We start from the raw sequence: 144,179 nt of genomic DNA, 5'->3' as shown, positions 1-144,179 counted from the left end.
ACTTCATTCCATGACTCGAACTCGTGACATACCTTATTTTGGTAGAATTTTTTAATCAAGATTTTTTATCCTCAAGGATAAAGAATATCATGATTTTAACATTTGCTGATTCGCTCTATACATTCACGAAGGTTCTACTTTTGAATATTGATATATGGTAACAAGGGGTCATGCATGCTACTTTCTGTTATTCACAGCTTTAAATGATTAGCAAGATTCTCTAACATTCATTCCTTAAAATCGCTTCAAAGCATGTTGCTCCAATCTTCTCGCTACACACTTTTAAAGATAGGGTCAATGCGTTTTCAAAAAAAGACAGTGATGTTCCTTGTCTAAAGAGATTAGATTTTTATCCGCTCATGTACTGATACGTTCTCCTTTGTTCAATTTACCATTATATTTTCGACACCTGACTCATTCCAATCCAACAATCAACATTCTTTCAACCCTTAACCATGGTTGATCCCTTTAACATATTCTCTCTCCTCACTCAATTGTTCTCTCGTTTGTTTAATCATCTCCATCTTTGGCTTCAATAGAGGTGGCTTCATTACCCTTCTTAGAAGATCCTATCTCTAATAAGAATTTTTGTAATCTTATTTTATTTCTGAAAATTTCTTCTTCCATAGCTATCAGAACTTACGAGAACTAGGGTTTGAGAGTTCAATGGTGTAATAGAACTGTAAACCCAAATTGATTGAAAGTAAGCAGGGTGGAAAAATAAAGGAAACCAAATGAGATAGAAGAAATTCTGATCTTTTGTATTATTTTCATTTGTCTGAATAACTTAATTGAGGTTAGAAGATGGGTTCACCGAGAATTTTGCCATTTCATGTTTCAATGGTATAGTGATCCAAGGATTACATACTTCTAACCTCCCAGAAAAACAAAGAGATTAGGGGAACAAGGGAAAAATTGCAAAGACCGTGCTTTATCAATGGGGTAATTTTCCGTCAAAAAATTGCGGTAACTCCAAATTTAGATTTATCCCCTTTGCTTTTCACTTTTTTCTTACGTGATTTTCTAAAGCAAATACTCTCCTTTGTCGAGTCGTCGTTTGATGAGACCCCAAAGTTGAAGACAAAAAAAAAAGTGGAAAAGACAATCATAAAAGGAGATAGGAAAGGTTAGAGGGAAGATTAAAGGTAGATTATAGTTAAGGTAGGAATAATGCTGAGCTTAAGATTAGAATAAGACACATGTCAAGTATCCAATGGTGCACCGGACCAAACAGGGGCAAATAAAAATCCAGAGAGAGTAAACCAGAATTGGAAAATCATGAAATTGAATATAAACGGTGACCAACAATTCCCATAAACAACGCTTAAATAACTAAGAAAAGAAATAATAACAAGAATCGCTGTCCCTACTAAATGGAGTCAACTACATATGGATTCTAGCCTTTTTAAGTAGTTCTGTTTGAGGTCATACTAAATATAAGGCCTAATATTTGATATTTTGAGGAGATAAAACAATCATTGTATCAACATAATCTTTCACTAAGTCTTCTCTTTTCTCTTCTTGGCTAACAAAAATAGCCTAGGAATCCTGCAAACTCAAAAAGGACCTGCCTCTGTAGCACCATGCATAACTGAAAAGAAGGATCAGAGGTTTTCAGTAAAAACAAGGCGAGAAAATATATATATATAAAAGAAGAGAAGATGAAGGATGCGTTGGTCTACCTCAAACTAGGAGAGTGCCTCTCACCAAGGTTTGCTGTCTCACACAGCCACACAAACCACATGAAATTCAAGGGGTTGATTTCCAAATCGTGGGAGGCTAGGGCCCTCCTTTTCTATGAACTGCTTTACCACAAAATAGAAAACCTCCCCTTGGCTAATGAAGATAATGGAACAAATAGCAACAAATAAAACTAGGAGAAAAGAATGCAGCTACCTGTAAGCATGGCCTGCATGGTTCCTGGCTTCTTCTGCATGTAGGCACAATGAAAAATGGAAGTATGAAGCTGCCTCCATGGTAATGCAGAAATCCCAGATTGGGTGATGCTTGCACAAGTGCTCCCATTGGCGAATGTGCATGTGAAGACTCCAGATACCCATGCAAATCTCCCATAAAATTAACTTACAAAGGAATAGAAACTCAAATTATAGGAACCTAACGATTTTACTGACAAAGACAAATGACTATCTAATCCCATGTAGGAGTAGGACCTAAATTCCAATGTTGGGCTTGTGGCATTGGCTAACTGACTAAGCAAACCCAAAGGTATAAAGCACAGCACACACAACGTGTTGGACACTCAAAATTCCATATCTAAGCCCACGCTTGGTCCAGTTCTATGGTTCAGTTCATTCTCGCCCTTGTTGTATTTACAAACTGCATCAACTCTCCCCATCCCGGAAAAATAATCTTGAGAAAGAGAAGTTGAACCAGACTTACTTACACAAGCAACCTTCAGAGGAAAGTAGAACAATCATCAACTATCTGCCATTCCCTCGAATTTGACACCAAACTAATTATTCCTAATCACTGAAACATAAGTTTCAAAGAAAACCAAAATAGCTAGGATGGTAGGGTAGGATATCAAAGCAGAAATATTAGAATGCAGTGTAAACAATTCCAAGATCTATAACCAGTACTAGCTACAGAGAAGAAGAAAGAGAAATTGAGGGAAAAGAAGAGAGAATAATTAGAGAACAGGGCTGTGCGATGGAATCTGTGTGTTCTACAGTACTAGCAAAGAATATATTTATAAAAAATTGTAATAGAATTACAAAAGGAAACATAACTCTTTAACTCTTACCAAATTAAGCCTAAAGTTTAGTAGAAAACTCAATTAGATAAGGACACTAATAACCAAAACCTCAACAAATAAGGAAACCAAGAGAGGGGACTCTCCTATCATGTTACATCATATTCTTTCTCATTATCTCTAACATGTACTAACTCACATAGGTCAGTAAGATTAAAGTACAACTGTGGTCAAGTGACTGGAGAACACCTTAAAAGTTATTCACAATCCAATCAATAGATGTTTACTACTGTTACAGAAAAGCAAGTCACTAAACCAGAACTAGGAAGTCATGCAACAGATCATAAACTGTGAGTAATAACTCAAGACATTAACACCAGCTAGAAAACTAACAAGTTCCAGCAAACCAGAATAGGAAGTGTTAAAAAAAAAAGGCTTCCAGATTGGGAACAACGGCAGCAATAACGTTAACCAGACATCCACTAGACCTGTAGCACCATAAACAGATCAATGATATGTAAGTATGTGATTCAAATAACAAAACACAAGGTCAGATGCTTTTCAGGTAGGAACAAGGTGAGAAGTAAGTAATGACAGAAAAAGAAAAGAAAAATTAGAACAGAAAGATTTGGTATCCCACGAACTAGGAGATTACCAGGATATAGACACTCAAATTTTACAAACCCAGTATTCTTAAAGACCAAGAAACCAAAAAAGAGAGTAGAATCAAATGACTTAATTCCTTATAGGACCAAAGTACACAATATTTGGCCTTATAGAGTTTGACCCATAAACCAAAAATATAGCATTTGGCCCTATACAATTTATTGGACACCCAAAATTAAACATATTAGCCCATTCTTCTCCAGTTTGATGGTCTGGTGTCTCATGCACTTGTGCATGAGGATCCTGCTTCTGCAGGGTCCAGTGGGCACATGTATGCAGCGTCACCCCCTGCTTCATGGTGAGGCTGTTTCCTCACAGGCTCGCTAGTACAAAGGAAAAATATTTGGTAATAGATTCTAAAATCCCTTTCTGAAGAACATTTCACATAAACAAGGTATCTGTAGCAAGTATTTCCATCCAGATATATTGCTTAAAGAACAGATTTCAAAAAATGAGTAAATTTGAATGAAAAATTACCACATCACTTGCAAGGCTATACTAAAATAGAAAGAAGAACCAACTCGCAAGGATAATACGACCACAAATGTCCAATTTACTTCAACAACAAAATTTTTAGGCACCCTACTACTAATATAACTACATGTCTTGACTTCCACAGGGACTCCGAAGTTTGTTCGATGTAAAGGAAGGAATTGTACCAAGAGTAGCAGGATCAACTCAAAGCCCAGCTAGCAGTACAAGAAGATTATATTTGAAAGAATAAGATAACTTATCAATTTAGACCCACTTACCCTGAAAGCTCAAACTGTTTAGAAGGCAAAGAACCATACAGATCAACAACTCCCCGCATATGCAGGCCTAAACGCACAACTCTGCCCATTACACAAACACCTCGTCATCATCATGTGGCACCAAGGGAAAAAGGTGCAGGGGCACAACAGCACCCAAAGCAAACCCCTGCCACAAACCAGGAATTGCAGCCAAACTGGCTCTGAACCATCTTGCTGTCCAATCCAAAAACTCAAGCTTTTAAGAAAGGGCATCACTAATGTGTATCAACATCCACAACAATGTATAGATGGAAAAAGAATGTTTGGGAGGAATACTGAAGATCAAAGCACTATAAGATCCCTGGACGCACTAGAAACACCAGTAGACCAAAATCTCCCAGTGGACATAAGTATAGGTTGCATTTATCACTCTTTCCAAATACAAGATCTGGGAAATTGGTAAGGGTTGTCTGGAAATACATGGTAATAATAATCCAGTCTTGTGAAACAGAATCCATAAAGACGCCTCAAAGTGTAACTGTCATCTGCTCTAGTCAAATAGTGATCAAATTAATAATGCCTATATCTCTTGAAAAGTTCCTGTTATTTGTTTGTTTCTAGATACTCATACTCCATGAAAGTTAGTTCACCCTCTTTCCAAGTGACATGAAATTATGACACTGTTTCCATTAATGCCATCCAAATAGATTCAGCTGATTCCACAAGGATGGAGAAAGTGGCACATGAACATAATTTTAAACAGCTCAAACTTAGCTTGGCCAGGTTTCTTCAACGCCTTCAGCTAGTTTACATACTATACATACATGAACAAAAGACAAATTACACTGTTTCAAGTAACTGAATCACATCAGGCACTCTGAAGTCTTGAGCCAAACAGAGCATGTTTTCAAAACAGCTTACTCTCCATGCGATACAATTAAGGTTCTGGAACAGATCCACTGCCAAATTGGACTACTTTCCCCTTGGAATCAACTTACAATTGATTGATGCAAGTATTTGGCCTTTATTCCATAGGTTTATTTGGTAATAGGCCGCCTAGAAACTGAGTAACAAGCCCATGTATAAAATAGGTTACTTAATTAGTTTCATTTCTACTTTAAATATTAAATCAATTCAGCTATCGATCACTGAAAAGTCACATGACTTAAATTAGAACAAACATACGTAGGCTATTCTCACCTTCCAACTCAAGGTAGTGTTTTCTTTTGGTTGGAGTTTGATAGAACCCTGTTTCTTCACTCAGCTGAATCATTCATGCACCACACATAAACACAAACATCCACACAGAGAATGTAGCAGAATTGATTCATTCATAACTATAAATAAGATTACCTCATATTTAACCCATGTAAACCACGATCTAGGGTTAGGGTTTAGGATGTACTCCCTAGATTAGGTGGTAGCCCAGGAGTTTCCAACAAAGTAATGGATGAGTTTTAGGGGTTTTCTCGCTGTCCAAGCCTTTTGGAAGTATAGTTTCAGATCTGAATTCTATAGGAGTTGAAATTAAGATTTGAATATCAAGTCCTACATCAACTAGGATTGGGACTAGGGTTTGGGGAAGGCTAGGATTGGCTGCAAGGTTAGGGCAGAATTTTAGAAAACTTCTAGTTTGAGCTTCAGAAGCTATCTAAAGTGGGTAGGGCCTGAACTTGAGTTTTAGGTACTCTGGAACTCTCTCTGAAGACGATGAAGTGCAGGGATTTTTTCAAACTCCATAAATATGGCTGATTTGGGGAAATTAGATTAGGACTGAGTTCTAGTCTTAAGGGCAACCAAAAGGGAAGGGAAAAGGGTTCAAATGGGGCTGGGAATATGGCCTTCCTATTAGGGTTAGGACTTGAAGCCGTGGGGAAGAAGAAGGGAGAGGGAAAGGTATCCTAGGGCCTAGGGGAGGACAGGGTTAGCAGGGAATTGAAGGGGAAGGGGAAGGGCGCAGGGGCAAGATGTGATGGGGTTAGGGGCAGATTCAAGGCCAAACAAAAAGGAGAAGGGGCTGTGAAGGTTGCAGCAGCAAAGGTAGGGGCCAGGAAGGCCTGTGGACAAAATAGGGTGGCTGGAATGGGGTGGGGGAGGGAATGTGACTTACTTGATGGCTTGGATGATGTCTGAACTTTGCTGGAATTGAATGCTTGAGTGCTTCGAAGAATGCAGAACATCAGAACAATTGAAAACCTTGGCACCTGCCAAGGTCCACTCACACAGGAAACCCTGACTCAAACACTCAATAATTTTTATCCATCCCAAAACTGAGAAATAACTTACAATGAAAGCCTATTTATAGCCTAAAAGAACAGACTTTGACTCCAAGAAATCCTTAATAGATGAGGATTCCTAATAAGACCCTACTAATATCTTAGGAAATCAATACGAAAATACAAGATTAACAAGATATAACAGGTTTTAATGGTGCCAGTCACCCCCACACCCAAAGGTGTCCCTCAGCCTATGGCTGCCCAAGAATACTCTCAAAACATTTCCTCCCCCTCCACTAGATTGTCCCTCTATTTATTACCCTTCAACTAACCCTAGTTCTGTCTCTCTCCTCCACATGGCCTCATCCTAGGGTCCTAACAACTAACGGCCCCTCGAAAATCACCTTGTCCTCAAGGTGATCGAAAATTTGAGGTTTGGTCTTCACGCTTCACATGCTTGCCACATAAACACGCTAGGTCAGCTTCTTCAATGATAGCCGTCTTTGGCATCCCATACTCTGGGTACCCCCACAACTTTAAGCAGCCCATATGAAGGAAAAACCTTGAAATTTTTTGAGCTGATGGAAAGAACACACGAGGAGTAGCCATCCGACTTGTAAAATCGCCGAAACAGAGGTCTTCCAATCGACCATCAGACTCAAGGGAAATGGACCCAATTTGTTCGTAAGCCTCTAGCAAACCCATGTGAACTGGTTCTGCTACGTTACCTTCGAGATGATCCATCACATATTGAAGCAGTTTTGGTAATCCGAAGAGCAAGCCCCTTATACTCGTGGCCATCATCACAATAACCCTCGTCTCTGGTGATGGCACTCTCACGATCGGCGTCATTGTTGACTCTGAGGCACAAGGCCAGCGTCGTTGGGCTAAGAAAGGGCTTCTCCGCCCCTGCCATCGGTCTCTAGTGTTGCTGTTGCCCAAACCTGAAAAGCCCCTCTGCCGTGCTTAAGTGTCCTAGAGAGAGACTTAGAGGTAGGGGACGACGGTCCGGTCAGTTTGGGGTTTATATGGACCATGTACTGGGTGGATACCCGATTTGAATTGCTCCCTAGGTTGGGCCTTCCATGTTTACCTGTTGGGTCGTGGTTAATGAAATGCTAGGTTGGGCCCATAGTGTTGCTTTTGAGTCGGTTAAGCATGCCCTCTTAAACCTATGGGCTAAGGAAAATGGATCGGAGATTGGGCTAATGAGGTAGACTTGGCTTGGGGTTAATGAAATGGGTTTGACCCAAGGGGGTTTCTTTGGGGGTCTAGTGGCCCAATTTTTGTATTGGGTTTGTTTAGGGAATCTGGATCCTCACCCCGTCGGGGCCGGCCCCCGCGGGTCGCCCCGGGGCCCCGGGTTTGTGTGTTTTCCGTGTTTTTCCCGTGGGCCCCCCGCTTGGTGGTCGCCGCGGGGGCTTGGCTTCCGTCGGGGGAGCTGATCCGGACTCTTGTTTAGGCCCTATGTTTGAGTCAAAGCACAACTGAATGTGGCCCAAATAATACAATCTTTGACTCCTTTGGTTTGGACAAAACCCATAAACCGTTTTGAGGTGAACCAGTCCAACCCCATAAACCCTCAAACACCATCGTCTTCTTCCCAATTTTATGCAAACAAAATTCTTCGCCGCCGCCTGCAACTTTCCATTCGATGCCTCTGCCACTAGCCTCCTTCGACTCTCCTTCTTGCAGACTGTTGATCTAGCAACGTGATTTCTCACTGCTGAAACCTCGATCCGGTAGGTTTCAACATCTAGAACTCTCCTTCTCTTCTTCTCTCTTCTCCCAGCATGGCATGGAACCACCGTAGTAATCAACCGATCTTTGCCGGCGATTTCACTTGGCATTCTTTCCATCGGTTTTGCTTGGTCATCCCTCAGTTCTTCCTGGTTGCCATCCCAAATCATGCTTATCTCCATCACGTGGCCATCACCGAACTCAATCTGCAGGGCTTCTCTGAAACTTACCCAATCCCACTTCGGCCAAGACCTTGCGTAAACCCAATCCAACGTGTTTCCTTCCAAATGTTGAAGAGCTATTCCAAGCCAATACTCCTACGCCATTAGATGTTGCTTGTAGAAAAATTCGACTTCATTCAACCATTCTTGCGCCTTTCCATCACCAGAAAACAGTGACAAAGCCATTTCACCTACTTGAATCGACACAGCTCTGATACCAGTTGATAAGACCCTACTAATATCTTAGAAAATCAATAAGACAATACAAGATTAACAAGATAGAACTGGTTTTAATGGTCCTAGTCATCCCCACACCCAAAGGTGTCCCTCAGCCTATGGCTGCCCAAGAATACTCTAAAAACATTTCCTCCCTCTCCACTCGATTGTCCCTCTATTTATTACCCTTCAACTAACCCTAATTCTCTCTCGCTCCTCCACATGGCTTCATCCTAGGGTCCTAACACTTCACAACTCCAATTGGACTCTTAACACTTATCTAATTGAATCAAATTACTATGAGATCTCAGCCTTTGGATCTGAGAACTCACTTACACAATTCAAGTCATCTAATTTAGCACATGCTAATTAAACAACTTAAGACTAAACAACCAACTTAAACTCAAATGAGACTCTTCCAAAACATAACTTCACTCATAAGAAAAATTACTCAAATCAAAAGCCAAACCTAACTCAAACTGACAAACTGGATTCAACTAAAATTCTGGAATATTCTAATAATAAATCCAGAAAAAATTTTAAAAAAAAAATACGGCCAAAAATGGGCCAAAATACCCTCCAAAGGGTTCAGCCAGCAAATGGGGCCTTCTTGGATCCACCCTGGGGGCCCCACCTGGGGTTTCGGACTGGAGGGGTCCCTGTGTTCACATCAGGATTAGGGGTAATTTGGTAAATTTCCTAGATTCCTAAGGCTGCCCAGGACTTCCAGAGAAAGTGGAAGGATGTTTAGGGTTATAGGGGACACTTGAGGATCTAAAACTCTGTTGTAGGAGGAAGTTCAGATCTGAGTTTCAGAACTTAGCATTTATGAAAGTTAAAATTCTGCAGAATTTCTTAAAGAAGAAGACAAAGTGCAGAATTTAGAAACTTAGAAAACAAGGCCTAACTCCAACATTGATTTGCTGGGTTAAGTTCCAAAGGGTGGGGCAACCTAATTGGAGTGAAAAGGGAGGCTTAAGGGGCTGGGAAAAGGAAGCTGCAGGGGGTGGGTCTATAGGGAAGCCGTGGTGAAGAAGGAGAGGAAGGGAGAAGGAGAAGGCTACGGTTGCAAAGGGGAAGGGGTGTGGGCTGTACTTACTTGGATGGAAACTGTTGCAAGCTGCAGTTGAAACTTGAAGAAGCAAAAGAGCTTTCAAACTTGCAGAAAAACTAGAAAATACCCAGCCACAGGTCACCCCTAGCGGATCCCACGACTTTTCTCAAGTCTATTCTCAAATCAAAATTTTATTCATCAATCAGAACTTTACACTGCAAGAATAGGCTATTTATAGCCTTTAAAAAAAAAGAAAGAAAGAAAAGAAAAGAAAAAAAAAAGACACTATCTTGGGTTGGGAGTCCCTAATGGATAAGGATTGCACCCCTTGACCAAGACACTTTAAAAGGGAATCTAATTACTACTATAACTCAACCCTTACATGGGAATCACACTTTAAGTTAAGTTAATAGCACATGCTAATTAAGACAACTTAGGACTCAAGGAACAACTTTAAAATAGAACTCTCTAAACAAACAAATTCCTAAAAGATAAGAACCCTTTTTTGGATAAGGAATCTTATCTTATCCACACTAACTTCTACTCAAACTAAAACACTCTGAAACTGGGACTCTAAATAACAAAAGAAAAACAGAAAAGGATTCTAAAAAAATAACTGGATTTATCCCAGCTAATTAGGACTCGATCCAAGGGTGAAAAATGACAAGATTGCCCTTATGTTGGTTAGGTTTCCCCGGGCTTGCTTCAGAATTCAGGTGGGACTGGGCCTCCTTCAGCCCTTCTTGGGCTGTCCTTGGCTGGTTACATCAATACCTTAACTAGCAAGTTCTCCAACAGTTAGCTTACTCAGATTTCACCCAAAATCCAGCATTCTTTCTTGATATGGACTTTTCAAGAATCTCTACACCTGTCTAACAATTCAATTGCCCATCGGACTTTAGGCAACATCACCATATATGCTAGTTGTGATTCAAGTTTCAAGTCTCCATCCATTGGATCCTTGGAAGTAGATGGCAAAACACTTACCCCCATCATTTTTTTGCTCAGAATTCATCCACAGGTCCACCTCACCAACTCCCCCCCCCCCAACCCAAAAAAAAAAAAAAAGAAGAAAAGAAAAGAACAGAGAAACCCGCAGTAGTTGAAACCTTCAACCAAAGTCTCACAATCAAAAACCCCAAAATCCAGCATTACTTCGATTTGGTTTGATTTTTTTTAACAATTTTGATTTTTCTAATTTACTTTTGTGGAAAAGAAAATAAAAAAAAAAAAAGAAAGAAAGAAAAACCCAACAATCATAATAGGCGAAGAATCTATTATGAATTCTAGGAAAAGACATTTTGTTGGTGTTTGCACTGGAGTTCAACAAGCGTGTGAATCAATGGTTCTATTTTGAGGCTAAGACAGAAAAAGCACTTTTTTACAAATCACACTGGTTTTTTCTGATTCTGTATTTGTTTCCTTTGGACAATAACCATGACAATTCCAAACTAAACCTAGAAATTACTCCCTGAGAGATCCACTGAGAAAAGAGATTTCAATCAACATTTGAAATCAAGATTAGTTTCCCATCATGTTGCAGCTAAACCAGGAACTCATTTTCAAGGTCTAATTCTCCAACATGATTGATTCCCATGGTTTAAGCCACAATATTAAGAGACTAATGATTTTCAAAACACAGGGCATATTATACTGAGTGTGTTTATTGTAAAGTTAGGACCAGACACTAGGATTTCTCATTTGTCAAGATGATGATGATCTTGGTGTCCACTTACAACATCTTGTACGATTACTCTTAAAGAGGCAGACCTCAAAACCAATGTTGCTGCAAGAACTGAAGCTAGGTGTGCATAGTCTCTTAAGAATTGTATGCAGAAAATTTTGGGTATCATGGTAACCATTGCTTGGGCACAACTCGCTTAGGAGAAAGTTAAGGAGAGAAGGATGAGGAGGTAGAGGATAGAGAGAGGAATAGAGGGAAGACATAATAATCAATCTAAATTTAGTAAGAGGCAGAGAATTGGGGCTTAAAGTTAAAAAAATAAAAAACTGAAAGAGGGCAAAGATCATAAAAACTGTCAGGCCCCTGGGAGTAGGACACTTGGAGGGAAGTGAGGGTGGGGGTTACTGATAAGCATGCATTTATCATTATTTATTTGATTTAATTCCCCATACTTATTTAATTAAAAGAGAGCTAATTGATTATTTTTGTATATTTTTCAGGAAAAATGTGATTTTGGTTATTAGAGATAATATGGAGTAAAGTTGGCAAATATATTAGATATTGGTGGATTTTAAATCATGGCATTCAATCTTGCTGCCCAAGAAATCATGAAAAGTGAGATCTTAGCCAAATTGGAAACAGGTGGGGGTTTAAGGAACAAAATTGGTAATAAATCTGAAAGTTGGGTAAACAAACATACCTTCAGTATTTTGGTCATATTTCTCTCGTATGAGCTCAGATTGCGGTGATTCAAGATGCTATAGAACGATATCGAAAATATCTACAACTTTCTAGTTTTGAGTTTTTCCAAAATTCGAACGAATAAAGGTCCAATTGACAAGTAAAGAGAGGGAATTCTTTGTGAGCGAGAGACATAAAAGAGAAGCTAGCCACAGAGAAGAGAAGACGGCGAACGCGGATCTTGGCTCTCATCTCTCTCTCTCTCTCTCTCTATGTTTCATCTTTATTTGTCTTATGAACTTTGTGATAATGAGTAGCTAGTTTCTTTTCTTTGGGATGTAGATGAACCATGCTTATTTCATTAATTTGATTGTTCTATATCTTCTAGTTGATTGTGTTTGAGTTTGGCCAAAGATGTCCTATAGCTCAGCAAACTAAGTGTGCCAAGCTTCGGCGAAGGACGATAGTCTTGCGAAGATAGGGCATATCTAGAAAGACCATCCTTAATTTGCTTTGAAATGTAGAGTTATATCGGTTAGGGAAAAGCATTGGGGATTTGAAATCCCAAAGATCTTCACGTATTCATAGTTAAAGTTTTTGCATTAATTAATACACTTAGTTTAAATTTAGTTTTGTTGAATTCAATCTTAGTAACTTAGCCTTCTAGTTCCCCATAGTTCGACCCCGTACTTTCCACTAGCTAGATTAGTATAGGATTTTATTTTTGATTGGTTAGCGACACGATCAGTTACCATCACACTCCTAGTGGAGGATAAAAGGGGGTAAAACATGAGGAGAGGCATTGGTTATCTTGTGTCAAGTTTAGCGCAGTCATGGGCTAAGGGCAGCTTCTGTTGTAGGTTGTGCTGTAGGGGGTCACTACCACCATTATAACCAGGATTTCTTTCATATTTTGCGTGTTATGTAATTGGTATTGTTTGTGTTCATCCTTGATTATTCCAGGCTTTCCAGCAATATAAGCTGAGTCTAGCTAGGAGGTTCCTAACAAAATCCTACCTGTTGAAGTGCCAAAAAGGATATTTACTCTAAGATAAGGAAATGGATTTGATGATAACGAGGGCCAAAGGGCTTGCCAATGTCCTAGGGACCTATCAGCAATCCAAAGAATTTTGGCCAAAACCAAGGGTATTTTCATCAATTTGCATAATTTTGTTGAGTCCAACCTAGGATTCCATTAGGTCCAGTATTTGTGTGGGACCCTAGGTCTAATTTTGTTTTTGAGTTTGAGTTATTGAAGAGTCCTTATCTAGGTATGATTCCTAAGTTGGGAAAAAAATCCCTAGTTTCAGTTTGTTTCTTGTTAGGACTCTATATCTGGTCTTAGAATCCAAACTGGATCTTTCTAGAGTGAGATGTGATAGAATTTTTGTTTGAGTTGGAGTTTGCATCAAGTAGAAATTTAAATTACAAGGTAGAGTCCTAGTATGCTTTCTTTTAGGAAGTTGAGTACTTTTATATTTTCCTTCATGTCGGCTATAAATAAGCAAGGATAAAATATAACAGGCAGACTTGATTAATAGAATGAAGAATGGATTTGAAGGAAGAGTTGGAGTTATGGGTTCCTAGGAGGAACCCCAAGGCTGTGTGTTCATAAACACTGAATTGGTAGAATGGCTTATCGATCAATGATCTCAAGCCCTCTATTTATAATTAAGAGTACAAGTACACTATTACCTAAATACCCTTACTTGGGTAACAAGAAATATAAATTTACATGAATACAAACTCTAATTGTATTCCTAGTAGAATTCAACACTCCCCCACAAGTTGAGGCATAGATATTAGTCATGCCCAACTTGCTTACAATAGGAACGAAATCTCTTTCTTTCAAACCCTTAGTGAAAACATCTTCTACTTGGTCTCCAGACCTCACAAAAGGCATGCAAATAAGCCCTTGTTCCAGCTTTCTTTTGACAAAAAACTTGTCAATTTCAATGTGCTTAGTTCGATCATGTTGCACCGGATTATTAGCAATACTAATAATAGCCTTGTTGTCACAATATAACATCATAGGGTTTGGAACTTGGACTCCAATATCTTTCAGCAAGCCTTTCAACTATAGTAGCTCACAAACTCCACGAACCATATCTCTATATTCAACTTTGGTATTGGATAAAGCTATCACATTATGTTTCTTATTTCTCCAAGTAACTAGATTACCTCCAACAAAGGTACAGTAACCTGAAATTGACTTCCTGTCTAGAAATCCAGTCTGCATCAGTGTATGCTTCTACTTTTAAATTATCAGTGGGAGACAAAAGTATTCCTTTTCTAGGAGTTCCCTTCAATTATTGTAGTATTCTGGTAACAGCCTTCATATGAGCTAAATATGGATCATGCATGAATTGGCTCACTATCCCCACGGCATAAGCGATGTCTGGCCTGGTGTGGGACAAGTAAATAAGCTTCCCTACCAGCCTTTTGTATCTTCCTTTGTCCACTAGTTCTCCCTCTTTTTCTTTAAGTTTAGCTCCAGCTTCAATAGGGATATCAACTGCTTTTACACAATTACACCCCAACATTTCCACTTCTGATAATAAATCTAGGACATACTTTCTTTGGGATAGGAATATACCCTTCTTTGATTGAGCCACCTCAATCCCTAAGAAATACTGTAACTTCCCTAGATCTTTAATCTCAAACTCTCTGCCAAGAAAATCCTTCAACCTTTGAATTTCTTCACCATCATTCCCTATGATGACAATATCATCTACATAAACAATAAGAAGTGTGATGTTAGTACCTGACTTCTTAACAAATAGTGTATGATCAGCATTGCATTGTTTGTACCCAATAAAAGTCATTGCCTTCAGGAGGCGTCCAAACTAGCATCTAAGAGACTATTTTAACCCATAAATTGACCTCTTCAATCGACAAACTTTCCTTGCAGTATTGTCATCAGAGAAACCATGTGGGATTTCCATATAGACTTCTTTCGCTAACTCCCATGTAAGAAGGCATTCTTTACGTCTAGTCGGTGCAAGTTCTAATCTTTGTTCACAGTTACAAACAACAAAACTCTAACGGTGTTCAGTTTAGCAACTGGGGCAAAAATCTCCTAATAATCAATCCCATAGGTTTGGGTAAACCCCTTTGCAACTAGTCTATCTTTTCACTTGTTGACTGATCATCCATATTTTGTTTAACCACAAACACCCATTGGCAGCCCATTGGTTTTTTTTTTGGAGGAAGTGTAACCATCTCCCAAGTGTCATTTTTCTTCATTGCCTGCATTTCCTCTACCATAGTTGTCTTCCATCTCTTATTAGCATAGGCTTCTTGCCAACTTTTAGGAACAGATATAGATGATAGAGAGGATATAAAAGCACGGTAAAAGTCAGACATAGAGCCATAAGAGACATATTTAGCTATGGGATGTTGAGTGCAAGATTTGACTCATTTTCTCATAGCAATAGGAAGATCAAAAGAAGATACCTCAAGGGGAACAGTAGAATCTGATTATGGAGCAAGAGACTGAAGTGGTAACGTGTCACCTTTCTCCACCTGCTTTAGCTGGTTGTAATTCTTCCTCTAATAAGTCTGCACCTCCTTATTCTGGTCAATCTGGTTTTGAAAGACCTCAACAATGTGTCTCACAAGAGTGGTCTCCCCCTGGCTAGGTTCTTCACATGGTTCAGAAAATGAAGGGGGAGGATTAGAGTCCTCAGGTATACTGACCAAAGTCTCCCTCTGGATCGGAAACTCCTGAACTCTTAAGTTGTGTTGGTTGTGTGATAGGAATAGGAAGATCTAAAGTTGGAAAGAACACCTCTCTTCTAGGACTCTCCCCTAGAAAGGTGTATAGTAAAGGCAAGACTCATTAAAAATTACATCCATGGATACAATGGTTTTCCTAGAAGGAAGATGATAACATTTGTACCCTTTCTGAGTAGCAGAATACCCCAAAAATATGCAGCATAAGCCGCAAGGAGCCAGCTTACTCTGGTGGACTGTGATTCTGGCATAACACACACATCCAAAAATCTTTGGGGGAATAATAAAAGAAGAGGCTCCCTGGAGAATCTCATTAGGACATTTAAAACCAATATCCTACTGGGCATCCTATTAATAAGGTAAGAAGCAGTGAGTATAGCATCACTCCAGTATTGATCAGGTACATTCATAGCAATCATAATTGAACGGGCTATCTCTAAAAGATGTCGATTCTTCCTTTCAGCAACCCCATTTTGGGTGGCCGGTATCAACACAATTGGTCTAGTGTATTATGCCAAAGTCAAAGAGATATCTCTGAAATTCACCATCAATATACTTTGTGCCATTGTCACTACGAATGATATTCACAGTGGCATTGAACTGAATTTTAATCATATTATGAAAATCACAAAAACATCGGAAAACCTCATTTTTTGTTTTAAAAGATAAATCCATGTAGAACGAGAGTGACAATCAATAAAAGTAACAAACCTATGGCCAGTAATAGACATGTCGATAGGGACTCCACACATCAGTATAAATGAGCATAAACGGAATAGATTTTCTATTATGAAGAGAAGGTAAATAAGTAGAACAATCTGCTTCGCAAAAATGCAGGCTTCACAAAAAAAATTATCCTCATTACAAGAAGAAACCAAATCAAGAAATATTTTCTTAAGAGTTCCTAAGGGGTGATCTAGCCTACGGTGCCACTGATGAAGGTCTGATATTACCGAATGGACCGGATTAGAAGATGTAGTCGAGTAGAAGCCAGATCCTCCAATTAGCTCGAACAAATAAAGTTTGTTGTCTAGTTTACCATGTCCAATCTCCTTCCCCGTGACCAGATCCTGGAAGACACAATAAGATGGGAAAAATGTCACTTTACAATTCAAGTCATGTGTAAGACTACTGATAGCGAGCAAGTTGGTAGAGAAAAAGGGAACATGTAAAACTTTAAACAAAAAAAGTGATGGCAAATGCTGAATGGTCCCTTTTCCAACAATGGAAGAATAGGAGCCATCAGCAATGCGAACTTTATCCTTTCCATAAGTTGGAGAATATTGTAAGAAAAAAGAGGATAAACCTGTCATATGATCTGTGGCTCCTATATCAATGATCCAATGAGTAGAAACTAAAGAAACTTGGAAGCCTATAAAAATTTTACCTGAAGTAGCAAGGTAGGAGTTGGTAGAGGAAGCAGGGGTAAAGGCTGTACCGGCAGTAGAAGACTACAAAATACGTCGCAGAGTAGCTAACTCCTCCTGTGAAAAACCAACGCCTGCAAAGAGTGTGGTGGAAACTGTCCCAGAAAGATTAGCCTTTGGTTTTCCCTTTCTTTGAGCTTTTTTTTGCTCTAAATCAGCAGGCTTCCCATGTAATTTCCAACAATTGGCCTAGGTAAGATATAGTGTGTGACAATGCTCACACTTGACAATCTCCTTAGCCCCGATCAAATTTAATGCGAACAGACTGTAAGGCTGATTTCTCCATAATAGGAGTATGAAATATGGCTAATCGATGACTTTCCTCACACTGAACAAGAGCATAAGATTGTTTTAGTGTAGAAAAGGGAGAACGACTTAATACTTGCACTTTGATCTGATCGTACTCCACATTCAAACCTGCTAAGAAGTCATATACCCAAATCTTATCAATGTGTTTCCTATAAGTAGTCACATCATCTAGGTTAGTGGGATGATAATCCCCATAGTGATCCAACTCCTGCCAAAGAGATCGCAACGCGGCATAATATTAGGTCATAGTCAGTTCCTTTTGGATAGTCTCATGAAGCTTCTTTCGTAGCTCATAAACCTATGCATCATTCCCCAACTGTCCATATGTTTCAGTAGTAGCCTTCCAGATTTTGGCTGCAGTATCAAGTAATAGATATCCACGGGCAATGTTTGGAATCATGGAATTCAAAAGAAATGACATAATAAGATAATCATTCGAGATCCATTTATCCTGTGAAACGCCTATGTTAATAGGTTTGATAGTGGTGCCCGTAATGTGTCAAACAAGTCCTCTTCCGGCAGTAGTCAGATAAGCAGATCGGGACCAAATCAAATAATTTGTTCCATCAATTCTTACCGAAAGAGGATGAAGAGAGGGATAATGTTCTGAGCCAGTGGGAGCAGGAGTACCATCAATAGTTGTCATGTTGACAAAATTATCTGCAGTTCTTCAGCCTTCACCCTTTCGAAGTAACAAAAAAGTCGCAGAATGCAATAGCCAAACAATTCTCTCTTCTTCTTTTTTTTGGCTAAAACAAATAAACTCTGAAAAATATGAACCCCTGAAACATCAATAATATATATATATATATATATATATATATATATATATATAATATATATATATATATATATATATATATATATATATATATATATATATATATACAAAATAGGATGTCGAATCGGAAGGACAAAATATGGTTCGGAAATAAGGTCTGGTTTGGTCCAGGTGATGAGCTTAATAGGATTTCAGAAGGGCTGGCTTAAATCGATGGAATTTCAGAAGGGTTTACCTGGCTTTAGGACGATGATGGCGGAGGTGATGGCAAAGGCGATGGTGAAGGACGATGTCGATGTCAATGGTGATGGTGGAGGCGATGGCGATGGCGATGGTTCGATGGTGCTGGAAGCAGAGTCGATGGTCAATGGTGGAAGACTGAGATTCACAAGAATCAGCGGGAATGGACGCAATTCTGTTCATCTTACTCTTCTAAGCACAAGAAGCAGCAGGAAGCACTCTTCTAATTACAAGAACAGGAAGCAGCGGAGCAGCGACAAGCATGCATTTCTATTTGACTTCTCTTGAAGTAGCAGAAAACAGCGGAGCAGCGACAAACAGCGACAAGCAGTGGCAAGTGGTTCTCTTCCTCTCTCTCCTCTTGTTCTTTCCGTCTGTTTTTTTTTTTTTTTTTTTTTTTTCCTTTGCAACGGCAGATTTCTGTCCAAAACTGAAGAACAATAGGTGCAGAAAATTTCAGAGAACTGAGATTTCTGCGCAGAAAATTCCTGCGATGATTGCAGTAAATTCTGCAACGGTTGTAGAAGAACGAGAAGATCTACGATGGGTTTTACGGTTGCAGAAGAAAGAGAAAATCTGGGTTGGAAAAAAAAATTAGAAGAATATCCTAATCGAACTTAGGCTCTGATGCCATGTTGATAAACATTGATTTGGTAGAATGGCTTATCGATCAATGATCCCAAGCCCTCTATTTATAATTAAGAGGAAAGTACACTATTACATAAATACCCTTACTTTGGTAACAAGAAATAGAAATTTACATGAATACAAACTCTAATTGAACTCCTAGTAGAATCCAACACTATGTCAATTAAAATTCTGCAATTCCAGCATCCCCTCTCGTCTTCAAGCCTGTGGCAGCATTAATTGTTCAAGTATTATGCAGTTCAAGTCTCCTACAGCAAGTGCACCCAGCCCCAAACCCTAGCCTTTCCTCTGCTTCCTCCATCCATGGCACCCTTTTTTTTTATTTGCATGAATTTTTGGACCTTTTTAAAGACCCAAGTTTCAAGGACAGAACTACACCAATCTAACCATTAGATCTTCTCCAAGCTTTAGGAACCTCATCCCCCAACCCTAGTGAAATTAAATCCCAATTTGACCCCATTTTGACAGTCCAATTTCAAGATATAATTATTTTCTTGAATATTAGTACTTCCTAAGACCTTAAAAACAAGAACCGTAATAGTTTTTAATTTATCCATCCAAACCACACCAAACTTGGGGGATCATATCCCTACACTATTACCTAAATTCCCACCAAGTTTCAGCCCATTCTGACACCTATAGACCCAAGCTTCCATCTCAAGGACTTTATTCCATACCCCCATGGGGAGGGTTATGTATCCGTAGGATACTAATTATCATCTTAGAACATATTTGACCACAAACATTAACCTAACTCTTCCCCTAGGAAATTATATCTTCACAACCCAGAATCACAAAGGAACCCCATATCCCCCAAAATTCCTAAAACCCTAGAAACCCTAATTCCTCTCAAACACTAAAATTTTGAAACCAAAAGTGATAAAATTTGACTGAAATTACAATTACAGCAAGGTTTCATACCCTTAAACATAAAACCCTTGGCCCCTAAGCCTGGCAGAATCTACCCTAACCCTAGCCTATCCCCTACAAACCCTAAATCCATCCAAAGACCATCAACCCAAAAGGTATTTTCAACCCTATAAGACTGCTGATTCTACGAAAGAGGATCCTGGAGTGAGCTTGATTCTAGGGCAATATTTCAACAACTAAAGTCTGGAATCTGGTTCACATCAAGATCATCTCGAGGAATCCGATGTGGAAAGCCCTTTGGTCACAAACATTCAAAATTACCAGACCATGAAAATGATTGGGACAGTTAAAGGTCTATAAGTCTTCATAAGATTTTATGCAGATAACTTATTTAAGGGTGAAGTTTATCTTATCTTGTAGGCTAAAGATCCACCACATGGAGTCTCAAATGGGACTTAAATTTTGAGGAGAGGTAGACTACAAGTTGCTTTACTTACCTGTCAACTTTTAACCTAAAGGAGTTCAATTGGCAAATAAAGCTTTTGGACTCCAGAGTTAAATGGGGTTACTGAAAGACATGGGTGCATGGAGATAAATTGTCTGAAATCTGACACATGGCAAACTGAGGCATTTCCCCTTCTATCCAACAGTTGGAATTGCTACAGCATATAATGGGCCCATGATAGCTCATGGAGATTGAATTAAAGACCATTCCTTGGGGACTTTTGCACAAGGGATATATGAGCTGTCATATCTCTTATCCACTTTTGACTTTGTTAGTTTCTATTTTCTTATCGAAAAGAGTTTCTATTTTCTTAAGGTACTCTTTTTTATAACCATGGCTGAGTTGGAAGTTTCTATTTAGTAGCTAAGATTTAGAATTTTTTTTTCTTTCCCTAGTCTCTATTTTTTAAGATATAAGCTAGTTATGAAGTTTTTGGCTCCTTGTTTTGTAGTTCCCAATTTCCCATGCAATAAAAATGAGTGAAATTATAAATAATGGCTAATGGCTGTATTCAGCAGTCGATGCATTGACAAAACAAACCTTGTTCCATTAATCATGAGAGCTGTGGGAACAGTGGGATACGGAGAGGTGAGAGGCACAACCCATTCTAACCCCTTCTTCCTTCTTTTCCTCTTCCAATCAATTCTTCTTTCTCCCCATATTCTGATCTATTTTCCGGAGCATATTTCAAGCTATATGAATCCATCAAAACTACTGGTCCTATCCATTGGAACACCTACTGAAGATTCAAATTGCTGCTGTTTCTGGTTCAACATTTTAAGATCCTGGCTGCTCCAACATTGTTTTCTGGATTTTCAAGTTTAACCTTGACAACTTCTGGCCTCCCAAGTTGCTGCCCATCCATTGGGAATCAATCCATCATCCAAGGATCCCCAATAGACCTTTTCTTGAGATTATTTGGCAAATTGCTGTGGCAGCTACCAGAGTTCTCCTTTGTGCAATAAATTAGTAAAGCTAAAAGATTAAGCCATCAACTTCGGCTGATTCTTGGATGTCTAACTCATACCAATATCCCTTCTATTCAATGGCAAAATCCTTCCAATCCTTGGCTGCTGCTTTGTTACTCAGTAATAAGTTTGTTTTTGAAAATTATGCCCTTTTATCTGTGGTCTGCGGTAAGGTGATAGGCTGCTGGCCAATGTTCCCTTGGGTTGGATTAACTATTATGTATTATGAGGTGCTGTTGGGTGTTGAAGGACGATACAACCTACTGATCTTTCTTAGGTTACACTCCTGTTACTGATAAAAGTCCAAAACCAGTAGCTCTATTTGGTTGTAAATGCAATCCTACTTACAGTTAGGATGGTCCATGGTTACATTAATAAGCTTATCAGGTTGGGCTGAGAAGTGGCATTTTTATATCTTACCTCACCCTGTTCCATGGAGATGTCAACTTGAGTTTGGTCAAATCCAAACCAAATCCAATCTGGCAACATTTCCTCCTGATATCGAGAAAATAAAGTAGATTTGTAGAGGGGAAATGCTATCGCAGCCTGGTCCAGATGAATGTCGCCACAACGATAAACCTTCAATCTGTCTGCCTCATAACCTCAGCTAGCCTTGTTTACATTTTCTACCCCCCCCCCCCCAAAAAAAAAAAAAAAATAGATGCATGTCCCTAGTAGTTTATGAAGCATGAATTCATTTTATACTCCCTAAAAGGTTAATTCGAAACTATTACACTTTTCTGCAATAGCTCCTCATTTGACACAGCTTTCCATTAACAGATGAAAATCTTAGCAGTTCACAGAGACATTTGTAACCCCCCGCCTGTAAGTTGTAAGTTGTAACACATCAAAATTTCTAAGCAGATTACTACTCATACCGAAACATATTGCAAAAGATCTCAACATGATAAACAAGCACTATAACTAACATGTGTTGCACACTTCATATAGACTTAGTTAGGAAAAGCTTCATTAAGATTGAGATGATAAGATAAAGTTCATCAAAATCAAAATTTAGTTCTAAAATCAATCCACTACAATCCCAAGCATCCAACATCATAAACTTACCAAAAAATCATCACAATAGTTCTTCTCTCCTAAGGATAAAAAGTAAGTTTTAAAATCAATCCATTGCAATGTCTCCAAAATCATCACAAATAGTTCTTTACTTCTAAGTAGATGATCATGGAACATAAGACCCTATCGGAAAGTCAAATTTGATTCTGAAAGTTGGGATCATACATAAGAGTTACAGCTCAGCTAGCAGCAGAAGGGATCGTGCATGAATTGACTCCATTCAGTTTATAAAATCTCAGTATCATTAGAAACAATGGTATCTATAGTATGGATATCTCATAAAAAAGAAACCTTCAAAACATCATCAAATTAGTGGACAACCCAACAATAAAGGGTTCCATTAATAACCGAGTCAAGAAGTAGAACGTGACACCCAACATGATAGATATCGGGAGAGCAGGCAGAGCCTTTTGGCACACAGACAACAAAATCAATGTGCATCCAAGTCCGGATATAATCGCAAGGTAACAAGCATAGACGGTCATCAGATCATACATTGCAGCTCTACCCACGAGAACACTGTAGAAAACGAAGTCCCCAAGACCCAGTTTGATACCTCGGGTTTCTACCGCAGGTATCTCAGTTCCGCTGCTTCTACGACTCCGATTTTCCATTTGTCCAGTCTCACTTCCCAGACGCATATTAACAAGGGGTGACATTTCCTCATCAACAACAATCTCAGCATGTTGATTGTCATAGAGTTGAGCTTGTAGTGACCTAACATTCTCTGTGGAGTGGTCAGACTCAAAACCTGCACTGATCGTAGGCATTCTCTCAGCGGAGGTAACCAAAAGGGATGATTCTTCATCTACAATCCCGTCATCTGTCTGTCGAGGCCGAAGATTTGCAGCATCGACCACTCCAAGACGATTCTCGTTATTCCGTGGCGGCGGTTGAAGCTCAACAGAGCCTGACTCCGACGATCCAGTGACTATAAGTCCCAAGACACCAGCCGTCGACGATCGACCCCCATGGTTCGAAGATACGGTAGGGCGAGCTTCGTACACCAGAGCCGGAAGTTCTTCCTCCCTGCTCGAAGCAAGCTCAACCAAGAGCTTCAATGGCCCGCCAGGGGCCAAGACGGCAACCAAATCGTACACAGCCAGGGCCACAAGCAGAACCCAGGTCGTCCATTCAGGTAATTTGGAAAACCAAGCGGCAACAATTATCCCAAGAAGAACCATATAGCCTTGCCGTAAGAAAATCGGAATTCCACCAGAGAAAACCGATAGAACACCGACCACAGTAAAGTTGAAAAGCAGAATGGAGCACGTAATAGCATCAATAGGTATCGAGAAATGCTGGATTATAGACAGAAATATCGATCCACCCATAGAACCCAACACGAAGAAAGCAGAGAAGCGCATGTAATTCTTCAAGAAGTTGTTGAAATTGTAGTAGTAGAGAACGACAAGGAGGAAAGTAACAGCAGCTATGAGGACGACGAACACTGCAGCGTTAAGCAATGCGCCTTCCAATTTCTGGGCGGCCGAGTCGGAGGGGTTCTCCAGATATACTAAGGTTGCTGCAGAGCGAATTGGGACAGGATCGGAAGAATCTGAGGTCAAGGTGTACACCAAGAAGACGACTAAGAGCATGCAGATCGATACGGGAGACATTACGCCGATGATTTCGACACCAATCGATTCCAGAATGCTAGTTTCCATGGTTGAGGAATTTCGCCGAACAGGTAGCGGGTTGGATTTAGGGCGACGACCTATCGCCACGGAAGAGACAAGATGAAGACGTGGGATGATGAGATCATCGTCGTCTCTTCTCTCTTCCTCTCAGAAGCACTGAACGTTTCCGATAAGAAATTTTGAGAGGAAAGTGAACTTTTTCAAGAAAAAATAAAGTGCAGCGCTGCGGCAGGACTGAAGTAGGGAAAATCCCAAATGTCACTCCTTTTTTTCCCTGAACGGAAGAGGGATCGGTAGACACAAGAGTGTAGTTTCACACCAATGAGGGATGATCGATTCGTCGACATGCGAACGAGACATGACAGAGAGAAAATGCGGGATTCATAAGACTCAGGAACTAGACGTAATCATTTCTCATTTTGTTACCCAGAAAAGAAAAAAATATCATTTTAATTAGGTTTTTTACATGTCACCGGATGCAACTTGGGTACCTCACCTAACTTAAATGGCACACGAGTTTATGCCGTTTAGGCTTCAACCTAGATTCCATTGGCTGCGTTTGTTTGCAAATGTTGGTTGAGAAAAAAAGGGTGAGAAAAACAAACATGTATGGCTCATGTGTGTGAGGTGAGGGAGAAAAAAAAAATTGTTTTTATAGAAAAGTAATAGTGTGGGTCTCATTTTTTACTTTTCTAAATTTTTTCACAAAATCCCACCAAATTTGTAGGGTTTTAAAATGGCTTGGGGTGGGAAAGTTGGGTTGCTACATCACCGACAAGTTTCCTTGATTCAATGAAACTTATTTCTTATTTTCCCACCCCAAGCAAACAATTTACAATTTTGGGATTTGAAGGAAAATTAAGAAATCTACACTTTTTTCAATAATTTTTTCGCCCCACTTTTATTCCGGCAAACAAACGCAACATTATGTTGTGATTGTTTGCAAAAATGTAAACAAGTGGGAAAAATAAATATGTCAGCTCATATGTAATAAGGTGGGAGAAAAGAAAAGGATTTTCTTAAGTATTAAATGCGGGTTTCATTTTGTTATTTTTTACATTTTTTTACAAAATTTCACTTTTTTTGTGAGGTTTTAGAAAAATATAGGGTAAAATAGTTTAGTATGCTAACTCATCAAACAAACTTTGTCTCTCAACTTTTCCACCTTATTCTCACCTCATTTTATTCTAGCAAACAAAGGGTGTTCAAATAACTTGGCAAATTATAGTATTCTCATTAAAGTAAAATGACTTAACTACTCCCATTTAATGTCTTCACATACTCAATTCTTAGGTTGCGTTTGGTTGCAAACGTTAAGTGGGAAGAAAAAAACAATATGGGCTCCAAGTGTATTACGGTGAGAGAGAAGGAAAGAAAATAAAAGAATTTTATGAAAAAAATATTAAATGTAAATTTTTTTTTTCACACTTTTTCACAAAATTTCACATATTAAAAAAATACCCAGTGAAAAAGTTAGCATGCCACCCCCACCAAATAAGCTTTCTTAATTTAAAAAAGCTTGTCTCCGATATTTTCACCCCAATCAACTACACAAACTACATTTTTGGGATTTAATGAAAAAATTTACTACACTTTTGGGATTTAATGAAAAATTTTACTTTTTCAAAATTTTCTTATCCCACAATTATATAAAAATTTTATTTTATTTGAAAATAAAAAACGGGTATTTTTTTCTTTCTCTTTTACCTTTTTCTCTTTAAATATAATGAAATTATTTTCAGCCTAGGACAAAACTTCTACTAAAAGAAATGGAGAAATTCATCCACCTCTTTTTCCTACTCTGGAATGTGTTTGCAGTACTCTACAAACTTTTCAACAGAGTAATGAGGTCATATTAATGGGTGCAAGAACCGGTTCAGCCAAGGAAACACTGAACCGGATGCACTTGGGGACTACTTTTGGAGGACACTTGTCGAATCATTACATGGAACTTTGATGGCAGTGAAACAATCAAAAATGTGTTACGAGGCATGACTAATGACCTCTAGTAGTCTAAGGAGAATGACATCAATATAACTTAGACTTGGTACAATCAGGAACAACACGGCGTTCTGCATAGCCAAAAGACTTAGTTCCAACACTTATCAACTTTGTAGGTTAAATTAGAACGGTGATGAACACCATGAGACATGGAAGGAGGGGTCATTGCCCTCTCAACGTAATTGTTTTTAAACTTTTTTTTATCAACTAAAAAAAATAGAGATAATTTTATCAAAAAAAAATGGAAAAGAAAATTGAGAAATCCTCCTTAGGGTTGGATACAAAGCAAACACTATTAGGGGTATACGTTTTTTCATGACATAGAAAACCAATTCATATGATGATTTTATATTATTTAAATAAATTTAGTGATTTGATTTTGGAACTTTTTGTTACTTTGCGAGAATACTTTTTTAGCTTTTGGAAGATCATATTTAAATCCATTAGAATTCAATGGATAAAGTTGTCCAAGAATATCTTTTATGATAACAAACAAAGATTTACTTGACTTTATCAAATCTAGTTGCAATAAGTCATTTTTGTCATGTGTTTAATTCTTCTTTTATAATTTAGTAAAAGTTTAGAAAATATGGGAAAATTAAGAATGGGGTGGAAGAAATAAGATGAATCACGACCTAGAAAAGAGAATAAAGGAATTAATTTTATAAAAAACAAAAGGAATTAAAGGTAGATCTGTTATTTGTTTAATTTGAAAGAAAATAGAAGGTTCATAGCATTAGAATTATTCCTTTCAGGAAACCTAAGCTCTGCAATGACGAAAAATAATATATTGTCAGGTTTAAGAAATCGTTCTAGAAGGGGTATTTCTTTGTCTGTGAATAAATCGAACATGTGGACATAGAAAACATTTTGCCAAATAAAAGCCAAAATTTACAATTCAGCAAAGGGCCAAACTTTTTTTTAACCAAAATACGATATATTCAAACATAGCCAGAAAAACCCAAAAGTGACAATTTTTCGGTGAATTGGCAAAATACAACTAAAATCTACCTTGGCCTCATGCAATCTGAGATCCGTCGCCGATATCTTCATCGAAATCACCGAATCCACTACTGCCTGATCCTCTTCCTCTCCTTCTCTATCTTCTATCTGTTAGGCGGTGGTGGAAACATCTTCTCCTCCTCCCTCTTCTATCTCTTCGACGGTGAATCTGTTGCTACTTAATTCTCTTCTTTGGCCATGAGGGTTACAGCGGTAAAGACTCAACTCCCGGGAGGTGGGTCCCCGCGCGTAATATATATATACTCCGGGGCGTGCGTGGCCTGGACCTCTCCAAAAAAAAAAATTCTCTTCTTTGTCCTCTATATGTCTGGTGGAAATTAACATCTTCTCTTCCTCCTCCTTCTTCTATCTGTTCGGCGGCGGTCGTGGGTTATCAAAAAGCCGATCCCAATTCCAGCAAAACCCAGTTACCCAATGGAAGCCCAAAATCAGCGAAAAATCACTTGAAAAGTCGGTAAAAAATCAGCAAATTTTGCCGTTTCGCCGGGGATTGGGGGGGGAGGAACCAGCGAAATCTTTTGAAATGTCACATCCTACATGTGGATATGCTTCCATTGCAATGGTGACAATCTCATGTAGAGGTATAAGTTCAACATGTCTTGTATTCAATGTCATCTCCACGGCGGGGGAACCAGCGAAATCTTTTGAAATGTCACACCTTACATGTGGACATGCTTCCATTGCAATGGTGACAATCTCATAAATGGAGGTAATAAGTTCAACATGTCTTGTATTCTAATGTCATCTCCACGGGACCACGACTCCACCCCCCACCCCTTCTTCCTCTGTGCCCGTGGCCCCATCCTTGTGACTAGTTTGAAATGACCAATAAATAAATAAATATGACATGTGGGATAAGAGAACCGTAATGAGAGAGAATTTCCTCTACGCAATGGAGACCGAATAAAGTGGAAAGGAAAATGGCTGGCTAGCTAGCCAATTGAGGTAAGTAAGAATAAAGGATTTCAACTCTCAACAGGAAGAGATGGAAGCTTATGGTCTATTAAAGGCAGCAGTTTATTTTCATCATTTCTCATCGAGGGATAGATTCAATTCATTAGTAGCTAATTGCTTCTCTCTCTGCTGTGAATTTTCCCTCTCTAGCTAGCTAGCTAACATGGTTACTGCTCCTGTAGTAGTTGTTCGGAAGAAGGAAATCAAACCATCTGTTGAGGAGCTTAAGAAGCAGTTAAGAGAGAAGATTGATGCAGATCATGATGGATCTATAAGCAAGGAAGAGGTCAAGAACTATTTGCTTCACAAGGGCATCCATGGTGTAAGCCTTAGAACTTGGTATGCTTTCTGGCGTTATGACAGCAACCACAATGGTAAACTCGATGATCCCAAAGAGTTGGATTCTTTCATAGATTATGCGATGAAGCATTGTGGAGGTAACTTGATCACCAAATAGTTTAAATTTGTCTGCCGAAGATGGTGTGGAAGTAGAGGTTGATTTCCCTTTTGTGCTTCGTATCTGTAACTTCTATCTTTTTTCTAGGGCATATGTGCTTAATTTGTTGCCTGTTTCCAGCCGGATTCGATCCGTTTGTTTATTTTCAGGTGAAAACAAATGGAGCCCTGAGATTTATGAATGTAATAATCATGTTTAATTCTTGTGATAGCTATATTACTTCGATTTTTCTTGTTTATTGTGTGGAAAACTTTGGATTAATGTGATAAAATTCTCCAGCTTCATCGATCTGAGGAGATAAATATATAGTTGCACTCATAGCATCCTTTGTAATATATAAAATCATGAAAACGCCTTCACTACTAGATGCGAGAGGGTTTTAGCGAAGCATCTTCCTCCTTTCCATGAGATTAGTTTAATCCGTCCACGCGAAGCATCTTCAAAGATATGAGTAATCACTGCAGGATGCAAGAGGCTTTCTAAGATTCATGCTACGTTATCAATTGAACAATACACTATCTCGCACATACCATTAGATCGTGGACACGTGTTTTATTCTATCAAATCTAATTTTGTCCGAAAACCACTATTTTGTCCGAAAGGATAAAGTCATTATTTTTTTATACCCCTTGGACATTTTCACCCCGTATTGCCGATGAGTCCAGATCAGCGACCCCGACAGGGAGCGATGCTTCCTGACCACAAACATCAGTGGGGCCCACGGTGAAAAACACTTTTTGGAAAAAATTAAAAAAAAAAAAAAAAATTTACCAGTGGGACCCACTGGTTTTTGTGGTCAGTAAGACGGGGAGAAGATCCAGATTCATTGCCGATATGGTCAATTTTATGAGTAAAAATGTTCAAATAGGTGAAAAAACACTATTTTGGCTAGTTTTATAATTGCAAACTCAGTTTTAGTTAGTTTTGTAAGGTAAAACATTGAGTGGCTATTTTTGTAAAGGAAAACCTAAAAAATTTATTTTTGAGTGGTAAATCATGTAATTTTCCTTTTGTTCTTTTAGCTGAAACCTAGAGGTCTATCTCTCCCCTTAGCTCTCTACGGCTTTCTCCCCAGCCCACCTCGAAGAAAAATAATGGAGTTTTTAGTGCAAAGAGGGAGGGATGAAGCTCCGAAGAGCCACAGAGAGAGAGAAAGACGAGAATCGAGAGTGGAGAGAGATGCATGCCGATGAATGCACGTTTATAGCGGCATGACGGAGGTGGAAATCGGCCGTTCACCATTGTTCTCTATCTGTCTTCCATGTTGCTAAACGTGAAGAGGGAGACCGCAGACACCCGAAACAGGACAAAAAAAAAGTAAGGGATGAAGTGGTTAGGAGTTGGAATAATCGTAACCATAAAATTAGAATAAAACACTTGTCCACGATCTAACGGCCAATAGGAAGAAACAGGACTGTGTCAGTACAAGAACGGATAAAAATCCGTGTCCATCCTACACCTTAAAATCAAGAGATTTTTACATGTGGGTCTTTTTAGTGGATCATGCATAAACTATTGTTGGGTTTTTTTAGTACAATATATTATGTGTGGGTCCCAACCAGACTAACACCGTTAGCCGCTATTAAGTGTATTCAAAATTCAAACCTGGAGATATCAAAATACCTCAAGTTATATAATATAATGTATTATGACTAAAATGCCCATTAATTACTCACAATATATATTTTTTAAATTATATATTAATTAACATTTAGTGACAAAAAAAAATGTTAATTACCAAGGAAACACCAAATTGGATGCACTTGGGGTTTAAAATCCTCAGCACCGCACACTCTGGAGCAGCCATCAAGCGGCCACCCGGATGTGTGCCACCAGTCACCTGCATAATCGTGGCTGTTAATTAATTACAAATTATTTATCTATAAACTGGTTCCAATGAATTCGATTCTAAAACCAAACCAGCAGTTTTTCAAATCTCACTATTATACCGTGTAGACAAATACTCACTTTGGTGGTAAAAAGAAAAAACTTCAGCTTCCACCCGCTAGAGTCGACTCTGGCAGATGAACGTGATGACGACAACAACCATGACTGATTAAACCATGCAGGAAACAAATGCTGATCAAAGTCCTTAACACTGCTGCCTGACATTTTCTCCCTGGATTATAAAGCGAAAATAGGAACAGTATCTAATGTAGAAAATCACAGATTCACTCCATTACAAGTTTCCATTACAAGTTTGTAGCTAAAGATACTGAACAAACCATGAGAGAAGGAAAGAAACCCCAGTAGAACAGTCAAAATACCACGAAAACAAGAAAACAACTATCAAGTATCTAATATCAAATCCCAAAACATTCCACCATAATAACGCAAAACTAAATAGTTGCAGAGGACAGGCAACACTAAATCTCTAATAATATTGCCTTATCACATAAAGGTACCAACCGACCTCTCAATAGTGGGAACCAGAAGAAACCCGTTCTTCCATTCTTGATGAACCCTACAGGACCATAAAATGGGTAAGGCTACGTTTGTTTGTTGGAATAAAGGTCGGGAGAGAAGAAATTCTTAAAAAAAAACAAAATTTTCTTACTTTTCCTTTAAATCTTAAAAGTATAGTTTGTTTGGTTGCTTGAGGTGGAAAACTTGTCTGGTGAGGTGGCAAACCCACTTTCCCATCCTAAGTCTTTTCAAAATCCCACAAAATGTGTAGGACTTTGTTAAAAAGTATGAAAAAATAAAAAAATGGGACCCACAATTAACATGTTTCTACAAAATCCCTTCATTTCCTTTCCTTCTCCTTCACCCCATTACACATGGGGCCCACATGTTTTTTCCCCCACCCCACCGTTGCAAACAAACGCAGCCTAAGTGATCTTCTCACAAGAATGAGAGAAATAAGTCGAGTACTTGTAGTCTTGTACAGAGATCGATAACTCTTCCAACCCACCATCCTTCATTGTCATAGGCATCAACTTCATCAAAGACACCGAAAACAAAGGCTCGAATTTCAAGTGGGCAAGGCCTCACTTCGCTGTAATGGATGATTTCTCTCAACAACTCCGACTCACCAGGGTTAATAGTGTTTCATAATCTACTAGAACTTTTATGTATCATATTCAGATTTGGGGAAGCTCGGTTTTTCCCGTTGTATCGTCCTAATCAGTCGTTGTCGTATTCATTCGTTGGAGTCTTCATCAACTCTGGTGGACAGAGACGAGATAAGTTCTATCAAAATTGCATTTTTTTTACTTTCTCCGAAGTGAGTCGAGGGTGTGTCTACACAATATAGTGATTTGGTTTGATAACACACCGGTTTGGTTTTAAAATTGGGTTCATTGGAACCGGTTTATAGATCAATAATTTGTAATTAATCAACGGGCATGGTTATGTAGATGATAGGTGGCGCACATCCGCCGCAACCGTTGGATGTCGGCTCCAAAGTCCGCAGCCAAGGATTTTAACCCCACTTGGGAACTACTTTCGAAGGACACTTTTCGAATCATCATGTGGAAACTCTGATGGCTGTGAAACAATCAACGTTGTTTTACAAGGCATGACTGATGGCCTCTAGTAGGCTAAGGAGAATGACATCAATGTTACTCAGATTTGGTGCAATCAGGAACAGCTGATTAATTTTGTCTCTATACCCAAGCGTTCTACATGGCAAATAGACTTAGTTCCAAAGCTTATCAACTTTTTAGGTTGTACCAAGGAGTTGAGATTAGAACTATTTAAGCAAAATTTACTAGTAGAATGGTTTAAAAACCTAGCGGCTGCCCTCTCTTTGTACTTGTTTTTAAACTTTTTTCTTTTTAGCAACCTTAAGAAAAAAGGAAACAGAGAATTTTTACCAAAAAAAAGAAAAGAAAATTTTGGGGTACAAAGCAAACACTAGGGGTATACTTTTGCTTCTTTTTTTTTGGTAAGAAATTTCCATTAACAGAAAGAAAGAAAAAAAAACAACCTGCAAAATAGGCCAAACCGTCGTACACGGGATTGACAGGGCCCCATTGCAAGAGCATCCGCAACTGCGTTTGTCGCTCTTGGAATAAAACAAAAGGAACATTAGAAGAAAGATAAACTTAACTCCCTAATATCCTCCACGAGAGGAGCTAAGCATAGGGGAGGGGAGCTAGAAGCACTGTTTATTTTTTGGACCAGTATCTTACAATCAGACTCTACCAGAAGATGATTACAGTCTTCTAAAAATACAAACATCAATCCAGCTCTCATAGTTAGAGCTATGGATATACTTTTGCCATGGCTTAGAAAACCTGTTCATATTATGATTTTATATTATTTAAAAAAAAATTAATGACATTGATTTGAAACCTTTATTACTTTGCGAGAATACTTGTGTAGCATTTAGAAGACAATATTTATATCCATTAGAATTCAACGATTAAAGTTGTGCAAGAATTTCTTCTGTGACAACAAATAAAGATTTACTTTGACTTTATCAAATCTAGTTGCAACAGGTCATTTTTGTCATGTGTTTAATTCTTCTTTCATAATTTTGTAAAGGTTTAGAAAATATGGGAAAATTAAGAATGTAGTGGAAGAAATAAAATGAATCACATATCAAAACATTTTGAATTTATACGATTGAGCAAGAGAAGATAATTCAAGGAATTAATTATAAAAGAAGAAAAATCAAGGAATTAAAGGTTGACCTATTATCTTGTTTAATTTGAAAGGAAATAGGAGATTCACACCATTAGAAATATTCCTTTAAGAAACCCTAAGCTTGTGACGATGAAAAATAATATCTTATTAGGTTCCAAAATCGTTCAAAACGGGAATTTCTTTGTCTATGAATAAATTAAACATATAGATACGCTTTTAGTACAATGGTGATACCCTCATAATTAAGTAGAGGTAATAAGTCCAACATGTTTTGGATTCAAACGTCATCCCTCCACACGTTCTCCCCCACCACCCCTACCTCCTTTCTTCTTCTTTTATGCATGTAGCCGGAATTTTATTAGGTCCATTTCTGACTATCTATTTTCCTTTGGATGGAGGACACATGTCCATCAGTCACATCCATTTTAAGATTAAATTAAAATTAAACTTTGTATTTTGGGCTACTAGATTTATGTTCTTAATATCTTGGTGTAGACATTGGCAGGAATTGATTGAAACTTTAGCATGGGAGCCTCATCTTCGTGACTGGTTTGAAATGACCAAAAAATAAATAAATAAACATGACAAGTGGTATAAGAGAATCATAATGGGTGAGAAATGAGAATATCTTCTCCAATGCAATGGATAAAGAATAAAGTGAAACCAAAAATGGCAAGCTAGCCAATGGAAGTAAGTGAGAATAAAGGGTTTCAACTCTCAACAGGAAGAGATCAAAGCTTGCATGAGGTCTATTAAAAGGCAGTTTATTTTCATGATTTCTCGTCAACACAGGGATTCAATTCACTACTAGCTAGCTAGTTGCTTCTCTCTCTGCTGTGAGCCCTGTGAGTTTTCCTTCTATAGCAGCTAACATGGTGGTCGGTTTTCCTGCAGTTGGTGGCGTTACTTGCAACAACAAGGATATCAAACCTTCTGTTGAGGAGCTCAGGAAGCAGTTTTTTGAGAAGATTGATGCAGATCATGATGGATCTATAAGCAGGGAAGAGATCAAGAAATATTTGCTTCACAAGGGCATCCATGGTGTAAACCTTAAAACTAGGTATGCTTTCTGGCGTTACGACAGCAATCAAAATGGTAAAATCGATGATCCCAAAGAGTTGGATTCTTTCATAGATCATGTGATGAAGCATTATGAAGGTAACTAGATCACCAAATGGTGCAGAAGATGGTGTGGAAGCAGACATTGATTTCCCTTTTGTGCTTCGTATCTGTAACTTTTATCTTTTTCTAGAGCATATGTGTGCTTCATTTTCAGGTGAAAACAAATGGAGCCCTGAGATCTATGAATGGATAATAATCATGTTTAGTTCTTGTGATAGTTATATTACTGTGATTTTTCTTCGTTTATTGTGTGGAAAACTTTGGATTAATGTGATAATATTCTCCAGCTTCATCAATCTAAGTAGATAAATATACAGTTGCACTCATAGCATCTAACGGTTTAAACACGGTATTTAGTGTGGTACAATTTTTGTACGAATGAACTTATGCCACTTTTGTGATTAATTCATTAAAATCCTAATGAAATTGTGATCAACCAATCGATATAATTTGAAATTAACATAGATAAAGCAAATAAATCTAATTAATAGAGACAAAACATGTAAATCTAAAAAGATCAGTGAATGATGAAACGAAAAATTGAAATAGGGAATTAGGGATAGGAAAAAGGTTAAGTGTTTTAATTGTAAAATTACAATTTATATCTCTTAATTTGGTACGGTTTACCTACGACGGTATGAGTACCTAAAACCGAATCATCGGATCCGAAGAAATTCAGTTTTAGATACGTCATGATTCGGTATGAGTACCTAAAAACTCTTTTAGGAGCGCATCCTACAACTAAAATCAAGAGAAATTCGGTCTCAGTGGACTATAACAGTTGTGTCCATCAATGCTAATTTTGAATGGGTCCCAACCGGTGCTGTTCCCCTTAAACGTATTCAAAATTCAAACTGATTAACCTCGGTTTTCAATACAATGTATTGACTACCCTTTACATATTTTTTCATTTGCTTAGAATGTTAATAACTATTACTACAACAAAATCTTAATTATAGTAATTTAAATAGTGAATGTCTATCCTACAACTTAAAATCAAGAGATTTTTATACGTGGGTCTCTTTAGTGGACCATTAAACTAATGTTGTGTCTAAAATCAATATGCCTAATATATTAAAATCTTGGAGGACCCAACAAGGCACTTAAAAAATTGTTAAAATAAGCATAACATTAAATGTATTCAAAATTCAAACCTGGAGAGACCAAAACACCCTCAGGTTATTCAATACAATGTATTATGACTAAAATGCCCTTTAACTATTCACAATATATATATTTTTAAACTACATATTATTTAATGCTTAATGAAAAAAAATGTTAATTAACTATTTATCTACAAAAAAAAATGTTAATTAATATGTAATTTAAAAAATATATATTGTGAATAGGTAACAGCATATATCTTGCATTTTGTTGAAAAATCAACTCAGAATCCAAAAAAATAATAGTAATAAATAAAAATCAGAGTCCAATTCCTGAATGGATAAGCCACTCGTAATCAAATCTTTCTTTTAGATTTCATTTCAGAGCAGGATATTACTTTAAAAAAAAATGTCTATCAAATCAAGGCAACAGGAAAATTGGACTATTCAAGTCCATTCTAGGGCAATTGAAACCATGCATGCCTTATCATGACTCACTTTGACCCAGCAAATGCCATGGTCAAGACTCCTTCACATAGAAGGCTCTGCTATGTCTGATCTGTATACAACAATATGACCAAATTCCATTCCCTGAATAATGAAAACTTGCACATTCACTTCCACTTGTTAAATTTTACTTGTAACAATCAACAAAAGAAAATTCTCTATAAGCAATAAAGGAAGAAACGTCATAGAGATCAAACCTTGTGAGGGATCAACCAGGAAAACCATGGAACTAAAAGCATCCATAGCCAAATAGAATAAAGGATACCTTATCAAGAAAGGAAAAGCAAACGATTCCAATAATTGCATAAGCAAAGCAACGACAAGCACTAGAGCACAATCGTCATATTTCTTATGTTAATGGGGCCTGGGTTCTCTGGTTTTCCTTAGAAACTGAAGACATGGGTCTCTTGTGACATACAAACTAGCCCCAGCTGATTCATGATTCATGATTCATGATTCATATTGATGTTGCTCTGCAGAATATAATGAATTAATGGGTTTTCATTTTGATGCAATTGTGTGCTGCTTAATTTCTGGGAAAGCTGTTGTTTTATGTTTCTAATTATTTGAATCAATTTTATGTTGACTGTAAATGGTTCTCAGGTTCTATTTATAATAGTTTATCTCGTCAAAAAAAGTTAAGGATTCCTTCGTTTTTGTGCCATTTTATAACTGATAATCGATAGAAAGGGATATGGGGATATTAGCAATATGATCCAAGTGTTCCTCACTTCAGTCGCTAGACTTGGAATTGCAATTCTCAAACCACAGATTCAGTAGTTCACGTTCATCAAGATAACGAACGTTGGAACTCCTGAGATATTAAGGAAGGAAAAGTTAAATCACTGTTTATTTTAAAAACAGAGCCTTATAATAAATCATTTTTGAAATGTTTTTAGTGATAAATTGAACAAGTTTATCTAATAAAAATTAAATTTTAAGGTCTCCGTGCTTTTTAAACATAAAGTGGGGTGTCAGTATGTCTCAAATGTCTCAAAGAGGGATAGTCAACCTAAATTTCTTTCACACGCAATTTCTAATTAACTCTTTCCCATCTTCATAAGAATTTTTTTTCTTTAAGTCTCAATCGTCTAAAACTGTTCTTTACAAAAAATTTACCAAATAGTTAAAATTGTGCTCAAATCACCATTCTTTGATAAAAAAAATGATTCTTGCAAAGAACCTCGTTTGCAGAAAAGACCATTACTAAACGCCCGCTTCATGATCTTGGCTATCCTCAATTTCTCTCACCTTCCAACAATTTGGTGCAATAATGTTGGTGTTATCAATGTCACAGCCAATCCGGTGTTCCACGCTCATATCAAACATGAGCCAAGCTAATTCACTTGCATTTGATAATATGAGGTCAACTCTGTGTTCTTTTCACACATTTTTACCACATTCTAAAGATTTACTCTGACTCATTTTGCCAACATTCAGGCTCAAGTCTATGTTCGTTCTCACCTTATATTCGATGAGTCGGTCTATCTCCTAATTCACTTGCATTTGGCCCAAGCTCACTGTCATTATTTCCCAATTTCACTTGAGGGGGTGTGATAAACCAATTAACATAGTTACACAAGGCAGAGCTACCCATGATTGAAATTTTTTTGCTTGCCCTTTTCCCAAGTATAAAATATCAGCTAATCCCTCCCCTCCACCCCCACCCCCACCCGCTCACTTTGGTACCACGCATCCTGGGCAGTACCAAGAAACAAGAGACGCTTTCGACTGAATTTCCCAGACTTTCAGTCTCTTGTGATTTTTTTGGGAACATATGCAGAACAAAAAAACCGTATGTCTAAGTGATCCCTAGTTACGACCTTTTATGAAAATACTATACAACTGTGTAGCAGGACACCTTTTATGAATGTTAATTGTAGTAGGTGGGTCCCACTACAATTGGTGCTATAGGTGACATCAAAACGGTTACGTAGTCCTAAATGATTATTCAACTATTTAATTGATTCTAAGCAAGACTTTAATATTGTTTCCCTTTTGTCTAGTAGACGACTAATTAAAGAATTAGGGTTGAGAGAAAATATTATAAATAGACGGATGGAATACCAAATAGATGACTGGAAAAAAAATATATTATCATTGGCTCTATGAATTCTCCAAAGAGAGAAGTTAATCATGAACCTCGTTTCCCAATTTGGCGTGAAAATAACCTACAGAGTATGCAAAGCAAATCAAGGGAAATAGAACGCAAAGAGACACTTCCTATGTCCAGATCCATTGCAATCAAGATCACTAAGGTAAATGATCTAGAACTCATCATTTTATGATTTTAATTAACATTAGTACCAAAGTCTGGTTGGGGTTAGGGTGACCTAAAACTCATCCTTTTGTGATTTTAATGAATATTGTTATTAGAGCCAGATTTGGGTTAGGTCGACGGCAACGGCTGGTTTTTAGGTGTTGGTTAATTTAGGATGGTATCAGAACGGTGGGGTAACTGCCGCAACAACTGATTTTTTGGGTGTTGGGTGTTTTTTTGTGCATCGAGAACATTTCAAGACTCTTGAGGCAGAATCGATTGCAGCTCGAAGACATGAATAAGAGGACTGAAAAATCTGTATTTGAGGACTACCTCACGGAACACCATCGCAATGTCTACCGATGCCACCATTGCAATTACCGGAAAAACTGCGTGACTGATTTCCAAACTCACTTTAGCACCACACATCCTAGGCAGTACCAAGAAGCAAGAGACGCTTTTGCAAAAGTGAATTTAGAGGCTATAAGTTTCTTGTGATTTTGTGGGGGGAACAAATGCAAAACAAAAAAACCGTATGTCTGAAGCGATTACTAGTAACCACCTTTTATGAAAATACTAAAGTGATTTGCTATCTGTAAACCCGATAAATTCTGCACCAACAGACTGAAATTAATTGATGAGTATTATAATGCATACAACCTTAATTGATCCAGAAACACCAACAGAAAACAGCTTCTTCTTTTTTCTTTTCCTTTTTTCTGTAAATAAACTAGAGTGTCGTACCTTGTATCTCGAAGTCTCACCAGTCTTTTAGACTCTTAAGTAAGTAAGCCCCGTAGCATTTTTCCTTCCACCATAGGCTCAGTTTATCTTCACATGTAAAAGAAAATCTTCTAATAAATCATTCCGAAATGAAGAAAAGGAAAATAATTTTACTCGCAGAATCTCCTCTTACTTGAAAACAAAAGAAGCCCCTGTCATCCAATGTAATAGCTATTTTTCTAGCTTGAAATGTTTTCCTTCTTCAAGCAGGTAACTAGTTGTGAAAAAGCAAAACTTCCATTACAGAGCAAAGACAAATCTATCTGACCTAGGTCGGTTCAACATCAGAAACCGACTTGCAAGTCACTTTCGTAACCAATGCAGAATCAGCATTCGAATGAAGGACTGAAATCGTAACACAGACAACTTTCTTTGAACATATGTCCTAATAAATGGAACAATCATGCAATACCAATTACAGCAAACATATCAAAGTTTATACCGTAAAAATACAATAATACATTGATTAGATCATACAAGAAGACACTAGCATTCCACGATAGAACTAACCTATGTTCTTCAAAGTCGGCTCCACCTATATAGCTAGCAAATGTGCCATATCATACGAAATAGCCTAACAAATGCCCTGCCGGAAAAGAATTCAACACACTACCAAATCATATTACAAGCCCCCATTGCAGAAGACTAAGAATAAAGAGAGAAATAAAAACTGAACTAATAATCCAAGGGCTTTGGATTCCAACCACCCAGAGCCGGCTTTTGTAGGGATAAACCCATACCCACCATGCGACTGAACCTCAAAGAAGAGTTGGCGCATGACTCCCCACGACACCCTGTCCATGAGACGATACTCCACTATTTCCCCCGACCCGTCTTCTGGAAAAGCTCCCATGGCCCAAACTTCTTGAAAACCCCTCCAAATGTTGTGCAGTGGTGTTCGAAGAGGGATTCTACAACATAGTTTTTACCTCACTAGGAATATTCACAAGACGACACACCTGAAACCCCACAATTTAGCAAAGGGCCAGCAGTTGGAAATGATGCAACAAGTTTCAATTCCCCTGCTCCTAGGCAAAAGGATTGCCACCTAGAGGTGCTACAGGGCTTTGTGCAGCAATGTTCCTGCAAATAAAAAATAGTTTAAATTAAGTGTAGAACAATTCAACTAACAAAAAAAGAAGCTAAAGACAATTAATATCCATTTCATGACAACACATTCAACGGTCCCAAGGAAAGAGTAGCGCTAATTACCGCTCTTTTTTTCTTCTTTTACTTTTATTTTTACTATTATTATTTTTATTTTGGGGAAGGGGGGTGTTTGGGAGACTGAAAATAAGGAAACACACAAAAACGATGGTTAATAAACCAAAAACTCAAGTTTGTCTGCAAGATAACCAACCAAAACCAGGGAAACCAACAAAAAAAATGCATCCATATGTTGCCAGATATGATCACTAACATCATACAAGACGAACTTGTGACCTCCCTTTTCCTTTTTTTCTTTTCCTTTTTCCTTTTTTTTTGGGGTTGGGGGGGGGGGGGTGTGAAACATACCACTCCCATGAACTACTGTAATTTTCAAGCATAACTTTCACAAAGCTGCAAATCACTATTGAGAATAATAATGAATGGAAAGGCAACTTACTGCAACTGAGGGCTTGTCGCTTGACCTCCCATGCAGGGTAGGACCCCTATAAATTTTGAAGCAAAACCCAAATTGAATTAAAATAATTTAACAGAAAGAACTAAAGAAAGGAGAAGGTTGGGAAGGAGGTAAAGTGAGATGAACACCTGCCAGTCAAAAGCAATAAACAAGGGGCTGAAGCTTACCTTGTGGTGCAGTTGGAATATAAGGTGTCCCTGTATTCTGGGGGAACCACGGCTGATTTAGGAAGGCAGGTGGCAACTGAGGATTGGGTAGCGTGGCTTGCAAAGAGCTCATGTCCAATAACTGCAAGTGGAAAGTAATATCAGCTGAAAACAAGTGCAAAGTGTGGTCTCTAAATCCCACTATGAGCCATGCAAGTTCTAAAAATATAGTCAAATACCCAGCCATAAGTCATATGATTAACCTCAATGAGTGGTGGTCCTTTTTATTCCTTTTAGGTCTATCACAAGGGGGAAGGGACAAAAGGTACCACTCATGGCCAGGGGAATCAATGAACTCCTAGGGGAACATGCACTTCAACTGGCAAACCACCACCACCAACTGAGCTAGCAAAAGTTGATGAGTAACTATGGACGAAATAATGAATAAATACATTTGTATAACAAAAGCTATTCTCCTGTCATAGTACTCTATTACATTGCAAGCATGGCATTTGTGAATTATTCACATTCACCTCTTTGTTAATTCTTCTTTCAGTTGCCAAAGTGAAAATTCAACTACTTTTGACATCAATGTTAATAAAAGAGAAGAAATTTCCTGAACGATTGACAACTTCTGTAAGGGCACACCATTAATAAATCTTCACATGCTTCCATAAAATTTAACCTCAGTTTTTTCAGCAAACTCATGTAAAATTTATTGACAAATACTAACTATATTATTCCCCCACAACTTAACCAAATTTCAATGGATCCATAACCTATTCCACATTGGCTTTGCCATTCATAGAAAAAAATTTGGTCAAAACTTGTGAAATTTTGACCGAAATTTCCCATTTTTGGAGCCTCAAAACGAAAAACTAGGATCTGAAAAAATTCCCAAGTTTCGAACCGACGAAACCTGGTTTCAACCCAACAAGACCAGCTGGTTCATGAGAAAAAAAATTCCCAAATTTTGTGGAAACCCGAGACTTTTTTCCTGCAAGTTTCATAACTTCCACAAATTTTCAATTTTTTTTTTTTCTTTCATGTTTCACCAAATACCACAACAAATACCCCCTCCAACGGGACTTCATTATCCAAATTGCGTATTCCCTCAGACTGGTTATCTTAGGCATGTTGATGACCAAACTTATAAAGTTGCAATTGTAGATTATCTTGACAACCATAGGCAAAAAATGTCATGGGATGTCTACATTTGTTGGTTGGAGGAGAGGATGTTATAGGTATAGTACTACTCAACTCACAGGATGGATCCATTGAGGCACTCCTCTTGGCACTGAGTTGTACTTTCCCTTTATTGTTAGTTACTTTGTATTTGATGTTTTGAAGTTAGAAATTATGTATTGAATGTTATGTACTTAAATAGTTAATTTTATAGTGTACTTCTCGGACAACCCTACATTGATGTTGTGTACATTGAATGACATACCTACATTGATTTGGTAAGCAAAATGCAAGTGTTAATGTGTTTTTTATGCTCTAATTAGCTTAAATGCAGATTCTCACTCTAAAATACTCTCTAAAACCTATCGAAACTTGCACGAAAAAGTCCTAAGTTTCCTCGAAATTTCCCAATTTCCCACCTAGGTTTCCCATTTTCACCCAATCGAAACTTGAGTTTCCCTCAAAAAATTTTCTATGTGGCCACTACAAGTGAATGCAGTTCCCTCCAAAACCATTCCATGCCATCTACAAATGGCCACACATAGCACTTGGACTTTAGGAAGGGACCAGTCATTAATCCTCAAATCAGCAACACAAAGTTGCAAGTTTGTTGAGTAGGTAGGGTAAGTAGAAAACTGGAACCAACCCAATTTGAAATTTGGCAGCACAGCATACTTTATTTTCAGCAGAAATTATCAAAATTCCATATATTGGCAACCTCTTCTGCATATATTTTCTGCAGAAGAGATTATTTTGCACTATAATAATCTTGTATTCTTCCTTTTCCTTGTGATCCTCCACCAGACAACATTGGCATGTGTTGGTCGTAATGTGAGAAAGACACTGTCAAACACAAAAGGTACTGTACTATAGCACAGCCAAAACCAACACCCCGTCATTCGCACTCATCTCACTCATCTGTTCTTTGAAGCCTTTCGAATCTGCAGAAAGGAGAAGATAAACAAAAATAATCCCTCTTTTATGTTGCAATGAGGTATACCTCAACAGGCTGTGCTCCCTGAAGATAAGTTGAAGTACTAATTTGTCTGACCGAGGAGGTTTGGACATTAACAATATAACAGAGGAATTCAATTGAGCCATAGTGATGAATAAATAATATCCAGCAAGAGAGACACAGAAACGATATGTCAAACAAGAGCAACTCAGAAAGCCACAGGACAACAGCAGGGCCAGTTACAGATTACAAGGCAGATCACAGGAGAATAGCCCCTCAAAAAAACAGAAAATGCTGATTGAACATATCCAAAAGCATCTACTGGTACCAGCCAACCATTGTTATCCACAGGCACAAGGAACAGCCTGTGGTTAAGAAACCACAACTGAAACTGCAGGTTAGATAGAGAATGATAAAGCATACATAGAAGACTCAGATATTCAAAAAATGTCTATGAACTGATATACATGTAAAGAACACCGTAGTACACTTACAAGATAATCAGACCAACAGAAGATGGTTTGCCTCAAAAATCCCAACCAACCAATGACTTTTGCAAGAACATGAGTAAAAACAGATCTGATGATTAAAAAATAACCCACCAACACATCTTTCACATAGTCGTCACAATACCATCAGGGTATAGGTTATAAGAGTCAGCCAGCCAATAAGAAGATTTACTTGCACAGAGAGAAGCCACTAGCACAAGGACAAGACAGCTCTCTTGTGCAGTGTAATACAGCATAGGAAACCCTTAATTTTTTTATAAGATAACAATAACTGCAAGGCACAGCAGCATCCATCCAAAACATCAGTGTTCCCACACTATAGGGAACCCTAGTTTTCTATAGTAGGTTAACTTGGGAGAACGAAAAAAATAGTGTAGCAGAAACAGGATCTTATATCTCTCATACACATTGCAATACCAAAACACCAGAACCAGCACCAGCATCTCTTTGTGGTTATTCCAAGCTAGGCATCGGTGATATGCATGCTCCAGCTTGAGGAGGGTCTCAATATGCTATGATATATACTGTTGGAAGTGGTAGTTTAGGGATTCTGTCTCTTATGTGTATTGTGTGATTTACATGCGTATAATAACCAAGGTATCTCTCTCCCCTTTCTTCTTTGAGAGCATTGTTGCCTTCTTTGGCAGCAGTTCAAAACAAAACATTCTTAGCCAATTAGCTCCAACCATTAATAGAATGGAATCATTAGGGAAAAGATCTTAGGATAATGGTTTCCAGTACCCAAACAAGGCTGTTATGCACATTCCGTCAGTCACCCCCTCTCTCTCTCTCTCTTTAAAATGAACAATTGTAATGAGAAGAAACCTGATGAGTAAAACAAAGTGTACAGCCCTCTAATGAAATCCATCCAAAGACAAATACATCTTATTCCAAGCAGCCCCCCCCCCCCCCCTTTTCTTTTTTCTTCTCTTAAAATTCAAAGCTCAAGACAACCATAAATTACTCCAATGGAAATGGAAACACTCAAATAGCTGAAAGGAACCAGTTCAACTCAATACCTCATAATTGAGCAAAGGACTAAACAATAATCAGATCCCTTTCTTTCTTTTTTTCTTTTTTTTTTGTGGGTGGGGGGGGGGGGGGACCAACAGGAGGCAACCACAAAACTTCTTAATATTGATCTGAAGGCAAGACCATACCAAAATTAATTAGTCAAGCCGATCAAGCCAAACAACAGACCCCAACAAAGAAACTGACATAATCAGAATATGCAAGTTTGGGGATCAAACATCATCATTCAGAATTACGAGAAATGAAAAGTAAGGCCACGGAGCAATCATCAAAATTACAACCAAGATTAATACGGCAACATTGCATAGCATATTAGAACATGATGCATTGCATTTGAAAAGCAACCAATGTGAATGAATTATTTGTTGTCGCCACTATATAAACCCAAAAGAGTTTAAATAGTCAAGTTATTGACATAAACAGCCAAAAGAATCTTCTATTTGGGTGGGGGGGGGGGTTAGCACTTTTTTGATTAAGAAGATCAGTGACATAACATACCATACTGTTAGGTTCCAAATCAGAATCATAGGAAATATCAAATGGATTGGTGGATTTCCTATCAGCACCATACATTGGAGGTCCTCCCTGTGAAAAGTGAACCAGTTAATCATTTAGACCCAGAAAAAAAAAATGCAAAATATGATCGAAGCACATCACTCAAATGGACTGGATTGGACCAAGGAAGTACAGACCACCAAAGGCAAAACCGATGGAGTGAATGATGATGCAGCTACAGCACTATTAACTGGACCACTAGGCATAGGGGCTCTCTCCTCCATGATAATTCTTTGAAACCCGTTGTTGCTGGGTCGCTGCAAAGATCATAAAAGCAAAAGTGGATTACAGAGTCGGTGATTTTCAATTAGGAAAATTATGGCAAGGACAGATACCTCATGAACTTTTGAGCTCAAATACTGATCAGTGGCTGCAGCAGGGTTATGCGCCAGAGGTTGTGGTTCATTTTTTGGTGGTAGATTCTCAAAGGATGCTAGAGAATGCCTGTCAGCTGGATCTTCAAAGGCATTCCATGGCTGCTTCAAAATTGAAACAAATAGCACAATAAGCAAAACCAGAGACACATGAAACCATCCTCACATTAATGGGATATATATTTGTTCTCACCACCTGAGTGCTGGTTTGACCACTGAAGCCTTGACCCTGTAGTTCATTTGTATGTGGAGGATTCCCAAAGGAAGTTTGTGAAACACTACCGGTGGAATCTTGAAAAGCATCCCATGACTGATCCAGTACATTACAATGAAACCAAAACCAGTTATTAATAAAAACACAGCAGATAGCTATGGATATTCTGACACTTCCTCAACAACTCGAAAAGATTTCCATCCAAAAGTTTAATGGATCGAATACCTGAGTGCTTATTGGACCGGTGAAGGATTTAACATGTGGCTCAGTACTTTGGGTTATATTCTCAAAAGAAGACTGGGACAACGTCTGAACTGAGCCTCCAAAAGCATTCCACGACTGCTGCATAATTTAACAACCCCCGCCCCCAAAAAAAAGGGGAAAAAAAGAAAAACCAAAACTATCAATTCAATGAAACCATTCACAAACTGTAGTACAGATCCAATAATTTCCAAGCCTTCAGAAGAAAAAATATTAGGGTAACTAAATTGGGTTGTAGGATTTGTTACCTGTACTAGACTAGTGGAGGCCAAAGCCTGTGTGGCCCCATGCCATAGACCGGAAGCAGGTGAAACCAAGCCATGACCCGCAGAGCTTGGGACTGGCTGCAACTTTCCACCCGTATTTGTGGATGCAGGAGCTTTTAAGCACACTGCAGGAAATTCATGAGCTTGAGCCCTGGTAGGGCAGCCCACATCATTCGTTCCAAGGGTAGATGCTACTTGAGGAGGAGAGTCAAATGTTGCCCAACCTTCATTTTCTGCAGTAGGGAATCCTGATTGTTCTTTCTCCAACATCTTTGTAGCTGACTGCTGATGTGCTATATTGGCAAACATATCAAGAGATTGTACTGAAGAACTCTGGCTTGACGCAAATAAATCTATAGCTGGAGCTGAAGATGGTGCTGATTGTTGAAACAAATCTATAGATGGAGCCGAAGATGGTTGTTGAAACAAATCTATAGACGGAGCCGAAGATGGTTGTTGAAACAAATCTATAGACAGAGCCGAAGATGGTGTTGGTTGTTGGAACAAATCTACAGATGGAGTATGAGAAGTTTTTAATGATAAAGACAAATCTAAAACTGGTGCTGAAGAAGTGGCAGGTAGTTGCACAAATGATGAAGCAAAAAGGTCCATACTTGACACATTAGTGTTAACAGAAGATTGAGAAAAAGGTGAAGAATGTATTTTATCCTGCTGACTTCCCACAGACTGTTCAGGCTCTGAGATGACATCAAATAAACTACCTGAACTAACAGATTTTGAAGACATGGAGTTGCTATCAGATGACCCAAAGCTTCCTGAAGATGTGGTTCTCTGTTGGTGGGGGGGGGAGGGAAAGCAAGCAAGTCAACGCAAAATAACTGAAGAGGTTAAGTGAACACCATACACTGATACAGCAGATGGAAATACACTAGAAACATTTACAGACTTACTCTACAATAGAAAGCAGGGGGTGGGGAGTGAAATGAAGTAACACTAACTCAACCTGCGGTCGTGGAACTCCATTTACGTCTCTCCTAGCATTTGCCTCTGAGTATGAATTCATCGTTTGACGCCGTACATCTTCATTTAAGATGTCCCTCACAGGCTGAACTGGAGGGCTGCCAAATCCAAAACTCTTTTGAGAATTAGGTGACTGATTACCAGACCTGACTGGATCCCCTGCACTTGACACAGAGTAGTCCGAAATTCTAGAACCAGAATTCTCATTTGCAAACCTATCCTCATACCGACCCGGACTATAAATAAAGCTAGAAATTTTTCGTTCAAGGGCCCGATCGGAACCAGGTTTCCTATTAAGTGCACCAGCTTGCCTGCCATATCGCCGCTCTTCATACTGATATTCATATGGTGGACTCTGAGAATAGGAATGGTAGGAGCTGGCTCTTCTGGTATCACCTTCATGGTTTCCAATGTCCTGGCAAACTCAACAATACCTAATGTTAGCCCAAATTGGCAATTTCCATTTGACTAAATTGAACAGAATATTCCAAAGATTTTAAATGAAACAAGAAGTGAGTGCCTGCGTGTCTCGAGAAGGCTTGTCAGAGGCCTTTCCACCAGCATACTTGTAATCCACATAAATGGCCTTTATAAAGTCTCGAATTTTATCAACATTACTGCAAGAAGAATCATAATAAATTCGCATCTACACAACATACAAGACTAATAAAACTTGGATAGACAAAAGAAGTATCATATCTCTCACCTGCTGTCAGGCAATCTCTGCCTTTGTAAGTCCCAGTCCTTTAAATAAATTTCTCTTGCACGCTTGTGATAATAAACACACAAAGTTAACAAAATAAGCAACCCATACCACCAGAAGCAACAAAAGAGCAGTTCCATTTACCTGGTTGCCACCTTCCTGCAGAGCTTCAACCTCTTGGGATGTGAATTTAGCCATGGATACTGACTTCACACGGTGAGTAAATTCACGGCTGTATGGCACCAAGGAAAAAAATCCATCAACAACACCATGAAGTTGAGAGATGTCACCAATTGATGCAGTTTATTCAATAAAATATACGCAAAGAATATCTAATCAGCCTAAAACAAAACACGAATTGTGAGCGACCATAAAGCAGAAGAGAACCAAGAAGAAGATTTGGTCATGAGATTATCAAGCAAGTCAGTAACCTCAGAAATCGAGCTACTCTCAAGTATTCAAGTTCAACCATAATCCAAAGTCATCGAAGCGGACTAAAAGCTAAAACCGAAAGAAAATTGAAGTACTCACTGTATCCCACTGCATGTCGTACAAACGAAAGTCCAAAAATTAGTACAGACATACTGAGGACCCTGCAACAAAGCGAGTAAAGAACTTTCAGAATTCTTAAGCGAATACAAAAGAAGCAAAACCTAATTCAGTACCATCTCTACCAAAACAAAGCAAAACACAACCCAAACTAAGGTTCACGTCGGAAAAACAAACTTCTAACTCAAAACCCTAGAAATTACCACTCTGCAACATTTCCACACGACAAGCAGAGAAAAGTAGGAAAACGTACCAGGCTATTACAGTTGATACATCTCCGATTGGGAGGAAGCTTCATGAGACCTCGAATGATCTTCTCGTTCCGTTCTTCTATCTTCTTACTACTCATCTTCTCCGGCGAATCGAGTCCAACAGTAACAAACCCTGAAAGAAACACGAAATCGAACACAGACCACGAACTCTGATACTTGAAGTGAGAATCGAGAGTTTCAAGAGTTAAGGAAATTGGAAACCAAGGGTTCGGAAAGCCTTGGAAATGGTCTGATTCAGATTCTGAATCAGCTGGATTTTGGGGAAGAAGACGCTTTTAACGGCTGCTTAAATGATAATTACATGTGAAAGGAAAATAATAACGAATTTGATTTTTGTGATGTTTATTTATTATTTATATTAATTTATCTTTGGTTCTATTTACTAACTAATTATTACTCTTTAAATAGTGAGAAACAGGTGGAAATTTTTCGAAAAGTTGTTTCTTTCATAGTGAATGAGGGATTCGAGACTACGACGTCATGTCACGGTTGATTGTTGTTGTCTTGTATCGATAACGGACACTAACAGCCGTGACTCGTGACTTATATTCGTTTTTGTTTACACATTATTACCGACAACTGTCGGTTTCTCCTTTTCATTTAAACTTTTCTTCAGCTTTCACGCCCTGAATCGAAGTTCCGTACGTAACTCATTACTTGACACGTAAGCGATTATCACTTGTTACTGATGTTGACAGTCGAAAGCACCCCTGGAGATAGGTTGGCATCCAGCCAAGATCCGTGGGACAACTTCTACAGAAAAAAACAGGTTAAGGTTTAAAATATCCTATAATACGTATCTATGTTGGTCGTCGATACGATATACATATATATATATATATATATATATATACCTTGCGGTTCCGGTAACCGGCCGCATCGCCCGCTTTCGTCACCGTCGGTTCCAACGACCAACCCGGCACTTTTTGATTATTTCTTTCTGAAGGGCTTGTGGTTCATTACACCAAAGGCTTTTAGTGAACTATTGAAGCTATCGAGAGAGTACCAAATGTTGATGGTGACGAAGGTTACGGACTTTCGGTGGACACGGAGACAACGAGTTCAGTCGAACAGCATAACGAGTCTAAGGTTTCAGAAGCGTTCGCCTACTTTGATATATATACGTCTCAATTGCACTAAAATACAATGATTAGTGCGATATACTATTCGATTCAAAATAATGTATCTCTTAAAATCACCAACCGGATAAAGTATTTAATATCAATACTTTAAGCCTTAAAAATGATAAGAAATCTAAATATGAAATTAACCAAATAATCAAGTTATATGTTTTTCTTTGTTTTTTGAGCAAATTGCATTGACACCTCAAAATGAAGGCCTTATAGCATTGACACCCTACTTTATGTTTAAAAAGTACAAAAACCTTAAAATTGAATTTTCATTTGATATATTTATCCAATTTGTCACTAAAAACCTTTTAGACACTGTTTAGTATAAGGATAATTTTTTTAAATAAACAGTGTCTGAAAGGTTTTCAGTGACAAATTAGACAAATATATCAAATGAAAATTCAATTTTGGAATCTTTGTGTTTTTTAAACATAAAGTAAAGTGTCAATGCTTTAAGACCTTCATTTTTTTTGTGTCAGTGCAATTTGCTCTTATTTTTTTGGTAAAACAAGTTATGTCAGCAAGTTAATGTCAATTGTTGGCTAGGCAATCTATAGCCGTCAATTACCCTCATGCCATTAGTCTCTTGTCACATTAGTAAACTAAACCCCTCCTTCCTAGTGCATGTGGGGGAAGGGTTTTACATCTAAGGTGTTATTGGGCTTGTTTGGTTACATGAATCTAGACATTTGAAATCTCTTGATTCACAAATGGAAGATTTATACATGTTTGGTTGTGTAAATCTTTGGATTCATTAATAAATCTAGAGATTTATATTTTTACACTAAAAATGTAAATATGTAGATTTATGGGTATGATGTGAAATTTATGGGTATGGGTATGATGTGATTTCACCCCTACTATAAAAGCGCTAAACATTTGAACCATAATTCTATAAATGTTTTTTTATAATAAATCTACAAATTTCATTCCAATGACTCGGGCTAATCAAACAATTAATTTTATGACCCATGATTCCATATATTTAAAACCTATAGATTTGAAATCTCTAGATTTTTAAAATCTACTAAACAGGTCGTGAATGTGACCCTGTGTTATATTTCCCAAAAATACACACATATATAAAATAACAAAAATAAAAATAAAAATAAATTGTGTCCCCCATGACCATAGCTAATTGGAAAGCTCATGTTGGGGGGACGTGACATCTCATTATCATGATTCAATTGGAATGTTTGTTTTGATCTCTACTAGTTACTTTCGTTCCATTCATAGCTCCAATAAGAACATATTAGATTTATTATATATATGTTTGTTTATTACTGGCTGTTTGGATCTGCAATAAAGTCAGGTTAAGCTAAACTTTTTAAAACTCTAACCCCAATCTTAATTTCCTAATCCTATGAAGTCATGTTAGGTTAAAGCAACTTAGACATTTCACACTAAGTCTAACCACAAGAGGATAAAACTCTTTCTTTTAATAGAAAAATCATTCCAAATAAAGGCTAGTACAAACAAGGGCATTTACTTCACAAATTTGGAGAAGCCATGGATTTGTATCTAATCAATTTTTCGGAAGCCCCAAGCCACGTGAGCCAAGAAATCCTCAGCTTTTTTTTTTTCTGAGGTTCATCCGGACCAACTTGTGCGCACCTCGATTATATCCTCATAAAGAGCTTTGTCGCATGCAAGAGTCAAACCCATAACCTCTCTACTGAGAAGTATGAATCTTACCACTCACCAACCCTGCATTGACGATTTATTAGCAGATATTAGAAAGCAACCAAAGCTCAAACTGCATCTACCTCCGCGTATAAAGCTCAATCACATATAATCTAGATGATATAGCAACCAAAGGAAAGAACAAACATGCTGGTACCTCATAAATTAGATTCCTTAGTCCACTTGACAATGTAGTTGGTTTTTACAAAAGATTTGAAGGGACAATACCACTTTGATAAAGAAAACTCTTTTCCAAAAATCCGACATAGTTTTTATCTCTAACCGTTATGTTTTGAGCCCTGATTTAAAAAATGGACTTGCATCGACATCTTTTGGTGACTGATCAGAATGTTCCGTTTGCGAAGACCTGTGGTAGAAGTTGAGCGTCCACCACTGATTTCAGTATGTGGAATGGGTGCTAGAGCTATACATAGGGTTTTAAGTGAGAATTATCGTAATGTCATTATTGGCGATTAGTTGTGAAATATTCTTCTACATAGTGAAAAACTATTATTGTTCGATCGTAGACGTAACATACCATATCAATGTGTGGACCACGCTAACTCTGTGTATTTTCGTTTTTCGTTTATTTTTCGATTTGTTATTTCGTGATGTTTGTTATAACACTAGCTTTTAACTATTGAAAAAAAATTAAATAAAGATTGTTTAATAAACTATTATATCAAATCACAAAAGGATAAAACAATGAATACTTTTATAATATTGTGCTACTTTTTATTTTTAATTAAAAAAATACATATAAGGTGGCCTCTAGATCTCAAAATTTTGAACTCAAATAAGGGGAGGAGCAAGGGACCACCAATTTGACTAATCAAATTTTAGCAAGTAGCTCAGCTTATTTGGTCATGTTTCATGAGAAGCTGATTTATTATATATGATGTTAACAATGGAAGCAACAAAACTGACATCACATCTCACATCATTTTCATATATCTGACAAAAATAACTGACTTTTATTTCTTCTAGTCTAGACTTTGATGGAGTTTAATTGATGGTTTGCTTTGAAAAGTAATAACCCATTTATCAAGATGTCAAGACTTCAAAGTAAACTCAATAGTATCGTTTACTAGATTCAAGATTTCAGGCTATGATCAAGATCTACAACTGCGCTTTGGATTCTACCTCTACAACGAATTTCAACAAACACTCCAGAAACAGTCAAACAAAACAAGCTTTGAAGCAAATTCATGGAGTTTTTCCTCTCCATTTAAACAAAACCCAATAAAAGGCCAACAACACTGACCAGCTAATTTAAAATAGACAAATTATTATATAATTGATTATTTTTGGAAGATTTTTAGGAACACCCATGATAATTGGGGGAAAAAAAAAACCTAAAACTATGTCAAATTGACATCATTAGTTGATTGGAGAAAGTGATGAATATACCCTTAATTAAAATCAAAATATTTAACAGTATATGAAGGAATAATAGAGACATATTAAAAATAAAAAAATTTAAAATAAAGAAATAATAGAGAATTAATAGAGGAAGAAAAAAGATGAAATTAATATATTTTTTTTCTTCTCCTAAGACCAACACTTGTAAAGTCACGAAAGATTAAAAGTAATTTAGGAATTATGAGATTATCTAACCATGATTAAGGGTTTGTTTGATTATATGAATATAGGGTCAAATAAAATTAGATTTCAAATCTATGGATTCCTAGTTCAAAAAAGTAATTGTTTTGTTAGCTTCAAATTTATCGAAGTTCATGGAGTTTCGTTAGATTACTCCCATGAATCCACAAATTTCATCCATTTTATATTTAGGGTGAAATCCATGATACTCAATAATGGCCTAATTCATGTTTATAGGCAAAAAGTTAAATCCTTGGGTTTCATGAACCTAATAATGTTTTTTGACCAAGTAGGTATAAATCTCCGATTCATGATTCCCTGAATTCAAATAACCAAACTAGCCAGAGAATTTATTAATATGGAACAAATTTAAGAAGCATTTTTTGTGGGTGGGGGTTGTGATCACCAGGTTAGCATAGTTTTGGGATATTTGTGCTTTTCACCAATTATCATCTCAATATATCATTGAATATTTTTATTTATTTATTTTATGATACTTTAAACTTCATCCAATTTTATGGCAACTAATAAAAAATTCAGTATTTTACAAAACCTTTATATTAATTATGAGTTATCGAATGTTGTAATAATATGACTTATTAAAACGTGAATGTAATTAAATGCTAATTTTATTGGAATTTTAAAATGGTAATTTACAGTTTAGGACATCCTTTTTTAGTGAATTAAGACTCTAATAATTTAAATAAACAATGGTTTTATAGGCAAAAAATGTTGCCACGTTTTCTGGACTTTATGCTAATATATATATATTGGTAAACGAATATGATATATTTAACATATAAAATAAATTGTGTTTTATATTTTTGTGTGCAATTTATTATTTAATGCATTCATGTGTCTATCTTGTATATCTTAAGGGGCCTTTTCAACATTAAATTAAAGGACATACATTCTCTTTAGCCATAATAAATTTAAAATCAACAATGAAAATAACAAGCGAGCAACTTTCATACTTATCACATGACTATAGTTATAATCGGAAAAATATTATCTGTTCTGCACATCTCTCAGCTGTGCACAACAATGCAGTTTGATACTAAATAGAATGCTATGGCTAACTGTTTGACTTTAAATTATTTTGCATATGAATGCACTGCTGTGTGCACAATAGAGAGAGAGGTACAAGAAACACAGCAAAAGATGTTTTCTTGTTATAATTGTTCCAGTAGGTAAGTGGATAATAGAGACTTGCTAATTACCACTTAACTATATTATTATTATTAATTATTATTTTTTTGATAAATGGACCACACAAAGAATAGAATTTATGAGTTATTAAGTAAGGTTATAAAGTCACTAGTTCTTTGGGGTTAGTCAACTTATCATATTCATTTTGTTAATTTCTATAAGATGGTGGTTACTAAAAGAAGAAAAGAAAAATTATATGAGATGGCACATCTTATAGCTATTTTTTACCTAGGAAGGCTTTTTTGATTGCAAGTTCGACTAAATGGCCTATTTTCGCTCAATGGTTATTGGATTTGAGGGGTGGGGGGTGGGAAGGCATTCATCCGGGCTAACTTGCGCGCACCTTGATTACATTCTCAAGGGGATGTTTGTCTACAAGGGTCGAACCCATGGCCTCTCCACTGAGAAGTATGAATCTCACCACTCTACCAACCCTGCATTAACAATATACCTTATACTCTTTTATCAGTGTCAGAAATGAATCATTTATTTATCGCTGGATAAATGACACATGTCCATTAGTCACATCCAAAGGTTTAAATAAAATTAAAAAAAAAATTGTATCTTTTAAATATTATCTCAATTTTTGAATGTAATTGATGGACATGTATCATTTATCCAGAGGAAAATGGATGATAGTGACAAAGATCCTTAAAGCGGTTGTGTATTATTCTCTGGGCCGGCAATAAAAGCCGGAAGTGAATAGATGTGGGCTTTTGTGATTAACTAGGCCTGAAACCATTACCTGATAAGTAGATGGGCTTGGGCCCATACCACGCTTCACTTTAGAAATGTGTTTGTCGCTCTTTCAAGATCATTCCTTTCACTCGCAATCGTTCCACTTCGACACAGAACTCACTGGGTTTTCATTTCCAGAGTTCTTCGTAGATAGAGAAAGAGTCAATCTTTCCTGGGGAATAGGGGTTCTATCCAACTCTATCTGTCTCTGCAATGGCCACAATTATCAGAACCCCAACGTTCCTCGTACCTCAATTAGGCTTTAGCTCCACTTCCTTGGAAATACCGAAACGTACATGTATATCTTTCAACCAGAGATGTGTAAGACCTTTCCATTTATCGCTTTCCAATCGTTCGTTTAAACCATCGTTCCGGTTGTTAAGGTTGGCGCCTTTGGCTGCCTCTGGGGAAACTACAGAGACCAACGAGGTTGAGGAAACTCTACTGGTAATATTTTGTTAATTTGATGCTTTTGTTACATTTTCTTTTTCTTATTGGTAGGTTAGATAACGAGTCTGGGCAAGAGTTCAACTGGGAAATGCGAACAGAAAATGATTTTGGGTTTAAAATAGTTTAAATTATAAGGACATTTGGAGTAGTGTTTTTTTCTTCGATGCGTACGCGGTTCGTGTGTTGCTCAGGGAGTAATAGATTGGATTAGATCTGAAGATTTTCAGGTCTACTGATAAGTTCTTAGATGAGGGATTGTTCATGTATGAATAGGATATTGATGTTGGGTAGTCGAATATGATTTACAAAACGAAAGTTTGTAAGTTTACCTGACCTCAGACCGACCACCTCAGCAATGTTTCCGATACCTCAGCGACCAGCTACACTTGTGGGTATCAGTAATATTATTGTTCCTTTTATTCAGCTGGGACTAGATTCTTTAAGTTCAGTTAATACCTGGATCTCGTGTTACATTGATAAAGATGGCGCACCCAGTGGTACAAAGCTCCCACCAAACTGCAAGTGTCGTTTGTTGCAGTATAGTACTATGAACGTTAGACTCTGAGATAAAATTTGGTTTGCTTCAGAGATTAACTAAGTACCTGTTTCTAATTGAATATTTAGGTTTTGCATGTTTATAGAATTTTTGAAAAACTGTAGTGTTTTATTGTTTTCATGTATGAAACTAAGGAAATTGGTATTATATATTGTAAAACACTTGTAGATGGATTAAGTCTTTGAAAAACAATGCTTCAAAATTGGGATTTTAGTGGTAGCTTAACAAACTTGTTTGAGTAGATTAAAATTTCATAGCAATGAAGAAACACTAATAAGAAAATTCCTAGTATGACCTTTAACAGAGATCATGTAGGTATGATTAAACCACTGTGAGGTACCCTGTTGTTCTCCTTAGGGAGACCAATAGAGGCTATAAGTAGGAGATTCAGGATATGATTAGAACCCAAACTTTGAAACCCTCATCAGAAATGGAATCAAAACAACCTTTGGACCAATTGAAAGATCCTTCCAGTTGGCTTGAATAAAAATAGACCTTTGAGTTGTCCAAATTTTCCTTGGAGACTAGTCTTACTCTTGTTGTGTAACTTGAATTAGTCCAGGATGAGACAAATTATAATTCTTAGTGGAGTAGGAGTCCCAAGTAAACTAGAAATCTTTCTTTGTGTTGGTTTCAAAGTTGAGTCCAAGTCTAAGTCATTCATTGTAGGCTATAGTAAAGCCTCAGACATGTAATCAAACACCAGTTTATGATTGAACGAAAATTGACTGAAGGAGAATTGAGTGGAGTTTGGAGGTTTCCAAGGGAGGAAACCTTGCAACAGCCTGGTTTGTGGCTTTTGTTAATGCAATTAATCTTCTTCAAGCTCTCAGCTACAGTAACTCTTCATCCCTAACAGCCCCCAACCCTTTTCCCCATCGCACCCCTCCATTCCCTCTCTCTTTCTCTCTTGTGGCATTCTCCCTTCTTCTCCAAAACCCCTAAAACTTAGATCTCCTCATCCTTCACCCAAATCCCATCCCCTTAGGAAACCTCACCCCCTTGCTGCCCCTAGCTTTTGATAGCAACCTTCGCCCTAGCCACCCCCTTATACCCTAGACAAACTGAATCCTTCTTATTCCCCTAAACCGTAATTCCCATGTCACTTTTTTCTTTTTTGAATTTTTGGACTTCTCTAGAAACCCAAAATTTAAGGTCAGACCTACGCCAATCTAGCCATTAGATCTGTCCCAAACTTTAGGAGCCTCATCCCCCCAACCCCAGTGACCTTCCATCCCAATTTCAGACCCATTGGACCATCCATGATCCAACCCTAGTCTAAGCCCTAATTTCCCAAAATCGACTTGTGGAATTTAAATCTGAACCCAAAAACAGCAAGGTTCAGGTTTGTATTTCATTCACCTTAAACCTCTAAATCCTAGTAAGCCATCCCTACAAACCCTAAAACTCCTAAACAGCCCTAAATTCCTAACCGCAGGGCTCTAGAAACCCTAATGTCTGCTGATTCTCCTTAGTAGATCCTAGATTCTGGCCTCAACCCAGTGAGGTTACATCACAACTCAACTCTTTCTTCTTCTTCCCTCCTTTTTTTTTTTTTTTTTGGGGGGGGGGGGGGCACCCTCCAAAGAGAAAGAGAAAGAAAATAAAATGAATTTAAAGGATATAATAACAATTAAGAAGGTCCCTGAGGTTCAAAGAACTAACCAACTAACCTCAAAAGCATCCAACAAGTCGTCTCTGATTTTGGTCATGAAAGGCATCACATGGACAATTGCACCACTGGCTCTATACTTATAACTAGCTATAAAGAAAGCACTTATTTTGTGTTATTTTCTTCTGTAAGATGGTCGCATGCCTGCATCTTCAGACTGATGACAGAACTGGAGGCTGAACAGGATCTCTTCCTTTGAAAAGTGATTGGCCCTGAGAGTGCATAAACTGGCCTTGTATTGGGTTATCAATTGCTTGTATGGTTGAATGGTGTTATATCTTTTGACCAAAAAAAGAATGGTGTTATATCTGAACAAGCCATCTGTTGCTAGCTCTCATGATTTTGTCCTAGGTCCATCAAAGAATTCAATTGAGTTGCTGGCATCTTGTATGGCCTCAGATATAGCTTTTCTGTGTAATAAAGGTTATGTTTACAGCTGATCAGTTTAAGTTTGGTTTTGCGATAATCTACCACTTCCATAATTCCATTATAATCCTGGCTTCCAGATCATCTAGCCTGAGACCAACCTCTCAATGCTCACCCATCTTCTATTGATCCTTCTAATTGTATTTTTAAACCTCTTAATCGACTCATTTGTGTCCTCCTAATCGATTAAGTTAATCATGGATCAATTGATGTAGATCAAAGTGTAAAGAAGAAACCAGAATAGAATCCAAGAAAAATTATTGTTCAAGAGACACTGTGATGTGAACCAGAATTCAGTATATAGCCAAAACCCTGGTTTGGGGCCTAGGCTCAACCAAGATGGTGCATCTAGGGCTGGGCTAACCGTAAAAGAGGTAATATGGTCAGTTTCAGCCCTAATTATCTGCTGGAATTTAATTTCAGAATTTATTTCTTTATTTCCAGAGTCTTGTTTTGTTTAGAAGTCTTGAGTTGATTTGTGAGTTGAGTTCTTAAGTCCTTAGGAGTCTTTCTTTAAAGTTGGACTCTTGTAGATAAGTTAGCCTTTTTTCAAGAAGAATTCTTTTATGTGGTTGTTAATTAGTTGTAAAAGGGTATCCTAACTTACAAAGGAAACTGTTGTTAAGTTGGTCCTAAGTCTTAGTTGAGCCAAGATAGAGTCTCCCATTTTGAATTAAGTTCTTTCTTTTTGATGTAAGGCTATAAATAAGCCAGCCTATGGTTGTGAACTTTAGTCTACATTGGATAAAGAATTGATATCTCTTGTGGGAAATTGGGTCGTGACCTTCTTGGGAGGGCCACGGCAAATTTTCAAGTCTTCTTGCCTTCAATTGCAGCATGTTGATTCAAGAACCAGCAGCATTCATCTACTTCCAGCTGTCTACAAGTAAGTATATACACCCCCAGCTCCCCGCCCCCTTCTTCCCTAGCCATCCCAGCCCACCCTTACCATCGCAGCCCCTTCCCTCTTGCAGCAGCAAGAAAGCCCTCCCCATTCTTCTCTTTGTTGGGGCAGCCTCCCCCCCCCCCCTTTTTTTCTGTTTTCTTTTTAAGTTTTTTTTTTTAAATTATTTTTTCTGAAACTTGTGGCAGAAATAGAAAAGAAAGAAAAGAAAGAAGAACAAAGAAGAAGAAAGAAATAAAAGGAATGGAAAAAATGAAAAAGAAGAAAGAAATGTAAGAAAGAAAAGAAAATAAAAAAATAGAAAAAAAGAAAGAAGAAGAAAGAAATGAAAGAAATGGGAAAAAATGAAGAAGAAGAAAGAAACGAAAGATAGAAAAGAAAAGGAAAAAGAGAAGAAAATCAAGATTTTTGAAAGAATCTTGGGATTCTTTCTATAATCCAGCAAGGACACCCCCTCCTTGGCCCAAGATCCCCTATACCTTCCTCCCTTATCCAAGATAATTCCCATTCCATTTGAACTTAATTCCCTTTACTTTTCTTTCCTTAGTTTTCTTTAACATCTCAAATCCCTAGCCATACCAATCTTGTTAACCTTAGGATTATTCCCTCCCTTTTCCTATCAACCCTAATATCTTCTTTATCTTTTGTTTTGTCCAGGAATCATTCCCACAATCTCCCTAAACCTTCTCATATTAATTCCATTAATCCTGCAATGGTTTTAGTCATCTGAAAATCATCCCGCATGAGTTTGGTAAAACCCTCACCTTTTTCCTATCAACCCATAGGGTCCCAATTTTATCTCGTTGTCTTTCCCACAACTCCTCCATATATATATATATATATATATTAAAGCGGCAAACCAAAGCGATTGGGGGCTCCGTCTTGGCGATTAAGCGGCGCTTAGGCGGTAATAAAGTGACCAAAGCGGTTTAGTCTATTTTTAATATAACTACTTTTTATAATAACTAAAGTACTAAACAAACATTTAACAATCACATTCATAAAAATAAAAAATAAAAAAACATTCAAGAATCACAATTATGAAAAATTATCCAAAAAAAGAACAAAAACATAACTTCATCTCATCAAGCATCATAAGATTCATAACAATAATTATATAGTATGTACTATATCAATAATCAATGTGAAAAATGAAAATGAAAGAAAAATAGTATCTACTATATCAGCAATCATTGAATATGGCTCATGCTTCACATTCTGTTGCCGATAGGCACTTTGGGCCTCGGAGTTCATTTGCAAATTGGGTCTCGATTTCGAAATGACTCACATATTTAAATTTATATACGGCATTTTAGAATAAATTATGATTAAAAAAAATGCACAAATTACAAAATGTAAAAAAAGCGGCTGCTTTAGCATCTAGGCGGCAAACCGGTAGTGCCTAAGCAAAAAAGCGGCAAGAAATCAGCCCGTTAGTTAAGCGGTTCAAAAACTGCTTTGCTGCCTAGGCGGCCGCTATATATATATATATATTCCACCCATAGGATGTCTAAATTTATTTGCTGGAAGATTCTCGGCAAACCCTTAATTTTAGAGAAATCATCATAGGAACCCTAACCCTAAAATTGAGTTTTTATCACACTGTACATGTGAAAAGTGGTGTGGATCCAAGGGGACTATTTTTAGATGATCTCCAATTGGAGATATCAAATAGAGGAGGATACAGTCTCTTCTTTGGAGATGAGTACCCTGAATTTTGTGTGTTTGGTGTTGCTTGAACCAGATTGAGGAGGTTTGCCATAGGGTGGGGGTGGTCTTGTAGCTTTGGATTTGGAGGCGGTGCAGGAGATTTTGGTGGCAGAAGGGTGAGAGAGTTGGAACTAACTATGAGAGGGGAGAGGGGGAGGAACTGCTGGTGGGGAAGGGAGACAATCAAGAATGGAGAAGAAGGGGCTTTATTACAAAAAGTACATATTGGAATTCTGATTTCTGGTTCACAGATAACTGAGAGATTCAACTGTTCACCCACTACTAGAATTATTTAGCATATAGTTTACCATACTTATTTTCATTTAACAACCAATTCTTCTTATATTTGCTACTAGGTTTTTCATTTTGGATTAAAAAATGGTTCAGTATTGATTTTTTTTTTCTTAATTATTTAAAATAGGAAAAATGAGAATGAAAAATGATACCAAAAAGATTAACATTATATTTTCCACTCTTATCAAGACTTTTTGGTATGGTAAAACTTCCTATCTGTCTGAATGTCAATAAAAATACGTTTTCATAGAATATTATAAACAATTCTGTATTTTACTGCTAATAAATTCATTTGCAGGGGAGCGTGGATGGTGAAGCTTCCATTGAAGATGGTGCCACTGATGGTGGCATTGTCGATGAGGGAGAAAAACCAGCTTCTGTTGTCATGGCGTCACTGCAAGCATACAAGGAAGCATTATCAAGTAATGATGAATCCAAGGTTGCTGAGATAGAAGCATACCTTCAATCCCTTGAAGATGAAAAAATATCTCTTGCAAACAAGGTATCTATCTTGTCTGAAGAATTATCAGTTGGGAGAGAGAGGATTCTTAGGATCAGTGCAGACTTTGATAATTTTCGGAAGAGGACAGAGCGAGACAGGCTTTCCTTGGTGACAAATGCACAAGGGGAAGTGGTGGAGTCTCTGTTGCTCGTGCTGGATAACTTTGAGCGGGCCAAAGCCCAGCTTAAAGTAGAGACGGAGGGAGAGGAGAAGATCAACAATAGCTATCAAAGCATATATAAACAGTTTGCTGAGATTCTGGGATCACTTGGGGTTGTTCCTGTGGAGACAGTTGGGAGCCCCTTCGACCCATTGGTGAGTTCTCTATTTCTGTTTATTGGATTAAACTTTTGCAACATTAATGTGGAACTTGTGATCATCCAACTCAGTGGTTTCCTCCTAGCAGGTGATGTAACCGAGTTCTAGTGTTAGGGTCTTGTGAATGTTTCCCTAGAATTAAGGTCAGCCCAGAGTCAATACTCTTGAGACCAGCAAAACAATTTTAAAAAATAAAATAAAATCTAAGAATGGGATGGATAAAATTGTTAAATTTGGGTTTTGGATTAATAAGGTTGGGTTGGGGAGGTTAGGGTTTTAACAATTCTTGATTGGTTGGTTTTGTGATGGATAAGAAGAGTAACAAATCCTTGGTTTTTTTTTTTTTTTTTGGGGGGGGGGGGGTTGTGTTTGGATAGATAGGGTTTTAACAAATTCTTATGGGGTGGTTTTGAGATGGATTAGAGGAGTAACAAATCCCTATGGGTTGTAGCGAAGAAGTATGGGGTGTGTTTAGAGATACCTAGGAAGCCTGTAGTTGGGTATGGAGGTTTCTTGGGCTTTAGGGTTTAGGGTTTAGGGTTTAGGTTTCTTTCTCGATCCTTTCTTTTCTTTCTGGCTTCAGATCTGCCACAAGGAAGAATGGGAAAAGGGAGAGGTCGAATGGGAGAAAGAAGGGGAAGGGGGTGCTGCAAGGTCAAGGGGAGGGTGGGGGTGTTGGCTAAGGTTGCTGCAGGGGTGTGGGAGGGGTCTAGGGAGGATCACAGGGTTGGGAGGGGGATTTTGGGGCTGTCGCACAGTTGGGAGAGGGGAGGGGTGTTTTCGCAAGGTAGGGGTTCTTGGTTTTTATTTTTAATTTTGATGGGGTTGGGGAGCTTATGATAACTGGACATGGATCTCTCAGATTGGTGAAGGTTAATGTGACTAGCAACACTGAGAGTTGGACCATGGAAATCTTTAACTGGGTTGACACATTTCATGGTCATTGTTTTCCAGTGGATCTTTGCACATTGATCTCTTAGTCATCTAATGTTCTTGTTTTCTTTATCAGCTTTTGGATTTTGTTATAATTTTCTTTTTGCTTACATGAATGGGTGCATGTTTATTTGCTTACATGAAACTTCAGAAGAACATATTGTGGTATGAAATTTTCTTGTATATGCATCTTCAGCTTCCGCAGGGGGTTTTATTTTTCTTCCTTATTGTTGAGTTCTGAACTAAATGATTTGTTGAGCTTTTCTTTGTATTTAGTAAAAGGGAAACAAACGTTAGATAAGTTATTTCTTGCTCTTCCTTAACCCGTTGTTTAAATGAAAGATTAAATTATATAATTTGACAAGGTTACCATGTGAACTTTGTTTTAGTGGACAGCTGATAATTTCATATTGGAGGTCAGTTCATTATGCTTATTTGACCATGACTTATTGCAGGTGCGCCACCGAGTCGACTCGAAACTCAGTCGGGTACTTGTTGATTTTTCTCGAGTACTCAATCGAGTTTATTCTGGTTTTATGAAGACCTGGTAGCCATTTTAGATCAGTCCAGGTCTTTGATTAAATTGAGTCGGCTCGGTGAGTTTAATAGTGATAGTTCTTTCTACCATCGATTTAAACTTGGCACTTTATCAATTGATTCTCAATATAGAGAGAAGGACAAGTTATGAAATGGTCCGAATTCTAAATTGAGACTAGTCAAGCCAATGCTTATGCACATAGAAAGTTTTTTCTTTCTATTCCACTAAAACCAGCCTAATTCTATTTTTCTTCTTCAGCTGCATGAAGCAATAATGCGTGATGAGTCCGCAGAATTTGAAGAAGGTATCATTATTGAAGAATTCCGCAAGGGCTTCAAACTTGGTGACAGGCTCTTGCGCCCATCAATGGTCAAGGTATCAGCTGGTCCTGGCCCAACAAAATCTGAAGAAGCAGAGCCATCGGAGAATGCAGATAATATCACTGGAACAAGTGAAGGAACCAGCACAGAAGAGGAATCTACTATTTAAAACTTCCTGCATCTAAATCAGTTTTGTAGAAGTTTTGTAGTTGTGAAAGTTGTGTTTGAGTGTGACATTATTTTCTGGTGAATTAATTGTTGCATAGGAAATATATACAGCCGTGTTTCAAACGGTATTCAAACCTTTCAAATGTTTCATCCTAAAAAAGAAAAGAACTAATTCTAGTAAATGTAGTTTATAAAAAACTTTCAAGGCAGGATATCCTATGGTAGTTTCTTCTTTGGTTAATGTGCTTTTCTGTACCCTTTGGGGTAGGAGTGTTCTTAGTTGTAATCTTTTTCTGTCAATTTAGCAAAGCTTCTGAAACATTCATGTCACACAAATGATTCATCAGTTTCCTTGATGGTCATGTAAGATTAATTTTCCCTGGGTCTGCGCTTCTGAAGTTCCAACAGATGAGTTAGTAAGACACTTCTGCAAATCTTCCAGGGCTTGTATAATCTACAGCTATTTTCTCTTAAATCAGAAGCTTGTTATTTGTTATTAAATGCAATACCCCTCACGCCAGATTCCCTCGAGTCATCTTGCTTGCGCTTATGAGCTGCTCTTCTTGTATCATTGCTGTTTTCTTAATGTTATAGTGCTAACCAAACCCAAACTAGGGCTCTCATTTAGCAAGAAAATCATAGCTTGCCTTTGAAATGGATTTAACAAAGACGAGCAACTTGCACAGCCATAGTAGTTTGAACGAAATGAAGTTATCACCACCGGGGGTGGTGGTCTAGTGGTCACAAGCTCACTCCCCAAGTGGTTTGGTAAACTTCATGTTTGGGTTTGAATCCCCTCTGCTCCTCTGTTTCTTGCATTGGACAGTTGTGTGTTCTTTGGTCTGGGCATGAGTGCTACCGGCTTCTGTGGACTATACTAGGCCTCCAGTGGGGCTCCGCTGACGGGGCCAGTGCTTGCGCTGGTAGTGCACAGGGCTAATGCTTGTATAGGTCGCACTCGATAAAAAGTCCGAACATTGCGTGCGGGGGCGCTGGTTGCCCCTCCCCTCTTTGATTTACCAAAAAGGAAAAAAGAAACGATGGAGTTATCCCACCGGGGTGGTGGTCTGTGGTCCGCTCACTCCCCAGTGGTTTGGTAACTTCTGTTTCGTTTGAATCCCCTCGCTCCTCGTTTCTTGCATTGGCGGTTGTGTGTTCTTTGGTCCGGCATGAGTGCTCCGGCTTCGTGGACTATCTAGGCCTCCGGTGGGGCTCACGGCCGAGTGCTTGCGCTGGTAGTGCACAGGGCTAATGCTTGTATAGGTCGCACTCGATAAAAAGTCCGAACATTGCGTAGCGGGGGGCGCTAGGTCGCCGCTCCTGCATCCCCTCTTTTGATTTACCAAAAAAGGAAAAAAAAAAAAAAAAAAAAAACGAAATGGAAGTTACCAAAAAAGAAAAGGTGATGGTCCAGGTTCAGACCAGCCATTGGAACAAGGTGGCTCGAAGTGCACTGACTCGTTATCCTTCCACTGTTTAGAGCGGGAAATTATCGTTGCTCTGTGAAACCAGCCTCACGCGTTCCTTTCCACTTTAGGAGCCGTGAGACTTATGCTTTCGCCCAAGCCCCACAGATCAACTCTAAACTTGGAACGGGCGGGCCAGAAATTGCAACCTCGAACACAGCCCCAAGGGCCAGACTGGCGTCCCATCATCTTTTTGTCCCTGCTTAGGTTACAAGCCCGCGCAACTGAGCTCGACATTAATACTTTGGGTCTCCTAATGATTTAACAAATATTTCTCTAAATATCTTGACCGATGTGGGATAAAACATTTGGAAGCTAAAACCACACCTCTTAAGTCTCAAATCAGAAATTGATTTTTGTCGGACGTGGTGTCACAAATCAGACCATATCGACCCTAATCAGATTAAGAGGTTGCTTGTTGTTTTCACACATTTAAAGAAACAGACTATCGAGATCAAAATCTCATATTCTTAGTTGTAGTCTTTTTCTGTCAATTTATCAAGTCTTCGAAACATTCATGTCACATAAATGATTCATCAGTTTCCTTGATGGTCATATTAGATTAATTTTCCCTGGGTCTGCGCTTATTCTTTGAATTTATTTAGTCCGGTATCACTATATTCAATAATGGACTGAAGTTCTAACATATGGGTTAGTAAAGACAGTTCTGCAAATCTTCCAGGGCTTGTATTATCTACTGCTGTCTTCCCTTAAATCAGAAGCTTCTTATTTGTTATTAAATGCAGTACCCCTCCAACGCCAAATTCCCTCAATTCATCTTGTTTGTGCTCATGAGCTGCTGTTATGATCCTAGTTAAGGAAAGGGCTTATGAGAGATTATATTATAAATGATTAAATGAAATGGAATGTCATGAACAGAGAAGTCATACTAAGACTTATTAAAGGTAGAAAAATAGAGAGGTAGCCCTACACTATAAATGTAATAGGGTAAAATGTTTTGAAGGAAAAAATAATTTTATCCCCAAACTCCTAGTTTTTCTATTGTTCTCTACATTTCTTCTTCTTCCCCATTTTCTAGTATTCTGAATTCTAATCCCTACCCCTATGAAATTCTTCTGCTCTAGGTTCCCAAAACGTGGGTTCACAACAGTTGCTCTTTTCGTATCATTGCTGTTCTCGTAGTGCCAACCAAAACCCAAATTTTGTGATGCCTCGCGAATCTCAGTCCTTGAGAACTAGAAATGAAGAACAGAATGGACTCCATGGGTGGCGTCTGGGGCTCTCATTGAGCAAGTTCAGCATGGCTTGAGCAAGAAAATCATTGCTTACCTTAGAATTTAGAAATGGATTTTAACAAAACAAGCAATTTGCATGACCTGAGTGCCTTCCGCTATTCAGAGCGGGAAGTAATCGTTGCTCTGGTTAAAACCAGAGCCACGCGTTCCTTCCAATTCCGTGAGAGACCTATACCCTCACAGATCAAGCTCCAGACTTGGAATGTACAGACCATCAATTGGTCACCAACGAGCGCACAGCTCCAAGAGCTATCCTTGCGTGTTCCAATCACCTCATAGTCCTTGCTGAGGTTACAAGCCCGCACGATTGAGCTCGATAATGTTTCCTTGGTATCCTGATCAATATAAGAAATATTTCTCTGTTGTCTTGATCGATGTGGGATAAAGAATTTAGAAGCTAAAAAGCACATCTCTCTCGTCTCAAATCATAAATTGATTTTTATCAGATGCGGTGTCACAAATCAGATCATATCGGCCCTAATCCGATTAAAAAGTTGTTTGGGTGCTGCACAATTAATGCACAACACCTGCAAACGAACGTTTCTTGACTAAGATTTCGATATCGACCTTCTATTTCTAAAATATATATTTTCACACTTTCCAAAAACGGATTGTCGAGATCTTAGTCTCAACCATTTGTAGCACTGAAGTCGAGCCCTTATTTAGAGTTTAAAAAAACCTCAGCCTAGATCCAACCGTGGGCCTCTTTGATACCTTAAATGTTCTTGATATTGGTCTTGATTTTAATGTTATTTATTTTTTCATAATAAACCCATTAAATAATAATCTCAGATTTTCATCACAGTTTTTTCTTGGACATTCAGGGAATCGGAGTAAGGGCTAGCCTGGGGAGGAAGGGTATAGGAAATACATCAAAGGTTCTGTCTAATTCAATCGTGGTTTATTGTATTAATTACAAGTTTATAACTACTTGAGAGAATTGGAAAGTATAACAAGAGCCAATGAAATTTTAACGAAAAAGGATAAATAAAAAAATAAATAATAGTTTTTTTACGTATAAATCTTCTTAGTGTAATATATTATGTGCGGGTTCAACCAGAATAACACCGTTAATCGCCATTAGCATTTGAAATTTCAAACGTAGAGGGATTTTTTTGGATACATATATTTTCTTAACCATATAATTAGTGTTTAATGACCAATGATCTCTTTTTAAAATCATATATGTTAATCAACTTGAGACTCACACTTAATATATTGAATTAAATTGACCCAAGATTAGTTTATGAAACAAAGGAGACCCATAAGTAAATAAACTTAATAAATAAAGAGCTGAGGAATTGGGCTGTGTGCTTTTTTTTTTTGGCCAAGGGCTTTGATGGAGACAGAAAATGAGGTGATTGAGGGGTTGGAGAAGGTAGCCATAGGAGAGGCGCCCATGGAGGAGGATTTGGTTGGAGAGGATACCCATCTCAGACTCTCTAGAACTGTTGATCTGCTTCGGAAATTTCTCGCAGTTCAGCAGCGAAGGGCTGAAACTTATGGAAAGTTACGAAGGTACGTTACAGCAACACGATTAACTAATTAGGGAATCCCCTCTTCAAGCGGAAAAATTTATTCCTTTTCGGATGTAGTACTCTTTTCTGCTCTTCTAGGAATATAATTGATTTTTTTGGATGATGACCTCGATCTTCTTAGCTGTACTGGTTTTATCCCTTGTGACATTGCTCAGCGATCTTGAAGGTGTTTGGTTGGACGCGTGAATGCTTTTTTTTTTTCCTTTTTCGAATGCCTTCCTAGGTTGCATGATTATTGTAGTTTAAGGAATTCTGATGTAGAAATGCATTATATGGGGAAATTGGACATACGAAGTACAAAAGCTTGGATTTTTAGAGTTAGATTCTCCCCATATTTGCTCGGATAGGTTATCATCGTGTAAACCACACCTCCCTCATATCCACTTGGATAGGAAATCATTTGAAATGCCTTTCTAGGTTGCATAATTATTGTAGTTTAAGGAGTTTTAATGTAGAAATGTATTCTATGGGGCAGTTGGACATACAAGTTGAGCTCGGAATTTGAGAGTTAAATTCTCCCCATGTCTGCTCGGATACGAAATCATTGTGTCACATCCCCATTCTGCTTGGATGGGAAATGATTGCGTATACCACCCCACCTTTCATATTTCAAAGTTTTCGTCATTATTCATGGAACAGAGGATGTGATTTTGTTAGAGCTAAGACAGAGTAGAAAGGGTGTAATGGAAGATTCAAAGAGCAAACGTTTATAGAATGTGACAGGTTGGGGGGGATCTAGTTATTTGATTTTATCTGATATTTACTTATTATTTTCAGAGGTGTAGATACATGTCATGCTGGCCTTTTCCCATTATGAACTACACTCTAGTGTTTACCTGACAACCCAAAATTTTCTTTCTTTAGGATTGGAGGTGGGTTGGGGGTGTGGAAGTTATGCTTCTAGAAATTTATTTGACGTAGATTTTATCAAGCCACGTAAAAGGTGCAAATCCAACTTTTGTGGTATTGCGGAAGAAAAAAACCTGGTGTTGGAAGATTGTGTGCAAACAGTGGAAAAAGGTGGTTTCGGGAGAGATTATAAAACATAAAGCATTTGTATCTAGTGGTTTTTCACTAAACATGGTAAGGTTTCATTTATAAGAATGCAGCTTGCAAGTGTACTGTCCTAAGTGAGGCTGTGGGAGCAACATGGTCGGTCCATTCTACCCTTGAGGAGTACCATCCTCAACTTTATGGCTTTCTTACTCTTGGCAGCTTGTCTGTTGCAGATCTTTTCTGCCAAGGTTTGGTTACAAGTGCTGATGGTGGTTGAGTGCGGTGAGCTCACAAGTGATGCTTATCTACTTGGAGGGTTTACATTTAATCTTTTTTGGGTCACCTTATGAGAAGGATGAGAGAATCTGGACTCTGATGTAACATGTCATTTTCCATATGAAACCAAATTTCTGGCTTGATAATTGATCCTAATCTTCGATAATTGTCACATCCTGATTCTGTTCAGGAGAAAAGAGGGTCAGCAGCAAGCCAGGCTGTCACTGTGTTATATTGGACCAAGAATGGACCAATAGGCTTAAATTTGAAAAGTACACAGAGCTTGATGTTGGGTTTTTTTTATTTTTATTTTGTTAGTTCTGTTGTGAGGTTCAGAGCTTCCTTTTGCGGGATGCGGTGAAGTGCTTAGTGGGATGTGAATGTAGTTTAGTGCTATTCCAAGCCCGAGTTTGGTGGGAACCTAACTCAGTGGATCAGGTAGGACTCCTAATTCATGTCCTCTTGGCTGTTCTCTTTGTTTCGCTCGAAACAGGCCAGATCTGAAAGTTTCCATTCTTGTGCATACTAGTTATAATTTTCTATTCTGCATGCTAACATCTGTTAGTTTTCTTCTCAAGCCCTAACCAGTTTGTTTATGCCAACATATCTGCAATCCAAGGCCATCAAACACCAGTTCTCTGCTATGTCTAAGATTCTAGTTCCTCGTCATTGCTTCTATTTTCTACTTGTTACTAATAGTTTGGGCACTTCCAGTTTCCATTCACCCAAGTTTTCTAATCTGATGTTTTGCTTCTATTTTGAAATTAACTTTGCTAATTTTGCTTCTAGTTGCTATTTTTCAATTGTTACTAAACCTGAACTTTCTACGTCAGCTTCTAGCAACTTGCTAACTCATTGATATCTCCAATTTATGACTTCCTAAATTCTTGAATCTGAATGTTGTTTACTGTTGGTTCTTAAGTATGACTTCTTATTTTAGTGACTTTTATGTTTTTCAAGACTACCTTATATCTATAAAACCATCCAGTATCAATTAGATTAATGTATTCGACAAACTTGTTTTGTTTGATTAATAGATCATTCAACCAGAATTGCATGCATATATGATTTGCCTCTTTATGTGTGATCCTACCACAAGCTAATCTCCCACTGGACTTCACTACACGACAAGAATTTTGAGCATAATTCAAAGTTGATGGTCCTTTGGCAGGGGTTTTTCTGAATATATGGGTGGAGGTGGAGACATAGCCTATCAACAGCTGTGCAGTGAGATCACATTAGAGTTCAATGGTTGCTCAAAACAAGTAGTTTACTGAATCATGATAAACCTTTTCTTAACTAATTTTTTCCCTCTAGCATATTGCACTGAAGTTTGAATTCTCTAACATTGATGCAGGTCCTTGAAATGGAATCTCAATTTTCGAATCCTGATTTCTGCCGAGATGATCTAGCTCGCTTATTAAGAGATGTTCAGGTGCAGGAAAAGCAAAAGTTGCATCTGGTAATTTGCTACTCGTTAATCTTTAACTTGTTTTATTTGGGTTTTTGTGGACTGGGAAACTCTACAGTTTGAACTTTTTAATCAGTGATTTAGTCTGTTAAGGATTTCAGTGTATGTATTTGGATGTGTGTGTGGGAATTCAACGTGCTCTAATGTTTACCAAGGCTCCATGACCATTCCTGAACTTTTTTGTTGATTTCATTTCCCCCCTTAACAACAAGTGTATGTACTTGGATGTTTGTGGGAATTCAACATGCTCTAATGTTTACCAAAGCTCCATGACCATTCCTGAACTTTTTCATTGATTTCATTTCCCCCCTTAACAACACAGTTGCTTCCTATTTCAGATATGATCACAGATTTGATCTTTGGGCTTGCTTGCATCTGAGATCAATAATCTGGATTTTCAGATTGCGTTGCCTTTCCCTTCATTTGGTTGAACTTTTGAATATTATTCCAGCTGACCCCAGTTGTTTCACTGTTATTCCTTTTCAAACCTAACAGAAGGATTTTGGTGCTTTTGGATCCAGTCAGCACTAGGACCGGATGGCTCTTTTTGGTTTTTTTGCCAATATAGAACCTGCCCTTATTTAGTCATTTATCCACTTAACTTTGAGCAGAGCTGCAAATGATGGGACTCACCTAACAGAGGTGGGTCCTGTGAGTGTAGGTCAATGCCTGAATTCTGCCAACTGCATTTTCTACTCTACCTGGAATTGTAGTATATAGATAAGTTTTACATGGCTCGAAACAGGGTTAAGGCAGTTACATTTGGCCCTTTCCAGAACCTACTAAATGCAGGAGCCTTGTGCACTGGGTATGGCTTTATAGAGAAGTTTGACATGGCATTAGTTGAAATAGCTGAGGTAAAAGCAGCAAATCCTTGGACCAACCCTAATCCACTTGATCATCCAGTTTGAGATGAACCAGTTCCAATTAAAATTTTGGCTTATTAGGATATTTAATTTTTTTTCAGGGCTATTGGGTTTGTCTTGGAATTTCTTTATATTTTAGGATCCCAAGTGGATTTTAAATTTAGGATAACACTTATTTGGGTCAGGAGTGTCTAGTTTTTTTTTTTTTTTGGGGGTTGGGGGGGGGGGGGGTTTGTTTTGTTGAATACTCATCCAATCATCGTCTATTTCAATGGAATAGAAACAAAAGGCTCCCCCTTCTTTTCCAACACCCCAACGTACTCTATTTCTTCTCAGGTTTCCCTTCTTTTCCCCATTTGTCTTCCTCACTTCTTCTATCTGCCATTAGTTCTTTATTTTGGGAGAATTTTTTTCCCTTCCATACTTGCACTGTCCTAGTTATTGGATAAAGTGCATATATGGTTCTAGAGACCAAGGTGATCTTGTATATATTATAATGAGGCTATGAGCTTTAAAATATGTCATTCTTCCATTTTGAATTCAATGTTCTTATGACAGACTCTGAGGTTGAACTGGAATTAAGTCCTCGATCAAATCAAGCCAGTTCAACTAGTCAACTATTGGGTCTATACATTTATACAGCTCTAGCCTTTGAGAAAAGTGAAGCTTTTCTTGATGCTTAGACCTCACTTACCCTCTTATTGGGACCTGCAAAGAGCTGAGTTTCTTTGCTTTCTTTTGTCATTGTGTCTGTGAGTGTGTGTCTCTGTCCCCAGCTGAATCATTTGTTCATGTTGGATCATCCTGTGGAAACTTAAGAGGGTTTTAATGTTTGAGACATGTTGGTGTCCTTTAGTTCAATATAGCCTGTCTGACCTGGAAACATGTATGGGGGTGAGAGTTCACTGGAAGATCTGGTCCAAGCTTCAAAGAATCGTAAAATTCACTTAAATTTTGATCCGAGTCCTCTACTAACCGTAAGGATACTTGGGTTCTGTTATGTTCGTATGGAAATGCCTTACAGAAAATGTCGGCTGTATTTAGACATGTTCAGCCAGTGTATACAGATGACCTGTCTATGAAATTTCTGTACATTTGAATTCATACCATATTTTAGGGAAGAGAGAAAAGGTTATGGGCGTTAATGTTAAGTGTTACTTTGTGGAGTATATGGTGGGCTGCTGGAGAGAATATTACAGTCACACATTCTTTATATTGAAACCAGCCAAATGAAAAGATTTTACTTCTTTTCACCCAACTAATGGAGAGCTGCTGCTTTGCCATTGTGAGGAAATTCTACATTTAGGGCTGAATTAGATTCCTTCTGTGTACATTAAATTGTTAGCATAGGTATCCCATTCGAAATATACTCATTTATCAACACTGCCTACTGTTTCTTGAACTGACAAATGAATGATGGGGAGGGGGAATAGTAAACTTCTCGACTCATTAATTTTTTGGGACGGACCTTAAAGTAAGAGGTGTAAATGCAAAGGACTTTCTTTGCAGGATTGAGTATGAGATTGTTTTAGTACATTTTATGTTTCAAGCATCTCCCTGACCCCAAGAATGATCTTGTTGGGCTTCATCTGGATTACTTTCTTAACCAGCTTGCTATCCCTGTCCCTTTGCATGTGGTTTCTGATCCCTGGAAAACATTACTTCCCAAAGACAGCTACAATTCAGATTTTAAAGAAGGCTGGTCGTCCCTCAGAACGTTTGGTGACCCATGAGCATTGCAGATATAGCAACCCAATGCAGCATGAGTGTGTGCATGTTCGTGAATTAACGGAAGCTGCAGCAATTGAGGATGCTGAGGCGGATGCAGAGTATGACAATGCACTTAATGAAGCCATCAGAGGGGTGCAGGATGCAGTGACAAACATAAATGAACATCTAGAGGAAGTGAGATATGAGATTGAAGCACTAGAAGCTGAGTAACTTTTTAACCCTCGTTTGATTTAGATAGCTTAACTGTTGAGACTATTTTGTACATGCCTGATATTATGCATTTTAATTTGTTGGACAAAGGTTTTCTCCAGAGGGTCTCAGAGTTTGTTTAGACGTGCAAGAAGTGTCTGTGCAGTTGCACATTGGATTAAACTAAAATGGCAATTTCAATATATATGATCAAGATATAGTTTTTTCCTGCTAGTCTTTTAGTATTTGTCAGTTATTCTTTTGTTCCAAGGTCCTCCAAGAGGGAGGTGGATTCCATGGACAGGTTGCCCCCCTCAAATGAGCAATTGAGTGGTCTTCTACCACTTCATGGCTTAGCTTTGGTCTGCAGATTCCATTGTTTGTAATGACTCTTTAGCTCAATGAAGTTCCCTTCGTGTGGGTGGTTTTTTTTTTGGAAGAGAAGAGGGGGGGGGGGGGTGTGTTGGAGGAGAAAGAAAAGAGAAGTGTGGACAGGTGAGTCTGAAGACCCTTGTGTCATGTGAAGCTTCATTCAGCAAGGATAGTTGGATAAGTGGCGAAGGTGTGAAAATCCTTGTGGTCAAGGTCGCCGTAGCACCATTCCCTTTCACATGGCAAATTATGTGTTAATCCAGGGACTAGAAACTTCTGGATTGGTAAGAGACAAGAAGCTTGTCCCAATCTCATATCTCAACGGCCAGCTCCATCAAGAGTAGAGAGAACTCAAAAAATTTAGGGTTGGGTAAGGGAGGGAGGGAACAGGACGGGGAGCCATTGTCTTCTGTTGATTTGGTTTAGCCTACTGGATCCATTGTTCCTTATTAGTGTAAACATCATTTCCTCCATGCCAAGTTGCTCTTACTCTTTGATTAAAGCCTACAGGGCATTTAGTTTTAGCAGCAGCACTCTATAGGAGGGAATTGGAAAGATCTCTAAATGTTTGTGAATGAAAAAACAAGAATCCATTTACTCATGGCTGCTTCCCTCTGAAGAACGACAGTAAAGCTAAGAAAACGAAAAGGATGCACAGCTTTGCGACACAGATTCAAGTGTCTTCCTAGAATTTCTTCAACAATTAAGTGGTGATAGTAATAGCTGCCTCAACAGAAAGTTTCCCACCTTACATGGGAACTGCAAGGCTAGTAATGGCCAAAAAAGAGAGAGGCTACTATGCTACAACTGTCCAACCCAATTAACAGGCAGCAGGCCTGAATTGTAGTAGCTCATAAGAACTTGCAAATATGGATTATGGGACGAACTGGTCCTCCAATGCAAGGTAGGGTCACTGCTATGGAGTTCGACCATGGGTGATCCAACCTTTGATCTAAAAGAAGTGAGTATACACCATTGAGAACTAGGACTGACACGATTAATCAAATCTGGCACATGTAGGAAAATCAACAAAGAAAATATACTTTAACCATCATTACAATTTCAAAGTTTACAATGTAAGACCTTGAATCTGATTGAGATACAAAAAGAATAGAACTGAAACAAATGTAAGCAACAACTGAGGAAAATTTCTATTTCTGAACAAGTAATCTGAAATTAAGGTACAAAGCCAGCAATCACACAAGAGTTCAATCCAGTTGGCAATCTAACTTTTTGGTTCTCCTCCAGCAGCAGTGATCAATGTCAAACCTGGAAAGAATAAAGCAACTGGAGTCACCAAAATGGACCATGTATCATGGTTAAGAAACAATGAATATTATCCATGCACCGTTTAATTTCAACTGAAACAAGTTGATAGACAGCCCTTTCAATTCTATATGTCAATTCAGGACCATAGAGCGAAACTAAAGGACGAGTTGGTAGTAATTTCCCTGGGAGAACTCCAAGAATACAGGTTTAATGTATACCATAAAAAGGTATAACAGAGAAACAAACATCAGAGCTGTTATAAAGATCAGGGAAATTGGTATTATATGTTTTCAAGATATTTGGAATGAGACCAACTTAACCAGTAGATGGTGTTCTGTATGATCACATCAACTATAACAAGTTTTAAATGCATGCCCAGAAGAAGTCATCCGCTAGTAAAAGGTGAGAAGACATGCAATTTAACTAGAAGTTTTATCTGTTTTCCTCCTTTTACTTCCTTTTGTTTTTTATTTTTACCTTGCTGGCAATGTTGCTGGAGAGCCAATCCAGTCCTTCATACAATCCCTCACCAGATGTAGCACAGGTACTCTGAATGTACCTGGGAACAGAATCATTCTCGATAGTCATTGAATGCATTACAAGCACAAGAAGGATATTGAATGAAAAGCTATCAGAAAAACTAGCCATTCAGCTCGATTTTATTTTGAACAAAGTAGAGGAACATAGGAAAAGATCATCAAATATGCACAAGAAGGAAATCAGGAGAAATTTACCAGGTTCGTTGACGCAGGGAGTGCAGACCAAGCTTGTCAGTAATTTCAGCAGCATTCATTGCATTAGGAAGATCTTGCTTGTTGGCAAACACAAGCAAGACAGCATCTCGAAGTTCATCCTGAATCAAGATGTTTGTTTCTCAGTATGATCACCAACACACAATGCCAAGAGAAAGAGTGAATAACCAGCATAAAACTTTTACCTCATTCAGCATCCGGTGAAGCTCATCCCTTGCCTCAACCACACGGTCTCTGTCATTGCTGTCAATTACAAAGATAAGGCCCTGTGTGTTTTGGAAGTAGTGCCTCCACAGTGGTCTGATCTGTTATAGAGCATCAGTTACGGAATATGAGCAAGATTGCGATAAATGAAATTCCTACAACATCAGTACGTTTCATTGGACTTATCAAGACAATAGTAGATTTCAAGTCCAAATGGTCCTTACCTTGTCCTGACCCCCCACATCCCAAACTGTGAAGCTGATGTTTTTGTATTCCACTGTCTCTACATTAAAACCTACAACCAACGAAGAATGTATTTAGTTTTCCACCATTTATAAGCCAGAATATCCAGATCTGACAACAAAGCGATAACGGAAAGAGACATTTTACTTTCAAGTTTAAGCCACGGTAGATCTATCATTTTTCCGATTTTCTTATTCAACGTTAGCACGGTAGACACAAAAAGAACACAAAAAGACGCACAGATCCGAAATGTAAAGATATCAATTGCACTACATTCAAAGAGATCCGCAGTAGATATAAAAACAAGAACGCACGCAGTTCTGAGCAGCATTGATTTAAAAAAAAACAAAAAGCATTGCAGAACCCCACGGATGGCAATTCCGTTTGATGTGAGATCATGATCGGTCCACCCAAACTTAAAACCAAAATACTCGAAAAAAACATAAAAAGACGGTGAATCAATTCAATGGAAACAAGCAGAACTGACCAATGGTAGGAATGGTGGTGACGATCTCTCCCAGCTTGAGCTTATAGAGGATGGTAGTTTTACCAGCTGCATCAAGACCAACCATGAGGATCCTCATTTCCTTCTTCGCAAAAAGACGACTGAAAAGCCTCGAGAATTGGAGCCCCATTCTTTCGAAGAAGCTGAGAAATGCCGAAGAACCAGATCTGAATGTCAGACGAAAAGAAGCGACAAAACCAACAGAAAAAAACAATCTCTAACCTTGGAGAGAGGGATAATCAAGGAGAGAAACACGTTTAATGGAGAATTCAGATCCCTTACCAGTCAGATCTCGAAATGCAGATCGAGGACAAGAAACGTTGCAGAAGAAAGTTTTCAAATCTTGGGGGCTTCAGGAGAGGAAGCGATGAGGAAAGTAAATGAGCATCTCTGCCTTTTATAGCCGGCCGAGTTGGTGTTCCACGCTTCGATGGCTCATGAATATTTTTTTTCCCAAAACTGCCCATGATAAGTAACAAATACCACACTTGGTCATGAGAGAAGTGTATACTACAAGGAAACGGAATATTAATGGCGCGTAATTCAGGCGCAAGAACTTAATGCTGTGCATTTAATACCCAATATATGCCGCCAACGGTCGAGATTTTTGAGGTTTTGATCTCAACCGTCCATCTTGCAAGTGATTGAAAGTGATGCGAACGATAAAGAAATCAAAAATAAATAAATCTCATTAACAAAATGTTGTTGATTTTCATTTTTTTTTTGTGTAAAATTTTTACTGAAATTCTTTTCTTTTGGTTAGTAAAAAATGTTGCTGAATTCTAATGAGGAGATTTTGATCATAGAGATGTCAATACTGTTAAAGATTAGATGTTGAGTCATTATCTCTAATGTCAACGCGGCCTTTGATATATATTTTTTCCCTGAGGAGATGTGTAGTTTTTCATATTGTTTGGATCATTAATCCGTTCATGTGTCTTAAAATGAAATAATAAATCTCTATATAAAATATTTCATTTCTTACTCTAGAAGATAACATGCAAGACTATATTCTTCATAGTTAATATATAATTCTTTTTGAAAAAAAATTATTTCATAATATAGATATTTTTAAAATTGACAACAGTTCAAAACCAATCATCAAATGCCACATATCAAATAAATGTGAATTGCCTTATTCAAAAAAATATTAAAAAACAAAAGAATTAAATTAGAATAGGGGGAATTTACATCTTTTAAATTTAATTTTGGTAGATGTCTTACCAAAAAGAAAAGATTTATTTTGATGATATAATAGCTCCAATCATTCAATGCCATGCATGCAACAAGATGGTGTGCAAGTATGGTAAGTTCAAGGAAATCATTATTTTTTTTTCTCACACTTTTTATTGAAAATAATTTAGGACTTTTTTTATATCAGTTCTCATTCTCTATTTTACCTATTCAAAATAAATGAATACAAGATTTCTGGTAAAAAAGAAAAATGTTTGGTAGCTTTTATCCAAAATAAATTATGGAATGAAAAATAAGTTTGATCTATCAAAGTAAAATAATAATAATAATTAACATATAGAGCTAACCACCAAGGGATTCACTCACTGGTGAACATACCGAGGTGCAACAAGTTCAAGAGGTTCTAGAAGAGCAGCAGGGGCAGATTTCTTTCGATTCACAGGGGGCTATTTCATATATTTAAACAGTTTTGGGGGGTTGTTTCGTAAATTCAAAAAGTTTGGGATTGCTTTGCAAATTTGAAAAGTTTCAGGGTTTTTCCCGTAAATTTTAAAAAGTTCAGGGGCTTTTTCTCCAATTCAACAATTCTAGGGGTTTGATTGTAAATTCAAATAGTTCCAGGGAGCTATTTGTAAATTTGAGTGATTTCTTCTTACGATGGCTGATCCTATATCTCTTTTGTCTGATAAATCTGAAGAGTCTCCTATATCTTCCATTTATAGAGATCGTGGGTTTTCTCCACTTTAGATGACCACTGTGAAACTTAATGGGATGAATTATCTTAGATGATCTCATTCAGTTTCCTTTGCTGTTGGTGCTCGTGGTCTTACTGACCATCTTGATAGGACTTCTACCAAACTTTCCACACTTGGTCTGCAACTTTCTAAGTGGTATACAAATGAATTCTTGGTCATGGTTTTTCTCCTCAACTCCATTGAATCAATCATAGCAAAGAGTTATCTCCTCTTTCTTGATGTGGCAACTATTTGGAAATTTGCTAAAGATACATACTCTAGAGTAGACAATGATGTACAATGCTTTGAAATTAGACTTAAAATCAATTACCTACAACAAAAGGACCCTTACTCTTTCTCAGTATTATAGCACTCTTCGTGATATTAGTAGACTTTAGATTTCTATGGGAAGTTTACATCGTAGAATGCTGAAGATGCTATTGCTTATCAACAATGGGAAAATAAACAGAGAGTTTATGATTTTTTGGCAGAATTGAATATAGAATTTGATCAAATTCGCACACAGATTCTTTCTAGAGAGCCTTTCCCTTCTCTGGCTCAAACATATGCCATGGTAGATATAAATGACAGTTAAAGGACAACTGGGGTACACACTCAGACATTTGATATATATATATAATATATATATATATATATATATATATATATATATATATATATATATATATATATATATATATATATATATATATATATATATATATATATATATATATATATATATTTTTTATATGCATTAGTAGTTGGTTATGACAATAATAAATCTAGTTCTAGTGATTTTCGCCCATCAGTAAAATGCGAGTATTGTGGAAAAGAGCATCATAGAAAGGACAAGTGTTGGAAGTTGCGTAGACATCCAACAAATTTTCGTAGAAGAGATAGGAAAGGAACCAAGGGCAGCAATCAAGCATATGCAAATCAAGCCAATTTTGACACAATGAGTACTCCAACACCTCTTTCCTCAGATGATCTCTAGAACCTTTGCCAGTTGATGTCTAGACTTGACTCATCTTCTCCAATACCGACTTTTAGTGCGAGTATAGCCCCTGTCATTCACTACTCTACTTTTAGTGTATGTGGATGATATTGTGATCACAGGCAGTAATGAGGATGAGATTTCAACATTGAAGACTTTTTTAGGAATCGAATTTGAGATCAAAGACATTGGAAAACTCACATATTTCTTAGGTTTAGAGTTGGCATATTTTGCTAGTGGTGTATCTCTATCCCAGAGGAAGTATACATTTGGATCTTTTTGAAGAAAACCGGGATTTTTAGGATGAAAGTCTGCTGAGATTCCTATTAAGCCTAACCTACACTTGAAGGCAAAGGAAGGAGAACCAATTGACAAGATAAGGTATCAAAAATTAGTAGGAAAGTTGATCTATCCATCTCACACTAAACTAGACATCACATTTGCAGTTAGTTTTGTTAGCCAGTATATGCATGATCCCTACTCCTCACACTTGGATGCAGTATATCGGATCTTGAGATACTTGAAGGTCACTATAGGAAAAGAGATTTTAATTTCAACTCATGGACATTTGAAGATTGAGGCATATACAGATGCAAACTGGGCAGGATGTCCAGATGATAGGAGGTCTACCTCTAGGTATTGTGTGTATGTGGGAGGTAACTTTGTGACTTGGAGAAGCAAGAAACAATTTATGATTGCGCGGTCCAATGCCGAGGTTGAGTTTAGGGCGATTGCTCAAGGCATTTGTGAGGTACAATGGCTTAAAATGCTGCTTTAGGAAGTTGGGGTAGATTTGGAGGTTCCTATACAGTTATACTCAGATAGTAAATCAACGATCAACATTGCTCACAACCCAGCATAACATAACGGGACTAAGCATGTGGAGATTGACAGACATTTCATCAAAGAGAAGGTTGAGGCTGGGTTGATCCATATTATCCTTTGTTATTTCAAACGAGCAGCGGGCTAATTACTCACAAAGAACTTGAGCACAAAGGTATTCAATTACATTATGAGCAACTTAGGCATGATAAATATTTATGCTCAAACTTGAGGGGGAGTGTTGAAAGTATGGACTGAGGTTTTCTAATTAAAATAGGACTCTGTTTCCTAATAAGTCTAGAGTTAGTTTTTTATTTGTTTTGCATTTCTTTTTCCTACTTAGTGTGTGACTTTACTAGATTGTAACTATAAATACCCTATTGGGGTTTACGAATAATATACTTTCAGAGCAATTCTTCACATTACAACATAAACTTATGAGGAAATATAGAATATGATCGATATTTCTAAATAATGCTTGGCTGCTCAAAGAGTTGATTATTATTGATTTTGGTCTTAGGATTGGTAATGCTCTGATCAAGGAACGTTTATTCGGCGAATTTCGTCGAAATATCGCTGAAATTCGCTGGTTTCGCCAGAGGGCGAAATAAAAAGGACGCCGAAACCGATATTACAATAGATTTTCCGGCGAAACCAAGAATTTCCGGCGAACTTCAAAATTTTTTTTTTTTTTTTTTTCCTACTGCTCTGAGTCTGAGATGGGTAGTAGGCTAACAGCCACTGCTATTTCTGCCGGAGAAGAAGAAGAAGAAAGAGAGAGAGAGAAAGAGACATCTGCTCCTTGAGTTTGAGGTGGGTAGTAGCAGTTTTTGCCGGAGAAGAAGAAGAAGAAAAAGAGAAAGGAAAAGGAAGAGCTGTAGAGGCTAATACCGTTCAGTTCGTTGCCGCCGAGATCTCGGCGATTATTCGCCATTTCGCTCGGTTCGCCGCCCGGCGAACCGAGCGAAACAATCGAAGATTCGTTCCCTGGCTCTGATAGAATGGGACCAATTAAGGAGCAATTAGCTAGGAAAAAAATCCTCTGCTATGCACATCTCTCTACTGTGCACAGCAGTGCAGCACTACAGTTTGACACGTGGAATATTCATAATAAATGGCTCAGATTAGCAAACAGGGTTTTAAGTGAAAAATAACCATTGTGTGACCCGTTTTAGCCAAAACCGATCCGTTTTTAGCCAAAACCGACAAACAAGACCATTCAATGAAGTCGTCATCGTCTTCTCTTGATTCATCCTCTGCAATCTGCTACGATCCATATACAGACTAACCCATACAGAGAAAAACCCTAACGCCCCTAACACAAAGCAAACTAGCCTCACCTGCATTCAACTTTTGATCTAAGCCTGGATAATTAGGGTTTTGATCTGTTGATGGAGGATGCTGCAGAGATGGGTATGTTATGTTCATCTTCAAGGTTCAAGAAGATCGAGGAGTTTGAGGATGAAGATTGTGTTGGCACAGCAGCTTTGTGGGTTTGGTATGAACGACTTCGAGTGGAAGAAGATAAAGAAGAGTCTATTAAAGATGGGGAGCTCGTCATCATCGATGTCTTCGGCTTCTTCAGATCTATCATGGAATGGGCAAGTACAGAGGAAGGCAAGTTGCAGAGCCAATATGGGTTTTCATTGTTTGTTTATGCTTGGAAGAAATGAAACGGGTTCATTCAACTGATTTTTTTCCTGCTAATTCTTTGTTTCATGGAAGGTTTTCTTTAGGGACTATAATACTTCAATTTCATTACTAACCCATTTATTCAAGAACATAATTGAATAAATTGTTCTTCCAAATAGGAAAACAAAAGAACAGATTGATGGCTTATCGTCATCTTCTACTGTTAAAAGGAAAAATATTCTCTATTTTTTCTGTTTTTAGCAGTGATGAATGCTTTTGATAGTTTGGTAAATTTGATTGAATGAATTTGTTCAAGCAAATATTTATGTCGATTGCTTATTCTCTGATACAAAACCGAAGGAAGAAGAAAAAGAATTCAATCTGAATGCATCGACTTAAGGTACCATCCTTGCTCATTGTTGGAGTTTATTTGGATTATTGTGAATTTCATATGAAACGCCTACCCAGGAGAGCTCCTACATTTTGTGTGTTCTAAAAAATTCTCTATCGCGAACCCACGACTGCCTATTCGGATTTGTTGTTGTCTCTTCTTACCCTGTTTGCTATTGATCCACAGAGGTTGTCTTTTCCATTACAACAGCTGATACCTGTTTTCACAAATGGGAATGGGGAATTGTGATTAAACCACTGGGTGCTTCTCCATTAATGTGAGATGGAGGAAAGGTATTGAAAGAAAAACGATGGGATGCTACGATTTTAGAATCGGGTCTTAAAAACGGGTCGGTTTTGGCTAAAACAGGTCACAAAATGGTTATTTTTCACTTAAAACCCTATTTGCTAATCTGAGCCATTTATTATGAATATTCCACGTGTCAAACTGTGGTGCTGCACTGCTGTGCACAGCAGAGAGATGTGCACAGCAGAGGATTTTTACCCAATTAGCTAGGAGCATACCATCAAGAAACAACTCTGCCAATTGGTAACCAGTGAGTTATATATATATATATATATTGGTCTAAGTGTTGTTAATGTCCTCATAGAATGGAAACAATTAAGGATTGATTAGCTGGGACAATAACCAACTTGCTTATTAATAACCAGTCTTGTCCCTTTTTGGTTTGAGTACCGACTACATGATTGGTCAGTTTCAGTCCTGGTCATCAAAGGTGCAAAAGACTAATTAGGCCTACTGAAGCCAATCAGATTTACCAGGTTCACACCCCTTCTTGCATGGGCACTCAGATTGAGATGGTCACTAAGCTTCCATGTTGGACACAAAATTTTACTATGAACTAAGCTATCATATTGCTAGCAAAGACACACCCCAACCGCTCCTCCTAACAAATCACCCCAAAACAGAAAAACCACAGCAAAAAAACATAGAAACAAAAATTTTGTATGTAATAATATTAATAATTCATATTTATTAACAGTCAACAGTGATAGTAACTAATTTTTTGTCACTCCATTTGTTATTTTGATAATTTCTTTGGGATGACTTTGTGAAATTTTTTGGATGAACTTTTTTTTTTGTTTTTTGGAGTAAGCAGCTAGTGAGTGATGCAGATATGGAGGCTCCAGAGTGCGAATATGGAGTTACCTGTCCATATTGTTTCTCAACCAAGTCCGAAGAAGAGAAAAAGAGGGCAAGAGCAAGACAACGGCAGTTTGAGACTTGGGGTGTTATTGGTGGTCCTGACAATGGTCGTTGGTCATTCACTCCTACATATGGTAATAGGAGAGAGTCTTCTCTGTTTTCAAAATCAATCTAGAACTTGAGGGTGTAAATTTTGAGTTCTCAAGCAGATTATTATTGTTTCGCTTTGGTAGCCAGCAGGTTTCTTAGGATGTGATGTGTCTCTAGATACTGTATGTGTACTGTATGCAATAAGAATTGAATTATGGTTCCCTCATTCATAATTTTCTTTGGGGGCAAACATCAAGGTATAGAACTCCTGTTTCCTTATTGAATTGGGTGCCATCCATTGTGTCCTTGTACATGTTATGGCCTTACTTTATGGAATTAATTGATGCTGCTGCATTGACTCTGATTATCCCATTATGAGGTGGTGATGGAAAATCATGTCCTCTGCCAGATTTCCCAGAAGCCAAGTCCCATGAATTCTTCACTGTACGTAGATCAATTTGCAGAGGTTTTCTTCTACTAATCTTTTAGTTGTGTAGGCTCTTGAGGTTTTTTTTTTCTTCTGGGAACTGTAGCTTGTATATATGGGGGACAGGCTTTGGATTCAAGGAGATTTGAATTATTTCTTCAAATCTTGCTTATGTGTGTCTTGGGGTATGGGGTTTTGAATTTAAAAAGCAAGGTATTATTCTTTCATGATTTTTTTTGAGTACTATGTGCCTGAAATGAAGTTTGCACTCAACAATTGAGCCCTCTTAGTCCTGTATATTCAGGAACAGGGCTATCAAATGGTTGACTGTGAAAGCCATAAGGCAGTGCTTTTGACCACGTATACTTTTTCGATGCCCTCTATCGGCAATCGTTTGACGGAATAGCCTTGTGAGAAGTACATGCCGGAGTTTGCAGCTCAGGGTCCACCATCTAGACCTAAACTCCATAATCAGCTCAAAGACTTGGGAAAAAGGTCAAGTAAGGGCCGGTTGAGTTGCTTCATTGATCTGAAGGGGATGCATCGACTTGATCGTCGGCTGTTCCGGTTCTTACTCAGGATGAGCCGTAACGGTTTATGGGTTTGCACAAGCATCAAGATGATTCAGAAAATGTAAGAAAATTTTGGAATGTCAGTAGCATTTCATGTTTGAAAGGATTCATAGATTTCGTATCCATGAATAAAAAGCCATATCTTGTAAGTTTATTTTAACAAGATCAAACAATTACTTAATTTTGAGGGGTGACTTTTTATCTTCTTTTTCACTTAATTGTAATATAATTGTTTATAATTATTTAGATAAAATTAAGGTTTGTTTTATCCAGCACTCTAGAAAGAGTATCTAAAGTTGCCTAAGCCCTTAATTTGGAATATAAAAAAATGTTGTCGGTAAAACACGTTTCTAATTTCTTATCCCAAAAAAAAAAGAAGAAAATAAAATTTATATAAAAAAGAATTACGTTCCCAAATTTAATTTAGGGGTGTAAACGGATCGGATAAGTATCCGCATTTTATTATATTCGGACATGTTCGAATAATATTCTATCGATTTTTATTCTGACGATAATTATTTCTCAAGTAAAAATTATAAAAATAAGAAAAATAAATTCAAATAAGTAATTTAATCGTATGGATAATATTCGGTAAAAAGGGGTTCGAATTATTGGAATTGTTCTAATCCAGTGGTAAACTGATAATGGCTTTATTATATTAATTTTTTGGCGGGAATGAATAGAAGAGGTTAACGGCTTGAGACAACCACTATTATCCATCAGTCTCGATTATTTGAATTTTTTCAAAGTTTACGCGTTTCATATGAATAAGGGAGTTCGAATCGTAATCGAAATAGAAGATCAATTCTCGTATGGGACTTCAAATCCTAATGAAAGTGCTGTTTTAATAGGAGAAATCACGACAGTGAGCTACTTATAGCTAACTAGGTTATGCAACTGCCATTTTTCGCTCTAGTTTTGAGCTTTTGTGTTGATCTCTTGTAGTGGAGTGATTTGGCGTAGCATTCGAAATGGAAAGACTTCCTGAAGATGAAGAGAGCGAGGACGAACGCAACCAAGAAATGATAGCAGATGTCTACCGAATCAACCGTGGGGGAGAAACTATGATCGTTCAAGAGGCTTCGAGGATTAAAAAAGAGATTGAAGCAAACGCTGATAAAGCGTCAGTGGTTTTACTAGAACCTCTAAACAGGCTTCTGCTGTTGGCTCTTTCTGTTGAAACATTGAATGATACCCACATCGGGTTTTCTGTGAGGCGTCTGAAGAAACACAACTCCAAGAGAGTTCGTGTAATGGCAACACTTCTTACTCGTAGGTGGAGAGATCGGGTGGACGAATGGGTGAATCAGGTGATCGAATCACAAAGAGCAGAAAAAGAAAATAGTGCAAAGATGGAGGTAACAAAAGCCGTCTCAACAACATCTAGTGTTGTGGTAATGAAAGATGCAATCAAACCCAAGAGAATATTGAAATTGAAATTGAAAAGTGCTTCGAAATTTGCTGCTGCTGGTTCTAAAGAAAAACTTAGAGATCAAATACATGGTGCAACGACAATATTGAAAGGTACCTCCAAATTTGCTGCTGTTGCTTCTAAAGAAAAACAAGATCAAATACATGGTGCAACACAATGTACCTCAACATCTGCTGCTTCTGGGATTGCCAAAGATGAAAAACTTGAAGATAAAATCAAGGCTTCAAAGAGGAAACTTAAGGAAGGGTATAAAATATTCGAGGATGCCAGGAAACGACGTAAGATACAAGTGTTAGAATTGAAAGATCTTCCTTGCAGTGAAAAGCTCGACAAACCTAAAGCTCATGTGAAGGGAAGGGCTCTTTTCGTTCCACTTGTTAAGAGGTTTTAGATGATTAATTATGAGCAGTGTTTTTGCTTACACGAATGATGTTCAATCAATTTAATATTCTGCTTAAGTTACTGTATGAACATAATTGAAAAGATTCTTGAAAATGTATATAATTAAGAACCACAGTTTGGTCTCATCAATAAAATGTTTCCATATATTTGGCTTTGGCTCTCTTATTTTTCATTCGATTCATAATTTCAGATTAGAAACCAAGTATTTTGAGTGGTTGCAGACTTGCAGTACGTAAGCTCAATTTGAAGGAACTTCAATTTACAGTTGAATTAAGGGCTGAGCATGTTGCTGGTTTTCATAAACAATCAAACTACATTTAGGAAAGAATATGGTAAACTGTTCTGAAAACCCTACCCTGTCCGATCACTCCTTCATCTTCCCAAACCTTGGAATTCATGGCTCCTCATCCCTCCACCAGAATTCTTCCCCATTTGCAGATCCATTATCCCTCTACCTCTATTCACACTCAATCCCAATTGCAGCCCTAGATTACCAAACCCTAGTCTTAAAACTCTTAAACACGGAAATTTGAAACCTAAACCCAGATTGTTCACTGATTTAAGGCAGTTTTACTCTGCTGCCGAGCATTCGATAAAATTAAGCCATGGGATTCCTAGGGGCAGCAATCTTGATTAACAAAAGACCAACATCTTGAAAAGATGTATGAGTTGATAATTCACCTCCGGACACAAACTGTCAAAAGGGAAAACAAAAATAACACACAGCAGGATTTTTCTGAAGGAAAAAAGATGGGAAAAAAGAAAAAAAAAGAAAAAGCAAAATCCACTATGAGAAGAACGAAAACAAATCATCTGAAAAATTAAGTGCTCTGTTTTTCAATTCTGGCCTGATTGCCAAACAGAGTAATCCTGCATGCAGCGAGGGTGAATTCTCTCATTTTGACATTTCCAGATTTCCATTTGTTGTGGTTTACCTGCTCTGATAATTTTATGTGGATATCTTTTATTGTTTATTGTTGAGCAGATTGTTTATCTTGGGATGCCTATTGTGTCACCTATTGAAAGAGTTGGAAAGTATGTGAATCCAAGGGATTGGAATGCTTTGATCAAGGATCCAGATACACTAAGTAATTACAACTTCGACTGGGATCACCTGTGAGCTGTTGCATTGGTCAAACTTTACATTATTGGTTATTAAGTTAATTCATTTCAGTTGATTGGATAATTTTCTTTCAATTCAAATAATATCCTGAAGACCCATCATTCTTCATGGTCTGTCATGCCAATCATACTTGAGCTTGGCCTCTCAATCTGTAGACACAGTTTTTCCTCTTATTTTTTGCTTCGGGTTAAGAAGTACTTGTCAGTTTGCAAAAAGGGAAAAACATCTTTGGGGAAATAATTATGCTTACCATAGAAAAGTGGATGGTGGAAAGAGATTGCTTGGGTTGAGATATGAATCTGTGGGTTAGGATGTTGTGGTCCTTGTGGATGTGCATACATGATCAAGTTACTGGTTCATCCAAAAAGTATTAGGAAATAGTTCCTGAAATAACATTCAATATATTCCAAGATGCAGGTTTCTACCTTGTTGACCCATTTTCTTTTTTCCCTTCTTTTAATTCTTCAGGTGGTGATTGATGTGTGCAATGCTTATGAGACTCGAATAGGCCAGTTTAAAGGAGCAGTTGGTTGCATGCACCACAGCTTTTCTGGAGTTCCCATCATGGGTGGATGATCAGTTTCAGCTTGCTGGATCAGAGGGCTTACAATCGAAAATAGAGGTTGATGGTTCAAATGGAAGCTCCAAAGAAAGAGCTGATATTCAAGAACAAAAAATGCCAAGCCAGGTTGCAATGTACTGCATTGGAGGAATTCAATGTGAAAAGGCTTAAAGCTTTCTCCTTAGAAAAGGTTTTGAAGAAGTATGTCTCAACTTTGCAGTAAAGTTAGACTAGTACTTATCCATCTCTTCCAATCCTATTAGGACTACCAGACTACCTTCATCAACCAAATCACTTATCTGGGTAGTTGATATCATATTCTCCTAATTTCCAGACAAAAACGTGTGGTTCATTCTAATGTTTCTGTGGGGGATTTGTGCAACTAGGACATGCTTTAGTAACAGTATTTAAAGGTACTATGCTACTATGGTTTTATCATTACAGTACATTGGAACTACATATGTCAATACATGCCTCACTGTTTCTGGTGAAAATACTGTTCTCCACCTTCGGATGCCTTGTGATCCTGCATGCCTGAGTTGTTTCCAAAATATTGTTTGCTGCTGGTGGTGCTTAACAGCCTCTCTTGCAAATTTTCATATCAGGCAACGTTCATTCTACTTGTTTTTTCTGGAAGATGACTCAAATAAATATTTTGTTGTCCCTTCACTGCTGATCTGGTTAATGTCCTTGTGGGCAAGGGGGTTGAGAGGGGAAGTAAAAATTTAGGAGGTACACATGCATTATGACTTAATTAGAAAAGATACTGAAAATGCCAATTGAAAGGATAGAAATCAGAATATGTTATGCTTTTGTACTTCTTTGAGAACATCCCATATAATGTTGTTTTGTTTCTCCTACATTGATTTATGGTGACTGGAATGACCTTATTCTGAACTTAGTTGGACAGTAACAGAGAGTTTGATTTTCTTTGACTCTCTTAACTGATTGTGGTGATTGTAATGGATATAATCTGAACTTGCTTGGATGGTCTCAATACTAATCAACTGTATTCCATGGTGGATAAAAGGGGAAAGGGAAAGTAGCATTTACAAAGGCATCTAAAAGACTTGCTTGTATGGAGTTATAAAACTTATTGGAATTTATTTTCTCCTTACTCCTTTAAAGTACTTGAGGAAATGGTAAGAAGGATGTGGGAAACACCACACAGACACACTGAATTTCAAATAATGAACTAAAATTAGTTACTACTTGTAAACCAAAGTGCGAAAGTTGTGTGAAATCTTGCCATGCATCAGGTTGAACTGGGGCTGGGTTTTGTGGTTTGGTAGACCCCACAGTCCCCTGCCTAAATGTTAGATTCAGCCCTTATAGATGGGGGAGGGATGCGAGTCCGGATCTGCGATCCCAACAGAGAAGCACAAAGTGCTCCCGGACGCTTCCTGACCACAAAATCTTGTGGGGCCAACGGTGAAAAACACTTGTTAGAAAAAAACAAATTTTTTTTTTCACTAGTGGGACCCACTGGTTTTTGTGGTCAGGAAGCCATGGGGAGCACTCTGTGCTCCACCGACGGGGAGAAGATCCGAATTCGAGGGATGCAAAGGTGTCTGAAATCTGCAATGTGTCAGATTGAATGGGGCTTAGATTTTGTGTGCTTTACCAAGTCCCTTGCTTAAGTATCAGCTTCACCTTAAATGGATGCACCAAGTGGCAAGACAAAGCTTTGAACACTAACGACTATGGGAGGTTGCCAACCTTGCATGCAAAGGCGTCAAAACCATGCTCGCACTGGTTGACTACTGAACCAAGTCGAAAAGCTCGACCAACTGTTTGCTTAAACATTTCAGTATTACAGTTTGCATTTTTTGGGATCATAATAATGGTTCATTCTTGGTCCTAACCAGTTAACCCAATAAGCCGGTTGATAAACCATCTGGTTGAGCAACCTGAGCAAGGACCGATTAGGGGTGTCAAATATGCTGAACCGATGACCCAAACCATGGAACCAATTAGGCTGTTAATTACCAAAATTAATACTTTTCTTTTCCTTCTCAATTATAGTCGTCTCTTTCTTCCAATTCCCTTTCAAAATTTCAATTTGTAACTAAAAAGGAAAAGTCTTGTAGTTCTTTTGACACCCTGACCATAAGATTTTTTTTTCTTCTTTTCTCCAGTACCATATTGGAAATTGTTGAAACCATGGAATGAGGTTTTCTAATTAGAATAGGACTCTGTTTCCTAATAAGTCTAGGAGTTAGTTTTTTATTTGTTTTGCATTTCCTTTTTCCTACTTAGTGTGGGACTTTACTAGATTGAAACTTTAAATCTTGGATTTCTCTTAGAGCAATTTTTCACATTAGAACATTGGTATCAAAACCTAATTTCGATTAGGGAGGAAAGAGGGAACTGGAGAAACTTTCTTTCTCTTGATTTCCTTCACTGCCTCGTTGCTCTCGCCTCTGCGCTGCCTTTACTTTCTGCCTTTGCTGCCTTTACCAGCTGCCTCTGCTGCTACAAACAAACAAATTTCTACTGTTCTTGCTGTTGACACAAAACCAATATCTTTGCCTCTTTGGAAGCCATTAATTAAAAACAAATCATTAGGGTTTAAAAAAATGGAGAAACAATAAGATTTTCATAAAGAATGTATGTTTACTATTAAATAATCAATTTGCATTTAAATTTTAAGTGACTCATACAAGAATAAATATAACGAGATTTTAAACCAGAATCACAAAAAATCAATTATGGATTTTGGGAGTTTTTGTATTATTTTAAACAAAAATAGAATTTAAAATAAATACCAAATCCATCCAAAGAGTAACAAAATGTCTGAGAGAATGAGAATTTATACCAAAAAAAGGCCTTTAGTAATTGTTATGTCCTTTAAAATACTCTAGAATACAATTTTAAGTGCATTAAATGATTAGATGATAGATAAAGTGACATAGTATGATACTTCTTAAGCTCCACATCAAAGATTATGAAGAATCCTGGAATAAGAAGCAGGGCGAAAAGGCAAAATGGGGAAAGCGAATTGGTCGAAAATTTCAATTTTATCCTACCAGATTGTTGTTCCAAATTCTGATTATGGGCCAACTGGTCCGTTGCTAGACCAAGCTACCAGTTGGCCCCTGAGAAACAAAGAAAGTGTATCTAGGTTGTCTCTGAAGATGGGAAGCTACCTCAAATGATTAAGTCAGAATTTGGTGAACACAAATTCTCCTAGAGAGGAGTAAATGCTCCAAGAAGATGAAGAAGGAATGTCTTCTTGGGTGGTTGGAAATCCGTTAATGTTCTTTAATTTACCTACTCGTGAGTGTTGGAATATATATTGAGTTCATACCTCTTACGTGGGACCACCCTCGCCTTTATTCCAATGAGGGTTGTGACTTCGTGGTGTTTGATAACAGCCGAGCCACTTTTGAGAGCTTCGCTGTTCCCCGTCGGTGTTGGCTCCGTGTGGTGTGCGTCCCTCCTTTGTGCCGTGGTGTCTGGTTTTGGTGGCTTCCTTGTAGCTTGACATTTATGAATCTTATGACTCATGCTGTTATGCATTGATTGCGTCGGATGGTTTCCTCTTGTCGTTTTTTGGGATTCTGTGGTTTTACAAACCCCCAGAGTCCATCTGCGTCTATCACCCGCCTTTTCGGTATTCTCCGTGCCTTATGTCCCTTCCGGTTGGCTTGTCTAGTTCGGTGGTCTACTCGTTCGGGTTTAAATCATTTTTTTATTTTTTTAGTTCCGCGCTTTTGTTTGGGATGGTTTACCTCTTCTCGGCCTGTCCTTATGGGTCTTGATAGTGAGGCCGGGTTCGTTTGATCCCCATATTTTACATTTCAGGGTGTAGTTTCGATGAACGATCTGGTTGGTCTAGTCTGTTCTTCCGTTGTTCGATTATGATTCTATGGGTTTTGTGGGTTTTGTTTGTGCCGTGCAGTCGGCTGTCCTGAACTCATTTTCATATCGTGTATTTGGCGGCTGGTTCTATGATTTTTAGTTATATACATATATCTTGATTTCTCACCAAGATTTTTGGTTTTATTTGAGATGGAACTTATTGTAAGAAACCTTTAGATCAGCCACTCCCTATAGTCGTGATCCTGTGACATGTGCACCTGGCTCACTCAGCATTTGGTTAATCAGTCTTCCTGTACCTCTTGTTTCTTGTATTAAATTTCCAGATATAATTTTATTTTTCTATATATTCGGCGACTCAATTTTATTAATTTAAATTTAGCTCGTAATTTTTTGCCATGGGTTGATTTTTTTTTCCGATAATTTTTATCTAAACCCTTTGGGTTGCTCGGTCTTACTTGGCGTCTTCTCCCCTTCTGCTGGTTATTCTTGTCTGCCCTGGTTGTCGGTTCGTGCACCCCTTGCTTTTTGGGTGGGGGTGGTGTCTCGAGCCATGTCCAGTACGACAATCATGTCGTTGGCTGTTTGGTTACTGAGTCGGATTTCATATCTAGAGTTTCAAATCTATGACTTAAATCTATGGAGTCATATTTATTTAGTGTTTGGTTGTGGATGAAATCGGGTTCATCCTCTATTTGATCGCATGTTTTTGTGAATGTACATTGTATGCTTTTTAAATCTCTGGATTTCACCCTCCATTCTCTTACCTTTTACACTGTGATCTGTGTTTCATGAATCTAGAGTTTTTACACCCGGGTATATTCTCGATTCATGATCCGTTTGAAATCTCTAGATTCATGTACCAACAGGCCCTTGTGTATTATCATTTTGATGTCTTTTTTGCCTTTTTGCATACCATGTACTGCTACTATATTTTTTTTGTTTGCCCAACCCTCGGTCCCGTGCTTCCTGTTTTTTTGGGGGGTACTGGGTTTGGATGCCACGGAAAGTCTTAATGGATATTTGATACGATTTACTAACAATCTTGAATGAGCAAAACGATCATTAATGAGCAGTACGTCGAGAAATCTATTTAACCTATATGCTTAAATGAGGAACTAAGATTACGATGTTGCAGCAAATCTATCCAGATTTACATTAAGCTTTATAAAAATTAATTCTTATATTTCGGACAACCAACAATCTCAATGTACTGTTCTAATACAAACCTGCTTCCGATAAATACCCAGCAGCTAAATAGTTTAAATGTGCTGGATTTCCAGGAATATCCGATCAACTTCTCAAACAATGCGATCAACTCATTGGGATCAAACTTGCATGCATCCTTAGCACAAGCAAAGGCCAGCTCCCATGTGAAGATAAATCATAAAGGAAAACAGAAAGAAGAAACAGATAACCAATATAACAAGAAAAGAAAAACAGAAAGAAATCAGAGAACTTCAAAGTCTGTCAGAGCCTAAGTTGAGTCTAGGAAGGTCCCATCATCAAACCTGTTGAGCTGATATTGTTACAGAATGTGGCTTGTCATATGATACAGCTGTTGAATCATGTACAATTTCAAAAATATTTATGCAAAAAACTCCTCATGTTACATAAAAGGGGAAGGAGTCGGTCAATAAGATGGCTACATCATCTGCTTCTGCACGAGTTTTCTAGAATATATCATACTTCTAGCGTGAGTAAAATGAAATAATTCTATCTAATTTCCACAGATTGACCAGTTATGAATACAGATGAACATTCAGAACATTCGTCATTTGGTAGTATCCCTCTTTTTTAGTTTCTTTTACAGACTTGGTACAAAATCTGAGAGAACACCGTTATCATCATCAAAAAGGATTCTTCCATCATCTCATATTTTTGCTGTTATTTCTGGAAGATCAAATGAAATTTGTTCTCTCTTTACTGCTATGCTGTTGCAGTGTCTCATGAAACAAAGGATCAGCTTTGGCTTTCAGGCTCTTCAGCTACCGATATCAAAGAAGCTGACTGAATCTTCCCAGCATGCTCCAGTCTCATCAGAATAACACCCCTTGAAAACACAATTGCAACAGAAGGCACACACAGTAAACAAATAGACTTTGGAGTGAGACAAAAGACAAAAGCCAAAAGCAGCAAAGTTGCAATTTTTATTGAAAATGATTAAAAAGGAAAATGTCCTTTGCAAGGTCCTGCCAAGATGAGGTTAATCAATAATCCACAACCTAATTGAGCCACAAAGTAGGATGATTTGGTAATTCTTGCCATAAGATGCGTGATCAGGTTTGACCACATGTCAAATTTCAGAGCACAATTAGTCAGATTACTGAACCAAAACAACCCTCCCCCCTCCCCAACAAAAAGAAAACATTAGCATGGCATGCAAACACTCTTATTGAAGCTATATTTGATCACTAGGCCAATTCCAATTGGCTAAAACTTTGTGTGCAGACAATCCACAAATCAGGCCAATTCCAATTGGCTAAAACTTTGTGTGCAGACAATCCACAAATCAGGCCCATCTAACAATGACATGTAAAATCTTCAGACAGACCAAATAAGTGTGTCTAGGCAGGTTGACCAGAAGCATTCACACTAGAACAGTGTTCTGTCCATCCCACAAAGATAGCCCATCCCTTTATTTGGCAATATCAAATTGCTCATGACAGATCAAGTTATTGGTTCATAGGAATTTAACGCATTAACCCTGGCACTTATAAGCGTTCATGATTTCATCCTATAAATTAAAGGAATTTTGTCCCAAACAATGGAAAGACAATTTTGGGAAGAACAGATCAAACAAATGCATGAGAGATGTTTCAGGAGTTCCCCTTTTCAACAAGGCCCTCATTGGTGGATGAAGGGAGTATAGGTTATTGGTTGACAAGAAGTCACATTAGTGTATTAGGATGTTATATGCAATTTCAAAGTCCTTTTGTCCCAAATGCTGAAAGGACAACTTTGGATAGAGGGCTTTAACCTTTTAATCAGACTTGAAACTTAAAAAAGATCCTCTCCTACCGATTCAAGAAATCATCATAATACTGGTTGGTTTCAGACAGGAACATAAGAAACTTCGCCAGAATTTACTGCCAGTCCCAAGCCCAGGTAAAGGAGGAAGGTTGGTGCGTCAAGTCGGCAGCCAGCATGGGAGAAAAAAAAACCTAGCCAAACCCATTTTACATTTAATTGACAACCTTACATGATAAACACTATTCTAGGGAGTTTCCTAAAAGGGAAAAAGGCTTGTTGTTGTTGTAGACAGGAGCATAAGAAGCAACGACCAATGAAATCCTGAATTTTGTTAAAATACAGATTTGACAGAGGACGTTGTAGTACTCACGAAAACTCCAATTGGAGTCTTATTAACTTGACTCCATATCATGACAAGAACTCTTCATTCTTTGTTTCAATATCAATGCACAACCATTAATAAGCCTTGCATGGGAAGCACTGTTTGGCATTTCAGAGACTTGAACAATAATGTGGACAGTTACTAATTACATATGAGAATCCTAAATTGGTTCTTTTGCAGCGGGTTCAGTTTACAGAATCAGAACGGCAGAGTGGGTGAAGGGAAGAATAAGGAAGAAGGAGAAGAGAATGAGAAGGGGAGAGAGATTTCACATGAATATTTCCCCCCAACACATAGCTTTACTAATGGTCAGAATCAAATCTTCCAGTCTAGGAATAATTTCCGAAACTGAGTTACACCAAAAATAGAAATTACAACTCAAAAGTAGAAACTATACCCAGCAATAGAGTTGCTAGTCAACCTGGCAATAAGGGAAGGGGTAAAACAGCAATCCCTTTTCCGATTTCTTCTCTTCGTTTCTTTCCCAAGAGTGAGTTCATTTGCTATTGAAGATCTTCAACAACAATAAATTGAATCATCCACAACCTCAATTCTTCATCTTCTAGTTTCCGAATTCCTAAACCTTATCCCCTCCTATTTTTGCTTCTATTTTTGTACTAACCACAAACCCCAAATTACAAACCTACACGCAAAACCAATCTAACCATTAAAACTGTCCCAAACCATAGAAATCATCATCATACATCATTACCTAAGTTGCCTCCAAGTTCCATCCCCTCCCAACCACTTTAACACCTTAAATTTTTAAAGTGAGATCCTAGGGCCCTTAGTTGACTTTATTCAATCTAGGGCTACATCAACCAGACCCTACCTCTTATCTAACTATTGGAATCACCACATCAATTGTGCATGTGGCTCAAAATGGTGGAACTGAAAAAGTCCTTCCTAAATGGGGTTGTGCAGAACAGTTTTCACCAATAAAATAATAATAAAAATGCATGAAGCCAAAGCCTTATATTACCTAGCACTGCGTGATTGGATAGAAACATCCCGGACCTTGATTCTGTTCACTGTTCCACTTTGACTTACTAGAACTACTTGTTCATCACTTTCACCGTCCTCTGTTGAACAGTAAAAGGGATCTTATTCACGACAAGTATACATGAGAAACATCTTTTAGTTAAAAAATTAACCCTAGAGTACCTGACAATGAGAACCCAACCACAAAGACTGCTGCCAGGCCATTGTCTGGTGAAAGCTGAAAATAAAGAACGATAGAAACAAGTAGCATGCTTATAATCCAAATATGCAAAATAATGACAATTCATTTTCCAAGGAACAATTTAAAAAGAAAGCTTACCCTGTAACCTCTCAAACCAACTCTGTTCAGAGGTGATCGGCGGAAGTTGCTCAGTGATACTCGCTTTCCTAGTCCACTTTCAGAGACAAATAGAAGCCACGGAGAGCCAAGACCCTTACGCCTGCAAAATGATAATGTTACACAACAAATATGCTCAGATTTGCTTTAAAAAAATAAGGCAGAACTCAATTATTAAATAAGTTAGATCTTGGTATCATAAAAGCAAGAGCAACAAAACGGAGGCAAAAAAGTAACACAGCATACTTCAGGTACAGGATATGTGGTTGTATTTTCTTTTAACCTGGCTTGTGGGATACATCAATATTATAAGATTGAGATTTTTCACTAAGGACTGCATTAGTAATATTTATAGTTACTGCAGGTTAGAATTGGTTTAGTGTAAAGAAATTTTGCCCCTATGAGTAGACTTTGGTACAGCTCAGTATCTTAATTAAAGAGAATGTAGATCACTCAAATTTGACTTGCCAAGTGGGGTTTTCAACAAACTTAGATTTATGACTTCTACTGGAATCAAGGTCTCTCTTGAATTGAGGGTACAATGAATATGCTTCTATTCAAACAATACCTAGAAGATGTTCTCTCTCTAGGTACTGAGTCTTGCAAAGTGCTCTGATGGAAGAACAGAACCAGGACAAAAGCTAATTCAGGATAACTTAGTCAGGATTTATTTTGTCTTAAAATAGACAAAAAGAGAGCTTATCTAGGTTTCTTTTCCATTTTTCTGTTATCAAGGTAATGCCCAGTAGAATTTATTATTAGCTGGGGTTAATAAGTTCTTTTTTTAAAGGCTTTAAGTTACTTAAGTTGTTTTGGCATTATCAAAATATCAGTCCCACACAAGTACAACTGGAGGTCATATAAGAAATAGAATTAAGGATTTGAAAGGGATATAAATAAGATCCCAACCCATCCCCTCGATCTTGAAAGTTGTGTTTTTTTATGGGCAAGTAAATAAATAAAAAAGAAACCCTAAATGTAGTAAAGAAAAAAGGGGGGAAGAAAAGAGGCCACCAAGCGGAGGAGCTTTGACAAAGCCAAAAGTTAAGCCAAATGAAAAGAACCTACCAAAATACATCAAACGACCAAGATTTGGAGGTTCATCTCGAAAGATATCAGACAAACCAAACAAGAGAGACAGCAGTTCAAACACTAGCTTGCTGACTGTACTACAGATCAAGGAACTTGACAGGTAGAAAGCAACCAATGCCATTCCTGGTCAAAGGATAAGCAATGTCTACAATGGAGCCAAATAGAGGATAAAGCTTGTTTCAAGATAGCTGAGGAAAAGGGACGAGAAAAAGTGGTGGTGGATGTCCTCAACTCCATTCCAGCACCGCAATAGGTGCAAGAGGTCAAGACTCGGATACGAAAGATGGAGAAGAAAGGATTGAGTGGTAGGTTTAGGTTCTCCAGGCAATGAAGTAATGACAAGAGATGTGGCCTTTGAACCAGATTAGACAGCAAAAGGATATTGTTTTCAGGTTTGTAACAAATTGGCAGGAAATAGGCTTCTTGAACAAGTTACGGGTTTGGGGAGTTTCTTGGGGCAGTTAAGAACTTGGGTTATAGTGGTTGGATTGAGAAAAAACTTGGATCAAATGTAGGTCATGGTGTTCGGAGTCTGTTGTCAAGATTTGGTACTAATCTAGTGGTTTGATTGAGCTAGATCTAAGCTGGAATCTCTGGTTTCTTGATGGGATGATCTCAAGAAAAGGGTTTTAATTTTCGGTAGGGTGACAATAAACCTTGTTGACCCAACCTGGCCCAAACCTACCCTGAGCCTGACCCAATTTTTTCAACCTGAAGGGCAGGCTTGGGTTACAAAATAATGAGCCCTGACAGGGTTGGGTTGGGTTTCAGGTTTAGCCCTTGGACCAACCCAGCACACGCCGACCCAACCCTATGTTAGTTAAGTTTAATTAAAGGTAATAGTTAAAAGTCATTTAATACCATAATAGTATATCAATGCAGAGTCGTTTAGTTCGTAAAAAACAAAGCTTGCAACAAAAAGGTCATGGGTTCGATTCTACTTGGTGGTAATAAAATCATCCATTTAGCTTCCCACTAAAAATTAGTGTCACGGTCAAGGTTAATCACAGCCAACCTGACTCTATCAGGGTTAATCAAGCGGGGCGGCCAGGGTTGGGGATTTTCAACCTTAACAAGGTTGGGTTGGGCTTGGGTCTCAATTTCAGGCTCTAGGGTAAGGTTAGGGTTCAAGGCTGGCCCAGCCCAACCCAGCCTGTTGACACCCCTAATTTTAGGCTTTTGATGGATACAAGGGCTGCAAAAGGGATTGAGTGTGGGGGGTTTTCAAGGGGATTCTGTGGGTAAAATTAGGACAGGAACTGATGGTTTCATGACCGAATCTCGGGAGTTGCTAGTCTGGTTTAATGTAGGATCAATGGATTTTATGGTGATTAAGAAGACCAAAACAAGGGGAATAGTAAGGGTAGGGTTTGCGCGGGATCCTGTTACTGATGATGTAGTCTTCAAGCTGCAGCAGCTTATATGGCAGATCTTTGCAGAAAGGTAGTATGAACAACCAATTGTTGACGCAGAGATTTAACAGAACCTCTTGGGCTTCTCACTAGCAAGGAGTTGAGGTTCCACAGTCCCAACAGCAGCTAGGACTTTAAACACTTAATGAACCTAAGGCTGAGGTACCAAGCAAAGCGATATCACACTGGAGAGGAAGGCAAAAGCAGCAGCAATTGCAGGCAAATTTTGATTAAACAAGTTGTCTCCCTTAGTGTTGAAAACATGGACTGAGGTTTTCTAATTAGAATAAAATTTTGTTTCCTAATAAGTCAAGAGTTAGTTCTTTATTTCCATTTGTTTTACATTTCCTTTTCCTGCTTTGTAGAAGACTTAACTAGCCTGGAACTATATATACCCCATTGGGGTCTATGAATCGCATACTTTTTTGAGCAATTCTTCACAATACAACATGTTATCAAGAGCCTAATTTCGATTAGGGAAGAAAGAGGGAACTAGATAAACCTTTTTTCTCTTGATTCCCGCTGCCGCTGCCTCTCGGTTTTTCTCCCCTCAAGTATGGTGCCTCATGACTATTGCTATTGATCACTGCTCCTAGTTTACCTTTCTCTATCAATAAAGAGTTCTCCTGCAGTTTAAGGTCAGCCACCTGAGTTTTTAGGCGACACTACTCAAGGCAAAACTTCTGCATTTTTATGAAATCAGTGGCATCTTCTCCTCCTGACCAGAATTTCAAAGTTTTACTCCCTCTTTGTCCTCTACTTCTATCCTAACATTAGGCATGAGACATTATCTCACTCAAATTGGAAGGAAGATATGGATGAGGAAATGCAAGCTCTGGAGAAAAACAAAACATGGGACTCGGCGACTTTGCCCACAAGAAAGCAAACTGTTGGGTGCAAATGGGTGTTTGTGATCATGCACAAAGTAGATGGGACTGTTGAAAGGTACAAGGCAAGATTGGTGGCCATAGGCTTTACTGAGACTTATGGCGTTGACTACCATGAGACATTTGCCCATGTTGCTAAGATGAACACAGTTCATACTATTATTTCATGTGCAATTAATAAAGGTTGGAGTTTACAACAATTAGATGTGAAGAATGCCTTTTTGCATGGAAAACTCTAAGAAGATGTATATATGGATGTACCAACAAGGTATTCTACTACCGAAACTTATAGGAAAGTGTGCAAGTTAAAGAGGGCTTTAAATGGATAGAAGCAATCTCCAAGAGCGTGGTTTGGAAGGTTCCATAAAGCAATGATATCTAAAAACTATAAGCAGAGCAATGCAAACCACACTTTGTTTATTAAAAGAGAGGGTTCCTAAATTACTATACTTTTAGTGTGTGGATGATATTGTGATCACATGCAGTAGTGAGGATGAAATTTCAGCATTTAAGACTTTTTCGAGAACCGAATTTGAAATCAAAGACATGGGAAAACTCAGATATTTCCTAGGTTTAGAGTTGGCATATTCTACTAGTGGTGTATCTCTATCCCAAAGGAAATATACATTGGATCTTCTTGAGAAAATTGGGATGCTAGGGTGTAAACCTGCTGAGACTCCTATTAGCCTATCCTACACTTGAAGGCAAAGGAAGGAGAACCACTTGACAAGATAAGGTATAAAAAAATTAGTGGGAAAGTTGATCCATCTATCTCACACTAGACCTAACATCACATTTGTAGTTAATCTTGTTAGCCAGTATATGCATGATCCCTACTCCTCACACTTGGATGCAGTATATCGGATTTTGAGATACTTGAAGGCTACTCCAGGAAAAGGGATTTTAATTTCAACTCATGTACATTTAAAGGTTGAGGCATATACAGATGCAGACTAGGCAGGATATCCAGATGATAGGAGGTCTACCTTTGGGTATTGTGTGTATGTGGGAGGTAACCTTGTGACTTGGAGAAGCAAGAAACAAGTTGTGGTTGCGCGGTCTAGTGCCAAGGCCGAGTTTAGGACGATTGCTCAAGGAATTTGTGAGGTACTATGGCTTAAAAGGCTACTTCAGGAGGTTGGGACAGATTTGGAGATTCCAATACAGTTATACTCAAATAGTAAGTCAGCGATCAGCATAGCTCATAACCCAGTACAACATGATAGGACAAAGCATGTGGAGATTGACACACATTTCATCAAAGAGAAGGTTGAGGGTGTGTTGATCCATATCACATTTGTTACTTCAAACGAGCAGCGAGCTGATGTACTCACAAAGAGCTTGAGCACAAAGGTGTTCAATTACATTATAAGCAAGTTAGGTAGGATAAATATCTATGCTCAAACTTGAGGGGGAGTGTTGAAAACATAGACTGAGGTTTTCTAAGTAGAATATGATTCTGTTTCCTAATAAGTCTAGAGTTAGCTTTCTATTTCTATTTCTATTTGTTTTACATTTCCTTTTCCTACTTAGTATAGGACTTAACTAGGTTGTAACTATAAATACCCTATTGGGGCTATGAATCAAATACTTTTCTGAGCAATTCTTCACATTACAACACTTAATGACACCCCCCCCCCCCCCCCAAAAAAAAAAAAAATAATAAAACCCCAAAAAAAAAATCTCCAAAAAGGGGCTTATTTATAGAGGCCTTGATCAGCATAATTACATAAGTCCTATTTTAATTAGGAATGGAACAAACAAGAACATAACACAACTCCCCTATGCTTGGAGGTGTGACTAGCCTAATTACAACCTAATAAGATAATATGACTTTTAAGTGGTTAGGAACCATTAGTAGTACAACCGTAAATACATGAGCCAGTTATATACCATACAGTAAACAAAGAAAACGAAGGACTACAATTTGAGCAAGTAAATTCTTGAAAAGTAATATGATTGTTACAAATTTAACACCAGGCTAATTATTATTCACAGATACCAAATAACCAAACAAGTATAGCAATTACTACCCATTGGTGTTTTCAGACGCCCTCTCCAAGTTATTCCTCATAGCAGTTGGTATTATGTCAATGCATGCCATCTTGTCACCTCCTCTCAGTCTCATGGCAACCGAACCCCTAGTATTTCTTCCAAGTGCTCGAATCTGAATGTGTGACACCATAAACATGAATGAGGGTGGGAAAAAGTAGTCTCTTGAATATCTTGAACCTCAGCATCCAAAGACCTTAAATATTTTATTAGTCATTTTAGCATGTGAAACTTGAAAATTGAATCATGAAGTTAAGAAGTAGGGTAGGAAGATGGAGGAGATCCTACTGACAAAAGTATATTTCTAGAAGCAGTTAAGGTTACGGTTTGGCAAGGAATGATCCCGACAAATGGGAATGGCCGTCAAAGGAACAACAATAAATTGCCATTCGTCATGCGTAAAATGCAGAAGATCTTACAGTCACAGATTTATGGATCTAATTTACCATGATATGCTTGGATGATGTGTGCAACCAAATTACCATGTTAGTTTCTCAACTTTTTCATAATTTCTATATAATGGCCTGAGAATGCTATAAAAATTTTGGATTAGTGGCCTACTAGTGGTTTGTCAGGCTAGGCATACCTTTGTCCTTGTTGAGGGAGTGATAGTAACTATAATTATTTAAGCAGAGTACTGATCTCAGATCAAAAGATGCAAGCCATAAACATGGGGAAAGATTAGCTAATAAGGGAATTGTCTACCAACAATTTAAGTAACCATTCCAATAGATGACCTAGAGTATCTTGAGGAGATCTGGTTTGACTAACTTCTAAACCGTGCGGGCATTAAGTTATCCATTAGTGGAGACACAAGGTTGGGATAAAGTAAGCACATACCAAATCAAGCTGAGCATAAGAACAATCTCATGCCGAGCACCGTAGACAAGACTACACAAAGCTAACTTCAATTTTATTCATTAACAGCCTTTAAATGTAGTGTCAAATCATGAAAATAAAGTTCTGAGATCATACCAAGAATGCAAATCCAATTTTAAGAAATTCACCATTAGGCTCATGCTTGGATAAAGGAGGGCACATTTGAAGAATTTTGTCAGACTAGTCATACGATATTATTAAAGCACAAATATTTTAGAAATACATATATTTAAGAATCCACCATGCTCAAAACCCAACACAAACTTCCATAACCCAAAAACAGACCAGACAGAAAAAATCATTTAGAAAAGCACACTATTTGATTAATAGTTCTACTGATATCCTGGAGGCCAGAGACTTCTGGCCTCAACATAATCCCATCTCCTTTCTTTGGTCTTGCAGTGGCCAAACAACAATACGTACCCATGATGCAGTTACATGTAGGAATATCATGTAATATTACAATATTTTGTCTTACAATATTTTGTCTTTTGGATTATTTTGTGACTTCCTTTAATAATTTCATTCATGTTCATAGATTCGTAGGATAGAGTATGGAGTTTGATTCAAACACTTCCGTCACCGAGTTCAGGTACATTTAGTTTTTCTTAAAAACGTTTAAGTCATCATTGGAGGACAGTTCTAAAATTTTAAAAATTTTATAACGGTTGGTGATGTATGCATGGTTAATATTGTTAATCTTTATACTTGGTTCTTTCTTTCTCCCCTTCCAGATTATATTAAGCCTCCTAAGGTATGACTCCTCCCTTCTCAATTCATTTCCATTGTTTCTCAACTTATTTCCTCCTCCTTGCTCTCTTCTATTTGCCTTAACAATACTGTCAATTTGTCCTGAGCCACACCTGCAGCCCCAGATATTGTGTTTGATCTATGTGGATACTGCTCTAAAATCTAAATACAGGTTCAACAGTCTCCCATTACTCAGCATCCTCAGTAGCGACCTTCATCAAGTGGGCTCGCCAACTGCCATTAGAACCAATTTCCCGACTTTCTTCCATTGATGAAAATTGAACCCTTCAATTATTGTTTAGCAATAAGAAACAAGGACGAACATAACTTCAGTCACCGCACTATTTGATGCTCTTGGATTCAGCCATCAACAAATACCGAAGAAGAGCTGGCCAGTATACAAAGGAAACCAGGTATTGTCTTCAAAACAAAGTACCAGGTACCAGAATCCGAGATGACAGCAGCAAAAATAACAGTGATACCCAAGAACAGCATAGAAAAATTCCCAAATCATTCTCCAAAAACTGGACCCCAACTTGGGTAAGTATTATTTTTTTAACAGAACGTAATATTTATAATGAATATACCTCATTAAAAGTGACAGCCTCTCCAGAAAGCCGATTCGACAAAGAAACCTAGATTCTTTTTCAAAACATGAACCAGTCTCCAAAAGCATCAAACACAGCACAAGATGCTGCTCCACCTCAACCAAAAGATGAAAAAGTCTTCACGTAACTTCAGCAGACTTAATGAACAGAAAATTTGAACCAAAGAGATATAAGAAGAGCAAGGTGTAAGATCTTGTAGCAGTTCCTAATAGGCCAGATCTGACACCATGTTAACTAGAGACTGAAACTAGAAGAAAAGGGAAGGAGAAAGGATGAAGAAGATAGAAAAACCAGTGGAGGCTTCACATTTAATGTGAAGACCTCCTGCACCATTCAATATCTCAATATACACAGAGAACAGATCAGATAGGCTAGGAAGCAAGCAACAAAGAAAAAGATAAAAAAAGACACCCTAATCCAAAGAGCCCCATTCTTTGCTTTTTATTGTTTTAACATGAACATTCTTTCTGGGAATCTAATTTCTATCCATAAAAAAAAAATCCCGAAAACAACCAATAGAGAAGAAAAGCAAAGTTCAAGAAACACATCTTATCCATTAACCTGCATCGGGAACAAAGTGGCAGATTGACTGTCTAACTGGAAGTGCAAGAATAACTTTATGAAGTGTTATCCACCCATCCTGAAGGCCTAGCAACAGGTCAACCAATCTGACCAGCTGCACCCCAGTCTTCAGAAATTTCAGGGAAAGCAAAAAGAACAGAAAGTAATCCATGTTCATTATGTCTTAAGTACAACAAGCACCCTCAAGCATCTGTTTTTGCTCCACGGCATTTCTGATCAAGAAGCACAGTAGGACTTACAGATTCGCAGGAACTCAAGATAACCATCCCATTTTGAGAAGCCATTGCCACAAGATCATCATTCGTGCAGCGACGGACCCATTTTAGCTCATCACCTGGAACCTGTAATAAGCCTTGAAATTAAATCAAAGAAGTACTACAAGAGCAATAGCCACCTATAACATGGCTGCCACCACATCTAGGTGACTCAAGGCACAGAGGGGCCCCAGATAAAAGGTGGCCACAAGGCACACACCGAGGAAACCAAGGACAAGGAAGCTGAATGCCTACATGTCACCTAGACAACACCTTAACAACTATGAACTAGGAAACAATAAAAGAAAAGAAAAGAAAAACAGACAAACCAGCTGAATTGCTATGATTCCAGTCGATCTGATAGCCGAGAAAAGGTTCAAAGAGACTTTCTTGATGTATCCATATGTTGTGAGCATAACTAGGTACTGATCTTCAGGAAACTCACTTACCGGAATGATGGAAGTGATTCTCTCCCCATCCGATAGGGATAATATCTAGTTCAACATGAATATTTGAGTGAGTAAAGCATTTACAATTAGCAAGAGTATGTAATGTAAGGCTGTGACACATGATTTTTAAAAATGAATGTAGCTCATACCTGGATCAGAGGTGTGCCTGCAGCTGTTCTGCTGCATTCTGGGATTTTATAGGCTCTAGCTGAGTACACTATTCCCTTATCACTGCAAGTCAGAATTTTTTTGGGGAAAAAAAAATCAACTACTTTTACTGGTAAAACCCATAAAAAGTTTAGACTAAACTGTGCATTGAAAACAAAGCCTTATTTGGGCTCATTTTCCAGAGTCTTAGTTTGTCAAACTAAACCCAGCACCTCCAGGCTCAGCTAAGCTCAGCCTGGCCCAAAACGCATTTGGAGAGGACAGGGCAAGGATAAAGGACTAGTATCACGTATCATATCAGTGGGGTGATTTTAAGAGAGGTACATAGCCTATCATACTGGAAATACACATGAATGCAGTCAAGATGCGAAAGATACAATTTTGGGGGGCAACAAATTATAGATATGCAATATATAGCATGTAACCATGTCTAAGCACTAAAACGGAGAACAATTTATGAGCTTGGTGTATAACACATCTCATTACATTGTCCAAAACAATCTAATACCACGGCTCCATTTTTTTTCACACATAAGAATAAGTCGGGAGCTTGTAAGAGTAGGTCCCACATGGGTTTAGTAGACAAGGTTAGGGAAGGAACAAATGCTTCTTAATGGGGTGGGATTTGGTTGGAGGAGGATATGAAAGAAAAGAAATGGACACAAGAAAGCCTTTCCATGAAGAATGCAAAAAGTACTACACATTAACCAAACACATTCTTAGGAATCTCAAGATGCCAAATCACCAGACGACAATAAATGCATTTAATAAGTTTCTCCGTAAGTTTCCCATCCACTTAATCAAAGTCCCAGCAACTTATGCTAAGAGACTGTTTCGAAGCCTTGACCTCATGCTACAACTGTAGTTCACCAACCGTAGCACCAATGCGGCAATGCCACCTCTCAATCAAATATATTAGGAAATTACATATTGCAGCAATATGGATGCAGTGAATACCAACAAATGAATATTGCATTCTTTGAAGTGTTGCAATAACATCAGATATACCTGAAATAAAGGACATGATCATGGGCATGACAAACAATGAAGTCAGACATAGAATCATTTACTCTCATTTTCCCGACAGATTTTCCAATTGTTCCGCGATTTTGAAGATTAAACGTATTCGGCCTCATCCGCTTCATGTAACCTTTTTCACTAAGAGCCTGGTTATAATTACCAAAACTTCTCAAACGAACATATACTGTTGAGGAATTTAATCAATAAATAAAACAAATGTAAAGTCTGATTATTGAAGGATCAAAAGTGTGTTTTTTCCTGCTCCATACCAGGAGCATTTCTTCATTCGGGATGACATCAATATCTTCTACACCACTATCAGCATCTTCCAGCATCGAACGTCTTGGAGTGGGAAATTTGTTCTTTAGTTCAACAGCTTCTTGTTCAATTAACTAAAAAAGGAAAAGGATACAAAATATATTAGGAACCACTCCATCAAAAGGATATGACTCTAACAATAAAAAAGCACATTCTTATACAATGGACAGAGGAACTATGACATTAAAAGAGTTATTGAGGCTCACCATCTGATAATTGTATATCAAAGGTATGATTAGTATTCGTAAATTGCAACTTTACTTTCTTGCACTTTGGTTATCACATTTTTTAAATTAGGTAGATCTTTCAATTTCACATGCCCACTCAAGCAATCTGCTGTTTTAACAAGGACAGACTGACTAAACCACTCACAATGCTACTCTCTTATCTCTACCAAGGTTGTCAAAGCGTTCGCCTAGGCAGCCCCCTTGTCGCCTAGGTCCCTTTTTAGGGCAAGGCGACCTGGCTTGTCACCTTGGTTTTCATTGCCCTCTATCACCCTGTGTTGAAATACAATGTTTGGCAGAATGGCTTTTTGATCCATGATCTCAAGCCCTCTATTTATAATTAAGTGGAAAGTAGACTATTACAAGGAATAGAATTTTATACAAACTCTTATTAGACTCCTAATAGAATCCAACACTCCCCCTCAAGTTGAGGCATGGATATCACACATGCCCAACTTGACCAAAAGAGTATAAAACATCTGTCCAGGTAAACATCTGCAATTTGATCTTCAAATTTATAGATTACTTCAGCCTTATAGACTTCCATTTGCTTTGTCCTCATCTTTACTGCACCTTTATGTCTCCAAGGAAGAACGCCCAAGAAAAAAGGTAGAATTTTCAAATGTTGAGAAGACTAAATTTTTGCGCAAATCTGAGGGAAAATATATTTTTGGGGTAACAATTGCTAGGGTAAAACAGCCAAAGTGAAACTTTTAATTTGTAGCAATGTTAGATCTTTAAAGGGAAAGTTTGCCAAGGGACAATTTCCAAAGGTAGGGGAAAATTTGTCAAAATAAATGACAATCTCCAAAGGTAATAGAGATCAAGTTCTGCAAAGGTCAAACGACAAATCTTTAGCAAGGTTAGATCTCCGAAGGGAAGATGTCAAGTTAAGGGACAATCTCCAAAGGTAGGGGAAAATTTGTCAAGATAAGTGTCAATCTCCAAAGGTAATAGAGATCAAGTTCTGCAAAGGTCAAACGACAAATCTTTAGCAAGGTTAGATCTCCGAAGGGAAGATGTCAAGTTAAGGGCAAATCTCCAGGGTTAACAGAGATCAAGTTCTGCACAGTCAAAAAGATAGCTCTATAGCAATGTTAGATCTCCAAAGTAGAAGATTGTGAAGGTAAGGGACAAACTTTCAAAGGTAACAAAGATCAAATTCTACATAAGGAAGTCTACATGAAAGGCATTGAATTGCAGACATCTTCAATCTCCCCCTCACGTGTAGCTTTACATGTGGGAAAACAATAACAAAGGAAAGGAAGAAATTGTAATGGTAAGATGAAAGTAACAGGAAAACAAATCTAGAGAAAATGACAAAATTTGAAAGGGGGTTGACCGAGCCTACGGGGCCACTGATGAAGGTCTGATATTACCAAATGGACCGGATTAGAAGATGTAGTCAAAGTAGAAGTAGATCCTCCAATCGGCTCGAGCAAATAAAGTCCATTTACCACGACCAATCTCCTTCCCCGTGACCAGATCCTGAAGTAGCAAAGTAGGAGTTGGTAGGGGTAGTAGAGGAAGCAGTGGTCGAGGCTGTACCGGCAGTAGAAGACTACAGAATACGTCGCAGAGTAGCGAACTCCTCCTGTGAAAAACTAACGTCTGCAGAGGGTGTGGTGGAAACTGTCTTAGAAAGATTAGCCTTTGGATTTCCCTTTCTTTGTGCTCGTTTTTGCTCAAAATCAGCAGGCTTCCCATGCAGTTTCCAACAATTTTCCTTGGTATGATATGGTTTGTGACAGTGCTCACACTTGACAATCTCCTTAGCCGGATCAGATTTAGTGTGAACAGACTGTAAAGCTGATTTCTCCATAATAGGAGTATGAAGCATGACTAATCGACGACTTTCCTCACACTGAACAAGAGCATAAGACTGTTCTAGTGTAGGAAAGGGAGAACGACTCAAGACTTGCACTCTAATCTGATCGTACTCCACATTCAAACCTGCCAAGAAGTCATATACTCGAATCTTATCAATGTACTTCTTATATGTCGCCACATCATCGGGATTAGTGGGGTGATAATCCCCATAATGATCCAACTCTTGCCAAAGAGATCACAACTCAGCATAATAGTGGGCCACAGTTAGTTCCTTTTGGGTAGTCTCATGAAGCTTCTTTCGTAGCTCATAAACCTGTGCATTATTCCCCAACTGTCCATATGTTTCAGTAGTAGCCTTCCAGATTTGGGCTGCAGTATCAAGTAATAGGTAACCCCAGGCAATATTTGGATGCATGGAATTCAAAAAGAATAACATAATAAGAGAGTCATTTGATATCCATTTACCTTGTAAAACACCTGCGGTAGTGGGTTTGATAGTGGTGCTCGTAATGTATCCAACTAGTCCTCTTCCAGCAATAGTCAGGTAAGCAGATAGAGACCAGATCAAGTAATTTGTGCCGTCAAATCTTACCGAAAGAGAATGAAGAGTGGGAAAATATTCGGATCCAGTGGGAGTTGTAGTATCATTTGTGGCTGCTATGTTGAAAGAATTGCCTACATTTCTTCAGTCTTCACCCCTTCAAAGTAACTGAAATGTCGCAGAATGCAATAGCCAAACCACCTAAAAAAAAGGTTATAAATAACCCCTTTTTTTTTTTTTTTCTTTTTTTCCCCTTCCAGTAATGACAATTATGTCCCTGAAAATCTGAATTTGCAAATAAATCTCAGAACTTATACAAATTTACATATAAGTCCCTACAATGCAAATTTACCAAAATAACCCTCAAACATATATTTTGTTTGCGCTAATCGAAGTGATTCAGATGAAGAATCAATCCTCAATCGCAGGCTTTAAGAACAACCCCAATCGAAGAACCTTAATCGCAGAATCTTAAGGCAGAATCCCAATCGAAGAACCTCAATCGCAGAATCCCAATCGAAGAACCTCAATCGCAGAATCCCAATCGAAAACCTCAATCGCAGGCTTCAGATGAAGAATAAGAGAAATCAGAGAAATCAGCGAAAAAAAGGTTGCAGGAGCAGCGGTATTGTAGCGGTAGGGCAGTGGTAGTGCAGGCTTCTTCTTCTCTTCTTCTTTCCCTTTTTTTCTGTTTTGGTGTTGTCAATTTGAATGCAACGGTACTGAATATCAGCCAAGAGGGGCGATGAGTTTCGATGGTTACTCGATTGGTTTGAAGAACTACTAGAAAAAAACGATGGGTTTTAATCCTTTTCTACGACAGAGATTGGTTTGAAGAATCAATTGGTTTGAAGAACTGCTAGAAAAAAACGATGGGTTTCAATCCTTTTCTACAACAGAGACAGCAAGAGAGGCGAGGAGGTAAGTTCGACACTCTTCTCTCTTTTCTTCTTAATTCCCTAATCGAGATTAGGCTCTGATGCCATGTTGAAATACAATGTTTGGCAGAATGGCTTTTTGATCCATGATATCAAGCCCTCTATTTATAATTAAGTGGAAAGTAGACTATTACAAGGAATAGAATTTTACATGAATGCAAACTCTAATTTAACTCCTATACAAACTCTTATTAGACTCCTAATAGAATCCAACACCCTGCCTTGTCACCTTGACAACCATGATCTCTACATTAAATTAATTTTGGGAACAGGACATGCGGCGATCGACACAAGGTTCCAACTCCTCACCCCCAACATTTTAGTGACAACAAGATCCACCCGTTGTATCAAGTATTAGCTGTTCACACCATAATCAGAGAAACAAACATAGAAATGGAACAATACAACCAAACTTAAAAGATCATATAAATAAGCTACCGATATGTATCAGTAGTCTAAAATATAGATAAAATTTATCCACATCAAAGGACAAAAATTGAAGCTTTACACCTCGACAAGAAGGGGATCTGAGGTACTCAATAGTAGAAACAATAGAACAAATTGAGTCAATACTGGTAAATAAAAGGATACAAAGTAATAAAACAATGACAATTGGACCGGTGTTCACATAATTCAGGCTATCAACATACTTTAGCCACCAGACCATCTGGCCAGAGGAATCAAACTGTTTGAATCATTCAGAGCAGTTTAGTCTTGATGATTCAATGACTGACCTACTCTCTTCCAACCCCCCCCCCCCCAAAAAAAAAAAAAAAAAGTAGGAAGTTAATCCAAAACCCTATATATTTCAGACCCCAAACTCACTGCTCCTCAAGTCAACCATTGAGTTGTGATTATTAACGTCATAATCTCTTAGCGCAAATACTAGAAGAAAATACTTCTAAGAGAACAATCTTTACCTGCAATATTTGTCTTTTGCTCGATAAGAGTTCATTTAACTTAGAAATTTCTTCTGTCAAGGATGTGCTTTCATTCACAAATTTTTTCCTCTGCACAACATGAGGAAAAAGTCAACATGGTACCATAAAATTTCAACTTAATCAAACAACAGATCAACTACAATAAGACCACCATGTACCTCTAGTGAAGTTAGCTTTCTAAGGGTTATGTCCAATAAAGCTTCTGCTTGTTTCTCAGACAACCCATATTCTGCATTGGCGAAGACAATATTAAAAAGCTAATCCAAACATGAGGCATAACTATCTGTTGACATATCTAACTCTAAGAACCATAAACATCTCAATAATAACAAAAAAAAAAACTGATAGATTAATCAGCTCCATTGGCCTTTCAATTGAATGACAAATTCTGATATTTCTTGACAGTTCTAACAAAAAATTTAGGAGCCAAACAAGACCAATTTTGACAATTGGGAACATGACGAATCCCAAAACATAGATGCAAGCACATTGATCAAAGTTCATGAACGACCATCCTCTTCCACTACAATGGTTCAACATCTCAATCTCAAGGCCCATCTCACCAACTCAAGAAGAAAGTTGACTCGGGATCACACCCGTTTAGTTGGTGGAGTTCCCCCCCCAACCCAAAAAAAAAAAAAAAAAACTTGAGGGGTATAAGTGATCATTTGGTGTTGAAGCTTATTGTCAAGCCCTTCTCAACACATTGGTGACCTCAGATTTTTTTTTTTTTTTTTAATTAGTGTAAAAATGAGTCAATGTCGTACAATGGTATTATAAAATTTTCCTTTTGAGCTTTAAAGGTATACGCAATCACATCAAACCCCGAATGCACCTCTCCACTTTATCCACCTTAATTTAAATATTTGGCAAACATCATCTTCTAAATCAGTCTTTTATTTACAATCGAGCCAATGTACCTAAAATAATCACATTGTGGGATATCCTTCTCATCAAATTTCATAATCTCATACACTATCCGATCAAAACTAAAGTTGCACACTAGATATAGATATTTTGTCTTCATTCTTCTTAGTTTAAAGTCTTTTGATTTCAAAGTTGCTCCCCATGATTCTAACTTGGTGTCAATCCCAACTTGTATCTCATTTACCAAAACAATATTATCAGCAAAAAGCAAACACCTAGAAATCCCATCTTAAATGTATTTCGTTCAACCATCCATTATAACTACAAATAACTATGGTCTCAAAGTTAATCCTTGATGTAGCTCAATTATAATCGAGAATTCAACACCTTGTCCCTTCACCGTTCTCACACTTGTCGCTAAACCATCATATCCATCTTTAACTATGTCAACATATTTACTTGCAACATCTCTTTCTCTAACACCTGCCAACTTAATGCCTAGGGACTCCATCGTAAGCCTTTTTTAGGTCAATAAATATCATATGAAGATCTTTCACTCTCTATACCTTTCCCTAAGTCTCTTAACAAGGTAAATAGCTTCCACTGTATATCTTCCCTGCATAAAACCAAATTTGTTCTCCATGAAAAAGGTTCCCACCCCCCTCAAACTGGTTTCAATTACTCTCCATGATTTCATAGTACGACTCACCAATTTTATGTCTCTATAGTTATTACAGCTTTGAAAATGGTGGGAGATCTCGCAAAATATCTCAGTTTTTTCATAAACCAAGACGAGATAGAGATCAAGTTCTACGAAATGGGATATCTTGCTCACGATCTCGCAATGTCTCCCCAAATCTCGCCATATCTCTCAATTTTCGCCCGATTTTTTGCGGATTGCAGCTGGATTTTCACTTGCAACTACTCTAAGCACATCTACAATATCAAAGGAAGATCAATCATTATTTGCTTGTCTTATGAACTTATGTGTTAATGACTTATATAGAACTTCTAATGTTTGCATAACTTTATCATTCTATTCTCGAAAGGCGAGATTGTGATACTCATATGGATGGAATCTTGATGACATTTAAGTTATTTGATGTATTTGATACACTTGCTTTTCATTTATATGCCTTAAAGGTTCTATATTACATGTTGTATAACATTGCATTCCCTAATCCTACAATATTTCGGTTTCACACTACGGGTAGACTTAGAAATCATACTTAGGGTTGTTTTCTCACAAATCCAACGCTACCAATATGTTTAAAAGGCCTTACATAGGCTAAATACCAAGTTTCAACCCACCAAGAGCCTAAAACCCACTGAGACGGGCCACCGAGTTGAAGAAAAAAAAATGCCATATCTCGATCGAGATCTCGCCATCTCGGTTTTTCAAGGTGGCAAGATCTCACTCTTCTACCATGGCTTTGAATATCTCCTTTAACTTTTATAAATTAGGGCCAAAATGCTTCTCCTCCATCCATCTAACATTTCCTTTGCACTCATAGTCTTATTAAATAATTTGGTCAACCAAGCTAGCCCATAGGTTCCTAAGATCTTCCATACTTCTATTGGAATTTCATAGGGATGTTGTGTCTTGCCTACTTTCAACCTCCTTGGGGCATCTTTTACTTCGGACATCGTAATTCTCCATATATATATTTGAAAGTTGGTGCTATAGTGACTAGTATAATCATCTAAGTCATAGATACTTAAAGTAAGTCCATTTATATTCACTTTTAATACATCTAACATAGTAATAAACTTTCCATCTCTTTTTGATGTCCTTATCATGTACTAGTACTTTACTATATTCACTTTTAATACATCTAACATAGTCTAGATCTCTAGTTTTTCAATCCCTTATTCTCATTATCTTATAAATAGTTTTCCCTTATATTTGGGCCTAGCTTATTTCATAACTCTTTACACTTCTTCTCCCTTACTTTTCCCACAAGTTTGTTAGATTCATGCCTAGCCAACTTATACTTCTTAGATCCTCTACATCCTTAGTCTTTTGCCATGTCTTAAAGATAGCTCTTGTATTCTTCAAATAGTTGTTTGAACCACACCAACCACCACCACATCTTTGTATGAGAATGGTGCTTTCCTCTTTTTTCACCTATGACATCTTTAGCCACCTTCCTAACACGCATCTATCTCATTCCACAATATACTAGTGTCCCCTATTCCCACTTTCCTTGTTTAACTACTTCATTTGTGAAATTTTCAAGGAATCTCCTTTTAATTCCACCACATTATCCTACGATAGTTAACCTCCTACCTTTCATGAGATTGTGGAGTGAGACACACACCAAGATCACTAGTCTATACTATGTGGTTAAGCTTTCCCCCGGTATAAAGGAAGACATTAGAACAATTAAAATAAAAGACTAGCTACCCACCTAACTAATGAAGTAAATCCATACTCCTACCTTTTGCCCACAATTTAGGCCCATTAAAGTTGCCCACAAAAGAGATGCCATGGACCAAAGCCCAACACATACATAAACCAACCCATAGTGCAATCCAATAGGCATCGTTTTCTTGTTAGATAAAAAGGGGTGGGAAAAATGAACATGTGGAACCTACATGTAGTGGGGTGGGGGAGTAGAAAAGGAAAGGAAAAAATTGTGTGGAAAAGTTACAAATATGGGTCCCACATTTATCATATCCCTCACTTTCCCACAAAGTCCCACTAATTTAGTGGGACTTTAAAAGGGGTTGGGGTGGGAAAATTAGAGGTGCCATGTCAGTAAACAGGGTTCCTTAAATCAAGAAAGCTTGTCTACTGATTTTTCCACCCCATTCAACCAAACAAACCATACTTTGGAATTTTGTGGAAAAGTTTACTTTTCCACCACACTTCAAATTCTTTCAAACAAATGATACCTAAAATAACCCCTCATAGTGACTTACCTACATCAAATTGCGACCTAGTTCTAGTCAAAGCTAGTTAGACCATCTGATCATACCATCAACATATGAATCATCCATGTGCATGGACCAGAACCTCTAATTACAACCATTTTGGCTTTATAGAGTAGGAGCAACTTCAACATCCAGAACACCAGAGAATATATACTTGGTTTCAATCCAGAATAAAGCTGGCAGTATCATAAAATCTTAAACTGCAACCACATTAAATTTGCAAACATGCTAGCAATGAAACAGCACCGGCATCAGGAATGCGTACTGATTTTGAAGCAAAGAATAAATTACATTAGAAATAAGATACTAGACCTTAAAAAATACAATAACAAATATAAAGGGAGACAAAATATTGAAAGATGAAAAAAATACCATTTCTTAAAGCTGACGAGGCCATAGTGTTATTTTGGGTATCCCTAATTATACGAATCACAGCATCCAAATTATCAAGTCCCACAATAATACCCTGATCAAAAAATACCACAAGTTAATAAGAAAATAAATTTATTCATTCATCTAAAAAGTAAGAAAAAATTAGAACAAGAACAATTTTAGCAATTATTGTACCTCTACAATATGTCTCCTTTCTTGAGCATGAGAAAGTTTAAACCTAGCACGTCGCTCAACAACAGAGCATCTAAAGTCGAGGAATGCCTGGGACATTTGAGAGAGAGAGAGAGAGAGAGAGAGAGAGAGAGAGACTTTTCCAGGTTAGTAATTTAAACATAACCCACGGAATTCCATATTTTCTAGAAGTAAAAATTAGTTCTAGAATACATAAGTAATAAGCCTAAAAGACATCAAAGCATAAAAATTGAAGGACACAATGATCTACATTAAAAGCCACGAGAGTAGATGAGTTTTGATGTAGCTATGGGCTATTGGCAGAATATTCTTCCTTGAAATGGAGTCTAGATAAAGACAGAGACGCCTTCCTGAAAAAACCAGGTAATGAATAGTGGTTCAGGGTTTAAAAAGGATTAATAAAACGTGAATGTATCTGATCATGTATCAAGTAGAAAGAAAGATGTGGAGGTCTAGACAAATCAGGTGGTAAAAAGTACTAGAATGGAATACAATTGATGCATTATCAAATCAAGAGAAGGCAGATTGAGGTGGAATTGGCATGTTGAACCTTTGTATGTTCCAGCAATCAGTCATTTGATCTAAATCAAAGAAGGTAATAAGCAACGAGTAAACCTAAAATGACTATGCAGAAGTAAGAAAAAGCATGAATGGGTTACAGTTGATGACAATTGATGGTATTGATAGGGTAGAATAGCATATCTAGGCCAATCTAGCTGGGCCATTTAGTTTGGGACACCACTTAGGTGATTGTATCATATCCGACCTTCAGCTTAACTATTCCTTGTATATGGAAGTCTAAAGAATCTCCCTCAACATAAACCTCTAACACTTTCAACTTCAAATCAAATACATTTAATGCTGCATGCATGTATCCTTCTACTTGTGTAGCTTGAAAATACTCTATTTTATACTCATGTACCATCTTTTTTCCAAACTGCCATCAGTCAAGAATTTGCTACCATAGAATCTTCTATTATAATGTCACAAGTTCTTTCACCAATTTGCTGTCCACAATGAATAAATAATTGTTAAGGTAAGATGATAATGAAAAGTGACCCTTGGCATCTCCCATTGGCCTTGCAATCGTAGAGTCAACTAAACATAACTAGTCACTTCTTGAATGCCTTAACTAGTCAACATCCTTAATCATAAGTATGAATGTATAAACAAAACATATGTCAAAAAAATTTTTTTTTTATTTTTTTTTATTATTTATTATTTTATTTTTAAAAAAAAAAAAAAAAAAAAAAAAAAAAAAATATTTATTTTTTTTTTTAAAATTTATTTTTTTTTTTTTAATAAAAAAAAAAACAGAATACAAAGCAGGCAGAAGATATTACAGGTTTATAAATTGATGCAACAGCCTAGAACAAAATTTCCTTGAAATTGCGAAATCACGAAAGAAAATCAGAGATCAAACAGTCGTGTAACCATCCAGACCAGCTGGTTCAGAAGAAAAGGACAAAAGTTGTTTTGTGGCTTGGAAATTTGGAAAGGATCGTGGAAACATGAGAAAGCATTAACCTGTAAATTGTAACTTCCCAATTTTCAATTTTTTTTTTTTTTCTTTTTTCCCCAAATACCCATAATAGCCCTCCATCAGACTTCCCACCAAAGTGGTATTCCCTCAAGTGATTACTAGCGATGACCAACAAAGTCATTAACTGACAACAAAGGCTAAAAGCCATGGGATATCAAAGTCATTGGTCAGAAGATAGGGGGGCCCCCCCTCCTTTATTGCAACAAGAAGTTAGAAATTATAAATTGAATATTATGTGCTTAAGTGCCCCCCGGCCCCCCCCCCCCCCCCCCCCCCCATGCCAACAGCTAACATGAAAATATGATACTTGTGGAGAAAAGGCCAGCAAGAACTTAGACCATCAATAAAAGTTTTCAAAAAAACAAGGCTGATTTCAACAAACATACGAGACAAATATGTCCTGGGCTGATCGATACCAAATACAGCAACTCAGCTTTAGAGACCTTACCCATCATGCTAACCAAATACGTGTAGCTTTACGGCATAGTTTGCATTTTGACTGAAATGTCAAACTTTTTACAGTTAACACATGGAAACAAAATAACATATTCCGCATGTTAATTAATGGGTCTTCAATGTTTGGGCTTCTTATCATTGAAATGGATCATATTCCCAAAAATCCCAATAACATGCATTTTGACCGTTTCTGTGGGCATATTTTACTGTCATTTCAGAGGCATCTTTCAGTTTCACAACAAACCCTTGTCACCAGCCCTCCAGCATCTTGACAACTATGAACCTAAAGACAAACCAGAGATTCCCATGAACCAATGGACTTCATGGTTGTAAATCATTTCCAGGGGCAGCATAAGGCCTAGGTAACTCCCCCACACCAAGGGTGTTTTGGTCATTTTAGATAAATTTTGTGAAGTCCAAGTTAGGTTATCATTGGACGGGAACCTAGATCTACTTTATTTTTTTAAATTGTGTCATTATTTTGTAAGTAATTGAAGAGTCCTTACTAGGGTTGGATTCCTAGTTTGTGAGGGAGTCCATTACGGTGGTCCCAGTCCTTGTGAAGGACCAACATCTACTCTTAGAATTCAAATTGGAACTCTCTTAGAATTAGTTATGACTTATGAAGGTTCCTTTTATGAGTTAAAGTACTAAGAATTTTATTTAGAACTAGTTTGCAAGTTAAGAGTCCTAGTTTGTTTTCTTTTTGGAAGTTGAGTCCTATTATGTTTTCCTACATCTAGGCTATAAATCAGCCACTCTGAGTTGTAACAAGGCAGACTTGAATTATTGAATAAAATCTGAGATTGAAGAAAGAGTGGAGTCATGAGTTCCTAAGAGGAATCCCACAGCTAGGTGTGTGATAAAATTCTGCAATTCTTCTTCAAGTTCCCCTCCTTCAAGCCTATGGCAGCAACCCAATTCAAGCATTACAGCAGCTTCCTCCATTCAAGTAAGTCCAAACCAGCCCTCCCCTTTCCACACTTTTTTCCCTCCGGTAGCAGCACCCTCCCTCCCCTCTGAAAACCTAGATCCCCTACTCCATTTAACCCCATTAAGGGTTAACACTAGATTCCTTTTAAACCTAACCCTAATTACGATTCCAGATCTGAAACCATAATTATAGCGAGGTTTCAACCCTTAAATATAAAACCGAATCCTCTATAACCCTAACCTAACTCTTTCAAACCCTAAAACCACCCAAACCCCTTCCACCGAAGGTACTTACAGCCATAGAAGACTGCTGATTCTGAAGAAAGTGGATCCTGGAGTAAGCTTGGTTCTAGGGAAATATTCCAACAACTAAACCCTAGAAATTGATTCACATAAACCCAGACCTTTGACCTCAGACCACAGCCACAGCCCAGCTGGGCTTGACATGCTGTTGCACGTGTTGTGGGCACCCAAATCCAAGTAGAGCATACATACATTACTCACCACATTTCCCTTATAGGAACCATAAATTTTTATATTCAAGTCTTCTAACTTGTTCCTAACCAATGTGGGACCAATCATATAAGTGTCTTTTAAAAGAGACTTGCCAAAAGACCAATAGTTCAAACCCAACCACTTTAATTGTTCTAGAAACAAGACAATGTACAAAATGCAACACTAATTTTTGTGTTCTTTGGCCTTTGATCTGACTTTTGCCAAAATCTTGAATGGAATAGCCCATGCAGCTGATTTCATCTATATTTAGCCTGCGTCCACATAGATTCTAGCCTCTTTTTTTTAGTGAGAGGAACCTCAAACTAGCTATTGAGGAGAGTCCTAATTGAAATAGGACACCCCTATCGTTGTATTTTTAGGTCCTTTTTGTTTCTAATTTCTTTCCTAATCTGATTTGTACTCCTATTCCCCCTATAAGTTGGTTCCAGTCTGTGAGCTGTAAATCTATAGATACCCTATTAGGGTGGATGAATGAAATCAACTTTGTAAAGCAACTTTTTCTCACTTGACAACATGGTATCAAAGCTAGGGTAAGAACCGACCGCCTTTTCTGTTGCTGAGCAAGGGCTTGAAGTATTTTCTTCTCCAACTCAATCGCAGCCCCTCCAATCTCAACTGCTGCAAGGGGCTTTCTTCTTCCTATCGCAACTGGGTTCCAGTCCTATTGCAGCTTGGTGATTCTGCTCCTATTGCCATCCAATCCTGTCCAAAAGTTAAAAATGAAAGCAAGTTCAGCACCCATCTCCATCGCATAAAATCAGGTCAGCTGCAATTTGTCTTTTCCCATTGGAGCCACCTTGCGGCAGCCTTTTTCTTTCTATTTTAAAGGCAACAACTGAAAAGATAATGATGATTCAGATTGTTGCCCTCTCTTTACCCCTTATAACCTAAAAAAACATGGAATGAATTCCTTCTGGAACCTGTGCAGAAACTGATCTCTGTTATGCCTGAAGATTTGCCTATTCTTCTCGGCAATCTTCCCCTTCAGAGACATAACCTTGCTGCAGATCTGAATTTCTATTTTTCCTGCTGTACCCTAGAAGTTATTATCCAATTGCAATATTTTTAGCGCTATAATAGTTCAAGAATCTTTGATTGTAGTTTGTTTTTTTTTTTTTTTTTGCCCCTAAGTTTCCCCAGCCCTAAATTGGTTGTAATTCTACCCTAACTGTCACTCAAATAGATTAGTGGGGTTTGTTACCCTAATTGTTACCCAAATAGTTCAGTAGAGTTTGCAAGGCTAAAACTAGGAAAAAGATGACTAGATCAGAATCAACTACAACCACAAACCCCATATCTAATACATCTGAAAGCCCTAATGAGACTAATTACCAACCTCTTTGTTCTTATCTTACAATCCTAGATGTTTCAGACTACTTAACGTGTCAAGGTTTGCCTAATTTACTATCATTGGCAGTTGGCAGATGACTGCTAGGACATATCACAGGAACTACTGCAAAACAAAAAGAAACCTTGGATCAGTACAAGAGTGATGGCTTGCACATTATTCTCTGGTAATAGCATTCCTGATTAGATTCATAAAACCAGAGCTACCAAACCTTCCTTCTGTTGGACCCTGATGCTAGTATTTGGACTACTGCACAGAAGACGTATAGTAAAGTTGGAAATAGGGCTCAAGTCTGTGAACCTCGCAAACAAATTTATGAGACCAAACAGAAGGATATAACACTCTCTCAGTACTACAACACCCTCAATGCATAATGCAGGAGATTGACCATTACAACACATTCCATCCCAATACTGTTGATGACATTACATCCTATCACAAGCACCTTGAAGAGACCCCTGTATATGATACCTAGGACTTCAAGGTGAGTATGACCCTGTTCGGCTTCAGATTCTCAGTCGAGATCCCTTTCTTATCTTAAAGGAATCATATGCTTTTGTTCACAACAAAGACTTTCATCGTGTGGCAATGCTCCCTTCTTCTACACCTGATAGCTCAACCCTTCAGACTCATACTGGAAATAGTAGAGAGGCACCAAAAGAAGTTATCAAATGCAAGGTTGTGGTAAACCATGCCATGCAAAATAAAAATGCTGGAAGCTGCATGAGAAGCCCATAGACTTTGACGCAAAAAGAAAAGCTAGAGGTGGAAAGAATCAGGGAAAGACTCAAGCCAATCAAAATGAAGTTGACTCAGCACCTTCCACTGAAGCTAACATGCTCTCAAAGATCTCCGACAAGAACTGCAGGCTCTTCATCAGTTACTACAAGCTGCCCCCACTACCACATCTATAGCTGCCTCTGCTACTTCTAATAACTATTAAGCCCACTCAAGAATTTCTGAACTACCTTTTCGTGCTTCAAATGTATCTACCTCCTATATTATAGATTCTGGCTACCAATCACATTACAGATTAGTCCATCAATACACCCCTTTGTCAAAAAAGACGCAGTCCATAAGGCAAATAGATCCCTCTCCTCCATCTCTGGGAAAGGGACCATTCACTGCTCTTCCACCTTAACCATGTCTTCTATTTTGCATATTCCCTCAATTTCAACTAATCTCTTATCAATTAATAGTTTTACTAAGGATTTAAACCACAAAGTTACTTTATTTATCCTTCTCCTTATGTTGTACAAGATCTGGTGACAGAGGACGCTTGGACATGGCAAGGTGCAGAATGATCTCTACCTACTCGACAGCAAGGAACCTCCTACTGCTGCAACCTTCTTCACCAACACCACAGATTCACTGTCTCCTCGAATATTCACCTTCTCCATCAGACGCTTGGTCATCCTCCAGTTAAAACCTTATACTTCCTTTTTCCAAATTTAGTTAAGGCACTGTAACAAAGAATTTTTTTTTTTGGGTGAAACACCTATCTAAGCTAAACAAGCACCCTTTATTTATTCCCTTTTTCTGCCTTTTAATTTAGTTCATTCTGATGTAGGGCCCTACTCGTTTTAATTCCATTTCTAGTTACCAGTGGTTTGTAACCTTCGTTGACTACCACATTGTGCCATTAGGCATATCTAATGCGACACAGGAGTGAAGTCTTCTAATGCTTCCAAGTATTCCACAAGATGATACAGACTCAGATCGATGGCACAATCAAAGCACGTCAAACTAACAATGGTAAAGAATATTTGGAGCATACTTTTCAGGCATACTTAGCAGATTATAGTATTCTCCATTAAACCAATTGTGTTGATACCTAAGCTCAGAATGGCATAGCGAAAAAGGGGCATTGGATAAAAGTTGCTCATGATTTGATGTTTACACCTAATGTCCCCTCCCAGTATTGGACAGATGTTTTTCTCCCCACACCCTACCTAATCAACTGGATGCCGTCTTGCATTCTTGATTCCCAATCCCCTAGTGCTATACAACTTGGAAAGAACACCCTTTATAGTACCTCCAAAGGCATCTAGTTGTGTCCTCTATGTTCGCAATCATCACTGTCCTGGCAAGCTTAATCCACGAAGCATTAGATGTATCTTTGTGGATTACTCACCTTCCAAGAAGGGCTACATCTTCTCTACCTATCTAAAACACAAATTGACATTGCTGCTGATGCTAGTATTTTGTGAGTCAATTTCATGCATGATCAACATTCCAATCATATGTCTACCATCTTCCGAATTCTTCACCACCTAAAATATGCCCCAGGGAAAGATTTTCTCCTATGCCACATGACCATCTGCGAGTTAAAGCTTACACTAATGCGAGCTAGGGAGGTTCACATGATCGAAAGTCCACCTCAGGGTATTGTACTTCGTAGGTGGGAATTTGGTCACTTGGCAAAGCAAGAAGCATAATATTATTGCAACATCTAATGCTGTTCGAGCCATGGCTCAAGAGAGTTGTGAATTATTATGGTTACACGGTCTTTGTGAAGACCTTGGTGTGCTAGCACCTCTTCCCATGATGCTCTATTTTGACAACAAGGTTGCCATAAGCATTGTCCATAATCTAATAAAACATGATGGGACAAAACATGTGGAGATTGACAAGCACTTTGTAAAAGAAAAATTGGGGAAGCAGCAGCATCTATATGCCATTAGCGAAGTATACATATCAAGTAGCAGATGTCTTCACCAAAGGTTTAACTAGTTGGGTAATCCCTCCTATTTTAACTAAGTTGGGCAAGTGTGATATCTATGGCCCAACTTGAGGGGGAGTGCTCCCTTGTGGTAGCGCAAGTTATTGAGGAGAGTCCTAATTGAAATAGGACTCCTTCTCATTATATTTTTAGGTCCTTCTGTTTCGTATGTCTTTCCTAATCAGATATGTACTCCTATTCCCTCTCTAAGTTGGTTCTAGCCTACAAAAAGAACACCAACAAACTTTCTTCCAACTGTATGGGGTTGGTTACATGGATTCTTGCCTTCCAATCAGCTCTATTTGAGGCCATACTACTATACTAGATATAAGGCCTAATATGCATATCCTTCCTCACCAATTCTCTTAAGGTTATCTTAGGTCTGCCCCTAGCTCTTCGAATTACTTCAATCTGGATTAGATCACTTCTCCGTATAGGGGCATTTATAGGCCTCCATTGAACGTGGTTGTGCCACCTCAAACGACTTTCTCGTAGCTTATCACTTATCGAAGCTACTCCCGGCCCAACTCTAATACGATCATTCATTATCTTATCCTTCCTAGTTTGCCACTCATCCATCATAGCATCCTCGTTCCAACTACACTGAGAACATCCATATGATAAATCCATAAGGGTGAATGAATGAAATCAACTTGGCAAGCAATTTGTTCTTACTTTACAACAATTTCAACCACATCTCCAAAGTAACTGAACATTTTTTTCCACAAATCATTATTATTATTTTATATATATATATTCAAAAGCTTGTTGGTTTTGTGTAATTTCAATATCTGTTATACAACTTTTTTTTATCTATGAGTTCAACACTTCGAAATTTTTTCCCCAGTTATTATATTTTTAAATTATCAAGGAAATGCTAATTTTATTGGATATAAAAATGAAAACCTTAGGATGTTGTGACATCTATTGGACACCACTGGATGGTTTACGACCTCAACTCACTTCTTTTTCAGCCATTAAATTAATTAGTCTATTTTTCATCATTATTAAAATATTTACAAATGCTATAAATATTTAAGATTTAATTAGAACTATCCATTTTTTGCTTGATAATTATTTTATACATGCATACTACATGTCAAAAATGATATGATGTCAACTATGCTTTCCCATAATTAGATTTAATAATTGGAAGTATGAGTAATTTGTAAAGGAAATTATGCGTGTAGGACATTTTAGACATCTGATCATCATAATGGTCACAACGCGCAGTCCAAAATGGAACTCTCAAACATATTTATCTCATAAATATGATACTGACATTGGGTTCAAAGGCCTAATACAGGCTAGATACCAAGACTCAGCCAGATCCCCTCATCAAATACTCCTCAAGAAGGCTACTGAAGTTGGTACCAAAAAAAATGTACAACTTGTTGAGAGTCAACTTGGTCTTTTGAGGACCTGAAACAGAACTGGCCCTCAAGTTTGATCTTGAACATGGGGGTAAAGGTAGACTTCATGTATTAAGCTATCATTGTAAGCATGGTTGTGTGGGTTTCTCACAAGCACAAGAAGAGTTGTAGCTCCAAACACAGTGGGTGTAGTGTTGAATCTTGTAAGGGGTGGGACTTGGCACAATGGTTGGTAGACTACAGTTGCAGCTTAAGGTCTAGGTATCAAAACAACCTTCCAGCAAAAAATTGCTAGGATAAGATTGCGTAGGAAAACTCCCCCACCCCTGGACTGTGCTTGTGCAGAAGCCTTTGGCACCGGGTTTGAACTTCACATTTCTTGTGCAATGGGTGTAATACAAACAGGAGTTGGTGCTCTTGGCTATGGGTGTGGTCAACGAATTTGTTGCGCACAAAGGCCAAATTTGAGGCCGAACTCGAACAGTCACTTGCACAGTTGAACCATGTATTGTGATTTGTAATTTGCCTTCGGGTACTGATTTAAGGACTGTGCACATGAGGTAAGTTGTGAGAAATATCTATAGATATCAGTTATTCACCCTTCATCACAGTGATCCATCAGACATAACAATCTGATGGCTCCTTTAACCTCTAAAGCATGATCTAACAATTCTAAAGAAAAAGGTTACATACTTTTTGTGAATCAACTTCAAAATTTGTGCACTCAATTGGCTTCTATGATATCATCTGGCAGGTGCCTGTTTGGAGTGATAACAATCTAACATCTCAACATCTGGATAAAGAGTGTAATTTATAATTTGCAAAGCTCGAACATACCAAAATACCAGTATTTTCTTGCTACTTTAAATACATAAAAGTTCATAAATAATACAGGCAAATGGCAGTGATAGCAGCAAATTATTCAGAGATGCTATCTTTCTTATGAAAACAAAGATCTTAGATATTAAAAGAAACAGAGTCTGCACAGTCCTCCATGGTTAGGATATGGCTTTTAAGTTGACTTTCATTTCCAACCTGCATCTTCACCAAAGGATGCCGGGTAAACAAGGTAGATATCCCCTAACATGGACTCATCAACCACAGCTATAACAAAGTGTAGTCACAAGTGAAGGCCTTCACAGCAACATCACATTTAGAAATTCATCAATATTTAATCCACTGAGAGATCCCACGATGCATCAACCAGTAGTAGTTACAAATCATGCAAATTGTAAAAAATAAAAAAAACAAAAACAAAAAGGAAAAAGAAAAAAGAAAAAAAAGTGCACAAAATATACAAGGTAAATGACATGTAAAATACAGCCAAACACAATTGTAAGCAAATGCATATTAGTCTTGATTCACACCTCCACTTACACGTATACATATGTCCATTGAGCATATTATCAAAATCTTTTTTAAATGAATCATTATCAAATTCTTTTACTTATAAAATTCAACAAGGAAAAAACATCATCACGGTTTCAATTGCCAAAGCAACAATGCCAAAGAAGGGTCTAGAATACACTAACCCCACCATGTTACAGCTAAAGCTTGACTGAAGAGCAGTATGGCGATACAGGTTGTTAAGAATAATGGAAGGATCTGATCCCCTTTTCAACTGACAATAAAACATCAGACCTAGTTAATATAAAGTGAAAATGCAGTAATCTTCATTTGAAGCAGGGCAGGCAGTGAGATTCAGAAATATGTGACTCTCCAAACTAAAAAAGAATAAGGTAATATTCTATATACTTCTATGACTATGCGCATTCCAGAGCGATCACTTTCATCACGGATATCACTAATGCCTTCAAGAATCTGAACCAAAATCAAAAGGTACACATCAATTATAAAAATAAAATCAAAATATTCATTTTAACAATTTAGAAATTGAGAGAAAAAAGATAAACTGATGACCCCCAAAAAAAAAACCTTTTGAGCCATTAAGCCAAACGTAGGATCAAAGAACAGGAATTAAAACCAAACACAAGCAAATAAAGATATTAGATACAGTGGCATTGACGTGGATAGACCAGAACAACTCATTGTGAAAGCCTAAGGCGGTGTTTGTTTGATGGAATAAAGGTGGGGTGGGTTTGCAAATTTTTCCATTAAATCCCAAAAGTGTGGTTTGTTTGGTTGATGGGGGTGGGAAAGCTAGAGACAAGCTTCCTTAATTTAAGGAAGTTTGTCTAGTGAGGTGGCATGCTAACTTTTCCACCCCATACCTTTTCAAAACCCCACAAAATATGTGGAATTTTTTGAAAAAGTGTGGAAAACCAAGAAGTCCACATTTAACACTTTTCCACAAAATCATTTCCTTTCCTTCTCCCTCACCCCATTACACATGGGGCCCACATGTTTTTTTTTTCACCTCTTTTTTCCCACCCCACCTTTGCAAACAAATGCAGCCTAAGCCAAAATAGAAGCAGCCCAACCTGCTGGGCTTGTAGGACTTATTTCCATGTTCAAGATAAGCAACTTATATTATTTATCTTAATTAATTTTATTTTGGTAAGACTTAGCTACATAGGAGTTGCCACTTTCCTAGTTTAAGGCATATTTTAGTTAAATAATACTAAATAACCTTATTTGAGTTTGAGCATTTTTTTACACCAAAACAGCCAAGCAAGATTAGATTTGGAATGGAATACTTTTCTACACAGGTGGTTTATGTGTGTGGTGTTGCTCTTTGTTGTTTATCTTTCTTCACTTTGGTTCAACTTACAAAACCTCCCACAAGTACTATCTCCTTCACCTAATTATTCTCCTTTCTGTCTGCAATCTTTATTGTTCTGCCTTTCTTTTCTTATTTCTCCCGTCTCTCATTACTCTTTCATTTTTTCTATTTTCATTAATCTCTCATATCATTGGCATACTGCTAGGTTGAAAGAAAAAAATTCAAAACTCAGTTAACCCACAGGTATCATTTGTCTGAAAGAATTTCAAGTGGGGTGGGAAAAAAGGAGTGAAAAAGTAACTTTTCCACAAAATTTCAAAGCATGGCTTGTTTGGTTCAATAGGGTGGGAAAGTCAGCAGACAAGCTTCTTTGATTTAAGGAACCTGTCTGCTGACATGGAACTCTATTTTTCCCACCCCACCCCCTTTAAAATTCCACAAAATTAGTGGGACTTTGTGGGAAAGTGAGGGATATGATCAATGTGGGACCCACATTTGCAACTTTTTCTACAAAATCTCTCCCTTTCCTTTTCTGGTCCCCCACCCTACTACATTAGGTCCCACATGTTTATTTTCCCCACCCCTTTTTACATAGAAACAAATGATGCCTCAAGGTTTGGACTGAAATCCAGAAGCATACTGCCCTACCCTGAAGTAACCCAAGGTCTTAACTCCTAAACACTTGCCCCTAGACCCCTACAATTTCCTCTCTTGAGAGAACCAAATTTGGATTCTCAGATTCTCCTGCCGCTACTGCCAATCCCTGTTTCAGGCTGTTATCATCAGTTGATTTTGGAACAATATTGGTTGATCTTAGGACGGTAAGGTATTAAGAGCTTATGCCTCAAAATTTTTACTTGAAAGGAACTGCCCTGGGGGAGTTCTATAGATTTGATTGATTCAGTTTTCTATCAAAGGTTTAAGATAAGATTCTTTTACTTTATTACATCTTAGGCTACATCACAAAATTGCATTCAAGCCCCTGGTGATTTGAATGATTCAGTTTTCTATCAAGATTTAAATTCCAGAATTGCCCCTTCTCATAAAAACTTATTTGCTCATATACCTTTAGCATGGTTGCTCACCTTTGAGAATTTCACAGATTTAAAGGTGGCAGAGCAGAAATACCATAGGAATCCATAAACTACCCATATTTCAGTCTGAATTCTGATGCTTCATAACTTCAATCCTATATCATATTAAGACGACAGTAAGGTTCAACACCCTGTTTCTGAATGTGACTAGTTGAACTTTGACCAACTTAAGCTATTTCCCAACCCCCACCCCCATTTTCTCAGCAGGAAGAAGGGAACCCCAAACTTTGGCCTGATTTTCTCACCATATGGAACTGGGGGTTACAACATCACTACGAAAGACATCACTTTGCTGCATATTGGTGAACATCATCAAGTTACAGTGCTTGACTGTTTCTTCACACTACACTAACCTATACCATAAAATAAGTTACCTCCAGTATGTAGATGAAGCCTTTTATATGGCAATTGTGGAGGACTTTTGAGCGCTTCAACTAGCACATAATGATGTGACCTGCATTAGTCATACAGCCAGAGGAAAACTACTGGCACATCAATCCATGAGTAGGCTTAATCCACCCCATTACCTTACGTAGGGTTAGCCATAGGATAACCTGAAGGGGACCAATTTTTACACATGTATCACCCATAAGTACTGTACTTTCGGGACTTGTGCCTTTATGAGTATGTCACATACACTATATACTATTTCATAACTGTAAAACAATATGTTTATTCATCCATGGAGCAAAATTTACTGGCTGTACAATATTACATACACTATTATACTTTTTCATAATTAATTAGCATCCATTTTTTTTCATTCATGGTGCATAATTTACCTGCTCTACTCGCCTTTTCTGTCTCCTGGTAATAATAATGTTTACAATAGGTAATATTGCATGACGTAGTGTATGCTACCCATGGTTAGAGATCTCATTTTTCCAGCCCACAGAGACGAGATCTATGTCGATCCCAAGATTTACTCCAACTCAACCAAGACCGAGATCTCAGTTCAAGATCTCAGTCCAACCCATCCCATTTTTAAAGAATCTTGGCTCAAGTCAAGATGAGGTTCTAGTCTTGTCTCGAATCTCTCTCCTCCTCTCGCTGCCTATCTTGACAGCAAGCTGCAAGGATGATTTTGGCCAGATTTTTCAACGGAATCTCGCCATATCTTCACCTACAACACTCCTAAACAAGATTTAGCACATTTACATCAACAAAACATGATCAATCAAGGCCATTTGAATGAGTTTTTTAAGCAACGCAAAATTTCCCCCAAAATTGATTTTTTTTTCAAACATTATGTTATTGAGTAGGTCTTTGAGTGTGGATTAAACATATGTTTAACATCTTTGTCTAGTGTACACTTTCATGAGGAAAAAAGCTAATTAATTTTTTTCAAACTTTTGGATAAAAATACATTTTTCTAAGAAACTAAAATTAAAAAATATTCAAAAACACTTAGGTTATGAAAGTCATTCTAATATATGTTAGATTCCATTGTTAAGGCTTAACACCTCATGGAGTTATTCTAATATGAACTCATACATAGGGTTTTTTTCTCACAAATCTAAGGCCACCGTTTGGAAGCCCTAAAAATAGGCTAAATATCAAGTTTAAGCCCAACCTAGCCCTTAAAACCCCATGAGATGGGTCTTCAACTTGGGCCCCCAAGGTCTTGCCAACTCGAGCAAGATCTCGATTTTTCTCAAGGGCAAAATTGACCTCGAGAGTGAGACCTCCAACCTTGAAACTACCAACCAAGGGTACAAATCAAAACTACCATTTCATAATTTTTCTTGAAATGAAAGGTTTATAATGCTTATACAGCCTAAAATGAGTTACCTTGAAGTTTCAGAGCATAATATGACCACTCACTCTTCCACCGCCCCCCCCCCACCCCCACCCCACTCCACTGAGGCAGGCCCTGAAATGCCTAACCAAAACTCAAAATGCAGATTTCAGATTTTTGTCAGGCCAAACCAAGATTGATAATTCACCCAATAAAATAAAAACTGAAACACAAATTTTGGAGCCTAGGTACTAAGCCTTCTTCCCCTTCCAAAAGAACCTTGAATTGAGCTGCAGAACTAAGGAATAGCAATTACATCATCATACTTGGACTATTGTTAATCAAGTAACCCTTGGCAACCTGGCATTAACATCAACATCTGTCATAAGCAACAATAAATCAATAAAAATATATAGCATTCTTTTTGGGTGAATACAGCATTAATAGTTCAACAAAAGAAGAAAAAAATACCAAGAAAAGAAACATGTCTGCTAATGCTAGCACTGATAATAGGAGAAATTTCCGAAAGAAATTAGCGATATTGGTCCCCAGAAATTCACAATTCACCATTTTCACTCCAAAAGAATCCAAGTATTCTTTTAACTGCCTTCATTTACCATAATTCCTAAATACAGGAATCAGTCCACTGTTCAATTGGATCTATTTGACTTCATTATTAATATTTGAACAATTAAACAAAGGGAATGTTCAGTTTAGAACAGAATAGGATAGTTCACCGGAGGCAACACTGCATACTTGTGTGTTCAAATGTTAAACGAATATTGAAGAAAACTAGGTAGAAGTTAATAATATTCCTCATCTACTGTTTACTCATACAGTACCTTATTTTCCACTAGTTCCGCAATTTTTTCTACTAGTGCAGATTTGTTGGTCTGATATGGGACCTGTGCCATCACAAGCAGATCATTAATGTGGAAAAATACAAGGCAGCTCTTCTTGAGGCAGCAGGTTACAAAACACAAGAAAAAACAGGACAGAAAACAATACCTCCTTGATAATAATTGCAGCACGCTTTGTCTTCACATCAAGCAATTCCACGTCAGTCTTTCCTCTGACTACTACACGCCCACGTCCAGTCCTGTAAGCTTCCAAGATACTACACAAAAGCATTCAACATTAGACAATTAACCCAAAGCCAAGAACTATTCACCTGAACAAACAACGCTAAATCACAGCAAAGGAAGGGTAAAGATTAAACGTAAGAAAAAAATGAAATCACGAAATCAAATGCCAGAATAAATCTGCATACCCAATGTTACCCATGATTATTCCTCCAGTTGGAAAGTCAGGTCCTGGCATATATTCCAACAATTCTTGGAGCTTTCAAACATCATACAAGTCAAACATCCAAAATAAGGCTAAGCACCAAAAAGAATTAGAATATACTCATAAACTAAGAACCATAACTGACAAGTAAAAAAGAGGAAAGTGAGCAAGTTGATTTGGGTCCCTTTGTTCATAAATGTAGAACACTTTTCCCTGATAACTTACACCTGTAGTTAAGGAACACCAAGCACAGCTAGAAATAATACTTCATCTATCCAAGCAATTGCTTATTAGGTTCTTATGATGGTTTGGTTTGACTACGCCATTTTCACTTTTCATGATTTTGAATCTATCTAGGGTCCAATCTCAAGCCCAATACTCTGACAATTTATGATGACCCCATCAATAACATCAAAAATAAAATTGTCACTTGTCATGCAATTACACATTTTCAGGGTCGGCAATTACTATTTAGTGCTCTAAACAGTAAGCTACCATGAACAGATGCAAAGAAACTGATTTGATCTTCTAGCCTTTCTAGTGAGAGCTTATTGCACTGCCAATATTAGAGAAAATCACTTTGAAATAAACAAGAATTTTTCAATAGGGCTCCTTAAAGACGATTTGAGATACAGCTTCATGGCTGAATCAGCTAGACCATTCTTGTTGTCTGGGCTAAGAACTGGACCCAAACTGGGACATTTAGGATTTTACATAAGTATACATCTTAGATTTTTTGTAATTTTTTCATAGTTAGATACTAGGAGGTAGTTTACCACTTCTGTTCATCTTATTGTTCTTCTTGCCTATTCTTCTCACTTCTCAATAATTAATAGGACTGTTACCACTGAGGTTGATCCAAACTTGAGTTGCGCATCCCCATACCTCAGACCTGGGTCGAATGAACTACTTTTTTTAACTCTCAAGGCCTTGAAGCCTCATCCTCAAAAGTCTTAGCTGTTGTAAGAGACATTGAAATCAGATTTTGACTAAAACTGCAGAATTGAATTGCAGAATAACTGCTTGTTAGAAACTTAGAAGCTGTAGTTAACTGCTACTACCAGGAATAGGGGATGCAATCAGTGTCCTAAATCCCAGCCTGAGCACCTAACCAGTTACACTTTTGAGGACATTTTTCCTTCTTACTGAATTTTTTTTCCACCGCTGGTGTAGGTGTCTTAAGGTTGAGAAGACAACCTCCTTTTACTCTCAATTTATTTAACCTATTACCTTCACGTGACAATTTTTACACTCCCACCCATCTTTGTCATAATCCCTATTTCTCTAAATGCCATTCCAAGTTTAACCATTCTTCACTTCTACTCACCTTCGTAACTCATTCCTATCACGAAGCCTTCAAGATTATCATTATTTACACTTTTCCTCGTTTATTTGATAAACTTGGAGTTATACATGGCATTTGCATTCTTTATAAACTTTCTCCTATTGAAGACCTGGTTGGGCCAACAATCCATAGAGGACCCAAATCAAGGTCACTTCCAGATCAATTTGTACTATAATTTGAAAGAAATCACTTCCACATTTTGGCAATGGCTTTTTGAAAGGTAAAGCACTGATACCGTGGCATCCGGATTATGAATCAACACAGAGAGCGCATCCACCAACTCTCCAAGATTGTGAGGAGGGATGTTGGTCGCCATTCCAACCTGAAAGTACCAGACATTGTAATGAAATATAAAAGCAGCCATTCAATGACAATTTATATGCAAATTCATCAGAAATAAAACTACAAAAGACAATTTGTATGATAGGATTACCGCAATCCCAGAAGAACCATTCAATAACAACGTTGGGATTCGAGCTGGCAGAAGTGATGGTTCCTTTTGTGAATTATCAAAATTTGGAACAAAGTCAACCTGAAACCAAATAATCCTTTCAGTGGTGCACCAAACTACCTGGACAATATAGAGCATGTGAAATAAATAACTAGTGAATTAGGAATGAGAAACAAACTGTATCTTGATCTAGATCTGCCAAAAGCATTGCCTCTGTGAGCGCCTGTAAGTGTGACAAAGAGAGTTATCTTCTTTAAGACTCGAAAGAAACTTAAAGGGAGGGAAAAACTCAACACTTGAGCATTATAAACATCCTGAACCTCATCAGAGTAATAGACCGATAACATAAGTAAGAACAGAACTTAGAGCGACATACACCTGGTCCAGTGCAGGTCCACAGTTCATATAAGATCTTACCAGAAAAATTAAATACTACAATTTGGATACAGGATGGGGGCGGGCTAAGAAGATAATAATTTACTTCCAAGTTTAGAGACTGCACAATAAAATCAAGTTCAGACTATGATGTCATAGACCCAACAGTAGTATCAACATAGGGATCCTGCAGATATCGAGCAGCTTTCCTTCCAGGGAAAGCAAAATCAAATATTTGTAACCAGCTACCAGGAGAAATGATGAGTGACTATATAGAAAGAAAAAGATATGGAAACAATTCCTGAACTAGCAGCTATATCTACCGCATAAGAAGCTTGGTTGACCACCAGTCTTTGAGATGCAGTCCAAACGAGGTCATTAGACTTAATCATGTCACTTATCCAGAGGACAATCTCTTATCCAACAATCAGAAGGACCAATAAGCCCTTCAATGGCAAAAAAAATAGCCACCACTAAAGGAAGTCTCTTTCACAGACAGATACAAAATCTTTTTCTTGATCCAAATTCAAAAAATCCAAAAAAGGAAAAAAAATAAATATCAAAGAAAACTTACTTCCAATCTGCACTCTGTGTAACGCATGGCAGCAGGAGGATCTGAATCAATTGACCCAAAATTCCCATGCCCTCGAACAAGAGGGCAACGCATAGAAAAATCCTGTCAAAGAACACTACTAGTAAGTTTCTGAAGATAGAACAAAGCAGAAGGAAACAAGGAGGGGACACATCTGTGACAATCGGCACCAAAACATAACGATGTATAAATGCAGCATGTAACAGAAAATACAAAACAGATCATCATCCTCAGTGCAGTAGAGCATCAATATACAAAACAGATCATCATCCTCAGTGCAGTAGAGCATCAATATAAGATAAACCATAAAAGAGCAACAATTCTGACAATATCAGCCCAGAGGTGATCTTGTCACCAGAATCATTAGAATTCCAAGTTTGAACAGTATGGCAAATACAAGAATTTTAGAAGACTTAAGAAGCCCTAACCTCCAGTGCCAAATTTACATGAAGGAGGTGTCACAACCCACCAAAACCATGAAAGTACAAGGTATGCAGCACATCACTTAATCTACAATCGCACAGTTTAAGGGCCAAATCTCACATCCACACATTTGATCTCAACAGCAATCACATAAAGAAGCACCAATAATGTTAGCAGTGGGAAAACAATTAACTAAATTCCAATATAATTGTATTTTAGTTTCTCAAACAAAATCAAGTCAGTAATCAGAGTAAACATCAATTCCAGATATTGCCTATTACAAGTTCAATCATCGTTATGTGGCACCAATGACTAACTCAATTCAATGTCAAGTAAATGAAATCAAGTCATTAAGCTCCATATGCACAGTCATCACGTGTGCATCCAAAGTCATGTCCTCGTAGCTCCCGTTTGTAGCACATATACTATCATCTAAGTGTATAACAAACACCATCATCTAAAAATAAGCAGTCCACGAGGAGTAAGCTTTCATCCAAAAACCTTGTGAGGGATAGGTCCATGCAAGGCACACCAATTCTAATGCAAGTGCAATTATTCAACTAAAGAGATTAAACACATACAAGCAAGCAATTAAAACCAGAAAACGCAGAATTGATAATAATGAGTGCTTCCAATTACTAGAAAACAATCAAGCACCTAGCCACAAACTACTGATTCTTTACTAGTAAGTACAACTACAACAAATTATAGACTTCCACCTCCAAAGTGAATGAGCGCAAGGAAACAGATACCCTATTCGTTCTAGAAGCAATCATGGCTTATATAACCTAACAACCTCCTATATATTTCTGTACCATTGCCATTCACAGGGAAGCTCACATTGGCCCACTTGTTACCAGTAGAACTCCAAATTGTACTACAGGCCAGGTAGCTTGGAAATTGTCATCATCAACTCCACCCTTTTATAGGATTATGCAATATGCAACACTTATCACCCTGTTGGCAGTGGTCATAGTACAGGGCATATTCTCTCTAAATCATAAGCACACACCTCACATAATGTCATGACTTGTCACACTTCAGAATCATGTCCCATACCAAATGTAGTAACATAACAAGTGAAACAAATAATCAAATATATCCGATCCAATAATTCACTGTAATCCATCGTCGTCGTCGTCATCTTCTAATCACAATTAATATCAAACCCAAACCCCATGTAGTATTATCACAAGCAAGAGAATAATGATGCATGATGCACAGAAACAAGTAAGAACTCTGAAAAACAGAAAATCACCAACTCACCTAAACCAATGGCCATGTTTATGTTAAATCAGAATACGTGGTCTATGACCTCAGCACATGTCTCCTGAGTCCTGATCTAAACAGAAGTATACCAAAACTCAAAGTAACAAACGTGTTATAAGTTAGGTTAGGTTAAATCCCATGCAGGAAAAGGTTAAACTCGCCCATGATTACCTTTGAGCTTAAAAGTATATGAAAATAAAAGGGATCCATCCCTAACCAGATGCCCATTGCTAATTTATAAATACTTCAGGATAGAAACTAAATTTTCCTAATAACTGCTACACAAGATATCAAAATCTTCCCTAAATCATAGTAATGATAAAAGCCACCAAGTCTTCAACACCCTTCTCTATGCATTGACAATTAGTCACCAAAATATGGAGAATATTTTCTATCAGTAGGCTATACCGCTTATGCTATGGATATTCTTTTGTTAAATTTGACAGAAAAAATATTTTTCCAGTCTCTATAACATAAGGATAATATATAGCAGGAAGAACAATATCTTTTTATAGGGTTATACTAGCATCCCACAAAATAGGCTGGTTGGAATACTGGTTATGCTCTTCCATACGAGCTGGCCTTGAAGCCCACCCAAAGTGAATCATTATCTCCAACAAATCAACAACACAATAGCTGATAAATGATAAATCTGGGAAATATCCAGCTTTAGATCAGCAATTTCATACACTTTGTGATTGGCGAGACTCAGAAATAGTCAATCTGATAATAGATCTAAATCAAGCGCTCCAGTTTTCTTCACATTCTTGAGTGCCTTGCACAGTACAATCTTTTGGCCAACGTCAAGTTGGCATCATTGGCAGAATTTCGTTGCAATTAAATCCCCAATAGATAAGCAGACTAAATTGCAAATAGATCTCCCAAATGAAGATAGACGGGGCAGAAGTTGAACCAACATAGGCTGGATCAATATGGACTCAAAACCATAACCTATTTGGATTGGGAGCTCCATCTCAGGTCCTGACTGCATCAGATATTTCCACTACTATTTCATTAATTTCTTCCAGTTCCTAAAAATAAAAGGTCAATTGATCCATACTCCATTCCTAGCACCTTGCCTTGAGGTGTTCAACCTTAAAAAAACTCTAAGCAGTGATGTAGTAACTGTCCAGCTCCCTGTAAGACTAAGACCAAAACGGGACTTTTTTATATTTGAAGCTGCAGACTTTTAGTGCCAAGAAAACATAAATATGAAATTGCAACAAAATGAAAATACACTCAGGTTTCCTCCAGCCAACTAACACATAAAACTTCCCTAAATAGATTTCCACCACCACCACCCCACCCCCCCCAAAAAAAAAATCTAACGCAATAACCCCGTAGTAAAAGTAATTACAACTCCGCATAGAAACACAACTCCATATTTTTAAGTTAAATCACTTCTAAGTGCCCAACCTATCTAAATGCTGGTGTTACCAATTATCAGAATAATTGGACCCCAAATAACGAAACCAATCCCAAATAGAATCTGCAGGAGACTCTTAGAAGCATATCCTTGTTTTTTCCTTCATCTTCTTTTACCCCTCAAATCCTCATCGTTCCACAAGTCCTGCCACATTGTTGGGCAATCCCTCCCAAGAACAACAGGCAGAAAGACTAAACCATAAATTTTGTGATTTTCAAAATCACCAAATCAACACAGTCACGAGTATTTTGGTAATTTGAGGGCTTTATGAGTTGATTTCCAGCAAGTTTTAGGTCCGCCTGGTCTATTTTAGCTGTCTTCCATTCAATTTTGTACTACATCTGGATAAACTTAATGAAAACTTTCAGTTTTACTCCAAAGTACCAATTATTCTAAATTTGAGTCTCTACAAATTTGATAAACTTAATGAAAACTTTCACTTTTACTCCGAAGTACCAATTATTCTAAATTTGAGTCTCTTACAAATTCTAAGTCATAAAAGCCTAGGTTCTCAGATCTGTTCGCCTATACATATCTCACTGTGGGGAAAAAAATTAGTTCATCGAATTCAAAGATTTAGACACTCACATGCAGCAATGAGGGGCATACTCTCTAGTTTAGGGAGAGATTACAAGAGACTTCAAAGAATAAAACATTAAAATACATCTTTTTCCTTTCCTAAAATCCATCAAATCATTTACTCTTTTTTTTGTTCAAACATCAAATCATTTACATGAATGCATGGATTGCCCTCATTCTTTTGTATCCCTTTAATATTAATTTCCAACCTAATGCTCAGTATTCCTGTATTTCCTAGCCCTGTATTTCCTAGCCATACATATTTTAAGGAAAAAATCTTCATCTGTCAAATTGTCTCACAATTACAAAACAATATGCATAAATCCTTATCCATCCTTCCAAGGAAATCTTGACCGAGTCAGCACAATTAAAAGCCTTCATCAATGCCTGAGTATTTTTTAAGTCTGATCATAAGTAACGACTGATTATAAATGCAGGAAAGCTAAGCATGACAATCACTTTCATTAAAAATATTACAAAGATAAACATGACATAAATCTTCAATAAATGAATATCAGGAATACCAATTACTGGTCACATATACTAAATGTTTCAGGGAATACGGGTTGGTGTCCCACTTCATGCAGGCTAGCTTTCGGTTCAGTCATATAGATATAAAACAAACATCCTCATCTGATGTAGCCTTCAAGATGAGATGAGGGCCAGTTATTAGGAATCCATAATGAATAGCAGACACAACTAGGGTTTAGCCCATGCGGCTATAGCAAGTACTTACAGCTTTAGGAGATGGAAGTGAAGACTTTCCTGAAGAAAAACACCAAGACAAGGCTGCCGCAGGCTTCACTGAGCTGGGGAATGCCACAAATCCCCGGCCAAAACTCCAATTCTCTATTATAACTCCTTCCTCTCAATAACTTCATAAGTTTATAGCCTACATTCAAGGACTCATACTTGGACTCAACTTTGAAACCAAAAAGTAAGAACTTATACTTTAATTAGGACTCTTAATTATCTCAACTTGCACTGACTCAAATTACAAAATTAAAGTAGGACTAGACTCCTAATGAAATTAAGATAGCAACTAAAGGAGTTCCATTTTAAATTTTACTTAATGTGTCATAGGCTGACTCAAATAACAAAACAAGAACATAGTTGGACTCCAAAATAAAATTCTGATTCTGACTAGACCTTATTGGGCTTGCTCAGGACTGCCAAAATTACCAACATACCTTTCATGCTGGCCAAAATTTCCTAGGCTGCTGGCAGGGCTGCAGGGTATTGGGCAGCCACTCTAGAACTTCCTCGGGTCATCCCAGGGTGGCCGTGGGTCCTACATCATCATCAGTCATCACCTATAAAATCATCCCACCTAAACCTTTCTCATCAACTCTAACAAATATTTATGCAGTATAATAGATGAGAGAACGATAAACTTTAATTTGGTTTGCCAGCCATCAACAACCCCAGCTCACCACCTGAGTTATCCTAAAGCTCCAACTGAATGAACCTCCAACAAGCACTGGCTCGCAGAAGGTTCCCCTCTTCATCATGAACAAATCCTAGATGGTGAACCCCATATATGCCAAACAAATATCCATGCAAAAGCCCAAGAACCACCATTTCCTGACTTAATTTAGCATTAACAGTTTTAACTGATGAAATCATAAAATATCAGCCACACTGACCACATCCCCCCCCCCCCAAAAAAAAAAGAAGAAAGAAGTGAGATTCCTAAGTCAATCTGCCATGCTCTTTTTCTCATGCACAATGACAACAATATACAAATGTGTACATCCTACAAGCCCAAACATACAGAAACAATAGCACAAAAGAAACAAACCAACTGCTTCAAGTTTTAAGTTACTTGTGTCAATTTTCTATGCACTTTTTTATTTAAACTGCTGCTGGATCAAAAAAAGAAAACTGAGAGAAATAAATAAAAAATCTCCTACCTGTGCCATTCGAACCAAAGTATCATAAACAGCACTGTCTCCATGCGGATGGAACTTACCAAGAACCTGACAGAAGAAAGCAGATAACATTTAACCAATAGATCTGCACATCCTATTGTAACCACATACCAATCAACGCCAGAAGTTTATTAAGTTATTTAAAAAATGAATAAATAAGTAACCTCAAATTCAATACTCAAAACTACCTCCCAAACTGGAAATGGTTGAGCTACGAATATAATGGTTCATTAATATGTGAAAGAACTTGATAGCAATGTCTCACCTCTCCCACAACTCTGGCACATTTCTTGAATGGTTTTCGAGATGAAAGGCCTAGTTCATGCATGGCAAATCTGTATCCAAAAGTATTTAGGAAGAAACCAATGGATTTAGTTATTTATATACATTAAAGACCAAATGACTCATAGCATTCATAATGTACACTTAGGTGCATAAAAAATTATTCTTCGGAGGCCTGTATGCTAATAATTGTACCCAATCAAGAATATCACTTAAGGCTTGACGGATGCATGAAAAAACTAGATTAAGCGGACAAAATCCGTGCTAAAGTCATCAGGATTTTGATAAAAAAATAAAACAGAAATAGATGAGCAGACGCTAGAATAATATGGCAATAACAAATTTGAATAACAAGACAGGAGGGCACCCAGTTGGCAAGGCTCTCAACACCGCAAGAGTCTGGGAAGCCTCACAATGAACACAAACTTAACCCTCCCTTCACAGAGAAGCTGTTCACTGACTTGAACCAGCCGCCACTAGGTCGCATTGGAGCATACTTAACTGTTCTTGGTGTAGTCCTCCCATGGTTTATTTTACTTTTTTCATTTCATCTTTGTATGCCTTGAATGTGATTTATTAAGATCCATGAACAACTAATATTGAAGATAACATCAGGTTTCCAAAAATATGCCATTGTATATAAATTGTCATTTAGCTGGCTAGATCATCAATGATGATTGTCCTATCCTGTGAAGTATGACACTCGGTTTCTAAGTAGAACAATTCAGTTTTTAGTTTGAAAAAGGATAATGTGCATCACCAATTAAACACAGGAAACTTTCAGCAGCCACCACCAACAGCACTGACCATAATCACGAAATCTCTCCCCAAAGCTTCCAAGAGAGATGGGAGGAACAGTGAAAGCCATAATCAGTTGACCAACTTCAAGACAGCTCGTCATAAGTGCCCAGAAGATCATTGAAAGCATCATCAATAAGGATTAGGTCAGTTCTTGATTCATTAGAACCAGAATATTACTCCCAAAAGGTGTCACCAACAAAGTACCATAAGGCAGTTTGAAGGACAATGATATTGTAGGGGGGGATTAGAGTTAGACCATCAAGATCTTTAAAGGATTACAATATTTCTTTCTCAAGCTCCTTAACTGTGCTACTAAACAGCTGGATTTCGGTGAGAAAGGAATATGATGGCGATTTTCCACTCGACTTTGGATCTAGATCCTCTCCGATAGGGCAGGCCATCCACCCATCCCCCAGCACTCTGGTCTGGCCATGGTACCATGAGTTGCACATCGGGGCGGGGCAGGGCAGGGGGGAGCCCTAGCGGAGAGGATCTGTTTCCCTCCACTTCCTCGAAAAGAGCATCAGTACTTCATCCAAGGAACTGTCTGGCACAAACTATTACCAGTCTATATCCTACTCATACTCTTGCTCCAATTCCGACCTACAGTGCTTCTACTACGTATTATTGGTATTTATAGATCAAATTCGCATTCAATATGAAGTCAGAAAGTTTTTAGTATCCCTCGTCAATTAACATGAGAAAGCACATCTCCCGTGACACATCATTGGATAAAAATTCATGTCCAAACGGGCATATATGCATGCCAGGGTTCACTGTAGTCATCCTATACAGACCCAGCACGTCTCGAGTTTTCATTATAAATATCACAATACTGAAGCGTGGAAGTAGTAAAATAAATTTGGGCTGAATGCTTCAAGCCAAGTTAACAACAAAGTTTCGTTACTGAATTGCTTTTCCCATCAGCAAGTCCCCCAAATTGTTTGAACTACAAAAGGAATCCCAAACTTACAAATATAACACTAACGACTTCGTCAATAAAACTCGCACCAAAATAAGGGACAACGAATTCAAGGCCTACTCACAGAATACGACGGTGCACTGGCTTCAGTCCATCTCGAACATCCGGCAATGCTCGGCCGAGCAGCACTGACATGGCGTACGCCATGTAGGCCTCGGTTGCCTCCTTCTGAAGCTCAATGGGAACAACCCGCAGTTCCTTAGCATCTTCCTTGACAAGCAAGCTTCCATTTCCTTCCCCTCCCTCATCTTTCCCCTCTCCAACGGAATCTTCTCTGCGTCTGGCCCTCACAGCGCGAACAGGACTAGAAGGGAAATTTGAGAGGAAACGAAGCTTTGAGAAACCCTGACGAGAACCTGTGAATAGACTACTACTCGAAGCGACGGGAAATGGAAGTCGGCAACACGAAATATAAGAAGCAGTGAGACGGAGTCTGGTAGAGAAAGCCATTGATGGAACTAAACCAGCGTTTGAGCTTCTACGGAGTGAAGTCTTCATCCAATCGCCATCAGATGACCTTCGACTTCTCCCTATTCCTGCGTTAATCTTCTCAACGAGGAAAAGCAAAGCGGGTTTATCGCTGTTTTTAGATTTTAGTCCCGACGGAAGAAAAACCCTTAAACCCTAGCTACTTCGGCAGGTTACTGCGCGCGAAGTTCCTTGGTTTGGATAAAAAAAAAAAAAAAACATTTCCTTTTAATAATAATTTTTCTCATTTCCCGCGCAAGGATAAAGCACGTGCCAGACTTCGCCCTTTAAAGTGACATTGCGGAAAGAGAACCGGATCACCTGTCCGAAAAAGGACGTCTAGGGACGTTATATACTGGATGGATTCTATGGAATTTATATTTCAATTATAATAAATTTTAATTATACAAATTTCATTAATTTTAAAAAAAATTATAAATAATAAAAATATAATTTGATGGTGCTATTTTATTTATAAAAAGGGTAATTTTTATCTGGACCCCCTAAGGTTTGATCCATGTCACTTTTAGTCCGAAAAAAATTCTCCTTTGCATATGGCTCCCCTGAGGTTTCTAAAAATGATTAATTAAGGACAAATTATAATTTTGATGACTAAAATACCCTTTGTAGTTAAAAATACAAATTATAATTGTAATTTAATCTTTTTATTTTATGTTCAAGGGTCTTAAGATTTCAAATTTACAAAACTCAATGAGATCCTATTCCCATTACACAAGAAAAGAAAACCCTATTTCGAATGAAACTATCGTATTAGCTTATGGGTCTTTAATGGAGGAAATACCGCATGTTCAGAGTTTCAAATGAAGTGGGTTCTTATCAAAACCAAGCTTACAGATCTCCCAACCCATCTCAAGGATCTCTGTTTTTCTACTAACTCACTTTCCTAAGAACTCGTCTATTCCATCTCCCAAACCCTCACAGATGCTCTTTCCCTCGCCATGAAATGTCGCCATGCCAATCTCTCCAATGGTAAGCTCAGGACTCACACTGGCCTTTCCATCTATAAGGGATTTGAGGCATTCCTGAATCGTCGAAACTCTTCGACTCAGGCCAAACACCGGTATCGAGAACACCGATTATGAGATCTTGGGAGGCTTGGTCTAGATCTTGGTTCCCATGGCCTGCCTAGAAACCCAAATCGGTTTTGAGGCCAAGGAATCGAGGAGTACGAGTGGTGTGGAGGTTATAAATAGAGTCTTCATACACACCCAGAACAAAGTCTGATTGGCGGAGGGATTTTGCTTGTTCTTCGTCTATAGAGGCGGTGAAGCCATGGTAGGCAGTGTCATAGGTATAGAGAAGGGA

The 144,179-nt window shown here is 37.8% G+C and overlaps 7 protein-coding genes and 1 non-coding gene across 9 annotated transcripts; 3 read left to right on the top strand and 5 right to left on the bottom strand.

Moving 5' to 3' along the window:
- Nucleotides 1-16,648: 16,648 nt before the first annotated feature.
- On the bottom strand, nucleotides 16,649-24,558 carry LOC149027873 (Presenilin-1). Of its 2 annotated transcripts, XM_089166721.1 has the most exons (2): nucleotides 23,039-24,558; nucleotides 16,649-16,727 (listed from the first exon to the last, which is right to left on the bottom strand). In XM_089166721.1, the coding sequence occupies exons 1-2, from the start codon at nucleotides 24,147-24,149 to the stop codon at nucleotides 16,693-16,695; spliced, it is 1,146 nt and encodes a 381-aa protein (XP_089022847.1). In that variant the 5' UTR covers nucleotides 24,150-24,558; the 3' UTR covers nucleotides 16,649-16,692. The 2 variants fall into 2 exon arrangements, with proteins under 2 accessions (XP_089022847.1, XP_089022838.1); XM_089166712.1 differs by lacking the exon at nucleotides 16,649-16,727 and having other exon boundaries at nucleotides 22,061-24,558.
- Nucleotides 24,559-28,263: 3,705 nt separating this feature from the next.
- On the top strand, nucleotides 28,264-34,316 carry LOC149027872 (uncharacterized). The gene is made up of 2 exons (XM_089143827.1): nucleotides 28,264-28,537; nucleotides 34,045-34,316. Exons 1-2 carry the CDS (start codon nucleotides 28,264-28,266, stop codon nucleotides 34,314-34,316), a joined length of 546 nt encoding a protein of 181 aa, XP_088999953.1.
- A 4,049-nt stretch (nucleotides 34,317-38,365) lies between these two features.
- ZIGA4 (ARF GAP-like zinc finger-containing protein ZIGA4) lies at nucleotides 38,366-48,719 on the bottom strand. The gene is made up of 15 exons (XM_089166700.1): nucleotides 48,533-48,719; nucleotides 48,262-48,323; nucleotides 47,875-47,962; nucleotides 47,734-47,795; nucleotides 47,548-47,644; nucleotides 47,011-47,442; nucleotides 46,029-46,838; nucleotides 45,745-45,861; nucleotides 45,502-45,615; nucleotides 45,267-45,410; nucleotides 45,069-45,188; nucleotides 44,875-44,961; nucleotides 40,717-40,837; nucleotides 40,532-40,577; nucleotides 38,366-40,008 (listed from the first exon to the last, which is right to left on the bottom strand). Exons 1-15 carry the CDS (start codon nucleotides 48,626-48,628, stop codon nucleotides 39,954-39,956), a joined length of 2,451 nt encoding a protein of 816 aa, XP_089022826.1. The 5' UTR covers nucleotides 48,629-48,719; the 3' UTR covers nucleotides 38,366-39,953.
- Nucleotides 48,720-54,993: 6,274 nt separating this feature from the next.
- Nucleotides 54,994-64,051, top strand: EMB1241 (Co-chaperone GrpE family protein). Its single transcript, XM_089166689.1, has 3 exons — nucleotides 54,994-55,360; nucleotides 61,224-61,742; nucleotides 63,475-64,051. The coding sequence occupies exons 1-3, from the start codon at nucleotides 55,127-55,129 to the stop codon at nucleotides 63,703-63,705; spliced, it is 984 nt and encodes a 327-aa protein (XP_089022815.1). The 5' UTR covers nucleotides 54,994-55,126; the 3' UTR covers nucleotides 63,706-64,051.
- A 1,051-nt stretch (nucleotides 64,052-65,102) lies between these two features.
- On the bottom strand, nucleotides 65,103-65,405 carry LOC149027869 (signal recognition particle RNA). Its single transcript, XR_016171278.1, has one exon.
- Nucleotides 65,406-67,758: 2,353 nt separating this feature from the next.
- LOC149027868 (DNA repair REX1-B protein) lies at nucleotides 67,759-73,727 on the top strand. Its single transcript, XM_089166678.1, has 4 exons — nucleotides 67,759-67,944; nucleotides 70,408-70,501; nucleotides 70,594-70,698; nucleotides 73,245-73,727. Exons 1-4 carry the CDS (start codon nucleotides 67,766-67,768, stop codon nucleotides 73,512-73,514), a joined length of 648 nt encoding a protein of 215 aa, XP_089022804.1. The 5' UTR covers nucleotides 67,759-67,765; the 3' UTR covers nucleotides 73,515-73,727.
- Nucleotides 73,728-74,903: 1,176 nt separating this feature from the next.
- LOC149027867 (ADP-ribosylation factor 1-like) lies at nucleotides 74,904-77,224 on the bottom strand. The gene is made up of 7 exons (XM_089166668.1): nucleotides 77,121-77,224; nucleotides 76,821-76,981; nucleotides 76,315-76,385; nucleotides 76,072-76,191; nucleotides 75,869-75,987; nucleotides 75,612-75,693; nucleotides 74,904-75,134 (listed from the first exon to the last, which is right to left on the bottom strand). The coding sequence occupies exons 2-7, from the start codon at nucleotides 76,966-76,968 to the stop codon at nucleotides 75,129-75,131; spliced, it is 546 nt and encodes a 181-aa protein (XP_089022794.1). The 5' UTR covers nucleotides 76,969-76,981; nucleotides 77,121-77,224; the 3' UTR covers nucleotides 74,904-75,128.
- Nucleotides 77,225-93,487: 16,263 nt separating this feature from the next.
- On the bottom strand, nucleotides 93,488-143,040 carry GYRA (DNA GYRASE A). The gene is given in 28 exon segments (XM_089166657.1): nucleotides 93,488-94,172; nucleotides 94,174-94,258; nucleotides 96,543-96,642; nucleotides 96,725-96,779; nucleotides 96,882-97,002; nucleotides 102,324-102,457; nucleotides 105,401-105,502; nucleotides 105,745-105,909; nucleotides 106,014-106,095; nucleotides 107,041-107,198; nucleotides 107,322-107,444; nucleotides 111,827-111,916; nucleotides 112,006-112,076; nucleotides 116,024-116,117; nucleotides 116,219-116,305; nucleotides 123,992-124,009; nucleotides 126,629-126,748; nucleotides 126,883-126,948; nucleotides 131,485-131,547; nucleotides 131,651-131,759; nucleotides 131,913-131,983; nucleotides 133,510-133,596; nucleotides 133,708-133,806; nucleotides 133,904-133,948; nucleotides 134,675-134,776; nucleotides 140,303-140,368; nucleotides 140,586-140,655; nucleotides 142,450-143,040. Coding segments are annotated over 28 exon segments (2,883 nt in total). The 5' UTR covers nucleotides 142,884-143,040; the 3' UTR covers nucleotides 93,488-94,106.
- Between the last annotated feature and the right edge of the window lie 1,139 nt (nucleotides 143,041-144,179).

Source organism: Hakea prostrata, chromosome 1 (assembly GCF_041222555.1).
Source record: "Hakea prostrata isolate BN-2017 chromosome 1, UWA_Hpros_2, whole genome shotgun sequence".
Classification (NCBI taxonomy): domain Eukaryota; kingdom Viridiplantae; phylum Streptophyta; class Magnoliopsida; order Proteales; family Proteaceae; genus Hakea; species Hakea prostrata.
The sequence above is the reverse complement of the archived record's forward strand: the minus strand, read 5'-3'. Positions and strand labels throughout refer to the sequence as shown.

Excerpts from the sequence above, each read along its gene's own strand:
- LOC149027873 (XM_089166712.1), bottom strand. The coding sequence starts at position 24,149 with ATGGAAACTAGCATTCTGGAATCGATTGGTGTCGAAATCATCGGCGTA.
- LOC149027867 (XM_089166668.1), bottom strand. The coding sequence starts at position 76,968 with ATGGGGCTCCAATTCTCGAGGCTTTTCAGTCGTCTTTTTGCGAAGAAG. Across the intron at positions 76,192-76,314 it reads ATGTGGGGGGTCAGGACAAG|ATCAGACCACTGTGGAGGCA; the intron begins GTAAGGACCATT and ends GCTCTATAACAG. Across the intron at positions 75,988-76,071 it reads TTCACCGGATGCTGAATGAG|GATGAACTTCGAGATGCTGT; the intron begins GTAAAAGTTTTA and ends ATCTTGATTCAG.
- LOC149027872 (XM_089143827.1), top strand. The coding sequence starts at position 28,264 with ATGGTTACTGCTCCTGTAGTAGTTGTTCGGAAGAAGGAAATCAAACCA. Across the intron at positions 28,538-34,044 it reads TGCGATGAAGCATTGTGGAG|TTGGTGGCGTTACTTGCAAC; the intron begins GTAACTTGATCA and ends GTTTTCCTGCAG.
- ZIGA4 (XM_089166700.1), bottom strand. The coding sequence starts at position 48,628 with ATGAGTAGTAAGAAGATAGAAGAACGGAACGAGAAGATCATTCGAGGT. Across the intron at positions 47,443-47,547 it reads AGCCTTCTCGAGACACGCAG|GACATTGGAAACCATGAAGG; the intron begins GCACTCACTTCT and ends TGAGTTTGCCAG. Across the intron at positions 40,009-40,531 it reads GCGACAAGCCCTCAGTTGCA|GAACATTGCTGCACAAAGCC; the intron begins GTAAGTTGCCTT and ends TTTTATTTGCAG.
- LOC149027868 (XM_089166678.1), top strand. The coding sequence starts at position 67,766 with ATGGAGACAGAAAATGAGGTGATTGAGGGGTTGGAGAAGGTAGCCATA. Across the intron at positions 67,945-70,407 it reads ACTTATGGAAAGTTACGAAG|GGGTTTTTCTGAATATATGG; the intron begins GTACGTTACAGC and ends GTCCTTTGGCAG. Across the intron at positions 70,502-70,593 it reads TCAATGGTTGCTCAAAACAA|GTCCTTGAAATGGAATCTCA; the intron begins GTAGTTTACTGA and ends ACATTGATGCAG.
- EMB1241 (XM_089166689.1), top strand. The coding sequence starts at position 55,127 with ATGGCCACAATTATCAGAACCCCAACGTTCCTCGTACCTCAATTAGGC. Across the intron at positions 55,361-61,223 it reads AGGTTGAGGAAACTCTACTG|GGGAGCGTGGATGGTGAAGC; the intron begins GTAATATTTTGT and ends ATTCATTTGCAG. Across the intron at positions 61,743-63,474 it reads GGAGCCCCTTCGACCCATTG|CTGCATGAAGCAATAATGCG; the intron begins GTGAGTTCTCTA and ends TTTCTTCTTCAG.